The following is a 144179-nucleotide window of genomic DNA, read 5'->3' as shown; positions in this document are numbered from 1 at the left end:
CAAAGATGTCCGATCTTTCCTGTGCTTCCCCACCACTTACCCGCAGCAAAGCTGCAGCACAAGAGGCGGAAATGCCGGCTACTCCCGCCGTCATTTCCGTCCCACTGTCCACCTTCCAAGAGCAGGTTGCCTTGAAGGACAAACAGATCGCGGAACAGCAGGAGCTGATCGCAGAGCTGATGGGCAGTGTAAACACACAAACAGAAACACCCACACCACACACACAGGCACCTGCTGAACAACAGAAGGACATGCCCTCTATCTCACCTCTGGCGGCCCAGGCACCGACGGAACCGGAGCCAGAGCCGACAGAGGACACAACAAACACAGATGAAGACGGGCCGTGGCAGCAGGTCGGCCCAAGGCGCAAACAGCAGCCAAATACGCTAACAAGTGAGCCCACAAACTCACGAGGCAATGGCCGAGCGCTGCTGCCAACACCATCTACATCGAGAACAAACAACAATAACACAGGGACCAACACAAACAACCCTGCGACTGCAGCAACCACAAATATACAAGCAGCTACGCAGAACACTAACAACACCGCGACCGGCTTCCCACCGGTCATCATTCACAACTACGGAGACCTAAGTCTCCTAAACAAGGAATTTAACAATCAGCACGCCCCCACAACATACTACTCTAAGCTCACCGGGGAACACGCCGCACTGTACGTGGCGAACAAGGCAGACTACACGAATCTACTGGACTTTCTCAAAGAAAGGAAGGTAGAACACTTCACGTACAGGACAGTCTTGGAAAAGACACAGCAGTACGTGATAAAGGGGATAGACTCACGAACCCCAACCGAAACGGTACACAATGAACTCTCTGCTCTCGGGTGGGAGTGCATTCGGGTAAACCGAATGTCAGAGTTCGGCACAGCGAGACCGTCTCACAACTACATGGCGGAGTTGGCCGACACGGCCAAATCCCGCGACCTGCTGAAGATAAAGCTATTTCTTCACATGGTCGTCAATGTGGAGGTGTACAACACGCCGCGCACCCCCCAACAATGCCACAACTGCCAGCGCTATGCGCACGCGGGTATCAGATGCGGTCTCGCACCCCGCTGCCGCATTTGCGCTGGCGGTCACACAACCCAACGCTGCAAACTCCCCCATACAGCACCTCGCAAGTGCGCCAACTGTGGTGCTGCCCATCCGGCAAACTACAGAGGGTGCATTGCTTACAAAGCAGCTCTGAGGCGCAAAATCGCGAAACATGCGAAACCTACCGCCATCACAGTCCCAAAACCGCCCCCGCGCCCAGTAAGAAGTGGAATATCCTTCGCTGGAGTGGTCGCTGGCAGCCCCAGCAGCGCGGGACGGTCAGAGGAGCCCCAGAGCTCAGAACACGCTCAGCAAATACCCCCAGCAACAGACACACAACAGACAAGCACAACACCTGACACCACACCCACACCGGGCACATCACACGAAACAAGCAACAACACCACCCTACCCCCTGAGATCGCGAACTGCAGCCCACCACAGGCCACAGAAAACGCACCTACACAGGGACAACCCCAGCGCCAGAGGAGGAGGAGAAGGAGAAACAGCCGCAGCACGAGGAACACGACCGCACCACAACAAGAACATAGGCAACAGAACACCAACACCCACGAATACATCCCGGACACCAACTCAACAACCCACATAACACACCCACTCACCACAGAAAGTACACAGGCGTCTACAACTGCCACACGAACAACCGACTCGCAGGCCAGCCCTCACCAAACGCCAACACTGGAACAAGCGGCCGTTAATACGACCAATAACTCGCAGGCCGACATGACCAACATCACTACAACATTCCAGAGAATAATGGAAACATTATTCCCCGGACGCACGACCACCGAAATAGTCACGAAGATTATGGGGTGTGTCTCACAACTCTTCATGCAGTTCATGTCGGGTACGCTCAACTGGACTAGCTTCCAAGCCACTATCACACCGCTTTTTACACTACTACATGGATAATACACCACACCAGCCCAGAAACGCAGACTTGAACACTATCACACAGATCCTGTTTTGGAATGCCAACGGGATCGCAAGCAAAAAAGCCGAGATGGCCGCGTTCATGGAGCGAAAGGGTATCCGAATCGCTCTTGTGAACGAAACACTGCTTACGCCTCGCAAACAACTAAACTTCCCAGGTTATTGCGTCTATCGTACCGACCGAGCGGATGGCAGGAGGGGAGGCGGCACGGCAATCATCATACACAGAGACATCGACCACACGAACATCGAGCTCCCAGCACTTGAAAGACTAGAGGCTACGGCCGTCAGGGTCAAGTTCAACGGAGCCAACACCACACTGGTATCGCTATACAATCCTCCTAAAAACATAGTAACACGCGATATCAGCACAGTACTCAACATAGCACCGCGGGTAATAGCCGCTGGAGACCTCAACGCAAAACACCCTGATTGGAACTCACGAATACGTACCTCCAACGGCAAGAAACTGTACGAACACGCACTAGGCCGAAACTACATTATACTTGGACCGGACGTTCCCACGTTCGTGCCTACACAGGCCCGACATAGGCCAGACGTGTTAGACATAGCCCTCATAAAGGGCATCACATGCACACTCAACCTAACGGTTGAAAACGATCTGGACTCAGACCACATGCCTGTAATACTGCACATGGAAGAGACACTGCAGGACATCGTACCACGCAGGATGCTTAACTACAAGCGTGCGAATTGGACACTGTTCAAGGAAACGCTTGATAGTCGCATTCCTGACACCCACGAAATTAACAACTCACAGCAAATCGATGAGGCTGTGGAGGCTCTCACAACTGCCGTCCAAGACGCAATGACTGGCGCCATTCCATTTACAACACCAAGACAACACTTGACGGCCCTGCCCCAGGAAATCCTGGGCCTTATCTCAATGAGGAACCGCCTCAGGAGATACTGGTAGCGTACCAGGCGCCCGTTCTATAAACTGCACGTCAACAGACTCCAGGGCATAATACGGAATAAAATTCAAACATTCAGAAACGAACAATGGGGACAGAAACTCGCTGGGCTGGATACCACACGTCCTGGCGTGTGGCAGCTGGCCAGACACTTCACCAGGGAGAAACATTACATTCCCACGTTACAAGGACCAGACGGCCCAGCCTACTCCGCGACGGAGAAGGCAGAGCTTATGGCCACAACACTTGCAGCGTCTTTCATGCCGAATCTGGTTCCTTCAGACCCAGCATTCACACTTGAAACGGACCAGGAGGTTACACGACTTGTAGCCCAGCCCTCGCGCAACGAAATAAGACGTACTAGCACAAATGAAGTCACATGGGTTATCAAGCACACCAACGCTAGAAAAGCCCCTGGGCCTGATGGCATTCAAAACCGTGTCCTCCAGGAGTTCACGGATAAAGCCGTAGAATACCTCGCACACATAACGAATGCCATCCTGACACACCAACACTTCCCTGACTTTTGGAAGGCGGCCAAGGTCCTGATGTTCAGGAAGCCAGGGAAAGACCACTCCCTCCCACAAAATTACCGACCCATCAGTCTGCTGTGCTCGCTCAGCAAGATTGTTGAGAAGGTAATACTAAAACGTATCACTAGGCATTGCATCGCCAACGACACCCTAAGACCGGAGCAATTCGGCTTTAGGAATCACCACTCGTCAACACAACAACTCCTCCGCGTAGTCGAACATATAACACACGGCTACAACATGAACAAAGCCACAGGGGCCGTGTTCCTAGACATCGAAAAGGCTTTCGATCGTCTCTGGCACAACGGACTCATATGCAAACTAAGCGAAGCTGGTTTCCCGGACGGACTCGTACGTCTCATACACTCATATCTCATGAACAGATGTCTCAACACTAACGTGCAGGATAAACAATCAACACAACACGGTATCCAAGCTGGAGTACCCCAAGGAAGCATCCTAGGGCCCATCTTGTTTAACCTGTACATTAATGACTTCCCAGCGACACGAAACACGACGTTAGCCGTCTACGCGGATGACACAGCCATCCTCGCGCAAGACTGGAAACCGTCGAACATCAACTCACGAATACAGACAGCACTCAGAACAGCTGAGCCTTGGCTGGAGCGATGGCGTATTAAAGTAAACGTCGACAAGTGCGAAGCAGTTCTGTTCACACGCAGACCGAAACTACTGCGCAAACACCAACACTGTAGACCGATAACACTACATACACGCCCAATACGTTTCCGAGAGAAAGTCAGATACCTTGGTGTCTGGCTGGACCGGAAACTTACATGGGGGGACCACATCGAATACGTTGCCAACCGAGCGCACGCGAGGCTCAAACACCTCTACCCAATGCTCAACAGGGAAAGCACACTGAATAGGAGGGTGTCGAGGTCCTTATACACGACACTGATTAGACCTCTGATGACGTACGCAGCTCCCGTCTGGGGATATGCAGCTCCCACACGACTGCGCCGCCTGCAGATCATACAGAACAAGGTGCTACGAATCATTAGCAATGCTCCACGCTACACACGCACCGTGGATCTTCACCATGAATACCGCCTTGATACCCTCAAGGAAGTATTCAAAAAACACGCCACACGACTATACAGGAACTCGAGACACTCGAACAACCCTTTCATCCTCACTCTGGGAAACTACGATCACAACCACAGGTGGAAACACAAGCGGCCAAAGACACTGCTAGCTAGGGCATAACCACCTATGGTAAACTAACATACGCAAACAGCGACAAACGTCGGTAAGCCCCTGCATATCAGCAACACTGTCTGGCAACCACCAGCTGCTATTAGAGCCGACCAACAGGCCACAGCAGGGACACCGACGAGCTCGCCCACTGACGCACGAACAATCTGCCAACACTCCCTCACACTGTGCCTCCGGTATATGACCATCGGACACAAGACCGATAACAAAACTAACTGTTGCAGGTTGCAGGACGCTGAACGAGGACTCTGTACCAGCACCCAGCGCCAGCCGCCGAGCAGCACAAACGCACAACATCAAGGTATCGACATGCATGATACCCACTACTAACAAAGCCTATCCTTGTACAACCTATCGCAGGCAGCAAGACAACCGCTACTGCTCTTGCCGCCCGACCTAACTTTCGCAGAGGTTTTTTTTCCCTTGGCTCTTGCCTTGGCACTTTTTTTCCTCTGCCCTTCAAACCGCTACCCTTCGTCAGATTTCGACCAATCTATCTCCAGATGAGCGCGTATTAATGGTTAATCCTAACCAGACGTACGCAAACATCGCAGCACCCACATCCTGCGACACCTCACTTTAGTGAATACTAACCCTTATGCAGAGATGGCAGTAGACCTTTTGTGTTGGCCATCATGCCGGTGTGGGCGTGGAGGGGCTCCACCTCTTTTAAAAAAAAAAAGAGGTAATGAAAACACTGTAGAGCAAGAAAGCAGCAGGACCCAATAATATATATATAATGAACATATACAATATGCGAAAGGGGCTCCCCAACACATATTGATCAAACTATTCAACAAATGCCTGGAACTTGGAAGAATTCTGACCCAATGGAGACACTCGATAATAAAAGTTCTCTACAAAGGTACAGGAGACCCAATGGAATGAACAAGTACAGAAGCATAGCCCTAGAAAATACTCACTTCAAGAGGTTTCAAAAGATAATTACACAAAAAAAACAAGCCTGTGTGGACAATCACCTCCCAGAACCACAAATGGGATTCAGATCTGGAAGATCAACACTTACAGCAATCAGGCTTCTTCTAAACGACATCAACGAAGCACTACAAAAGAAACAAATTTTCTACAGAATGTTCATAAACTTTAACAAAGCCTTTGACCTACTGGAAAGAGATCTCATAGTCCGAAAACTGGAAAACACAATGGGAGAAGATAGCATATGGTCAAGAATAATCAAGTCAATCCTCGAATACAACTTAATCACAATATCAGACAACCTCTCTTTTTCGAACTTCATTTTGCATTCACACAGGGTCTTACAAGGTGACCCAATGAGCCCTTTGCTGTACATTCTTGCCACTGAAGAAGTACTGCCAATTGAGAAAATGAAGAAGATGTATACATATATGCATATGCTGACGACATAGCTGTAGAATCAACAGATATACAGAAGCTACAAAAAATCATTGAGAAAGTAGATAAATGGTGCAGTGAACACAAACTACACGTAAACGTAACAAATGACGAAATGATGATTTTCAGAAAAGGAGGCAAAACACTCGAGAATGCGGAAATCAACATCAGAGGACAAAAAAAAATAAAAATCTCATCAGGTTTCTAATACCTAGGGGTGGCTCAAATGGTTCAAATGGCTCTGTGCACTATGGGACTTAACTTCTGAGGTCATCAGTCCCCTAGAACTTAGAACTACTTAAACCTAACTAACCTAAGGACATCACACACATCCATGCCCGAGGCAGGATTCGAACCTGCGACAGTAGCGGTCGCGCGGTTCCAGACTGCAGCGCCTAAAACCGCTCGGCCACTTCGGCCGGCACCTAGGGGTGGCATCGCAACCAACAGCCAAATGCTTCACAAAACATATAACAGAATGTGCAGCCCAAACAATAATAGCAATACAGGACATCAAAAACATCCTCCTACTCAGTCTAGAAACGGCCATGAAATTATTCAACGCAAAAATCTTGCCAATCCTGGCCTACAGGATGGAGGTTATATGGACACCTGACAGAAAAAACTCTAGAAACACTAGAAAAGATAAATCGACTGATCTAAAAAGAGCGCTAGGTCTCTCAAAGATAACAAGATCTTGACTAGTGTACCTGGTAGCGAGAGAGACATTCCTAATTGAAGACATCAAACTTCGGTATATGATGCCACACACCAAGGCTTCCAGAAATCAACTGAACGAAGATCATGGAGGATAAACGAGAAAAACTATGGCTGGAGTTCTAGGGCACCAAAGCAATGATGAACCGCTCATGGACAGCACCAAACTTCGAACTTCCATATGCCATTAATAGATTATCTATTCATTACTTCTATCACCTAATTTGCAAAAACAAAAATTATCCTGACCCAACCACAACATGTGTGTCTGAAATGTGTAACGAAGCCTGTAAACGATATCACATAAAACTGTGAAGTAAAAGAGTGAAATCTATGAATGAATATGCAGAAATGTAAAATGTAAATTTAAAATGATAAGCAAAGTTACTAACTGTATATGGCTATTTGGCTGCAATTTTATTAAATAAAAAATTGAGGTGTGTGTACTAATGTAACCACACCTCAGATCATAGATGCACAAATCAAGACACTGCTCCTACAAAACCCATCTGAAGAACTCATACACTACTAGAAAATACAGAATGGTGTATTGTTCTACAGATATAATAACCAAGAAACTCGTAATAATTGATGTGTGTATACTGGAAGCCTGTGTTTCACTTACAGATTATGTGTGGAGGAATGACGATACATTAAAATGTCTCAGAAAACAAAAGCTTTATTGTTATTTTTCTAATATGAGGAGATATGTAGAACAGTTGTTGCAAACTTGTCTTATCTATGAGAGAACAAAACCCACAAACAAGTATGGCTACACAGAAGTACATGCTACACTACCAATCAACCTTTGCAAACAGTATCTGTCGATGATGCTGGGCCAGTAATCCCTACATGAAGTGGAATAAAACACTTAGTAGGTCTTTACGATCATTTCTCAAAATATGCCAAACTTTATGCAAAAAAGACGACAACATTGTCATCCATTATTAGAAGAATTCTTAGGGACTGCATAGTGACAGTTGGTAAGCCTGTCGCATTCCTAACAAATAGCGCTTCAAACTTTACATGCAAAACAGGGAAAGATTTTCTACAGGACTCTAACATCAACCAAATTTTGATGTCGAAATTTCATCCCCAAAGTAATCTGATTTAACGTATTTTCAGAGAATTTCACTGTTTTGCACCAACATTCACAACATACACATTGGGTGGAGTTCATTGAACCAATAGAGCACATAGTAAACAACTTACCAATTTACATGACCCCCTACATGCCCTCAGGTCTCTTAATGAACAGCAAAGAGGTTAACTGTTGAATAAATCCATTGCCATGCCTGCTTAAAGAAAAATTTACTCTGGAAGAAAAGGTTAGAAACACACTGATTGCAGTCACTAAACAGTCTAGAATTCAAAAGAATACCTATGACAAAACGTAAGTGGTTTACAGGAATATTCAATCAGAGAAATGGTGTTGTTAAAATGACATCCAAAATCTTCAGTCCTACAGAAAAGAAATAGTAAATGGCAACTACTGTACACAGAACCATATAAGACTGTTCGGATCCTGCATCCCTGAAGCTACCTTTTGGCTTTTCCGAAAGCAAGCTAAATTAAAGAACTTTACAGTCACCAAGATTTGGCAAGGTATCTGGACATATAGTAGTGATGACTGCATTCCTTTGAGTTGAAAAAAGGTATAAAGTATAAATCTTTAATGACTACCTCACGTAAAAAGGATGCTCTGAGCAATTTCGTATCTGAATAGTTTTACTATGGTGTTTCAATTTCTGTACAGCGAATGCTACATAAAATTCTGAACTATTTTGCTTGAAATTTGCAGATAAATATGTTTCTATGTATCCAGATAAACAAGAAAGAATAAAACTATCGATGTAGAATTTGACAGGCTGTATTTCGTGTACAGAATGCAAAACTAGATAAGCCTGAAAAGAGACTCATATTGTTGCTGTAAACTAAAGGAGTAGATTTTTTAAAGTTATCACTAGTTGTCTCATGGCAATAGTTAGAACTTCTGTGTATGTATATTAGTCGTTCAGATGTTTCATGAGTAATCAGTGGTTATTTAATCAGGATAGTAAAATGGTTAAAGATAATATGAGGTCTCAAGTGGAGCAAAAAATTAAAATATACATGATATAATTAGCTTAGAGGTATAGCAGTACTGTTTCCTTATAATTCATATTTGTAAAATGAAAACTCATGAGCCCAAATGATGTGCGTTTCTAGTTCATTAACTCAAAAAAATTGCTCTGAGTACTATGCGACTAAACATCTAAGGTCATCAGTCCCCTAGACTTAGAACTATTTAAACCTAACTAACCTAAGGACATCACTCACATCCATTCCCAAGGCAGGATTCGAACTTGCAACAATAGCAGCAGCGCGGTTCTGCTCTGAAGCGCCTAGAACCGCTTGGCCACAGTGGCCGGCTAGTTCATTAACTGTAAATGAACAAGTAGATATAGCTAAGTGATGGACGAATATTTTAGCGTGGAAATTGTATATACAATAAGATATTATGCTCCTCTTATTGAGTATAACTTTAGAATTTTACTTGGATTTGAGCATATTTTTGCATACGCACTTGGTAATTATTCTGCTTTGAGCATATGAGCCATGTTTTCAAAATAAATATTGATCTGTTATCCAAACTTTAAGCTGTGATGAGTCCATATAGTGGCAAATCGTCAAAACACAATAAGGGTGTTTTATACAGTGCAAATACTTTTTAAAATAACGACAAGAGAATGCAGTGATAGATGTGAGACTGATATCTTTCATGTAAATTTAATGACAAGATTTTTAGTTCCAATAAGACTAACAAGGATCAATGGGGACTAATTTTAAATATATTGGTGTAACATAAATGATAAGGCACTAATGTGAAGACCAGTGTCGGAACTGTTGTGAAATCTATTCATAAATCTAAAAACCAATTAAACGCTTGTGGCTGATATAAGGATATTAAGATACTGGGTAATCTTTGAATGAAATCCAGTGTCCAGAGTGTGTTTCTTAATGCAACCAGACAGTTTCGCTGAAGCCGATGCTGTAAAGTGAAAACTTCGCTTACCTGGGTTGATACCAGTGAATTGCTCATTGCTGGTTGTTCAGTGTACAGAATAAGGATATCTTATTCAACCTTGTATTTCGCTAACTGAGTCCACTGCTTCTGACTGACAACATCTGACGACCACTGATGTCGCCTGTCACCTGTCCCTATATTCATTACAATGAGTGTTGAAAATGTGTTAAATAAACTATTTTAGATTCTTCGTAGCTTCCCATGAAAATTCTCAGCCTTCTTCAAATAACACTCAGACAGTTGCTTAGTTGTATCTGCTACAAAAACTCTATGATCGAAGTAAAAGGAAATCATGAAAGTTATGAGCGATGAGAAAAATATCTTTTAACTGTGTCACTTAGATGTATGTGTGTATAAAATGTAATGTACGTTTAACGAAACTGCTTATGACTACAAGTGAACTGTGGTTGTAAAAGACCATAAAAATTAATGAATTCGTGTGCATAAGCACATGTGCTGCGTGGTCATTAGTTGGAAGGCATGGTCGAGTCAAATACAACAAACTATGACAATGCCTTTCAAGAGGACTATGTAATAAAATATTAAAAATCAATAAAAATGAATCTAGAGCCTCCAAAAACCTGAGGTACCATAGAGATTATATTCTCTGTGATGTTTTCGTTATGTTTTGTCTAAAAACATTTAGCTAGTTAATTAGTTACATGTTTCATAGACCACTTGAACAATCCTGTTATCGAAATGATGTGGAATGAGTCAGTTTACATGATACACATACATGATTGGTGTGAATATCAATGAACACAGTATCATTTTATTTCATCTCATGCAATTACACCTTTAAAAACGTTTTTTCGTTTTTTTACTGGCTACCAGTTTTTACGTAGGAATTCGTCAGTGGGATAGAACGAGCTGCATATTGAGCTCCTCTCTGAACGAATGACACCCTTAACAATGGGTAATAATGGTCAATTTTCCCTCTAGTGTTGCACATATGTACATCACTTTTCTTCTCAAATTGTGGTGGGTGCTCCCATCTTACTTCTTCTTGTATCTCTTGTCTCTTGGCACCTTATCTGTCTGCACTGGTGCAGAAGGTGATGATATTGTACAATTTAGACTAATTACATTCGATTTAAACATGAATTAACGTCATGTTATGTTATTAATATTTCTTGTCCTAATCTTGTTTTTGAATGTATTTTACAGAAGTGTGATTGGAGGTAAAAGTAACGTTGGTGTTATTAATAAGGTGACGCTATTCATCGGCAGCCACTGCCACACCCTTAAATGCATACTGTGTGGTCAATAAAAGGACCTGCGTTTTTCTCCAGAATTTGGTTTTCGGAATCTAATCTGTTTAAAGAAAGATTGCTCTTGTACACTAATACTAGCATTAAAATACTTACGTTTCTTCCACGGTCCTGCACCACTCTATTATTAGCGGACCAACAATTGTAGATTTTGCTGATTGACGAATTTGCTCCCATCATTTAGATAATTCCTTCTTCTTTCTTTTTGTTAATCGTATGGAACAAATAAAATTTAATGATTTATCCAAGAGGGAAGAGGGTTGTATATCTCCCCAGGAACCTGGGACACCAGCACTGCCAACCAGTTGCACCTGCATCACCATTGGATACATTACAGTCATTTGACTATTTTGTCTACTTCAGTAACGTGCCTGCCAGAGGGTGCATGTGTGAGTTTCCACTAAGTATGTATATAAGGCACCACCCAGCAGCTAGTGAACCAGTTACTTTCACACAGCCAAGTATGGATCATCACAACTCCAGGACATCCATGAGCAACTAAGCCATCACCAGCAGGAAGCCATTGATCCCCCCACCAAACACTGCCTTTTGGGACTTTGTCTGTATTCCCATCAACGTCCAGCTGAAACATCACCTGTAGCAAGTCATCTCTCCCTCACCAACCACTGTCTTGTGGGACTTGGTCTCAACTCCAGCCAACGAGGACCTAACCTATCACCATGTGCAGCCACCACTCACTGCTGACCCCTGCCTTGTAGTATTCTGCATTCAGGAACTTCCAATTTGGGTTTGGCCTCCATAAGAAAATTGTATTTGGTTATATTCAGTGATTAACATGCTGATGGACATCGTCATTTAGTACTGATTAACTACTCTACTGGACTTGCCCAAACTAGTGAACTGTATGAGACCACTCACCAATTAAAGGACTTGCACTGCACTGCTGTTGTATTATGTTTAAAACTCCTTGTACTGATTCACTTTGATAGAGGTGTTACTATATGGCTAGCTGAGAATCTCAGTTATGCAAGCAGTTCCACTATAGTCACAACATACAGTTGTGATGAGGAATATTGGAACAGAATTCAAGGGTGATGTGAATGTTGGTTGGGTTGTTTTAGGGGGAGGAGACCAGACAGCGAGGTCATCGGTCTTATCAGATTAGGGAAGGAAGAGGAAGGAAGTCGGTCATGGCCTTTCAAAGGAACCATCCCGGCATTTGCCTGGAGCGATTTAGAGAAATCACAGGAAACCTAAATCAGGATGGCCGGACACGGGCTTGAACCGTCTTCCTCCCGCCTTCGCTCAGTGACGTGAATGATTGAACTTCAGTGCTCTTATACATTCCCAGTGTGGCTGCACTGTTACAGTGCATTTTTTCAACGTTTGTGATAAGCAATGTCTTTCTCACTCATATGCTGGTGCTCTAATCAGTCGCTCTCTTATTTCAGTATGGCGATGCAGACACTGGACATATTGGTACAATTACTGGTTTGCTTAGAGTGCATAGAACGTGAACAAGAGTGTCTCTCGCAAATGCTAGTCCACCTGGACACCACCAACCACAGTCTAGATTTATGCTGCCTACTCTGTTTCTCAGCTTCAGTGACAAATTGGACCCATGGCTCTGTTTCATGACACGAATGGAAAATCGTTTTGTGGTCCATAACATGCAATGTGAAATCAGAGACAACACATGAAAACGTTACTGTGGTAGGTCAAAAACGAAAGTAATAATAAATGACATACTTGCCCCGTGTTCTTTTACACTGTTATTCAGTGTAATCAGACAATATTTTGATTGGAAGAATAATGGTGTTCAGATTGAAGTCCTTGAGTTAGACACTTTTTATGGAAGTATAATGCCCCATAAATGATGCCAACCTCGACATACATAAATAATTGTGCAAGCACTAATTTAACAATGGCATACGTGGGTGTGGATTGTGTCAGAAAGTATAAAATTAAGAAAATAGAACATTTTAATATAATATTCACATTCAGGATCATTTGTCAGGAGATACTCAAAATATGTGAATCCATTACAGTAAACTGGAACTGCTAATATTTACAGAATTAATATACTGTTAGAATGAAACATAGTTATGCAATTTCAATAAATTTATCACACTAAAATACCTAATCTTGACTGTTGGGACCAAGTGCTGTCAAAACTGAAATCCAACAGACTTTTTACTGAAGCTGGTCTAACAGTCCCTGTTAAGATATTCATCTACAGATCAGAAGGAGTTGCCTACCAAAAAGTCTTTCAAACTCTGTTCAAACCGTGCTTTAGCTGAAACCACATTTTTTATGGTTACTGGCACTTTATTACAAATATGTGTTCCTGGATAATGGGCTCCATTTTGGACCAAGATAAATGATTTCAGGTCTTTATGTAGATTGTCCTTATTCCTAGTATTGATACTATGTTTTGAGCTATTGGTTGGGAACAGACATATTATTTGTAGCAATTTTCATTAATGTATAAATGTTAGAATACCCAGTTCCTTGAACAGGTTTCTACAAGATGTTCTTGAATTTACACCGTAAATCACTCTTTATTATAAGCATTTGCACCGTAAAAAATTTTACTAGGTTTGATGAGATACTCCAGAACAAAAAATGTTCAAATGTGTGTGAAACATTATGGGACTTAACTGCTAAGGCAGTGGTTCCCAACAGGTGGTCTGTGGACCCCCAGGGTTCGCGAGCTATATATTTCGTATGATACGCAATTGTTATTTTTTAAGCAGTCTGTTACATTAAACACCTACATTTGAAGACAAAGATTTTGAGCAAAAATCAAAAATTTAACAATAACAATGATGGCTAAATTGAAAAAGTTTTAAGCTCAATATTTTTTCAATAATGAATGTAATTTTTTTCTAAGTACCAATAATAGAAAACGTATAAAAAGACTCTTAATTTGGCTTTTTTAGGTACTTGGTACTGTGATATGACAAGGTGCCAACCATGCTCGATGAAGTCCTTGAGAAAATTTTGTTGGGAACCCCTGTGCTAAGGTCATCAGTCCCTAAACTTACACACTATTTAACCTATTTTCCCCCCCCATGAACCATGGACCTTGCCGTTGGTGGGGAGGCTTGCGTGCCTCAGCGATACAGATGGCCGTACCGTAGGTGCAACCACAACGGAGGGGTACCTGTTGAGAGGCCAGACAAACATGTGGTTCCTGAAGAGGGGCAGCAGCCTTTTCAGTAGTTGCAGGGGCAACAGTCTGGATGATTGACTGATGTGGCCTTGTAACATTAACCAAAACGGCCTTGCTGTGCTGGTACTGCGAACGGCTGAGAGCAAGGGGAAACTACAGCCGTAATTTTTCCCGAGGACATGCAGCTCTACTGTATGATTAAATGATGATGGCGTCCTCTTGGGTAAAATATTCCGGAGGTAAAATAGTCCCCCATTCGGATCTCCGGGCGGGGACTACTCAAGAGGACGTCGTTATCAGGAGAAAGAGAACTGGCGTTCTACGGATCAGAGCGTGGAATGTCAGATCACTTAATCGGGCAGGTAGGTTAGAAAATTTAAAAAGGGAAATGGATAGGTTAAAGTTAGATATAGTGGGAATTAGTGAAGTTCGGTGGCAGGAGGAACAAGACTTTTGGTCAGGTGATTACAGGGTTATAAATACAAAATCAAATAGGGGTAATGCAGGAGTAGGTTTAATAATGAATAAAAAAATAGGAGTGCGGGTTAGCTACTACAAACAGCATAGTGAACGCATTACTGTGGCCAAGATAGACACAAAGCCCATGCCTACTACAGTAGTACAAGTTTATATGCCAACTAGCTCTGCAGATGATGAAGAAATAGATGAAATGTATGACGAGATAAAAGAAATTATTCAGGTAGTGAAGGGAGACGAAAATTTAATAGTCATGGGTGACTGGAATTCGTCAGTAGGAAAAGGGAGAGAAGGAAACATAGTAGGTGAATATGGATTGGGGGGAAGGAATGAAAGAGGAAGCCGCCTTGTAGAATTTTGCACAGAGCATAACTTAATCATAGCTAACACTTGGTTCAAGAATCATGAAAGGAGGCTGTATACATGGAAGAAGCCAGGAGATACTGACAGGTTTCAGATAGATTATATAATGGTAAGACAGAGATTTAGGAACCAGGTTTTAAATTGTAAGACATTTCCTGGGGCAGATGTGGATTCTGACCACAATCTATTGGTTATGAACTGCAGATTGAAACTGAAGAAACTGCAAAAAGGTGGGAATTTAAGGAGATGGGACCTGGATAAACTGAAAGAACCAGAGGTTGTAGAGAGTTTCAGGGAGAGCATAAGGGAACAATTGATAGGAATGGGGGAAAGAAATACAGTAGAAGAAGAATGGGTAGCTCTGAGGGATGAAATAGTGAAGGCAGCAGACGATCAAGTAGGTAAAAAGACAAGGGCTAATAGAAATCCTTGGGTAACAGAAGAAATATTGAATTTAATTGATGAAAGGAGAAAATATAAAAATGCAGTAAATGAAGCAGGCAAAAAGGAATACAAACATCTCAAAAATGAGACAGGAAGTGCAAAATGGCTAAGCAGGGATGGCTAGAGGACAAATGTAAGGATGTAGAGGCTTGTCTCACTAGGGGTAAGATAGATACTGCCTACAGGGAAATTAAAGAGACCTTTGGAGAGAAGAGAACCACTTGTATGAATATCAAGAGCTCAGATGGAAACCCAGTTCTAAGCAAAGAAGGGAAGGTAGAAAGGTGGAAGGAGTATATAGAGGGTTTATACAAGGGAGATGTTCTTGAGGACAATATTATGGAAATGGAAGAGGATGTAGATGAAGACGAAATGGGAGATATGATACTGCGTGAAGAGTTTGACAGAGCACTGAAAGACCTGAGTCGAAACAAGGCCCCGGGAGTAGACAACATTCCACTAGAACTACTGATGGCCTCGGGAGAGCCAGTCATGACAAAACTCTACCATCTGGTGAGCACGATGTATCAGACAGGCGAAATACCCTCAGACTTCAAGAAGAATATAATAATTCCAATCCCAAAGAAAGCAGGTGTTGACAGATGTGAAAATTACCGAACTATCAGTTTAATAAGTCACAGCTGCAAAATACTAACGCGAATTCTTTACAGACGAATGGAAAAACTGGTAGAAGCTGACCTCGGGGAAGATCAGTTTGGATTCCGTAGGAATGTTGGAACACGTGAGGCAATACTGACCTTACGACTTATCTTGGAAGAAAGATTAAGAAAAGGCAAACCTACGTTTCTAGCATTTGTAGACTTAGAGAAAGCTTTTGACAATGTTGACTGGAATACTCTCTTTCAAATTCTGAAGGTGGCAGGGGTAAAATACAGGGAGCGAAAGGCTATTTACAATTTGTACAGAAACCAGATGGCAGTTATAAGAGTCGAGGGGCATGAAAGGGAAGCAGTGGTTGGGAAAGGAGTGAGACAGGGTTGTAGCCTCTCCCCGATGTTATTCAATCTGTATATTGAGCAAGCAGTAAAGGAAACAAAAGAAAAATTCGGAGTAGGTATTAAAATTCATGGAGAAGAAGTAAAAACTTTGAGGTTCGCCGATGACATTGTAATCCTGTCAGAGACAGCAAAGAACTTGGAAGAGCAGTTGAACGGAATGGACAGTGTCTTGAAAGGAGGATATAAGATGAACATCAACAAAAGCAAAACGAGGATAATGGAATGTAGTCAAATTAAATCGGGTGAAGCTGAGGGGATTAGATTAGGAAATGAGACACTTAAAGTAGTAAAGGAGTTTTGCTATTTAGGGAGTAAAATAACCGATGATGGTCGAAGTAGAGAGGATATAAAATGTAGACTGGCAATGGCAAGGAAAGCGTTTCTCAAGAAGAGAAATTTGTTAACATCGAGTATAGATTTAGGTGTCAGGAAGTCGTTTCTGAAAGTATTTGTATGGAGTGTAGCCATGTATGGAAGTGAGACATGGACGATAACTAGTTTGGACAAGAAGAGAATAGAAGCTTTCGAAATGTGGTGCTACAGAAGAATGCTGAAGATAAGGTGGGTAGATCACGTAACTAATGAGGAGGTATTGAATAGGATTGGAGAGAAGAGAAGTTTGTGGCACAACTTGACTAGAAGAAGGGATCGGTTGGTAGGACATGTTTTGGGGCATCAAGGGATCACAAATTTAGCATTGGAGGGCAGCGTGGAGGGTAAAAATCGTAGAGGGAGACCAAGAGATCAATACACTAAGCAGATTCAGAAGGATGTAGGTTGCAGTAGGTACTGGGAGATGAAGAAGCTTGCACAGGATAGAGTAGCATGGAGAGCTGCATCAAACCAGTCTCAGGACTGAAGACCACAACAACAACAACCTATATTATCCTAAGGACCAACACACACACACCCATGCCCCGGGACCAGCCGCACAGTCCATGACTGCAGCGCCTTAGACCGCTCAGCTAATCCAGTGCGGCATACTCCAGAATGCTTGGGTATGAAATAACAGACTGAAAGTATGAAAAATATGTAAGTTTTTTAGATTTATATCTCTTACATCTGACATCGTTTGCATTGCAAATACAGACTTGTTTAGGTACTCCAGCAACTCTGTGGTATGCCCTTCCCAACTGAACTTGTCATTGAATTGAAATCCCAGAAATTTAACACTGTCAACCTCTTCTACCTGAATGTCTTCATATGTTATACATATGCTGGAAGGAAATCTCTTACAGGCTCTGAAGTCTTTTCTGGGCTTTTCAATGTTCAGTGACAGTGAATTAGCTTTAAACCATTTACACTCCTGGAAATGGAAAAAAGAACACATTGACACCGGTGTGTCAGACCCACCATACTTGCTCCGGACACAGCGAGAGGGCTTTACAAGCAATGATCACACGCACGGCACAGCGGACACACCAGGAACCGCGGTGTTGGCCGTCGAATGGCGCTAGCTGCGCAGCATTTGTGCACCGCCACCGTCAGTGTCAGCCAGTTTGCCGTGGCATACGGAGCTCCATCGCAGTCTTTAACACTGGTAGCATGCCGCGACAGCGTGGACGTGAACCGTATGTGCAGTTGACGGACTTTGAGCGAGGGCATATAGTGGGCATGCGGGAGGCCGGGTGGACGTACCACCGAATTGCTCAACACGTGGGGCGTGAGGTCTCCACAGTACATCGATGTTGTCGCCAGTGGTCGGCGGAAGGTGCACGTGCCCGTCGACCTGGGACCGGACCGCAGCGACGCACGGATGCACGCCAAGACCGTAGGATCCTACGCAGTGCCGTAGGGGACCGCACCGCCACTTCCCAGCAAATTAGGGACACTGTTGCTCCTGGGGTATCGGCGAGGACCATTCGCAACCGTCTCCATGAAGCTGGGCTACGGTCCCGCACACCGTTAGGCCGTCTTCCGCTCACACCCCAACATCGTGCAGCCCGCCTCCAGTGGTGTCGCGACAGGCGTGAATGGAGGGACGAATGGAGACGTGTCGTCTTCAGCGATGAGAGTCGCTTCTGCCTTGGTGCCAATGATGGTCGTATGCGTGTTTGGCGCCGTGCAGGTGAGCGCCACAATCAGGACTGCATACGACCGAGGCACACAGGGCCAACACCCGCCATCATGGTGTGGGGAGCGATCTCCTACACTGGCCGTACACCACTGGTGATCGTCGAGGGGACACTGAATAGTGCACGGTACATCCAAACCGTCATCGAACCCATCGTTCTACCATTCCTAGACCGGCAAGGGAACTTGCTGTTCCAACAGGACAATGCACGTCCGCATGTGTCCCGTGCCACCCAACGTGCTCTAGAAGGTGTAAGTCAACTACCCTGACCAGCAAGATCTCCGGATCTGTCCCCCATTGAGCATGTTTGGGACTGGATGAAGTGTCGTCTCACGCGGTCTGCACGTCCAGCACGAACGCTGGTCCAACTGAGGCGCCAGGTGGAAATGGCATGGCAAGCCGTTCCACAGGACTACATCCAGCATCTCTACGATCGTCTCCATGGGAGAATAGCAGCCTGCATTGCTGCGAAAGGTGGATATACACTGTACTAGTGCTGACATTGTGCATGCTCTGTTGCCTGTGTCTATGTGCCTGTGGTTCTGTCAGTGTGATCATGTGATGTTTCTGACCCCAGGAATGTGTCAATAAAGTTTCCCCTTCCTGGGACAATGACTTCACGGTGTTCTTATTTCAATTTCCAGGATTGTATTAATGTCAGCGAAAATTTGATTAGCAGCCATTTCTAAATCTCTACTTGACTTACTGTTTGTTGCAATATTAGTATCATCTCCAAACAAAACAAATTTAGCGTCTGAAAATGTAACATATGAGAGGTCATTCACGTATACAAGAAAAAGCAAAGGACCCAAGATGGAATCTTGAGGAACACCACATGTAACAAGATGAAAATTGATTGCTTACTCCACTTGCTTATTTAGCAAGGACACCTTTTGTTTCCTGTTATTTAGATAAGACTCAAACCATTTCACACCACTGCCAGTGACAACACAATACTCTAATTTACTTAAGAGAATGCTGTGATTCACACAGTCAAATGCTTTTGACAGGTCACAGAAATGCTAGTAGCCTCTAATTTGTTATCTAATGAATTAAGTACATTCTCACTGTAAGTGTAAATAGCATTCTCTATATCAGAACCCTTAAGGAACCCAAACTGTGACCTGGAGAATATATTTTTTGTAGTTATATGCTTAAGAAGATACTTGAACATAACCTTTTCAAATATTTTTGAAAAAGCTAGCAGAGGAGAAATTGGTCTATAGGCTGATGATATTTCTTTATCCCCCTTTTTGTAAAGAGACTAAACTTCAGAATATTTTAGCCAGTCAGGAAATGCTCCGCTGATAAGAGCCTGATTGCAAAATAACTTAAGATGGAACTCAACTCGTATCAGCACTCTTTGATTAACTTCACTGATATGTTATCATAACCAATAGAATACATTGATTTTGAGGAGTTTATGAAGGATGCCACTTCTCTATGAGAAGTAAGTGTCATTTCCATTTTACTGAAGTTATTGTTAGAGGCTCGTCTTAGATAATCCATTACACTGTTTATTGAACCTTATAACACCAAGCTGTCAGTAACAGAAACAAAGTACTTGAGATGGTTCCCTGTTTGTGACATCTTAGCTACTAGCTGGCTAGAGTTGACACTAAGTCCTCCGTGGTAGTGGTAGATAAGGAGAGCTATGGCTTCCTGCTGGCGAAAGATTAGCTGCTCATGGATGTCCTACAGTTGTGATTACCTATAATAGACTCCACAAATGGAAGTGGTTCACTAGCTGCTGCTTGACATCATAAATACACACCCAGTGGAAGGCTACTTGTCTGTCCTCTGGCAAGCATGTGGCTGGCATAAACAAAATACTTACATGACTGTAGCACTACCAATGGTGTTGCAGGCTGCTGTAGGTGGCAATGCTGGCACCACAGGTTTCCGTGGAGCTTGCTGTAGGCTAGTTTGTAAACATGTTGTCATTTCGGCATATGTACGCTGGCTAATGTATTTATTTACAAGCAATGCATGACAGCTGGTTTTATGATGTCATCAGTGGACACCTGTGGTCTGACAACCTGCCAATCTTGGCTGCATTGGCAAGAAGTTAAAGTCACAGAATACAGCATGGGGATACGCCATGGGGAAAGATGGTGGAGGCATCACGATGTGGTGTAAACCTGTATCAGTGGTGCCTCCAAACAGATAAGGCACCTTGGAGTCATTGTCATTGACATCTGTGAGTGCGGGTGCCCGGATCCACAGTGCCCCTGTTTCTGTAACTGATCAGCTCATATGTGACCGCAAATTCTGTGGTTGGCCCAGACAGGAACTTTCTGAAGCAAATCTGTAAACAGAAAATACCTAAAATCCTCATCGCAGACATCTGCAGTGGACGCTGGCGTTTGTGTTTGAACTTGTATGTCGTCCTGATAAGCAAGGATGGCAACTCTATGTGCAGCGATGGGTTCCTAAGATCAACCATATTGATATGAAACCGACTAGTCCAGCGAGGTTGACTTTGTAGTCGTTTCTCAGTGCATAGATCGTCTGATTAGAGTGCTGCAACTCTCTCATTACTCACCCTGAAAATAGTTTGGGTCCAAGAGACATGTTTGTTCATGCAATATTGTGCAACCTCTGGAAGCAGGTTTTGAAGCTTAAGGACGGACATTTGCGAAAGTGTGTTCCACTGATTTCTGCTTTGAAATGCCTGTGATATGACTTTCCAAATGGGAAAACAGATCTTTGAAGACGACTGCTTGAATAGTATTGCTCTGAACTCAGTATTGTTTGCAGTGCATCGTTAGGAACCTAAGTGTGTCAATCCATTGGGTGGATCTTTACTGCAGTTGTGAGTGTAGGTATGTATATGGCGCCAATTATGTGGCGTTAGGTCTGGGAACTGCTGAAGAAGTATCATCCATTTCTGCAGCCATGTGAAGGACCAGCTCTGGTTTCTGAATGACATACCACACTATTGGATCATGAAATGTACTATCAGACTGTCCTTTGAACATATTGTTGTCAGCACATTCAAACATAATAATCCTGACAAATGGCCAGTCCTTCAGTAGTACACAGGTCTGGAATGTGCAGCATATGGACATCAGCTGGTGCGCATCCTGAATGGTGGAGTCCAGAAAGACTGGTGACTGAGCTACCTCAACTGGATGTGTAGTCGGGAATGGGAACAATCACTGTATCAAAAGCGTCAGTTTTGAAGTTGAAAATCCTTAGGTCACAAGCCCACTGACTTGCAGCAAATGGTCAGACAGTCCTTCTGATAATGGAGAAATACTGAAAACTAACAGAGTGGAGGACTCTGGGTGCAGCAACTGTGGAAGCCACTGGAACGAAAGTACCCAGTACCTTCATTGACATGGCAGGCAAGTTGCTAATTGGGATGAAAAATGAATCTCGATAATTGTCTGAAATTTCCTCCTGCAATGTATTGGTGCACCAAATTGTTGCCACATTGGGGGCATCGCATTCTAAGCAGTAAATGCATGAGCTTATGTTATTAGGAACTTGCAGATCGGCTTCACGTAGAGGGCGGATGTTGGCCTTATGGTGGCAGATATGCTGCAGACTTCAAGTTTATTTACAAGTCTGATGGACTTGATGAGTCTTGTAACGACGTGGATGACGCCGCAGAATGTTTACTGCGTGTATTAGCAATGAGAAGTTTACACGAAGCTTAGTAGGCTGTTAGTTGAGCTTTCATCTGGGTCCTATACCTGGGTCAGAAGGTTGAAGACGTTGATACACTTTAGTACTAGAGTAAGCAAGTATAAATGTCTTACATTGAATCTCACACTGAATGTTATGGACCACAAAACACTTTTCCAGTCGTGTCACGAAACCGAGCCATGGCTCCAATTTGTCACTGAAGCTGAGAAACAGAGTAGGCAGCATAAATCTAGACTGCAGTTGGCGGTATCCAGGTGGACTAAGGTTTGCGAGAGACGCTCTTGTTCTTGTTCTATGCGCTCTAAGCAAACCAGTAATTGCACCAATAGGTCCAATGTCTGCACTGCCATACTGAAATAAGACAGCGACTGATTAGAGCACCAGCACATGAGGGAGAAAGACATTGCTTATCGCAAATGTTGAAAAAATGCACTGTAACAGAGTAGCCATGCTGGGAATGTATAAGAGCACTGGAGTTCAAACATTCACATCGCCCTTGAATGTTGGACAAAAATTCTGTTCCGGTATTCAGGTGTCTAACTCAAAGACTTCCGTCTGAATACCATTATTCTTCCAATAAAAATATTCTTTGATTACAGAAAATAATCTACTCCCGTCATTGAATAACAATGTAATAGAATAGGGAGTAAGTATGTCGTTTATTATTGCTTCAGGTTATGCCCACAGTTTGTTTTTAGTATTCTGAGAATCCCAAAACAGTACTTTCTTTTAATTTTGAGGGCAATCTCCTGTTAAAAGTTTGATGGTGGTACACAGCGTTAAATGCCACAGCTTGAACTTTCTTTTTGTCTCATAGACGTTTTGCTTCTAAAAATGAAGCGATGTCTAATGAAGTACTATTCGTTCCACCATATTTTCTGTGGTTATTTCACTGTCTATGTGCCTCCCGAGATCCGCTGTCCTTCTGTTTCCAATAACAGTGACACGTATTCCTCACATTCGCAACTCTCTTCCTTAAAACAAAGATATTTTTCGTTTGTTCATCTGAAGATTTGCACTTACTCTCGTTTCCATTATTGGAACCACTGTCTAGTGGTGCTGAAGACATTCCGTGTTAATTTACTACAGTTAGTAATTATAGACATTTAAAAATTCCAGTGCAATAGGCACACAGTTCGCTGGCCACTGCTAACTACAGAACTGCACCAGAAATCTGTGTTTGTTACCATATGCACAAAATTAATTACGATATGAATGTAAACTGACTCGTTCCGCATCATTACGATTTACCGTGCAAAATGATCCATGTAACTAATAACTCACACCACAGTCTGACTCCTAGCCTATTGTTCGCCGACGAACCAGTCGTTGATGTTAATAATGTAGCACTTGAAAATGTTTCTTTCACGTTCCAAGTTCTGGCCATAATATTACACACCTTTTTAATTTAAATTATTTGTCATTATCGAAATAATCGCAGAAAAATTAAATAAAACTGAAAATGGTCAATCAAAACATTATAAATAACGGGTTCATGTAGAGTAAAATTCCCGACTTTTACGAAATTTGAAAATACATGCCGTACATGAACAAAATACGAAAAAGAGCATTCTCCTCTGTTGAAAGAATGAACGGTAAAGAACGGGTGCTCAAAGTAGTGAATCAAATACATGAAATGTTTACGTACTGCGAGGTGTGAAGATCTTTGGTGAAGCGTTGGAATACGTGGTGCTGGTCCTCTGAAGTGACAGAAGAGTGTAACTGTTGTAAGTAACACTGTTTCCGAAGCAATAAGATTTTCGTGTTGACATTTTATTGTAATTTTTTTGAAGTCACAAGTTAGTGACGTTCGTAGCCGTCATACGTTGTAATGCATGCGTACGTGCTATGTTTACAACTTTCCAGCATCTCTTGCTACGAATCCGTCGTACGTTATGACTCAAAACTGAAATATTTGAAACCATTAAATGCTGTGACTCAACACTCAGTTCCTCCACTGGCACAAAGCTTCGGCTATTGTTGGTGATGGTTAATTTGTACGTTTCATTTGCCACTCTGCCGGCATAAACTATTCGTGAATCCGACATTTTTGACAAGCATCGCTGTGTAACCAACAGGCCGTGAAAATTTTTCCACAGCGTTCAAACATTGACATATTTTTTAATTTTCTCCTGTTCATTTGCTATAAAATTAAAATTACATAACCAGCGTGCATTAATAAGTGCTGATGAGCAGTACTAATTTTCTAATTTTGCCTAGTATTTTCGTCGTTGTTGCCTCTTCACTTTCACAGCCATTTGAAATACCTATTTTAATAACTGACAGGGTAAGCTATGTTTCACATACAGTTCATTAGTAGTGAAAGTTGGGTCGCCAAGACAGTCACATCCCAGAGCCATCGCGATTATTGTAAATAGATATTCTTAATATTCTAGCGCCACCCAGGTTGACAATCGCGTGTACTAATTGCGTAACAGAATTGTGACTTTGATTAGTGGGACATGAATTAATGACTGTCAGTCATACATAGCTCGAGTAGAGAGATTAGTGCAAGTTATATAGGCTAATACAACAGATTCACTGAGAAGTAAGGTTCAGATCTGTGTCCAACCACCCAAATTTTTCTGCGATTTTTCTGAATCATAGCCCACTGTTAATTTCTTTCCCCAGCTATGGAATGATACATTTAAACATGGACTTTCTTCCTTAGAGTTGTCCGCCTTCCAGTGGTACAGTACTGTCAGTTGCAGTGAAAACGGGGCCATAGAAGACAAAAAAGTCATGGTGTCCTATGTAGTTTATAATACATTGAGAAAGATCTTACATCAAAATTTACCGGAATGGAATACATAAAGTGCAACTGCTGACACTCTACATAGTTGCATTATTAGAAAATTGGCAAAATAACTGGGAAAATGTCAACTCAGGAAATCAGATCAATGACAGTGAATAAGCATTTGGCAGCATTGAACTGTGTTATTTCCACCACTGACAGTGACATTTACAATACTACTTCCTTTCATTTTATGATTTTTAAATACGGTATGAATTGCTGCATGACCCGTTTTGCTTTTACTGTGTCACCACAACGTCTGTCAAATGAGGGATATAAATCACTCTCAAGTGTGCTTGTAAGATGACAGCTGTGGCTGCTATCATTTATCAACACCATAGCTATGCCATTCACCAGTCATGACTGGTTAGACTGTGTGTGTCACAGGGTTAAAAATATATTAAAATAAGTGTAGTGCAACACTTAGTGACACACAATTGTGAGAATTTTTAAAAAGTACTGTACATGTTCACTTGATTTCATCCAGCACTGCACTATTTAGGCAGTCCCATTTACTTTGTCACTCTCATTCCAATTGTATAGTAGTTATTGGCTTAGACCATGCCACATCTTTCCTCAAAATTTCAGCAATTCCAAGGGTTGTATTTCTGTATTTAGGTGGTTGAATATTTCAGTAGCACCGCTGGAAGACTCCTGTGTCATGGAGAGTCGACAGTTCGGCATGTCTGTTTTTCTTATTGTGTGTGTTATAGGTGTGGATTTCACTCCTGTTGGTGAATGCTTCTTATTTTCTTTCACATGCATGAGGCAGGTGAAGACATATTGAATGAAAATTATCACCACTCTTGGTGACTATCCGTTTGCAGGGGTCCAGTTTTCTGCTTGATTTTATGGTCCATTGCTTTTTTCTTGCTTTTTTAGCGATAGTGCTTCCTTACACCATGTAGAGTGACCCCATAGTAACAGGCCGTAGGTGATATTGCTATGAAAGAGTGATTTTACCAGTAGCACAGACTGATCAATTATCACATGATTGAGACAGTTTGTCACACACATGTGCACTTGCCAAGAGAGTTTACTGTCCATCATGAACCCCAGAAGTCTGACAGCGTCTACACAGTTTAGGTATCCTTCGTCAAGGAAGGAAGATTGGAGTTCAACATCCCGTTGACATCAAGGTTGTCAGAGATGGGCCACAAGCTCAGATTGTTTCAAGGAGGGGAAACAAAATTGGCTGTGCCGTTTCAAAGGAACCATCCCTGCATTTGCCCGGAATGATTTAGGGAAATCACAGATCATGTAAATTTTTATAGATTTGAACCATCGAAAGCGAGTCCAGTGTGCTAACTGTTGCCCATCTCTCTTGACCTTTGTCATTGAGGCTACATACCAATTTTTGTGTGTTTTCTTTTTAAATTTAATTTTCATTTTATTTATAACAATCATCCCATCTTAAGGCTTCTTCTTGAGCCTTACTGCCGTTGATGTCTTTAGAGTACAGATTTCTTATCTTCAGATTGCAAGAACTGACCGTGAGAGCTTAAATCACTTACCAAAATTAGAAACAGGAGGCCCCATGACTGATTGCTGTACCACTGTTACAGCCACTCATCTGTAGACCGGAAAAAATGGAGTGAAATCTAGTGTCTCTGAACGTCAAGACAGACAGTATAATATCTAAGCCTCTACCTGACATCATCTTACATAGAGCACATCCCTGCCAAAGTCTTATTAAAACAAGTCCATTTGGCTGCAAGTGGTGGGAAGTTGTCATTCGACAATATTTCATTGTGAAATTCCTCCCGACACCAGTCTTGATTGCAAAACTTTTTTGTCATCAGAGATTATTACGCTCGGTGCTTTATGCTCATTTCCAGTGCTTCGGCAGTTGGTACATCCATGGCGGCTGTGTTGCGTGTGAGACACCTGATGAAACTTCTGTCCATTTATTCCTGTTTGTGACCTGAGAAACCACAGTCTGATGAAATGGGGGAACTCCAGGATGAATTAGTACCAGATGTCATGTGCTTAACTGAGGCATAGCCTTCTGTCATTGACTTCCCTACAACAGCTATAAAATTTCTGGCAGATCAGTAGTGACATGGTCAATGATATCTGTGGTTGATTCATTCAAGGGTATTCAAAAATCCCATGTGACCTGATTTCAAAATGATATGGAAATACTTTAGTAAGGCTGGCTGTAAGTGAGCCGGGTTGATAAGCAACCATTTCCGTGTTAGTGGGTCCTAATCCCTGTTGTACAATGCCAAACCTTCCGTTTTATCAGGGTGCAATGTTTTTAGTGTAGTGATGACAGAGAGATCATTAATCTTCATCTGATGACTTCAGCATCCATGTGTCTGATTAAAGTTTTGTATATTACTGTGACTACATACTCTGGCATCTTCAGTGCCCATATTTCCAATTGTTCTGATGGATCCTTTTGGCTTGTTAGCCAGCATAAATAATGGTGATCGATCACAATGAATGATTTGCCATATAAATGGTACCATAACTTCCTGTTTGCCCACACAACTTTTTGGCACTTTTTCACAGTCTAAGAGTCGAAGAGTACTCTAGATTTGCACTTCAACTGCCCTTTAATTCTGTCTTGACATTCGTCATAGCTGGTAATTTTTGACAATATGTGAACATTTTCTGAAGGATAAAGAAAGATCTTCCTCGCTCTTCGCTCCAAGAAAATTTGCATCTTCGTGCAAGACTTCTTATAGTGGCTATGCAATCCAAATGAAATGCTTTGTGTGTGTAGTACGAGCATAGTTTAAAGAAGTCTCTCACTTCCCTGATGTGCTGCGGAGTTGTAGAATCCATTTTTACTCTCACTTTTTATAGATCAGCATAGAATACACTGTGTTAGCCCCAAGATTTGTATTTCTTAGACGATGAAAAGGCACTTTTTCAGATTCAGGTGAAGACCTACGTCATGGACAGACGTCAGTGCAGTTGTCAACTGGATTGGATGCTCTTCACATGACTTCGAGAAAACAATGGAATCCAGGTAGCAAAGACACAATGTCCATTTAAGATGTCAAAGTAGGTTGCCCCGCATACATTCGCAGGTGGCTTGAGTGTTGCACAGTTCTGAACTCGTAGATGTAACCAGGTGTTACGAAAGGAAATTACCTTTTCTCAGGCAGTCTTGCCAACCTCAATCTACCAGTAGCCAGCCAGCATGATTATCAATAGTGGAGAAATATTTTGCTTCCTTCAGAAGCCAAAAATATTGACAATGTGTGGCAGTGGGTATGTACACTGACATGACAAAAGTCAGGGGATGGAAATATTCACTTATGCAGCTGATGGTAGTGTTATATAGAAGAGCATTGGATTGGTGGAACTGTCATTTGAACTCAGGTGATTCATATGAAAAGGTTTCCAAAGTGATTATGGCCACATGGTGGGAAATAACAGATTTTGAATGCGAAATTGCACTAAGAGTCTGACGCGCGACGTATTCTGTTTGGAAATCATTAGGGAATTTTGTATTCAAAGATCCTCCGTGTCAGGATTGTGCAGAGAATATCAGATTTCAGGCATCACCTTTCACCATGGACGCGCAGTGGCCAGTGGCCTTCACTTAATGAGTGAGAGCAGCAGCATTTGCATGGAGTTGTCAGTGCTGGCAGACAAGCAACACTGTGCAAAATAACCACACAAAAATCAGTGTGAGACATACAACAAACATACCCATTAATGGGCACAGCAGCAGATGACTGATGCAAGTGCCTCTCATGGGCACATGACAGTATCGGTTGGACTGTAGATGACTGGAAAATCATGGCTTGGTCAGATGAGTCCCAAGTTCAGATGGTAAGAGTTGATCGTGGGGTTCAAGTGTGATGCAGACACATGAAGTCGTAGACAGAAGGCACTATGCAAGCTGGTGGTGACTCTATATTGGTGTGGGCTGTGTTTACTTGGAATGGTCATGTCCTCTGGTCCAACTGAACTGACGATTGACTGTAAATGATTATATTTGGCTGCTTGGAGACCATTTGCAGCCATTCAAGGACTTCATGTTCCCAAAAGATAGAATTTTTATGGATGACAATGCACCATGTCACCAGGCCACAGTTGTTAACAATTGGTTTTAAGAACATTCTAGACAATTAGAGTGAATGATTTGGCCACCCAGATCATCCAACATGAATGCTCTCGAACATTTATGGGACACAATCGAGAAGGCAGTTCGTGCACAAAATACTGCACAGGAAACACTTTCGCAATTATGGACAGCTATAGAGGCAGTATGACTCAATATTTCTGCAGGGAACTTCCATCGACTTCTTGTTGCATTACGCCAAGCAAAAGGAGGTCCGACACAATATTAAAATGTATCCCATGACTTGTTGCCTCATTGTATCCTTTTTGGTAACTTTATTTAGCCACTGTTAATTGACACACACCCCCACCCCATGAACCATGGACCTTGCCGTTGGTGGGGAGGCTTGCGTGCCTCAGCGATACAGATAGCCGTACCGTAGGTGCAACCACAACGGAGGGATATCTGTTGAGAGGCCAGACAAATGTGTGGTTCCTGAAGAGGGGCAGCAGCCTATTCAGTAGTTGCAAGGGCAACAGTCTGTATGATTGACTGATCTGGCCTTGTAACAATAACCAAAACGGCCTTGCTGTGCTGGTACTGCAAACGGCTGAAAGCAAGGGGAAACTACAGCCGTAATTTTTCCCAAGAGCATGAAGCTTTACTGTATGATTAAATGATGATGGTCCTCTTGGGTAAAATAGTCCCCCATTCGGATCTCCGGGCAGGGACTACTCAAGAGGATGTCGTTATCAGGAGAAAGAAAACTGGCGTTCTACGGATCGGAGCGTGGAATGTCAGATCCCTTAATCGGGCAGGTAGGTTAGAAAATTTAAAAAGGGAAATGGATAGGTTAAAGTTAGAAATCGTGAAATTAGCGAAGTTCAGTGGCAGGAGGAACAAGACTTTTGGTCAGGTGAATAGAGGGTTATAAACACAAAATCAAATAGGGGTAATGCAGGAGTAGGATTAATAATGAATAAAAAAATAGGAATGCGGGTAAGCTACTACAAACAGCATAGTGAACGCATTATTGTGGCCAAGATACATACGAAGCCCACACCTACTACAGTAGTACAAGTTTATATGCCAACTAGCTCTGCAGATGACGAAGAAATTGAAGAAAAGTATGATGAAATAAAAGAAATTATTCAGATAGTGAAGGGAGACAAAAGTTTAATAGTCATGGGTGACTAGAATTCGAGTGTAGGAAAAGGGAGAGAAGGAAACGTAGTAGGTGAATATGGATTGGGGCTAAGAAATGAAAGAGGAAGCCGCCTGGTAGAATTTTGCACAGAGCACAACATAATCATAGCTAACACTTGGTTTAAGAATCATGAAAGAAGGTTGTATACATGGAAGAACCCTGGAGATACTAAAAGGTATCAGATAGATTATATAATGGTAAGACAGAGATTTAGGAACCAGGTTTTAAATTGTAAGACATTTCCAGGGGCAGATGTGGACTCTGACCACAATCTATTGGTTATGAACTGTAGATTAAAACTGAAGAAACTGCAAAAAGGTGGGAATTTAAGGAGATGGGACCTGGATAATCTGAAAGAACCAGAGGTTGTACAGAATTTCATAGAGAGCATAAGGGAACAATTGACAGGAATGGGGGAAAGAAATACAGTAGAAGAAGAATGGGTAGCTTTGAGGGATAAAGTAGTGAAGGCAGCAGAGGATCAAGTAGGTAAAAAGACGAGGGCTAGTAGAAATCCTTGGGTAACAGAAGAAATATTGAATTTAATTGATGAAAGGGGAAAATATAAAAATGCAGTAAATGAAGCAGGCAGAAAGGAATACAAACGTCTCAAAAATGAGATCGACAGGAAGTGCAAAATTGCTAAGCAGGGATGGCTAGAGGACAAATGTAAGAATGTAGAGGCCTATCTCACTAGGGGTAAGATAGATACTGCCTACAGGAATATTAGAGAGACCTTTGGAGACAAGAGAACGACTTGTATGAATATCAAGAGCTCAGATGGAAACCCAGTTCTTAGTAAAGAAGGGAAAGCAGAAAGGTGGAAGGAGTATATAGAGGGTCTATACAAGGGCGATGTACTTGAGGACAATATTATGGAAATGGAAGAGGATGTAGATGAAGATGAAATGGGAGATACGATACTGCGTGAAGAGTTTGACAGAGCACTGAAAGACCTGAGTCGAAACAAGGCCCCGGGAGTAGACAACATTCCATTAGAACTACTGACGGCCTTGGGAGAGCCAGTCCTGACAAAACTCTACCATCTGATGAGCAAGATGTATGAAACAGGTGAAATACCCTCAGACTTCAAGAAGAATATAATAATTCCAATCCCAAAGAAAGCAGGTGTTGACAGATGTGAAAATTACCATCAGTTTAATAAGTCACAGCTGCAAAATACTAACACGAATTCTTTACAGACGAGTGGAAAAACTAGTAGAAGCCAACCTCGGGGAAGATCAGTTTGGATTCCGTAGAAACACTGGAACACGTGAGGCAATACTGACCTTACGACTTATCTTAGAAGAAAGATTAAGGAAAGGCAAACCTACGTTTCTAGCATTTGTAGACTTAGAGAAAGCTTTTGACAATGTTTACTGGAATACTCTCTTTCAAATTCCAAAGGGGGCAGGGGTAAAATACAGGGAGTGAAAGGCTATTTACAATTTGTACAGAAACCAGATGGCAGTTATAAGAGTCGAGGGACACGAAAGGGAAGCAGTGGTTGGGAAGGGAGTAAGACAGGGTTGTAGCCTCTCCCCGATTTTGTTCAATCTGTATATTGAGCAAGCAGTAAAGGAAACAAAAGAAAAATTCGGAGTAGGTATTAAAATCCATGGAGAAGAAATAAAAACTTTCAGGTTCGTCGATGGCATTGTACTTCTGTCAGAGACAGCAAAGTACTTGGAAGAGCAGTTGAATGGAATGGACAGTGTCTTGAAAGGAGGGTATAAGATGAACATCAACAAAATCAAAACGAGGATAATGGAATGTAGTCGAATTAAGTCGGGTGATGCTGAGGGAATTAGATTAGGAAATGAGACACTTAAAGTAGTAAAGGAGTTTTGCTATTTGGGAGCAAAATATCTGATGATGGTCGAAGTAGAGAGGATATAAAATGTAGACTGGCAATGGAAAGGAAAGCGTTTCTGAAGAAGAGAAATTTGTTAACATCGAGTATAGATTTAAGTGTCAGGAAGTCATTTCTGAAAGTATTTGTATGGAGTGTAGCCATTTATGGAAGTGAAACATGGACGATAAATAGTTTGGACAAGAAGAGAATAGAAGCTTTCGAAATGTGGTGCTACAGAAGAATGCTGAAGATTAGATGGGTAGATCACATAACTAATGAGGAGGTACTGAATAGGATGGGGGAGAAGAGGAGTTTGTGGCACAACTTGACCAGAAGAAGGGATCGGTTGGTAGGACATGTTCTGAGGCATCAAGGGACCACCAATTTAGTATTGGAGGGCAGCGTGGAGGGTAAAAATCGTAGAGGGAGACCAAGAGATGAATACACTAAGCAGATTCAGAAGGATGTAGGTTGCGGTAGGTACTGGGAGATGAAGAAGCTTGCACAGGATAGATTAGCATGGAGAGCTGCATCAAACCAGTCTCAGGGCTGAAGACCACAACAACAACACAGTTGACACACAGATGCCATGTGGCTATTCTCTATTTTGCGAGGATGTCAGAGGAAGGTCCCATTATCCATAGGTTATGGCTATTGACTGGCATTTGAGGCTGACTGCTGAACAATTCTACTGCCACCAACATACCTTTCATGTAAGGACCATGAAGATAAGATTTGAGAGTAGGGCTTATACTGAAGCATATAGATAGTCATTTTTCCTTTGCTGTAATTCCAAGTGGAACAGAAAAGGAAATAACTGGTAGTGGTAGGGGGTACTCTCTTCCTCATGCCGTATGGTGACTGCGGAATATGTATGTAGATGTAATGGTTAACTGGAAAGCGCTACATGAGAACTGATTGGTGGTGGGATGAGCACCTCTGTTGGTATGGTGATTTGCAGAGGATCATTTGGTCTGTTGTGTCTTCTCTCCAGAGTTGAATGCAGCCGAAAAGTAACACTAAATATCCGTTATTCACCAAAGTTTTTCTGCAGTCAATCTAGGACCAATTGGTGTTAGATAGTAGGTTCTTCTTGTGGGTAGTTGCAGCAAGGTTCTCCATCAACAGCACTTAAGCTGGCAAAGAAAGACAACTACTATTGGGGAAAATAGTGCCCCAGTATTGAATAGTGCCTAATCTGGTTGGTCATTGACTGACGCCTATGTGATTTCCCATGGGCTCTGTCAAACATGGAGGATTTTCGTTTCTGGCACCCTCCTTAGACAGTCATTTGTTTGATCTTCCTGATTTTTGAGGTGGAACAAGTAGCTGAAAGCTCTGGCCGATGACAGATAAAGAGAATAACTGCCATGCATCGGTGAACGACTTGACCATGGTACAGCGATGAGTTTGACCCAACAGACTAGTAGTCATCTGCAGCTGTGTGGCTATCAGAGAACTGCTATGTTTGTAGATGTATTACTGTGTAGTAGTTGCTCACACCTTTAATTTACAGTTGCATACTACATGCCTTAGGAAACTGCGATGGAAATCTACTGATGTGTTGTCCTTCATTCTCCAAATGTCCGTCTTTCTGTGCAATGATTGGATTGGTGAGGTAACCTGTTGAATCTGTGTCGTTGAGAATCTTGAATGGTGTTTGATGGTTCCAGTGCGAGTCAAGTTAGACATTAATAGATATCATGAACCATCGTACACTGAAGTGCCAAAGAAACTGATAAAGGCATGCATATTCAAATACAGAAATATGTAAAGAGGCAGAAGACGGTGCTGCAGTTGGCAACACCTACATAAGAGAGCAAGTGTCCGGCACATTTGTCAGATCAATTGCTGCTGCTACAACGGCAGGTTATCAAGATTTAAGTGAGTTTGAACATGGTATTATAGTCAGCGCACAAGCGATGGGACACAGCATCTCCAAGGTAACAAAATGGGAATTGTCCCATACAACCATTTCACAAGTGTACCGTGAATATCAGGAATCCGATAAAACATCAAATCTCCGACCTTGCTGCGGCCGGAAAAAGATCCTCGAAGAACAGGACCAACGACAACTGAAGAGGATCGTTCATTGTGACAGAAGTGCAACCCTTCTGCTAATTGCTGCAGATTTCAATGCTGAGTCATCAACAAGTCTGAGCATGCAAACCATTCAACGAAACATCATCTATAGGGGCTTTTGGAGCGAAGGTCCACTTGTGTACCCTTGATGTCTCACGACACAAAACTTTAGCCTAGCCTGGGCACGTCAATGCCGACATTGGACTGTTGATGACTGGAAATGTGTTGCCTGATCTGTCGAGTCTAGTTTCATATTGTACCAAGCGGATGTACTTGTACAGATATGAAGACAATCTCATAAATCCATGTGTCCTGCATGTCAGCAGGGGACTGTGCAAGCTGGTGAAGGCTCTGTAATGGTGTGGGGCATGTGCAACTGGAGTGATAATGGGACCCTTGATATGTCTAGATACGACTCGAACAGGTGACACGTTCGTAAGCATCCTGTCTGATCACCTGCATCCATTCATGTCCATTGTGCATTCCAGGGAGCTTGGGCAATTCCAGCAGGACAATGTGAAACCTCACATGTCCAGAATTGCTGCATTGTGGCTCCAGGAACACACTTCTGAGTTTAAACACTTCTGCTAGCCACCAAACTCCTGACACATGAACGTTATTGAGCATATCAGGGATGCCTTGCAACATGCTGTTCAGAAGAGATCTCCACCCCCTCATACTCCAACAGATTTATGGACAGGATTCGCGGTGTCAATTCTCTCCAGCACTACTTCAGACATTAGCAGAGTCCATGCCACATCGTATTGCAGCACTTCTGCATGGTTGTGGGGATCGTACGCAATATTAGGCAGGTGTACCAGTTTCTTTGGCTCTTAAGTGTGTATCTTTTCTTGGCCATATTAGTAATGCAAGATCCCACTGTTCTTCCATAAATGCAATTAATATGACATCTGGATGTGTGTTGGCCTCCTTTTGGAGTTTTTTTTCTAGTGTATTGCCTCCGTGTGTGGGCACCACTTGGTGAAATACTCTGTTGTGATGATGACCTACAAAAGAAATGTGGTAGACATTCTCTGCCATGCCGTCATTAGATGTGGAATTGTCATCTTCTTCATATATAGGTTCACTGCGTGAAACAGTGCCAAAATATTATATAGACAACTATTTCATCTCCACCTGACTTCAGTTATATGGACCTAAGAAATGTTTTCTTAATTTCTGCCAGAAATTTGTCCCAGTTATTGAGCTGCCGAGTTCTTTCTGGAACTTACATATTTATGGAATGATGTGATATGCTCTATTTACACACACACACACACACAGGTGGACAGACAGAGTCTGCCAGAAACATGTATACACTCTTTGCAGGCTCTGTCGAGATGTAGATATTGTCGTTTGATCTGAGTTAAGAGTGTGTTGTAGTATGGTCTTTGACTCAACAGATATTAGTACTTTCATCTTAGTATTGAGAAAACAAGTGGCTGGACCACGCTTGATATTCGAGCAATGAAAATGTATTGTGAAATGGTTTTTCATGTTTGATAATGCCATTGAAGTGCAACAGCAGTGGAGGTGAGAGTTTGAAACGGAACTGCCAACCTGCCTAACAATTAAATGCATCATTGACAAGTTTGAATTGCATGGAACGATTTGTGATATTCACAAAAGAAGATCAGGAAAAGACAGTGTACATTTGCAAGTTCTGATTCATCAGCTCTCATGTTGGAAAAGTTTATTAATTCTCCACAGAAGTCTGCTACACAATATGGACTTGAAGTGGGAGTTAGCAGTACAAGTGTACGAAGAATTGTGAAAGCTGCAAAGTGGAAAGTTTACATTCCATGATTACTGCATGCAATTAATGATGATGATCCAGATAGCCAAATGAAATTTTGTGAATGGTATCAGCAAATGGTAACTGATGATGAATAATTTGTGACAAAGGTAGTGTGGAGTGATGAGGCACAATTTAAACTTAATGGAACTGTGTATCGGCATAACACTGTGTACTGAGCACAGGAAAATCCGCATGTTTATGTGGATAAAGTGGTCAATCTACCAGGCATTCATGTGTGGTGTGGACTATCATCTAAGGACCGTTTTTCTTTGATGCTACTGTCACTGAAGAAGTGTACCTGGAAATGTTATGCACATCAATTTTGCCAGTTATACATGCGCTTTATAGAGCTGATGTAGACATCTTCTGCCAACAGGACGGGGCGCCACCACACTACCACCTAACCGTACGAGCTTTCCTGGTTGACAATTTTCCAGGGCATTGGATTGGGCGAAGGGGGCCCATTGAGTTCCATCCACGGTCACCAGGTCTAACACCTATGGACTTTTGCTTGTGGGGAAACTGTGAAAGATAATGTCTATCAACGTAAGCCACGTATGCTGGAGGAACTTTGCCAGGAGATTACAGCAACATGTGCAGTGATCTCCACTGCAACATTGACTGACATAGTTGCAGCGACTGCTTGTCATTCTGTTATGTGTATAACCACCAAATGTGAACATTTTGAACATTTAAAGTAACCATGTGCTAAACTGAAGGTTGTACAACATGTGTGATCAATTATTAAATGTAAAATAAACACACAACTAATACTATGGTTGTTGGTTCACACATGCAAAGGTCCCTCACTCCATCACTGCCCCAACGCGGTATGCACACGTGTTGATAGGTCTTGCTGTTTGTCTCCGCCTCACATCAGAAGCATTCACACGTAATCTTTGCTTCGGAGCACACAAACGTCACCCCCCCCTGCGGGTCCGGGGATTAGAATAGGCCCGAGGTATTCCTGCCTGTCGTAAGAGGCGACTAAAAGGAGTCCATCCCCCTCACGGGGGTAGTTAGCGCCTGCGTCCGGAGACGGACGGTTTCACGACCTATAATCGTGGTCTTTTTGGTTTTTCCTTCTCGTTTCTTCCTTCCTTTTGTTGGTTCCTTTCTTTGCTCTTCTCCACATGAATGTCTTCCTTACTTTTTCCCTTGACTTCTCCTTGCCTTCTCCTTGCCTTCTTCTCCTTGCCTTCTCCTTGCCTCCTTCTCCTTGCTTTCTCATTGCCTTCTTCTCCTTGCCTTCTCTGGTCTCCGCCTCGGCGTTTGAGACAGTCTGTCCTCTTTCTCCCTCTCTCTTCTTTTTCCTCTCCTTCCTTCCTCCCTGTGCGTGTCTGAAGGCCGACCCACGCGTTCGCACGCGTAGCCGGTGACGGGGTAACGCGTAAGTCCCCGCCCTGGGTAGACATGTAAGGCACGCGCGTACCCCCTGGTAAAGGCCAGGCCCGGGGAGGGGTGATTGCCTGAGCTGATACCTTCTGACCATGCCGATTGGTCCCTCCGTCTGTTTCTCGGGAGGTGTGACCTGAGGTGTAAACATTCACCTAAGGCGGGAGTGCCCTCTGAGAGGGTCCCCACAAGGAAGGAGCGCGCCATCGGAGACGCTGGCAATCATGGGGGATTCCTCCGCAATGGATTCTACTCCATCGCTTTCGACTTCGACCCACAAACGGAAACGTGACCAGCCAACTGTGACAAAAATACTACCGCCTGCCCCACAGTTCCTCGTAGTTTCTCGATCTGAGGACGGAAAGGATTTTTCCTCTGTCAACCCTTTCGTTATCCAGAAGGGCGTAGATGCCATAGCCGGATCTGTTAAATCTTGTACCAGGTTGCGTAACGGTACCTTATTACTAGAAACTGAGAGCGCCTTTCAGGCACAAAAACTGCTTCGGGCAACACTCCTGTACACATTCCCTGTCCGGGTGGAGGCTCACCGAACTTTGAATTCGTCTCGTGGTGTGGTCTACACTAGATCCCTCGACGGTTTGACTGACGAGGAGATTCAATCTTTCCTCGCTGAGCAGGGCGTGACGGCTGTCCATCGGGTCATGAAAAAGGTCAACAATGACCTTGTACCGACCCGGACACTTTTCTTAACCTTCGATAGTGTTAAGCTGCCATCGCGCATCAAGGCGGGCTACGAGGTTATTTCTGTTCGCCCCTATGTCCCGACACCTACGCGCTGCTACCAGTGTCAGCGTTTCAATCACACTCGACAGTCTTGTTCCAATGCGGCTAAATGTGTCACTTGTGGCAGGGATGCCCATGAGGGTGACTGTCCACCTCCGTCTCCTCGTTGTGTGAACTGTCAGGGTGACCATGCCGCATCCTCCCGCGACTGTCCTGTCTATAAGGAAGAACGCTGTATCCAGGAAATTCGAGTCAAAGAGAAAGTGTCCACCTCGGCTGCTCGCAAGCTATTAGCTAGTAGGAAGCCCACGCTGCTCCCAGCGGGGAAATACAGCACTGTCCTCGCCTCTCCTCGGACTACCCGGGAGGTAGCAACCCAGACATGCGATCTGACCTTCAGCACCACGGTCATCCGTTCGGCCAGTGCTAAGATCGCGCGGTCGACGTCTCCTCTTCGTCCCATCACCCCACAGACACCAGCCCCTTCATCAGCTTCTGCTAAGACGAAGACCCAGAAGTCAGATGCACGGGCCTTCAAGAAGGAACCGTCCCGTGCAGACTTCCTACGTACCTCGACCTCCCAGCCTTCGTCCGGTACTTCCACCAAACGACCATCCAAGAAGGCTAATAGGAAGCACAGTTCTCCTTCTCCGCCACGGCGCATTTCTTCTCCTGCGCCACCCAGCGGTTGCCGCCCCAGGCCGTCATCCCTTTCGCCTGGCCGCACCGCTGGTAGCCGAACATCTGGCCGTTCACCGGCGGAGGAAGCTCCCCCTCCCGGCCATCTTCCCAAGATGGCCGATGAACCTATAGAACCAATGGACGATGACTGTCCGCCTACTGATAGCGGCGGCAGTGCTCGCTCGAAGCCAGGCCCTCAGCGGCCTTCGAGGTGACCCCTTCTCTCATCTTCCTTTTCTTCCGATGGCACTTATTAACTGGAATATTCGCAGCGTTCGCTCCAACCGAGAGGACTTGAAGTTGCTGCTCCGCTCGCATCGTCCGCTCGTCGTAGCCCTCCAGGAAACGAAGCTACGCCCATGCGATCAAATTGCTTTGGCACACTACACCTCTGTGCGTTTTGACCTACCCCCTGTGGTAGGTATCCCAGCTCATGGAGGGGTTATGTTGCTGGTCCGGGATGATATTTACTACGATCCCATCACGTTGCACACCGGCCTGCAGGCAGTTGCCATCCGCATTACTCTCCCCTCTTTTACGTTTTCCTTTTGTACCGTTTACGCTCCATCGTCATCTGCCGTTACCAGGGCAGACATGACGCAACTTGTTGCTCAGCTACCTGCACCATTTTTGTTAACTGGTGACTTCAATGCCCACCATCCTCTTTGGGGCTCTCCAGCATCCTGCCCGAGGGGCTCCTTGTTAGCAGACCTTTTCAACCAGCTCAATCTTGTCTGCCTCAATACTGGCGCCCCTACTTTTCTTTCGGACACATCTCATACCTATTCCCATTTAGACCTCTCTATATGTACTCCCCAACTTGCACGCCGGTTTGAGTGGTATGCCCTTGCTGATACATATTCGAGCGACCACTTCCCGTGTATTATCCATCTCCTGCAGCATACTCCCTCTCCGTGCTCCTCTCGTTGGACCATCTCCAAGGCAGACTGGGGGCTCTTCTCTTCCAGGGCGACCTTTCAGGATCAAACCTTCACAAGCTGCGATCGTCAGGTCGCACACCTCACGGAAGTCATTCTCGCTGCTGCTGAATATTCCATCCCTCACCCTACCTCTTCTCCACGTCGCGTACCGGTCCCCTGGTGGACCGCAGCATGTAGGGACGCTATACGTGCTCGTCGACGTGCTTTACGCACCTTTCAACGCCACCCTACAGTGGCGAATTGTATTAATTATAAACGATTACGTGCTCAGTGTCGTCGTATTATTAAAGAAAGCAAGAAAGCCAGCTGGGCTGCTTTCACCAGCACCTTCAACAGTTCTACTCCTTCTTCTGTTGTCTGGGGTAGCCTGCGCCGGCTATCTGGCACTAAGGTCCACTCCCCAATTTCTGGCTTGAAGGTCGCGAATGAAGTCCTTGTGGCCCCTGAGGCTGTCTCCAATGCCTTCGGCCGCTTTTTCGCCGAGGTTTCGAGCTCCGCTCATTACCACCCTGCCTTCCTCCCCCGCAAACAGGCCGAGGAGGCTAGGCCACGTGACTTCCGCTCCTCGAATTGTGAAAGTTATAATGCCCCATTCACCATGCGGGAACTCGAAACCGCACTTGGCCGATCACGGTCCTCCGCTCCAGGGCCTGATTCTATTCATATTCAGATGCTGAAGAACCTTTCTCCTGCGGGTAAAGGTTTTCTTCTTCGTACATACAATCGCATCTGGATTGAGGGACATGTTCCCGCATGCTGGCGCGAGTCTATTGTTGTCCCGATTCCTAAGCCGGGGAAGGACAAGCACTTGCCTTCCAGTTATCGACCTATCTCGCTTACCAGCTGTGTCTGTAAAGTGATGGAGCGAATGGTTCACTCTCGATTGGTTTGGCTGCTCGAGTCTCGACGCCTACTTACCAATGTACAATGTGGATTTCGAAGGCGCCGCTCTGCTGTCGACCATCTGGTTACCTTGTCGACCTTCATCATGAATAACTTCTTGCGGAAGCGCCCGACCGCGGCTGTGTTCTTTGATTTGGAGAAGGCTTACGACACCTGTTGGAGGGCGGGCATTCTCCGCACCATGCATACGTGGGGCTTTCGCGGTCGCCTCCCTCTTTTTATTCGTTCCTTTTTAATGGATCGACAGTTTCGGGTACGTGTGGGTTCTGTCCTGTCAGACACCTTTCGCCAGGAGAATGGGGTGCCACAGGGCTCAGTTTTGAGCGTCGCTCTCTTCGCCATCGCGATCAATCCAATAATGGATTGCCTCCCAGCTGATGTATCAGGCTCCCTTTTCGTGGACGATTTTACCATCTATTGCAGCGCGCAGTGTCCACGTGTCTTGGAGCGCTGTCTTCAGCGTTCTCTTGACCGTCTTTACTCCTGGAGTGTCGCCAATGGCTTCCGTTTTTCTGCCGAGAAGACGGTCTGTATTAACTTCTGGCGCTACAAAGAGTTTCTCCCACCGTCCTTACGACTCGGTCCCGTTGCTCTCCCACTCGTGGAGACAATCAAATTTTTAGGCCTTACCTTTGACAGGAAACTTAGCTGGTCTCCACATGTGTCATATTTGGCCGCCCGTTGTACCCGTTCTTTAAATGTCCTCCGTGTTCTCAGTGGTATGTCGTGGGGAGCGGATCGAACTGTCCTACTTCGTCTATATCGGTCGATCGTCCGCTCCAAGCTGGATTATGGGAGCTTCGTATACTCCTCTGCACGGCCATCCATCTTACGCCGCCTCAACTCCATACAACATCGGGGTTTACGACTTGCGATCGGAGCATTTTATACCAGTCCCATAGAGAGTCTTCATGCTGACGCTGGCGAATTGCCACTCACCTACTGGCGCGATATACTGCTTTGTCGGTATGCCTGTCGGCTACTGTCAATGCCCGACCATCCTTCTTATCGTTCCTTTTTTGACGACTCTCTTGACCTTCAATATGGGTTGTATGTCTCTGCCTTGCTACCCCCTGGAGTTCGCTTTCGTCGCCTCCTTCAACACCTTCATTTTTCACTCCCTGCAACCTTTCGAGTGGGCGAGAGCCGCACGCCACCTTGGCTCCAGGCTCAGGTCCGCGTTCACCTCGACCTCAGCTCGCTCCCAAAAGAGGTCACCCCCGGTTCGGTCTACCACTCCCGTTTTTTGGAACTTCGTTCGAAGTTCAACAACATGACTTTCATTTATACAGATGGCTCTAAGACCAATGACGGGGTCGGGTGTTCCTTTATTGTCGGGGCACAAAGTTTCCAATACCGGCTCCATGGCCATTGTTCGGTCTTCACAGCTGAGCTCTTTGCCCTCTACCAGGCTGTTCTGTACATCTGCCGCCACCGACATTCTGCTTATGTCATCTGCTCAGATTCCCTGAGCGCCATCCAGAGCCTCAGTGATCCGTACCCGGTTCACCCTTTCGTACACCGGATCCAACGCTCTCTTCAGCAGCTGGTGGACGTCGGTACGCCGGTTAGCTTTATGTGGGTTCCTGGCCATGTCGGTATCCCTGGGAACGAAGCTGCAGATGCCGCGGCCAAGGCTGCGGTCCTCCAGCCTCGGACAGCTTCTTGTTGTGTCCCTTCGTCCGATTTTAGCAGGGTCATTTGTCGGCGCGTTGTGTCGCTGTGGCATGCCGATTGGGCTGCACTTACCGACAACAAGCTTCGGGCCTTAAAACCTCTTCCCGTGGCTTGGACGTCCTCCTCACGCCCTTCTCGGCGGGAGGAGGTAGTTTTAGCAAGGTTAAGAATTGGACACTGCCGGTTCAGCCATCGCCACCTGCTGACGGCTGCGCCGGCGCCGTTCTGCCCATGTGGGCACTTGCTGACAGTTCGTCACATTTTAATGTCCTGTCCCAATCTTAAAACACTGCGCCTCGATCTTAACCTGCCTACTACTTTAGATGCCATTTTAGCGGATGACCCACGAGCAGCTGCTCGTGTTCTTTGTTTTATCAATTTGACAAACCTCGCTAAGGACATTTGATGATGTTTTTTAATCCTATGCCTGTCAGTCTGTCTTTTATTGTGTTTTCCCTTTTAGTTGTTGTTGTCAACTTGTGCCTCGCGGTGCATTCTTAGAGTAGTCAGGGCGCTAATGACCATTGAAGTTGTGCGCCCGAAAAAAAAAAAAAAAAAAAAAAAAAAAAAAAAAAAAAAAAAAAAAAAAAAAAAAAAAACGTCACCCGCAATTTAGTCGTACAGCAAGCATGGCAGCACAGTATTCGTTTGAAGAACAACGAGATACGGTTATAGCCTAGCAGATGGTAAGGCACATGAAGCTTGATGTTTGTATGAGGAACGGTACCCAGCAAGACACCAGCCACACCTGCAAACGTTTACAGCAATTCATCGGTGACTTGGCAAAACAGACTCATTAGCAGGATATCACAGTGATGCTGGAAGAACTCGAACACGACAGGATGCTGCGTTTCAGAGACTGTTCCCAAGCCCTTCGAGGAAGCACCTACGACAAGTACTCGAGCGGTTGGAAATGACATGAGGGTCACTCATCTGTTAGTCTGGGAGGTTTTGAGGGACGATGGCCAGCATCCATTTAGTTTCCACCCTGTCCAAGATCTAAATCCTGTGGTGGACTATGAACACAGGCTAGGGTTCTGAGGGTGGTTTTTGCGATGTGCTGCTTGAGATCCTGACTTCCCGCCATTGTGTTGTTTCCCAACGAGTGCACCTTCCATCGGATGGCCTTTACAACACTTGAAACATTCATTACTGACCAAAGAGAAATCCCCATGTCACGTACGTCTACAGACACCAGGAATGATTTTTACTCAACATGTGGGTAGGCATTGTGGGTGACCATCTAATTGGGCCAGTCCATCTACCTCCTCGACTTAACGGGGCAAATTACCTTCACTTTTTGAAAAAAACTCTACCCGGCCTGCTGGAAGATGTTCCCCTGGACAGACGGCTAAACATGTGGTTGCAACTTGGTGGGTCGGCCACACATAACGGTCATATTGTACGCACATATTTAAATGAACTTTCGACGGCCGGCTAATTGGCAGGGGTGCTCATAGGACATGGCCCCCATGATCACCAAACCTCACACCTCCGGACTTTTTCCTGTGGGGATTCTTCAAGGTTCTAGTTCACCCACCCAGACACAAACAACTTAGAAATGAAGAGGAATTAATGGATCGCATTCAAAATGCCGCCAATCACATCATGGCAATGCCAGGAATATTTGAATGAGTTTGGCAAAACACCATTTGACGTTACCAAGACTGTGTCACATCAGAGGGTTGCTGGTTCGAGCACCTGCTTTAAGTAAACAATGTCCTAGCTACAAAAAAGACCCTTCTCAGGGCTGACACAATTTGTAAAGGACTTTCTGTACGCGAACTAACGGCTGTTGACGGGTTTGTTCCCAGTACTTATCATGAAACTACAGTGGATGTGTTGGGACTGCAGTGGATTCGCCCCCAGAGTGGAAGGCTGTACTTTAAAATGTGCTCATACATGTGTTTTCAGTGAGATATGTTAGTTCTTGTTAGTGATCCTGTCCTAGTGACTAAAATCTGATTGTTGTTTTTGTGTTATATGGTTTGATGGCAATGCTGTGTAGCCCACTTGTGGTTTGAGGAGAATATGGAAAAGCTCAATAACTGGGACAAATTTCTGGCAGTAATTAAGAAAACATTTCGTAGCTCCAAATAGCTGAAGAGTCAGGTGGAGATGAGATAGTTGTATATACAATATTTTGGCACTGTGTCACGCAGCAAACCTAAATATGAAGAAGATGACAATTCCACATCGAATGACAGCATGGCAGAGAATGTCTATCAAATATTTCTTGTTGCCACCAAGCAACTATAACTGCTATACCATGTTAGGCGATGTAGCAGCAGCCAAGGATGTGCGTTTTTTAGCCATGTCAACAACTTCATTCATTTCGCCAGTTTATACAGTCATAATGGAAATAATTGTTATCAAAAAAGACATACTATTCTTACGATACAATTAACATACAGAGAATATTATTTGACCTAGCCACAGAATGTAAGCTACATTCTCCATATTACCTTTCAAAGTGTTTATGTATGCCAAAATTTGTTTTGCTCTGTAGTTTAGTTATGTGTTCAGCATTTTATGGTCTGATAATTATTTTCTTTTACAGATTGATATAACTGAAGAAACAGAATCAGTTTATAAAAATGGTGACAGTTGAGCAACCATGTTATACAATTATTAATCTTCCATCAGACTCTGATCCTCCTAATGAAATGCAGTTGAAAATAGATCTTGGTATGTTGCCTTTAAACACTAATTTGCTTTTATTATTTAGAATTTTTGGGTAACAGTCCACATAACTGACTTCTAAACTTTAACTCATAAAGCAGTTCATACGGTTTAAATTCCTGTTTCATAATTTGCAAGAACTGTTACATTGACACCTTAATTTCTCATTTACTACAGTTTCAGGTTTTTCAAAATCTTTTGTGAAGTGATTGCCACAGTATAGTTTATGGTGAACAGTGATAACACTAAATATCACTTAAGTGCTGAGTCTTTGACATTATATTTTACTTTTTGCCTCTTGTATTATTTATTTGCACTTGTGGATAATTTTATTGTCAGAAATAGTCATTATTTCAATGACTGTTCAGTGAATCACTATAGCCTCTGTCTCTGTGTGTGTGTGTGTGTGTGTGTGTGTGTGTGTGTGTGTGTGTGTACCACAATCACAACAATGATGTAAAGAAAGAGACACTGTTTCAAACATGCAGAAAAGGAAGCAGCATTCTGTAGTAGTTTCTGACCAATGAACATGACATACTGAAAACCATTGCTCAGTTGGAATTATGCTGCAGTGCATATTTGGTCCACAATTACTTTTTGCAGAGCAGGAAGTTGAATAACAGTATGCTTTCAAACCACTCCTGTTTGCCCAAAATGTTGTGATGCCAGGAAAGATTAAGGTGACAGATTTTGGGTGAGAAATAGTGTGTTGCTGGTGAATAGAGAGAGTGGATGGTTTTGAATTTATTTATTATTTATTTATTTATTTGTTGTCCATACAGCATTGTTTCCAGACATTGGCATAGCTTTTAATTTACATATGTATTGTGATACAAGGTTGTACTAATTTTAATTCTCTTACCAATAAAATACATTCATAAAAAATAATCAGAAATTATGAGTTTACTGTCACAAAAACAAGCTTATGATTTTATACACTAACAGTTTTACAAGAAGGCTTTACAATTCAAAATCTTCTGTTGAATAACAGTATTTCTCTGTTATGAAGTACTTCTATTTAAATTAGCTATCTTAAAATCAGGTGGCCATCTATTGCAAAAAATTGTCCTTGTTTTACGTGGACGGCAGTCTGAAGCCTGTTAATTACTTGTAATTCTGTGAAAGTTTTCCCTTCCTTGTGTTTTATAATTATGAACATTACTGCTTGCAGGAGGTACATAGAGTAGATACGCATGTAGAGCAGATAGGCAATATTTTATATTTTCTGAAAATTTCTATACAAGGATCGCTCTTGTTCACTTCAGCTTCCACTCTTACTACATTTTTATTTACTTAATTTACTTTCACTTTCTCCACCCTTCAGCAATTGTCCTGTATTCCCGTTTGAGAACTTTCACAATAATTGTAGTATCCCTCTTTCAGGTCTCTCTTCTTTGTTGTCGTAATTACTCCCACTCTCTATGTTAATCGCAGCCATCCATGCTTCCTCTTTCCTGGCGGCAACCGTACCAGGATTGCTTTCAGCCTTCATCCTTGCCCATTCTCTGTACATGGCCATTTCACTGAAGAGCTCTGTTCTCGGTCCTTTGCACAACTGGTTAGTTCCCTATCCATTCTCTCCAAAAATTTCCTCATTTCTTCTCCATTCTCTTTCGGATATCCTGGCTGCCCTGCTTATTCCATCCATCTCTACTGCCTGCACTCTGCTTTTCTGCCGCGGTCCATCTTTCTGCACCATATATTAGTATACTTCCTATTACTGTTTGCAGAATCCTTTTCTTTGTTTCTTTTGATATTTTCCAGCTACACAGAGCTCCATTTAGCATTTTAATTGCTCCTCTTGCCCACGAGATCCTGCATTCCACATCTGTTTCATAGCTTCCTGAGGAATGGCTAGTAGATCCTAAGATACTAAATATTTAAACTGCTTTATAGCTTTCATAATTCCCTTCTATTCCTCCCGCTACCAGATTTTTTGTTTTTCTCATATTTATTCTAAACCCACCTTGTTCAGATGCTTCCATTAACTTCATCATCTTAAATTTGACATCCTCTCCGCTTCGTGGTGCTAGTATTTTATCATTGACAAATAATAATGAGTAGATAGTACCATGCTGGAAAGAAATTCCCAAACCTCTGCATTACTGATGCTACCATTCAAATATATACTGCATATATATTTTAAACAGGGTCAGCAACCTACTGCAGCCCTGTCTAAGCCCTTTTGATGTTTGAAATATCTCACTCAACTATCTCCCTTCTTTAACTGTTGCCCACAGTTGGTGGTATATTCTTTGAAATACGGGTATTTGTTGTGCTTCTATATACTCCATCCCTTCCCACTGAGTGTTGCTGAGCACAGAGTCATATGCTTTTTCTAAATCTACAAATATTTAGTGTGCCTCCTGATCCTTAGAATATGCCTTCTCGCTTATCTGTCAAAGGCTAAAAATATGGTCCATGCAAGATTTTCCACTGTAAAACCTGCCTGTTCACCTCGCGTCTTTCTGCCAATCTCATTCTCCAACCTGCTTTTCAGTATAGCACTAAAAATTCTCTGATAGATTCCATAACACTAATTCCCCTGTAATTATTTGGATGCTGCTTGTTTCATTTTTTCATAGGTAACAGGTATGTATGATACACACCAGTCTCTTGGTATTTCCTCTCCCTCTTCAATCTGATTGAAGAGTTTACGTGTAAGTCTTACCATTTGAGGGAGTCCATTTTTCCACAGTTGAGTACAGCTCCTCCTGGTATACTTACCTTTTTAAGCACATCTTTTACTACTTCCTCTAGTATAGGTTATGTATTACCTAATGTACTACTTTTATTGTAGACTTCTGTCATGTGGTCTTTTCTTTTTTCTACCAGAAGTTCTTCAAAATGCTTTTTCCAATGACCAGTGGATATAAGTTGTATTGTGGGTGCAGGATTGCTAACCATTTTCATCTTCGTTGTCCTCCATGCTTCTGCCGATCTCCTACTTCCAAGCAAATGCTCTATTTCCCCACATGCTCTTGCCCATTCATCTTCCTTACACTTTCTTCTGAATTCAGAGTGTATACGACCCGGGACAAACGGGAGATCCGGGAAAAACCCGGGAATTTTTTCATCAGGGAGAAAAGTGTGAAAAACCCAGGAATATTTTAGAATTCCGGGAATTTTTCATTGTTTTCAGTTAAATTTTTGTAGTTTTGACTGGTAAGAACCGATACTCTTACAAAGAATATTACTGTATCTCGCTACTGCCGAATAATACTTCAGTAATAAAACATGAACGAGTGAAAAAATGAAAATAAAACTTGTTGTTGTTGTTGTTGTCGTCTTCTGTCCTGAGACTGGTTTGATGCAGCTCTCCGTGCTACTCTATCCTGTGCAAGCTTCATCATCTCCCAGTACCTACTGCAACCTACATCCTTCTGAATCTGCTTGGTGTATTCATCTTTTGGTGCCTCTCGTGTTCCAATATTTCTACGGAATCCAAACTGATCTTCCCCTAGGTCGGCTTCTACTAGTTTTTCCATTCGTCTGTAAAGAATTCACGTTAGTATTTTGCAGCCATGACTTAGTAAACTGATAGTTTGGTAATTTTCACATCTGTCATCACCTGGTTTCTTTGGGATTGGAATTATTATATTCTTCTTGAAGTCTGAGGATATTACGCCTGTCTCATACATCTTGCTCACCAGATGGTAGAGTTTTGTCAGGACTGGCTCTCCCAAAGCCGTCAGTAGTTCTAATGGAATGTTGTCTACTCCCGGGGCCTTGTTTCGACTCAGGTCTTTCAGTGCTCTGTCAAACTCTTCACGCAGTATCGTATCTCCCATTTCATCTTCATCTACATCCTCTTCCATTTCCATAATATTGTCCTCAAGTACATCGCCCTTGTATAGACCCTCTATATACTCCTTCCACCTTTCTGCTTTCCCTTCTTTGCTTAGAACTGGGTTTCCATCTGAGCTCTTGATATTCATACAAGTGGTTCTCTTTTCTCCAAAGGTCTCTTTAATTTTCCTGTAGGCAGCATCTATCTTACCCCTAGTGAGATAAGCCTTTACATACTTACTTTTGTGCTCTAGCCACCCCTGCTTAGCCATTTTGCACTTCCTGTCAATCTCATTTTTGAGACGTTTGTATTCCTTTTTGCCTGCTTCATTTACTGCATTTTTATATTTTCTCCTTTCATCAATTAAATTCAATATTTCTTCTTTTACCCAAGGATTTCTACTAGCCCTCGTCTTTTTACCTACTTGATCCTCTGCTGCCTTCACTACTTCATCCCTCAAAGCTACCCATTCTTCTTCCACTGTATTTCTTTCCCCCATTCCTGCCATTTGTTCCCTTACGCTCTCCCTGAAACTCTGTACAACCTCTGGTTTAGTCAGTTTATCCAGGTCCCATCTCCTTAAATTCCCACCTTTTTGCAGTTTCTTCAGTTTTAATCTACAGTTCATAACCAATAGATTGTGGTCAGAGTCCACATCTGCCCCTGGAAATGTCTTACAATTTAAAACCTGGTTCCTAAATCTGTCTTACCATTATATAATCTATCTGAAATCTGTCAGTATCTCCAGGCTTCTTCCATGTATACTACCTTCTTTTATGATTCTTGAACCAAGTGCTAGCTATGATTAAGTTGTGCTCTCTGCAAAATTCTACCACGCGGCTTCCTCTTTCATTTCTTAGCCCCAATCCATATTCACCTACTACGTTTCCTTCTTTCCCTTTTCCTACACTCGAATTCCAGTCACCCATGACTATTAAATTTTCGTCTCCCTTCACTATCTGAATAATTTCTTTTATTTCATCATACATTTCTTCAATTTCTTCGTCATCTGCAAAGCTAGTTGGCATATAAACTTGTACTACTGTAGTAGGTGTGGGCTTCGTATCTATCTTGGCCACAATAGTGCGTTCACTATGCTGTTTGTAGTAGCTTACCCGCATTCCTATTTTCCTATTCATTATTAAACCTACTCCTGCATTACCCCTATTTGACTTTGTATTTATAACCCTGTATTCGCCTGACCAAAAGTCTTGTTTCTCATGCCACCGAACTTCACTAATTCCCACTATATCCAACTTTAACCTATCCATTTCCTTTTTAAATTTTCTAACCTACCTGCCCGATTAAGAGATCTGACATTCCACGCTCCGACCCGTAGAACGCCAGTAAAACTTAAAACTGCAAAGTAAATGCGCCATATACTGCAACAAAACAAAGTGGTCTTACAAGCGTCTGCCAACAGGAAAATTTGTCAAAGGCATTAGGAAGAATATGCAATGATTCGTAACAACAAATTGCCTCCGATGAGCGTGACGTCACAACTTCTTACATAAGATTCGTTTTAGCAGTTACAAGCGGAATCATGCGCATGCGCAGTTGAGTAGTACCTTCTCTCGCTTCTGGCTACAGAAATATGGCAGTTGGCTGTGTAAGCAGCCAGGTCCGAATGCCTTGCTTCTTTTATGACCCAATGTAAGATCATGTAATGTTTTACACGTACGACCATGCGGCACCCTTCGACATCGTAGCTGCGCAAGCGCGGTGACACCTGTCATCTGGCGCTCTCTGGAAACTGCAGAAATGAACCTATTTCTAACAGGTCACAGTAAAATATTCCGAATGGTGATTTGAAAAGTGTTACTATCAAAGAAAATTTCCTTTTAGGCAAGTTGAACTACGTACGAGAATATACGATGAATTTCTTAAATCAAAGAATGTTTGACTCTCATTTAAAAATAAACTCTTTGATGATGAGCCATTTAGATGAATTTCAAGCCCAGAAGAACAGACATTTATGTCGTTATTAAAAATTTTAATGGCACATTTGTGTGATATATCTTAAATTGTAATACGTGCATAAAAGACCAACAGTATATGTGAAAGCTTAGCTTCTCTTTCAGCGTATTAATCTTATAGACCAATATTATAAGTTTATAATATTTACTTTTCTTGTAGCAACACTATGTATATTCCGTATTAATCCTATAGACCAGGCTGTTCCAGCTCGTGGACTCCGTTGTGAGCCGCGGAGCGCTCCCTGCTCCAGGGAGCCGTGTCGCTCGCTGTGACCAATCAAGTGGGCCGGCACGTGGCACGGCTGGCTGAGGCAGGCGGCAAGGCAAGCGTTTTGATGTGCCAGCTGCGTCTTACAAGATCGACAACCTCACACTCTTAGCTGCTAAGACGTGGTGACGTGCTACACCAGGAAATACGATCTTCAGGAAATAAATAAGGAACAAGTGTTTTACAAGAAATTGCATACTAAATTTATTGGGCCTCTGTAGTTTGAAATTTTCTTTTCATCGCAAGATCGGAAATATCAGGCGTCAAAGTGTTCGCAGCGTTAATGCGGAGGATGGCCTTAATTGTTGCAGTTACTTTATAACTGTTTTCATTGCTCAGAAAAGCTGCTCACATCAAAACGTAGATCCAAACATGTACATGATCTGAGCGGCATTGTTGTGAAGTTTGGGAAATGTTTTTTTCTGTAATGAACACTACCATCGTAACAAATACAAGGTGTTGTAGTACCTCTCTTTCAACAAAGTTGAATTTTGCAAATCAATAGTCTCCAATTGAAGTGACGATGACAAGTCATGGTGGAAACTGAAAAAGGAGTGCTGAACACCTTAAGTTCCATTTCCAAACTAGTGAGGTCTTGGAATCGTGTTTCAAACGACGTGATGAGCTGCTTTAAGTTTGCTTGGTAATCGCCGAAAGTAGTACCTTCAGGTAGTTTTAAAGAAGCAAGATGATTGAAGAACGTTAGATGTCCATTACTCATCTGCCTCTCAAATCTCAAATAAACGTAACTTTTCCATGAACACTTTGATCTCTGGTCGTGCATGTCAACGATTAGCTGCCCTTTGCCCTGCAATGACAGATTTAAATTATTCAGATGCATAGTTATGTCAGCTAGGAACGCCAGGTCTGATATCCATTTTATATCTTTCAGACAACGCATTTCTTCCCCTTTCATTTCGAGAAAAGGGGTATTTCCTCACTAATGGCAAAGAAAACATCAAGAACTTTTCCCCGACTCAGCCAACGAACTGTACTGTGGTAAGATATATCCCCATACTCCGCTTCCACATCTTTCAGGAATCCTTTGACACCGCACAAAATTCACATACTTCACGACATCTTTCATTACGCCACCTAGCTATACTGTTTCAGCACACAGTGCCTCTTGGTGAATAAAACAATGAAGAGTCAAAAGTCTTTCCCGAATTCGTCCCTGAGTTTATTTTTCAAACGAGAAGAAAAACCTTGGTGACGCCCGATCATTTGTGGTGCACCGTCTGTCGCTACACAATTTAGCTTATCCCACGGCAAATTCATATTGCCACTGATTCACAAACAGCTTCAAAAATGTCACGTCCTGTTGCGGTGTAATCGAGTGGTACTACATCCAAGAGTTCTTCAGGTACTTGCAGCTCCATGTCGACACCACGCACAAAGACTGCAAGCTGAGCACAGTCCGATATGTCGGTGCTTTCGTCAAGCGCTATCGAAAATGCAACAACGCTCTCCGCCTTTTTCCTGAGCTGTGTCTCTAAATCAGCCACCATGTCCAGGATTCGACGAGACATTGTTTGCTTCGACAGGCAAACCCCTTCAATTGCCTGCACCTCCCTTGGAAACGAACATTCTGCAACTGCTACCATGCACGATTTTATGAGTGGTCCCACCGAAAACGGTTTGCCACTCGTCGCAGTGATGTGAGCGACCCTGTAGCTTGCTCCAATTGCAGATTCAGTAGTGTTTTCTCCGCTCTCATTCACCTGAAAATTATAAACGCATTACAGAACACGAACTATGTTGCATGTTTTGATACCCTCCGTACTACGAATCCGTTTTTAAACATACGTCTACTGGTATGTCGTTCTTAAGCCTGGCTACCAGTTCTCTGCGTGCAACACCTTCTACCTGACTGTATTTAATTCTGTATATTGTACCTCTTCGCAGAATTAAATACTTTATGACATACAAAACACTGTGGTCGACCATCCCTCTCAATGAATAGAAAGGTATCCTCCAATAGAGGTACAGAGCTCCCGCGGCTAGTCATAGCTGTCATTGAGCACGGATTATTACGGCTGCATTACGGCCAGGGGGCAGTGAGTTCGCTTTCCCCCTCCACGCGGGCTCCGAGCTGCCGCAGTGAGCGCTCCGGAGCGCTCCGGCTCCCTGGAGCTCGGTTGGAACAGCCTGCTATAGACCAATATTATAAGTGAAAGCTTTACTTTTCTTGTAGCAACACTGTGTATATTAATTTAAACCATTAATTTTTTCTGTTTGTGTGTTCGCGCTACTTATCAGTGATGTTGCTATTGGCTGACTTCATCATGTGTCATAAGCTCTGAATACCTGGTATCATCGGCTGGTGAAAATCACGTGACATGAGCTATGACTGGCTTACAAAAGCGCATCGCAATCTCAATTTCAATGCTTCGGAAAGTAACATGTGTTGTTTGGTGGAATTCGAATTTATACTTCTGTAATACGAAAATATGCAGCGTACATGTTACTGCACATCAAAGATCTTTCCAAAACTTTTTTCCCCCTGTGTTTCATTTTCTAAAGCACCAGAAATTCTACGCCCGTGTATAAAACCATAACCATTCAAAGGATGGATAAGTTATACAGTTCTGCGAGAAAATGTACTGTCAGTTGACAGGGAAAAAGTATGTTTTCACCCAGGAGAAAATGTATTTTTAACCGAGAAATCCGGGAATTTTTTTTTCTTTGTCTGCGTACACACTCTGGAATTTCTTAGCTCTCCTTTTATATACCGTGTACCTATTCCGATCCTCTTCATTCCCAGAGCTTAATCATATGTGACATAGTTTCTTCTTTTCCTCAGCCACCTCAAACTACTACATGGTCGTCCCATCAGTTCTTACTGTTTTCTCCCTTTCCTTATTAAAGCCACCTCCACTACTTCCTTATTGACTGTTTCAGGAAACCATATAACTCATTAGCACTCCAGTCCTCCTCCAGTGCCTCCAGTCCTAGATTTAATCATTGCTGATTCAGACTTTTCACACTTTCTTCATGTAGCTGCTGTATGCTGTATTTTGGATCCCCTATAAGTTCCACTTTCAGCATCCTTCTCTTTCTCCGAACAAGTCACTGAAAATGTTACTTTCAAGCAGTGGATCCAAACTGATCAACCTACTTTGGACACATTAGTGAAGAAAGTCGTGAATTTGTTGAGTATGTCATCCAGAAACTTAAAAAACTTGACACAGCATTATTACATGTCAAAATGTCAGGATTGCTACTTAAACACAAGGAAACAAGAAAGGATCCTTGATGCTGGTTTTTGCATTAAACTATACGTATTTTATGCTGCACAAGGATTTCACTGGCAGAACAGTCAAGTTATGCTTCATTCTTTTGGTGCATACTATAAAACATAGGATTGCATTAAGTCAGTGTTATGGTGTATAGGTGACTGATTGCAGCATGAAAAAACTCATTCTATGTTTTCCAGAAAAGTGCTGTCACCTATATCCTGGAACAAATACCACACATCCAACATGTAATTCACTTCAATGATAGCAGATCTGCACAATATAAGAACATCATGAACTCAGCAAATTTGTGCCGTCACAAGCAAGATAACTGAATAATGGCAATTTTTGCCACTAGTCACGCAAAGATTCATGTAATGGAGTTGGTAGTACTATTACACTTCCAGCAACAAGACAAATGTTACAGTACCCATATAAAAGTCATGATTTAAGTCCAAAAGATCTGTTACTTTTACCACAACCCATGTTCCAGGAATACAAAAATTTTGTTTTGACAGATGAGATAATAAAATTCAGAAATGTGTACAAAAATGATATGAGACCAAGTGGACCTCCATCAGTTTAGCAAGAGCAGGCATTGCCTGGAGGGGAAACAGTAACTGTCTTGATAAACTTAACTTCTTCAATTTATTTGTGGCTATTTCATAGTGGTGTTCACTGAAATCCCTTATGAAAACATTCTAATGAGTTTGGTGCTCTTAGTGCAACCACAAGCACCAGTCACTTATATACTTTCACATCAGTCTCAGTATTCTCCATTGACAACTTTTTTTAAAAGAATAAACACTTTGTAAAATGTTACGAATGTATTTTATGTGAACAGAAGAAAATTTATGGTAGATTAGTTAGGAGTCATAAAATAAAATGCATATATTTCTATTTGTTTTATTTCAATTTTAAATGTCTAAACAAAACAAACACCACTGTCATTATTTTTTATGTTGAAAAGTATGATCATAAGCATTATGTGAAACAAAAATTATGATGATGAAACTTGAGGTTTTGATGAAAAAATTCTTGATATTTGGAAAAAAAAACTTTTTCAAAAGACTTTCTTTACAGATTTGTAAATATTTGTATGCATACTTGCAGCATTTGAACAATTTTATGTCACAGTTGATCCATTTTTCTTCCAGTGACACCAAATTGAATAAATTTGGTTCATAAATAAAAAAAGTTATTGGAATGAGATTTTCACTCTGCAGTGGAGTGTGCGCTGATATGAAACTTCCTGGCAGATTAAAACTCTGTGCCGGACCGAGACTCGAACTCGGGACCTTTGCCTTTCACGGGCAAGTGCTCTACCAACTGAGCTACCCAAGCACGACTCACGCCCCGTCCTCACAACTTTATTTCTGCCAGTACCCCGTCTCCTACCTTCCAAACTTTACAGAAGCTCTCCTGCAGGAGACGAGGTACTGGCAGAAATAAAGCTGTGAGGACGGGGCGTGAGTCGTGCTTGGGTAGCTCAGTTGGTAGAGCACTTGCTCGCGAAAGGCAAAGGTCCCGAGTTCGAGTCTCGATCCGGCACAGAGTTTTAATCTGCCAGGAAGTTTCAAAAAAAGTTGTAGTTGTTACAAACTTATATGCCACCTAGTCTCTTGACACCAGTTTGTAAAAATGACCCATGTTTCAAAATATCATCTGAACTGTACTTTTGGTCAAAAAGTTTGGGAAAAACTATTTTAACACTCTGTCACATGTACTTCCTTACACCAAATTTTTGCCATCATGTGTAACATGATTTTATTTTGGGTGATTTGAAATGAAATGAGCCAGTTTTGAAAATAATTCTTACTCGTCCATTCTGGTTGTGAGATGACATTGTTTTGTGTAAAGCACTGCCTGTTGTGTTGAATGCATGCACTTAAACTTCCTTTGTTTTCAGTAGCTAAGAGTAAAGACTGTTTTTTCCTTACCATATCTTTTTAAACATTTGCTTGTATGAAAAATTTGCCATTGCAGAGAAAGGAGATGTAAAAGTAAAAATAGAAGCTTTGAAGAAAGTAATTCAGATGATAGCAAGTGGTGAAAGGCTCCCAGGTCTTTTGATGACTATAATCAGATTTGTACTTCCACTGCAAGATCACATGATCAAAAAACTCTTATTGATATTCTGGGAAATAGTACCAAAAACTACACCAGATGGAAAGCTTATGCAGGAAATGATACTCGTTTGTGACTCCTACAGAAAGGTAATCTAATATAATTTATTGAGTAAATGTATTAAAATCAATTTTCAAAGAAAAGTTTTGGTAGTTTCCACTCTTTACCCCTTTTCTTACCCTAGCAATAGCATTTTAATGTCGTATGTACAATGATTTGTCAGTTATTGACATAAATTCCTCTCTAAGTGGGCTAGTTACTTTCTGTCTTGGACAAAGAGGTTCTTAATTTTTAGGTTTCATATTCATGAAGCCAATTTCTTTGTTGTTGTTTTTAAAGTTTTCTGAACTGTGGGGTAAACTATTCTTCTTATAAATTAGAAACTTCCAATAAATTAAACATGTGCAAAAACGATACTCAATTTAAATTTCTTACTTTTTATTCTGTAAGTAAATTCAACATTGCCACTCATTTATCAGACATGTTCAAGGCATTAAGTGAACAATAGCTCAAAATGTAGAGTAAATAATAATGAAAACAGAATGAAAATATCGGATAGGTTAAATGTGCTGTTCCACTAAATGTTGCTACTTCAGCCACAACCCAGTTTTTTTACCATACCTTTGAAGTTGTTCTTGTTCTTGAGGACCTTCACTGTAGCAAGCTGTTTACTTTCTGTTTTAGCCTTTCCTATAAGTCAACCATACCAGAGTTCTATTTTATATTTAATGAAGTATTTTTTATTTGAAATTAAGTCCAAATTGGTAAATTTTTACTTAATTGTTGTTAGTTTTGGTGTAATTAAGACAACCTTGAATGTTTTCTCAATTGTCAGTGCCGTCCATATGTGTACATACACCATCCAGTTGTTTGTCAAGTGGTATACTTTTATTTAAGCTTTAGTGCTGGTGGAAATATTCTGGATTTGAGTTGTATTTTGAATGAAATACACTGATGGAAAAGAAATCACAATTCCAAGAAGGAGTTGTGCAACAGAAACTAAAGTTGGTTGGTGTGTTTCTACATCTGAAAGATCGTGCCTATTCAGATTTCACGCCATTCACGTAAGAGTGGCACTTGTAGCACCACTATGAGGTTGCATATCAGGTTTGCTTTAAATACACAGTGTAACTGTCATCAGCATTAGGTACCTTTGAGACTGGAGATGGTGAGTTGACGTTAGTCAAGAATGCGTTCAAGGCAACAGGGACACAATTATCAATACCTCACTGAGTTTGAACAAGATTGTGTAATAGGACTACGAGAAGCCAGATGTTCCTTCTGCAATATTGCAGAAAGACTTGGCAGGAATGGAGCCACTGTACACAGTTGCTAGCAGCGGTAGTCGCAAGAATGTACGGGTGCAAGAAGACCGGGTTCTAAATGGCCAGTTGTCACTATCAAGAGGGAGAACCATTGTGTTCAGAGTATGGCTCTGGTGCATCGTGCTGTGTCTGCAGCAACAAAGTGAGCAGCAGTTGGTGCACATTGACACAACGCACTGTTGCAGTCAGCCCATAGTCAGATGCCTTGAAGTGTGCGTTCCACCAACCCAAACCACCGCTATTTGAGATTTCGGTGGTGTCAGGTGAGAGCTCATTGGAGGGCAGGGTGGAGGTCTGTGTTTTGTGATGAAAGCTGGTTGTGCTTCAGTGCCACTGATGGCCATGTGTTGATCAGGAGGAGGCCAGTTGAGGGCTTGAACCAACCTGTCTGTGTGCTAGTCTCTCTGGACTTACACCTGGAGTTATAGTCTGGAGTGTGATTTCGTATGACAGCAGGAGCACTGTCATCGTTATTCAATGTAACCTGACTACAAATTCGTACAGCAGTCTGTTGTTTCAATCTGTTGTGCTGCCATTTGTGAACAGCATTCCAGGGGGTGTTTTTCACCACGATAATGCTTGCCCACATACCACTCTTGTAACTCAAAATGCTTTACAGACTGTTGATCGTGTTACATTGGCCTGCTCGGTCACCAGATGTGTGTCTAATTGAGCATGTGTTGTGATATCATCAAATGATAACTCCAGCGCCATACACAAACAGCATTAATCGTCCTTGTATTGACCGACTAAATGCAACGGGCATGGAACTCTTTACCACAAACTGACATCCAGTGCCTTCACAACAAATTGCATGCTTACATTCAACATTCTGGTTGTTACACTGTTAATTAATGTACCAGCATTTCACATTTGCATTTGCTTATCTTGCGCTTACATTAATCTTTTATCTTGCCATGTTAATCACCAAAATATTGATGGAGGCAATGAAAACCTTGTAACACCATCGCTCTGTGAAAACCTTGTAATTTGCGTAACCACTAATTCCATTATGAGAGAGAGTGATTTGAAAGTGTATGGATTTCTCTAATCTGTAAGTAACTAGGCTTCTACTATATAGTTACACATGTAGCAGTAGTATCTGTCACTTTATATATTTTTTAAGCAACCATTTTTGCCTCTCCTGTAAAATTTAACAAAATGGGGTTACAAGGTTTTCACTATCGACATGTTACCTAGACAAATGTCTTCCCGAAATTTCATTACTCTACAGTAATTATTTTTTAGTGTTGCATTTCCTTTTCAGTCAGCATAGCTTGTGGACTTTGCGTTGCTGAATTTGCTTCAGACACTATCGGTGGTGGGAAGTCATGACTTAATATTGTTGCAGTATTGCAATATTTGCTTTACCTAGTGTAATATACTAATATCGAGTGTGGCTTTTCTTTTTTTTTTTTTTTTTTTTTTTTTTTAATTCAGACATCGCTCCTGCAGACCCATCTCTTTTCATACACCTTTATACTAAATTTCCTCACATACCTACTTTTTTACCACCTTATATAGTCTTTCGATTTACAAGAGCTGTAATCATAATTAAATTGAATATATTAATTTTACATATATAAATTAAACTACTTGAACACATTTAAATTTAGATAATAGTAAAATGGGAATAAAATAAAATAAAAAAAAATAATAATTAAAAAAAAAGGTAGCAACAGAAATCGAACTCGAGCCAACTAATTGCCAGTCAGTGACCATTGAGCTACAGCACCGATACATCAACTCAAAAATCCTCCATATTCATAAATCTTTGAGATTTTTATCCTTTCATACGGCCAATTCGGGAGGAATATTCTAGGAACTTGAATGGGGTATCTCTCTGCTTCTACTCATACACTTCCAAGCCAAATTGGGAAGCCCATTCCATCTGTATCTCCTTGTTAGATTTAAACGCACTTTCTAAGAAAAATACTGACCTGGTGCAGTGAGCAACATACCACCCATAGTTCCACAAGGGATGGTGTCACATAAGAGCATGCGATCAAAAGCAGACAGCTGCGTCCCTTCTCCGAGTTGATCATAGCACAGATGACCATCATTTCATCACTTGACTCTGGTTTTTAGTTATCGCAGAGAGAGCACTACAATATATGTATAAGTGCAATATTTACAGTGTACTTTAGCACGTGATCTCTTGCCAACACTGGACATTATGTCTAAAATTATAAAAAATCAGCAATTATTTCACCTGTTGCTTTTAGGAGCTCGGTAAATTTCCTGTATGTGAATAGTTAGTTGTAAGTGATTTGGGTAGAGGTGGTTTGTTTGTTCTTTAATTAGTTTAGTCAGTATTGTGTTGTGTATTTGGTTTCAGGATTTGCAACATCCGAACGAGTTCCTGCGAGGCTCCACACTTCGCTTCCTGTGCAAACTGAAGGAACCAGAGCTGCTGGAGCCACTTATGCCAGCCATTCGAGCCTGTTTAGAACACAGGCATTCGTATGTTCGGAGAAATGCTGTCCTTGCAATTTTCACCATTTATAGGTAAATCCCAAGAATACTAATGGTTCATGAAATATTGGTGTTGTATAACTCATATTGTAGTGCATTTCATGCTGGAATTAGTATTGTGTGCAAGTTCCATGGAAAATGTGGAATTGCATTTTGGTAACATTTTATGTTCAAGTGCATGTTAAAAGAAATCAATGTTATAGCTGGACTTGAATTCTCTGAATTTGTTATGTTTGAGCTTCATTAGTTCTACTGTTTTACAGGAACTTTGAATTCCTTATCCCTGATGCTCCTGAACTGATAGCAAACTTTCTAGAAGGTGAGCAGGACATGTCCTGCAAACGTAATGCATTCCTTATGTTACTGCATGCTGATCAGGAGAGAGCCCTTGCATACTTAGCATCATGTCTTGATCAAGTTACTTCATTTGGTGACATTCTACAGCTAGTTATTGTAGAGCTCATTTATAAGGTAAGAACTGTGGCTACTGGCAAAATTAGCTCCTTATGGCATATTAAATTTTCTATTGATACTGCTTTAAAATAGTTTGTTTCATTTTTTCTTGCTGCCTTTGTTGTATTAGAATTCTGTGTTTGTGGTTACTGTGTACTGAGTTGGACGGAAAATATATGACCAACAGAAGTATAAAGTTCAAAGATCATCCAAATACTGCAGGGTACAAAATATCATTCAGGTAATGTTTGTACTGATTCTGTTCACTTTCAAGATGGTGTAAAAGCGGTTTATCAACTGCTTGGCAGATAAAACCTGTGGCCAAATATTTCTATGTTCTGCTTATTCTATTTGTTGAAGTAATAGATTGCTTCAGCATGAGCCTTATAAATATAGTGTTCATTAGTAAGCAATCACAGTAAATATCGACTGACCAAGAAAGAGTGGGTGCGCTGTAAAGAGCTGTGTTGGTTTAAGAACATCAAGAAATGGTAAAGATTCAGGACACCTGTACCCCAGTTGGAAGACCACTTATAAAATTCTGAGGAAACGACAGTTCAGCTAAAACAAAGGGTCAAAAGCAAAAACTGAAAAATGTTGGAGAAACTGGTTAGCAGAAGTTTCTCATTGTCCTGTCAAAGAGTATCAAGATATGTGGTCAGTTGAAATCAACCAGTCAAGTTGAAATCTTCTTTTCAACTGCTTTAATGACTGAAGGTGTATTATAGGGAAAAGGAAAAGTAATCTTGAAAGATGTTTTCTCAGACTTAGGTTACAGGTAAAGAAAACAAAGTGTGTTCAAAAAAGTAATAAGAATTTCATAATTTTGTATGTTGTGGTAGACAAATTACCTCAATTTTTTAGTTGTTGTGTTGGTAAACCTGTCTGAAAAGCTTCTGTACCAGAATTGGATACATCAGATGTTTAGTCTGTTGTCAGCTATGAAAAAGGTTATGGGTGTTTTTTGGCAATATCGAATGGAGAATATGCTTTGAGCACAACAAGATTTTACAAGAGATATGAGCATTTCGAAAAAGACTTTGATGACATTGATTTGCAGACAGGCACAATAAAAAAAAAAGACTCAACACACAAGTTTTCAGCCAGAAGGCCTTCTTCGAAAATAGACAATACGCGCACACACACACACACACACACACACAAACCATTGTCTTTGGCTGCCGAGGCCATTGCGCACAGCTGCAGTTGCTCGTGGTCTGGTCTCGGCAGCCAAAGACAGTCGTCGTATGTGTGTGTGTGTGTGTGTGTGTGTGTGTGAGAGAGAGAGAGAGAGAGAGAGAGAGAGAGAGAGAGAGAGATCTGCATTTGCATGAATGTGTCTGTGTATGCTGTCTGTTACAGAAGAAGGCCTTCTGGCCAAAAGCTTACGTGTTCAGCAGTCTTTTTTGTTGGTCTGTCTGCGATTCAATGTCTCTGCTGTATGGCGAGTAGCAATCTTTCCTTTTCATAATATTGTCATTATTCCACTTGGATTTTTCATTGTTTGATTTTGTGATGACATTGATGTTGATGAACGCCCTGGACGCCACTTCGTGTCATCGACTAATTAAATCATGGAAGACTTGAAAGAAACGATCATGAACAATCATCAAATCACAGTCATAGAATTTGGCTCATGCCATGCCATTTCTTCTGGTGTTGTTATTATGAAATATGAGACAGCAAAACCTTTTTACGAAAACAGCAGAAAATGCAAGTTGTTGAGCAGTTGCTAGACGAAATCAGCAATAATGCAGAACTACTGAAACATGTCATAACAGGTGATGCAGCTTGAGTTTACGGATATAATGTCGAAACTAAGGTACAATTGTCCCCGTGGAAGCATTCTGGATTGCTAAGATCAAAAAGCTGTAAAATACCATCAAATGTGAAGGTTAGACTCACTTTGTTCTTCGATTTTAATTGCATAATTTACCACAAGTTCTTGCCACAATAAGGAGCAGTACTTTCAAACCTAATGATGATTTGTGTGAAGTAATCTGGAAAAAAGCTTGAGTTAGTAGAAAAACAATTCATCACTTTTCCCGCATGATAATGTTCCTGCCCACACATTGTTGCATGTTCTTGAATTTTTGGTGAAAAATGCCACTGTAATGATGCCCCATCCTCCATATTCGCCAGATATGGCCACATGTGGTTTTTGTCTCCCTAAAAAATAAAGGAAACTTCAAAGGGCCATCATTTTACAAGTAAAGGTGAGTTGAAAAATGCATCACCAGAGAGCTAAATGTTGTTCCAAAGTTCTCATTCCCAAAGTATTTTGAAGATATGAACAGATATATAATATGTAATGAGACTCTTTGATATGGAAAACATTGGTGTAGTAGATAAATAAATAAGTTTCTCAAAAAAGAAAGAAAGAAAGAAATTCTTGACATCTTGACATCTTGGGTTGTCAGGTGCTCAGCCTGATATCAGCATCGTACTTGCACAATATTTCGGTAACGTAGCTCATTACCTTCATCAGGTGCAACCTGAGACTACTCCTTGAGTGTACCTGATCCAGTATTTATGGCAGTGGCCTTCCCCCTTCACCAGACACTCCCTGTGCAGTCTGCACCCACTCGCTGCGATCTTCTGGAGCATTACTATTCCCTTTTCCGTCCACTGCAGTCCTGGGTGTTCTCTTTGCGGTCCGCGCCCGCCAGACACACTCCTGGGTGTTCCATCTTCGGTCTGGTGTGTTTGGAATCCCATCTGTGGAACCAGGCATTCCTCCTGTGGTCCTCTCCCTGTGATCTGCTGGAGCGTTGCCATTCCACTTTCGGTCTGCTGTGGTTCTAGATGTTCCCTCTGCGGCCCGCACCCATCAGACGCAACCCTGGGCGTTCCATCTTCGGTCTGGTGGGCCTGGAACTCTGTATGGGGATTGTTCTCCATGTCCACGCCTTCAGTTCTTCTATTTGTGGAGTGCTGCAGCTGTCCCCATTGTTTCTTCAGCAATTCCAGGGCAGGATACTAGGCTCTGCTTAGCTGGTACCCCGTGTCACGCTTAATGAGATTATCGGTCACTTTTATCTCTATTGACTCCCTTATAACACTATCCCAAAATCTGGGTGTCTGTGGTAGAAACTTGATTTCTTCATAATTCATTGCATGATCTAGCTCTAGACAGTGTTCAGCAATGGCTGATTTTGTTGCCTGTCGTAATTGGGTGTGCCTTTGATGGTCCTTGCACCTGATATCTACTGTCCTTGTTGTTTGGCCAATATAGAACATGCCACATTGGCAAGGTATATTACAAATCCCTGGTTTCCGTAAACTCAGGTTGTCCTTAACATTTTCTGCCAGTCCCCTGATCTTGCTGGATGGACAGAAAACACACTTGATATTGTGTTTACGGAGGATCCTACTAATTCTGACAGAAATAGAACCAGCGTAGGGCAAATATGCCACCTTCTTTGCTTCATCTTGCTCTGCTTCTGGAACTTGTGGTGTAGTGGCTGGTTGGAGTGCCATCTCAATTTGTTTTGGTGTATATCCATTTTTGCAGAACACTGTTTTGAGATGCTCTATTTCTGTCGGTAGACAGATATCTGGCAGAATACCCGACAACCCAAGATGTCATTAGATCGCCAGGAAAGCCTGAAGAATTATAACAAAGAAATTCTTGTTATTTTTTGAAACTGAGTCTTCTCTTTGACCATTGTATGGCTGTGAAAATAGAAGTACGGATAAAAGCAGTGAACTGTTATCAGATGGGTCTCTTGATAAACTAATTGTAGACATGTAGCAAAGTGGGCTATACTCCCAGCGGCTAATCATTGCAGAGCACTCTAGTAGTGTTGCACTTGGATTCAGAGTAATTGAAAGATAGCCCTAGTCACTGCCAGTTGAAGGGTAGTAGGATTGACTTGCAGAACTGTAGATTTGATATTGAAGGCATAAAGAGTTTTAAACAACATTTTGCACTAAATATGACAACTTTCCTGGAATACAACCTCCTTTGTCCGTCTGTCTTGATTGAGGAAACAACATTTGGATGAATCCGTCTCCTTCTGTATATGAAAATCTGGAAGTCTATAAATAAAAGTTACCAGATAGCTGTCAGTTAATAAGATCTGCAGTTTTGGAATATATGATTGGACTGTATCTGAGACTGTTGACCTTTCCATTTTGAACTTCATATGCAGTTCTGTGGAGACTTACCATCAGAGACAAACATCATATGAAGAGGCTTAGAGAAGATTGATAGGGCCACTGCTATCTACAACAAACCAACACACGTAAATAATCAGCTTGGGAGATTCTAATTCAGCTAAAATGTGTGAGGAGCATGGTGACCCTGAAGACGATTTGAAGAAGATTGGAACTTGCAGCACAATTTAAATGGAATATGCAAAACAGCTATTAGGGGATAAAAGCTTCCCATTGTTTTCCTTGTCCAGTTTGTTGACGGCTGGATTAAATACACCTGTAAAATAGTGACCATGTGACTCTCTTGGTGGAAATGCAAGTGTTGTAGTGTAAATATAGCAAGGAAAATTGTGGCAAATGTAAATAATTTAGAGTAGGAGACCACACCAAATAATAGGAGCATTGAGTCATTGATGGGCATACACAAAACAGAATGATTGAGCGCGCACGCCCCCCCCACACGCGCGTGCGGACACACACACACACACACACACACACACACACACACACACACACACACACACACACACACACACCCCTGTTGACAACTCCCTTCTGCTATATGGTGAGTGGTCTCCTTTACTCCTCAAATATTGTACTATCATTGACTGGAGGATTCTTTTGAGGGAGTGTTTGGAATGGTTGGTGCAGTGACAGTGAACATGTGTGTGGGTCTGTGAACCATGACTTGTCTGCTGAGAATTTTCTTTTGTGGTATCGCACATTGAGCAAGGTGACACAATGGTAGAACAACTGCACTTGCATTCAGGAGGATGGCACTTTGTTCAAATCCCTGCCCAACCATCAAGATTTCATTTTCCCTGTCAAAAAGGTGCTAATTTAAGGAGATGGAACCTGGATAAACTAACTAAACCAGAAGTTGTAGAGAGTTTCAGGGAGAGCGTAAGGCAACAATTGACAGGAATGGGGGAAAGAAATACAGTAGAAGAAGAATGGGTAGCTCTGAGGGATGAAGTAGTGAAGGCAGCAGACGATCAACTAGGTAAAAAGACGAGGGCTAATAGAAATCCTTGGGTAACAGAAAAAATATTGAATTTAATTGATGAAAGGAGAAAATATAAAAATGCAGTAAATGAAGCAGGCAAAAATGAATACAAACGTTTCAAAAATGAGATTGACAGGAAGTGCAAAATGGCTAAGCAGGGATGGCTAGAGGACAAATGTAAGGATGTAGAGGCTTATCTCACTAGGGGTAAGATAGATACTGCCTACAGGAAGATTAAAGATACCTTTGGAGAGAAGAGAACCACTTGTATGAATATCAAGAGCTCAGATGGAAACCCAGTTATAAGCAGAGAAGGGAAGGCAGAAAGGTGGAAGGAGTATATAGAGGGTCTATACAAGGGTGATGTACTTGAGGACAATATTATGGAAATGGAAGAGGATGTAGATGAAGATGAAATGGGAGATAAGATACTGCGGGAAGAGTTTGACAGAGCACTGAAAGACCTGAGTCGAAACATTTCAGTAGAACTACTGACGGCCTTGGGAGAGCCAGTCCTGACAAAACTCTACCATCTGGTGAGCAAGATGTATGAGACAGGCGAAATACCCTCAGACTTCAAGAAGAATATAATAATTCCAATCCCAAAGAAACCAGGTGTTGACAGATGTGAAAATTACCGAACTGTCAGTTTAATAAGTCACAGCTGCAAAATACTGACGCGAATTCTTTACAGACGAATGGAAAAACTGGTAGAAGCCGACCTCGGGGAAGATCAGTTTGGATTCCGTAGAAATGTTGGAACACGTGAGGCAATACTAACCTTACGACTTATCTTAGAAGGAAGATTAAGGAAAGGCAAACCTACGTTTCTAGCATTTGTAGGCTTAGAGAAAGCTTTTGACAATGTTAACTGGAATACTCTCTTTCAAATTCTGAAGGTGGCAGGGGTAAAATACAGGGAGCGAAAGGCTATTTACAATTTGTACAGAAATCAGATGGCAGTTATGAGAGTCGAGGGGCATGAAAGGGAAGCAGTGGTTGGGAAGGGAGTGAGACAGGGTTGTAGCCTCTCCCCGATGTTATTCAATCTGTATATTGAGCAAGCAGTAAAGGAAACAAAAGAAAAGTTCTGAGTAGGTATTAAAATCCATGGAGAAGAAATAAAAACTTTGAGGTTCGCCGATGATATTGTAATTCTGTCAGAGACAGCAAAGGACTTGGAAGAGAAGTTGAACGAAATGGACAGTGTCTTGAAAGGAGGGTATAAGATGAACATCAACAAAAGCAAAATGAGGATAATGAAATGTAGTCGGATTACGGCAGGTGATGCTGAGGGAATTAGATTAGGAAATGAGACACTTAAAGTAGTAAAGGAGTTTTGCTATTTGGGGAGTAAAATAACTGATGATGGTTGAAGTAGAGTGGATATAAAATCTATACTGACAATGGAAAGGAAAGCATTTCTGAAGAAGAGAAATTTGTTAACATCGAGTATAGATTTAAGTGTCAGGAAGTCGTTTCTGAAAGTATTTGTATGGAGTGTAGCCATTTATGGAAGTGAAACATGGACGATAAATTGTTTGGACAAGAAGAGAATAGAAGCTTTCGAAATGTGGTGCTACAGAAGAATGCTGAAGATTAGGTGGGTAGATCACATAACTAATGAGGAGGTATTGAATAGAATTGAAGAGAAATTTGTGGCACAACTTGACTAGAAGAAGGGATCGGTTGGTAGGGCATATTCTGAGGCATCAAGGGATCACCAATTTAGCATTGGAGGGCAGCGTGGAGGGTAAAAATCGTAGAGGGAGACCAAGAGATGAATACACTAAGCAGATTCAGAAGGATGTAGGTTACAGTAAGTACTGGGAGATGAAGAAGCTTGCACAAGATAGAGTAGCATGGAGAGCTGCATCGAACCAGTCTCAGGACTGAAGACCACAACAACAACAACAACAACAACAACAACAACAACTGTCTCCCTAAATCGCTAGTGGCAAATTCCATGGTGATGGTATAACACTCAAAGGGAAACACTACTTGAACTACACAAACTTACGGTTCATCTGTCATTGAATAAATCTGATTTTTTAGTATGGGAGAAAGCATCATAAGCATATAATCAAGTGTAAAATTTTAAAAACTTTTTAAAATATCCAAAGATTTTGTATGTATTGTCCCACATTTAATATAAAAAATATTTACTAAGTGGTGACCAGTTTAAGCAGCTTAACTACCCTCTTTGGATCTTTTAAATTGCCACATAAAATTGTTATATTCTACCTAAAATACCAACAAATAAATAAGAATAAGAAAATTTTTATTTTAAAGAAAGGCTAATTATGTGACTGTACCTCACTATGACATCTGTTGAACCCCCCACCTCCACCTAGAGGACTCGCAACTCTTTTGTGAGTATGTGCTTGGCTACCACAGGGCTACAGACTTTGCAGCATTACTTGCTTTCCATGCTGCAAGCTTATGCCTCCACTATCCCTTTCCCCCTCTGTGTCTCCATTGAATGGTTTTCTTGGTGCAGACCCTGTTTGGGTCTGTTTTATGATTGGGACTTGAGTTTCAACTTTCAGCATTTTCTTCAACTTTTCATTAAATACATGCATGGCCCCATTGCTGGATTTGACCTGCCTACAATTTTCAAAAATCACCAGAAGTATGGATCATGCAGGCTAAGTGGCCCAATACGGTATATGCTCCACCTTTGTGCCTTTCCATTTTTGCTCCCTTCTCTTTAATAAGGTAGTGCACGCAAAACCCAGCACAGTTGCCATCCAACTGAGGGGGAGGGGGGTGTCAGACACCTGCCCCCCAACCATGCAGGGTTCGCACTGTTGGGGCATGAGCGGAAAACTCCCCTTGTATGCCAAGGAGTATATGTCCACCATGAATGGGGCACGGGGACTCCGAGCAATAGATTATTGGCCAGATAGCCATTGCTGAGGCTGGGTGGCATCCATGGGGAGAGCACGCGTTCTGAGTGGATGGCACCATGGCGGATGAACCACAAACAGTGCAGATGAAGTTCTTCCGCTGGTGGCCATATGGCCCCAGCACTAGGAAAGGACAGTCCTCTTTTAAATGGCTCCGAAAAGGTTCATAATCATGAAATGTTCAATTTTTACTTATTTGCATTTTAAGAATCTACAGATTTTCCCCTTTCAACTGATATATAATTTATTCAGTTCAGGAGACTAAAGTTATTTTTAAATTATTTTTGAAATATGTTTGGTATGGGTGTGACCCACTGTGATGCTGCTAAATTGCTCTAAAATGAAATAAGTGTTGTGATTAACTTGTGTGATAGTTCGATATATATTGCTTGCTCAATTCTCATGTGTTTCATGTCTATTTACTCTTGAAATGAAAATATTCGTAGTGAATTCTGTTCATCGAAGTCTCTTGTTTTATTGAAGGATAGTCAAGGATAAATGTAAAGTGACTAGAAATCCTCTGAAGGCTTTTAAGAAAAGGAGAAGTGTTGGAATGCCAAAGGTAGGCATTATTACCATAAACAATAAAGGCGATGTCACTGGTACACTTGTCCATTGCGGTGAAAGTCAGAAAGAAAGTACTTCGCAGAGAAAGCTTGGTTCAGTTAGTGAAAAGTATGCATGTTTTATAGGCGAATTGGATATGAACGAAATATTTGATATGTCCATTTTCAATGGAATTGTTGCAAACTTTGTAAGATGTATGCAGTGTAGTGATGCTGGTCTGGAACACTCTATAAAAAATCGCATAGGACTTGCCAGTGAAATGGAACTGACGTGTGGTAAGCGTTCATACATGACACCTTTTGGAATATTGTGGCCGTAACTCCAAATGAAGAAAATGGCAGCAAAACCTATGAACACATTAGATTTGTTTATGCCTTGCGTGCAGTTGGTAAGGGCGCTACCGCAAGTGCAGTTTTCTCTGATATTATGAATCTTCCAAATCCCCCAACTAAATTTACGAACCTTAATAGATCTATAAGGTGTAAAGTAGATGATGTCTGTGTAGAATCTATGAAGAAAGCTGTAGAAGAGGCAGTAATAGAAAACAGTTGTATCAGAGACTCGACTGCAGCTTTTGATGGTACCTGGCATGGATGGGGACATACACATACACCTCTTCACGGTGTATCATCTGCCATCAGTATGTATACAGGGAAAGTTTTAGAAGTAACAGTAATATCTAAATATTGTAGGTGTCCACAAAACATAAAGGTACACATGAAAATAATTGCACAGCTAACTATAATAGCAGTAGTGGAGGAATGGAAGTGGCTGGTGTTGCTAATATATTTCAACATTCTGTTGCGTGTGATAAAGTGCAATATGTGAATTACCTCGGTGACAGTGATTCGAAAAGTTTCAAACGTATTCAAGAACTGAAACCCTATGGTGATGATGTTATAGTGCAGAAATTTGAGTGTACTGGACAGAAAACGAATGGGATCAAGACTTTGACAACGGAAAGCTTCATACAGAAAATGAAAACTCAGTGATGGTAGAGGGTTGGATGGGAAGGGGAGGCTAACTGACAGTGTAATTGACAAACTACAGAACTATTGTGGACTGGCTGTTATGCAAAACACACACAGTATCAATGAAATGGAGAATGCTGTTTGGGCTCTTTTTTTTATATATATATACTTTTCAACTGATGAAAGACCGCATCATTACTTGTACCCAAAGGAGAAAACACTTGGTGTAAGTACAAGAAGGGTTTGTTAGGTGCTGAAATGTACACTTATAAACATAGTATGCCTGATGTGGTAATGGAGGTGATGAAACCTGTTTGCAGAGACTTAGCAGCACCTGAACAGTTGAAAAAGTGTATTCATAGAAAAACTTAAAACCCCAATGAAAGTGTAAATAGTGTTACATGGTCAAGAATCCCCAAGACTGTTTGTTGGAATAGAAACTCTTCACTTTGGTGTGTATGATTCGGTTGCTACTTTCAATAATGGCAACGTTGTAAAATGCAAAGTATTTCAAAATATGGGAATGAAGATGTTTTAGACAAGGTATGTCTTTGGGCTGCTGACAGGGCTGTAAATAGCCTGGAAATACAAGCCGGAGTAAACAGGGGGAAGACAAAGAGAAAGGTGGAGGAGGAGTTTGCAGAAGATTAAGATAACCCATCCTGTGGACCTGGAATTCCCAAAAGTTTCATTTTTTCATACAAATTCATGTTTTCTCAGGATCTACCAAACCAATTTGCTTCAAATTTTCAGAAAACGATACACAGTCCCGTCTGCTTAACTTAAGTCTTTTTCCAAAAACCTCTATATTGTTGAATTTGTAAACAAAAAAAGGCACAAAAAGTAGTGAATTTTCACTACAATAGAAAAAATTAATCTCTAGCAACCGAATTCAAATTTTTAAAAGTCCCTGTATTAAGTTGTAACCAATACTTCAATACATAACCTGTAAAAATTTCAACTTCCTAGCTCGAATACTTTGAGAAAACAGATAATTTATAAGTGCTATTTTAACGTAGACTTTCCAGGGCCTCATAAGTAGAGGGATGACCCTAAAATGTTCCCCTCCCTGGCTGGACCTTGGGAGGAATGGGCTAAGCAGCAAGCAGAGAAATACCCCCCCCCCCCCCCCCCCATACTTAATTTGCTCAAGGGCTGACGGGAATTCCTTCTTGGTCACAAAGCCTTTATTCTTTGTAGAAACCATAGAGGACAAGTTTGGGGAAGTTGCAGCCAAATCCAAAATGAAGAGTGGGTCAGTTCTGATCAAAACAGCAACCCCTGCCCAGTCACAGGCCTGCTCACTTGTAACAAGGTGGGTGACATACCAGTGACAGTCACTTCTCATAACAGTCTAAATAGGCTTCAGGGCATCATGTGCCACCAAAATCTGCTCTTACTATCTGATGATGAGTTATGCGCCAACTTGGAGCAACAGGGTGTACATTTTGTCCATCATGTACATGCGATGTTTGCTTCAAGTGCTTGAAATTCGGTCATCTGTCTTCAGGTTGCAGCACTAGCTCCTTCTTTAGAGACTGTAGAAAAGCACTGCATGCAAGCTCTCCTTGTACCAATCCCACCATCTGCGTCAACTGCAGAAAGCACCATTCTCCCTGCTCACCAGATTGCACTGTTTTCCAGAAGGAGAAAAATATACAAGAATAAAAGACTCTGGACAAACTACCTTACCAAGAGGCCAAGAAGTAGTACGAGTGGTTGCACCCAGCATGGAAAATGGTGTCATATGGTACAGCTATGATGACGTTGCCCACTTTGGTGATGCTGCTCCCACCCATTACACCTCCTACAGAGGGTGCTCAAGGCCACTCAGCCATGTCTGCCCCCCACCCCTACCTTCCCCTGACAGTTGGAAACTCCCCTCTTGCTGCGTCCCCCACACCTACTTTGTGATCAATGGCTTCCTACCCACCAGGGACATTGGTCCTCACCTCCCACCTGTGGAAGAAATACCTTCCTGTGGCTTCTCTTGCCAGGAAGGAGTCACTCGGGACACTTCCTTCCAAGGTTTCCGCCAGTCAACAACCAGAAACCAGCCATTCCTTCCAAGGTTCCCGCCAGTCTACAACCAGGAACCAGCTAGTGGCTGAAGGAGCCACAGGCTGCTTTTCAGAGGGCTTTGCAGTCATAATTTTTACCTGCAACTTATTCAGAGAAGTCCTTTCCTTCATTGAAATGCTCTAAGGAGAGCTAAGACAAGGAGAAGTCCTCCAAGAAAGAGGAGGACATTTCGGTGGCTCCATGCCAGCAGATCCCACCTGTTCCACTCTTGTGGCTGAGGTGGAGATTCCAGCGGCTCCTGAGCCCCAGTTCGAACCGCACAACAGAACCCAGAATCTATTTATATTGATGCCATAACCTCTCAACCAGTGGCAGCAGGTGACCCTAGGGCATAACCTGCCTCCTTGGTCCCTTCATGGCATCACAGTACATTGACAACATTATTCTCCAGTGGAATTGTAGCGGTTTTTTCCACCACCTGGCTGAGCTATGACATCTTTTAAAATACCTTCTGCATTGCACTTCAGGAGACTTGGTTTCCAGCAGCTCGGACCTCGGTTCGCTCTGGATATCAGGGGTATTATAAGAATCATTCTACCTATGATAAGGTGTCAAGCAGAGTTTGCACATACTTTTTGGACACACTATATAGCAAACTTGTGTCATTTAATACAGCTTTGGAGACTGGCTGTTTGGGTAAGGGCATTTCGGGATATGGCCATCTGCAATGTTTTCCTCCCTCCCGATGGTGAAGTGGTTCAGAACATATTGTTTGCATTGATTTCTCAGCTCTCACCACCTTTCCTAATCTTGGGTGATTTCAATGCCCATAACCCTTTGTGGGGTAGAACCATGATCACTGACCGCAGGAAAGACCTTGAAAACTTACTGGCGCAACTTTACCTTTGACTCTTGAGTCCTGTTACCCCCACACAATCCAGTGTGGTACTTGGAACTTTCTTGGCCATTTACCTTTCAATTTGTAGCCCTTGTCTTCTCTAATAATTTACTGGAGAGTCCATGATGACCTGTGTGCTAGTGACCACTTCCTATGCCTCTCTCAGTGTCACCCACTTGGACATCTGCCCAGATGGGCTCTCGACAGTTCTGAATGGGGTGCTTCTGGCTCTGCTGTCACACTTATCTCCCAGCCCGGTGGAGATATAAGTAAGGCAGTCCAGAGTACAACTACAGCCATTCATTCGGCAGCTGATCTAATGATTCCCTGTTCCTCGGGTCTGCCATGGCGGAAGACAATACCTTGATGGCCATAAGAAATAGCAGAGGCCATTAGAGATCATCGGCGGGATCCTCAACACCATAAGCAGCACCCATTGATGGAGCACCGTATTGCCTTTAAGCATCTCTGTGCCCAGGTCTGTCACCCAATAAAACAATGGAAGTGAGAATGGTGGGAACAGTATCTTTCAACAGTCAGACCATGTACCTCTCCTTCGCAGGTTTGAGCTAAGGTCAGACATCTCTATGGATACCAGGCACCTGCAGGTGTATCAGGTGTATCCTTGAATGGCACTGTCTACACTGACCGAGACGCCACTGTTGAACATTTTGTTCTGCATTATGTTCAAGCCTCAGCGTCTGAGAATTATCAACCTGCCTTCCGCATTTTAAAAGAGCAGGTGGAGTGGAAGCACTTACCTTCTGCTACATGCCACCTATAGCCATATAATGCTCAATCCAGTGAGTGGAAATTGGTCAGTGGCTTAGCCCATTGTCCTAATAGAGCTCCAGAGCCAGACCGCATCCACAACCAAATGATCAACCACTACTGGTCGATTGTCAGTGTCATATCCTTGCCATCTATAACCACATCTGGAGCGAGTTCAAGTTCCCATCGCAATGGTGAGAATGTGTCATTGTCCCAGTGCAGAAACTGGGTAAGCACCCTCTAGAGATGGACAGTTATTGCCCAATAAGTTTCACCAATGTTATCTGTAAGTTGCTCAAATGCATGGTGAGCTGGTGGATGTGTTGGCTTCTTGAGTCTCGGGGTCTTCTGGCTCCATCCCAGGTGGTTTTCACCAAGGCTGTTCCACTACCGATAATCTGGTTTATCTGGAGTCTGCCATCTGAACAGCTTTCTGCCCAGTGTCAGCACCTTATAGCTGTTTTCTTGGACCTGCAAAAGGCTTATGACACCACATCCCTGCTACCTTACACGAGTGGGGTAGCTGGGGTCTGCTCCCGATTTTTATCCAGAACTGACTGTCACACTGTATGTTCAAGTTGGTACTTCCCAAGGTACCCCAATATCCACTGCATTGCTATGTACTGAGTGTCCCTCTCTATCTAGTAGCCATCAATGGTCTAACAGCAACTGTGGGGTCCTCTGTATCACCCTCCTTGTATGCTGACAGCTTTTGCCTCCACTATTGCTGTGTCACTGAACGTCAGTTGCAAGGCGCCATACAAGAGGCACAGTTGTGGCCCCTCACCCGTGGCTTTCAGTTTTCAGCTGCCAAGATTCTCGTCGTGCACTTCTGTCGACATTGTACTGTTCACCCACAGCCAGAACTTGACCTCGATGGCCACCTCCTCAGTGTGCTGGAGACTTACTGCTTTTTAGGACTGTTCTTCAATTCTTGGTTGGCTGCACCTTAATACACTTCGGTGCCTGAGTAACACCAGCTGGGCCACAGATCGCACTACTCTTCTGCAGCTGTACAGAGCCCTTATACAATCCTGTCTTGGTTATTGGAGTCTGGCATATGGTTCAGCATCACCCTCAGCAATGTGGATACTGGATCTGATACACCACTACGGGGCTCAGCATGCAACAGGAGCCTTTTAAATAGTACTGTGAACAGCTTACTAATGGAGGCTGGGGTCCCTCCATTTCGGGTCAGACGACAACAACAGATTTTTAATTATGCCACCCACATTTGCAGCTCCCCCAGGCATCCGAGCTAGTGTCTCCTCTTTCCAAACATGGAAATCCATATCCCATAAAGGCGGCCCAGATTGGGGACTACGATTGCAATCCACATCCGGTCCCCCCCCCCCCCACTCCCCCTCTGAATTCCAGCTGTTTCCTCTTCCACCTACCCACTCACCTCCACCTCCATGGTATCCTCCGGTCACAGCTTCAGCTTGACCTATCAGGTCCAAAACAATCGATTTCTCCCTAGGCCCTCCATCACTGGATTTGGTCCATCCTTGGTGCATCCTGGAGTTTGGAAGTAGTCTATACTGATGGCTCGATGGTTGCCTGTCATGTGGGCTTTGCTTATACTCACATGGTACATACTGAACTGCGATTTACTGGTAACCAGTTTGGTCACCCTATCGGGAGGTTCATTTCCCAGGATCCCAATGTGGGCCGGGATCCAGATGAAGGAACACTGAGCATCCCCATTGTTCAAGGGCATACAGGGAATCCTGGACAGCAATGCTCAAGGGATGGCAAGGGTAATATTGGTTGAGAGCTATCAAATTGCTCAAGATGTTGCTGCAGATGAGAAAGGACCCACCGGTGCAGGAACGAGTATGCCCAAGAGGATGAAGGGTGGCCACCAACTCTATAGTGAAAACACTACAGCCATCTGGCAAGGATATTGCGGAGACAGGAAGTTTCGTATCAGCGCACACTCCACTGCAGAGTGAAAATCTCATTCTGGAAATTTCCCCCAGGCTGTGGCTAAGCCATGTCTCCGCAATATCCTTTCTTTCAGGAGTGCTAGTTCTGCGAGGTTCACAGTAAAGCTTCTGTAAAGTTTGGAAGTTAGGGGACGAGGTACTGGCAGAAGTGAAGCTGTGAGGACGGGGCATGAGTCATGCTTGGGTAGCTCAGATGGTAGAGCACTTGCCTGCGAAAGGCAGAGGTCCCGAGTTCGAGTCTCGGTCTGGCACACAGTTTTAATCTGGTGTAGATATATTTGCACCCTCAACTTTACATTACTTTAGGAGATGCTTGGGCCAGTATGTCACAAGTATGTGAACTCAGAGCACACTGACATCAGAAGACACTCACAAGAACTGAACAACAGCTGTCACATAACTATTTGTTTTTAGTGGAGAGTATATGTGTAGATTAGATGTGAATTAAAAAAAAAGAAAAGAAAAGAGCTTGAAGTTACTCCATTAAAAGTAATATGGATTTACAACAAGACAGAAATTTCACATTTAAGCAGATAAATTTACTAATTTGGTTTGAGAGAACGGAAAAGAAAATGCACGATTTCTAGAAGACCAGTTCAGTAATAAAAGAGCATAGAGTTGAATGGACTCCACGTGTCAGAAGTTGGATTTCATACAAGGTAACAGCAGTTTAAAAATTTTCTGAATCACTTGGGAGTTTCTGTAATGTACATTTTCTTATTTAAAGTAAAGGCCATCGATAAGTAGCTAGAGCGAGAGAGATATACTAAGTTGTCTTTAGTTGTGAATGAATTAAAATGCATGAATTCAGTATCAAGAGTGCACCTAAAATGGTTTCATTGTTTTGCATAACATTTGGCAACATGACTGGATTGGTTTTCACAAGAAATGTGCTATGTTTTGCAATATATTTTTACTGAATATGCAGTACGTACTTAGTGCTCACTTCCCTGTTCTCTGTTCCTTAGGTCTGTCATGCCAATCCCTCAGAGCGCTCCAGATTTATTCGGTGCATATATAACTTGCTGAATTCATCGAGCCCTGCTGTTCGATATGAAGCAGCTGGTACACTAGTAACACTGTCTAGTGCACCAACTGCAATCAAGGTAACTGCAAGAATAAGTAAATACATTGCCTTTGTGACTTACTTGTTTCTGCCTGTGTTTTACACTACAGCTTAATATTTTAGCACTTTTATTCATTTGTGTGCAGACACTGCCAATGTTAGTGACCTTCCTTACCAGAAATAAAGGATATAAATTTGCAAAACTTTTTTGTTGCTTGCTCCTTCATCTGTGATCAAAACCTCTGTATTCGTCATGTTGTCTCTCATCAGAAGACATGATTTTGTGACAGAGTGCTTAAGTTCTGAGGTACAGTATTATTTTCATCAAATGATCTATTGTTCAACACCTCTCAACTATCCCAATAAGAGTAGTACAGTCATTCCACTGCCATGTGAGCTCAAATAGATATTTTTCCAAATGCTTTTCTGGCACCTGCTTCATCAGTGACTTATTTCTCTTGTTAACAAATGGCCCATATACTTAGTGATTTTATTTTATTTTACACTGATTTCCAATTCATGATATAATAATACAAACTGTGAACAAGATGTCCATACGATCGTGTTCTGAACAGAAGATGACATTCCAGTCAATGGACAACCATGCCAACAATGATGTCAGGGCACCTATGAAACGAGGTAGTGTTTGCCGGGTAGCCCCTTATCCACAATCACTGTGTTCACAGTCACAGATACTGCAGTATGACACACAAAAGATGCCTACCAGACTCTGTGGTAGAGGGCCAGAGAAAGAAAGGAAGCAGGACAGTCACAAACTGATGTGGTCCTATGGCTGAGTGTGAATCATTCTGTGGTTTTTCGGATGTGGCAACAGTATATAGAGACCGAAAATATATCCTGAAGACCAGGACAGGGCCAACCACATGTGACTTCAGAAGAGAGAACCGTTATTGGCTGTAAAGGCACAACGGTACTGTTTAGTACTGCACAGCAACTGGGATCTGACCTCGCAGCATACACTGAACATGTTCTATAGAGGGAAACAATGTACAGAAGGCTTCGGCAGAGTAGCCTTTGTTGTCTGAGACCTGCTGATGCTTCGTCACAGGAGCGAATGTCTACAGTGGAGTCATCAGCATACCATCCGGGCAGTCGAACAGTAGGCCAATGTTTTCTTCACAGATGAGTTCTGATTTAGTCTGGAGAGGAAACAGTTACGGCAAAGTTAAAGCAATTTGAATCTATATGTCCGTAGATTGTTACCTGTGACAGACACATAATGTACTGTGTGCTATTATAAGCATGTATTTAAAGATTAAAATTGTAAGAAACCAAATCCAGAACAGTGTGCCAAGGCATTGCTTAGTGCAGTGAAACCCAGGAAAAGGGCAAAAGGAAGTGTGTATCACATTTTGAACATAAAATAATTAGAAATGCAGGGTGTATACAATCCGGGAAAAACCTGGGAATTTTTTCATCCAGTAAAAAACCAGGAAAAACCCAGCAATATTTTAGAATTCTGGGAATTTTTCATTGTTTTCAGTTAAATTTTCGTAATTTTGACTGGTAAGAACCAATACTCTAACAAAGAATATTACTGTGTCCCGCTACTGCAGAATAATACTTTAGCAATAAAACATGAATGAATGAAAAAATGAAAATAAAACTTAAACTGCAAAGTATATGCGCCATATACAGCAACAAAACAAAGTGCTCATACAAGCGTCTGCCAACAACAAAACATGTCAAAGGCTTTAGGAAGAATATGCAATGATTCGTAACAACAAATTGCCTCTGATGAGCGTGACGTCACAACTTTTTACATAAGATTCGTTTTAGCACTTACAAGCAGAATCATGCGCATGCGCAGTTGAGTAGTACCTTCTCCCGCTTCTGGCTACAGAAATATGGCAGTTGGCTGTGTAAGCAGCCGCAGGTTCGAATGTCTTGTTTCTTTTATGACCTAATGTAAGATCTTTTAATGTTTTACACGTACGAACATATGGCGCCCTTCGACATCGTAGCTGCGCAAGCACGGTGACGCCCGTCATCTGGCGCTCTCTGGCAACTGCAGAAACGAACCTATTTCTAACAGATCGTGGGAAAATATTCCGAAAGGTGGTTTGAAAAGCGTTACTATCAAAGAAAATTTCCTTTTACGCAAGTTGAACTACGTACGAGAATGTACGTTGAATTTCTTAAATCAAAGAGCGTTTGACTCTCATTTAAAAATAAACTCTTTGATGGCAAGCCATTTAGATGAATTTTGAGCCCAGAACAACAGACATTTATGTCGTTATTAAAAATTTTAATGACACATTTGTATGATATATCTTAAATTGTAATACTTGCATAAAAGACTAACATTATATGTGAAAGCTTAGCTTCTCTTCCAGCGTATTAATCTTATAGACCAATATTATAAGTGAAAGCTTTACTTTTCTTGTAGCAACACTGTGTATATTTATTTAAACCATTAACTTTTTCTGTTTGTGTGTTCGCGCTACTTAACAGTGATGTTGCTATTGGCTGGCTTCATCACGTGTCATAAGCTCTGAATACCTGGTATCATCGGCTGGTGAAAATCACGTGACATGAGCTATGACTGGCTTACAAAAGCGCATCGCAATCTCAATTTCAATGCTTTGGAAAGTAACATGCGCTGTTTGGTGGAATTCGAATTTATACTTCTGTAATACGAAAATATGCAGCGTACATGTTACTGCACATCAAAGATCTTTCCAAAACATTTTTTCCCCCTGTGTTTCGTTTTCTAAAGTGCCAGTAATTCTACACCCGTGTATAAAACCATAACCATTCTAAGGATGGACAAGTTATACAGTTTCGAGAGAAAATGTACTGTCAGTTAACAGGGAAAAAGTATGTTTTCACCCAGGAGAAAATGTATCTTTAACCAGGAAATCCGGGAGAAATCCGGGAATTTTTTTTCTTTGTCCGCGTATACACCCTGAAATGTAACTCTGCATTATGGTGCATCATTATAAATAAACTTGTGACTACATAACTACTGATAAGTGACAAGTGGTGATTAGCTAGAAAGCAACATTCATGACTGATGATAGCTTACACTCAGTCTGAATAGTTATTGTAGTACATGGCTTGCTTGCCTAATGAAACACAGACATACTTTATTTATTTGTTTATTTTTTTAATCAGTTTATTATTTAGCATCATGGGCCTAAGTTTAAATATCCAAAAACAGTCTAAAATATAACATTCTCAATATTTAAAATGTGAACAGAGATAGTTTGGTACACAAAAATGGGTGACAGGGTGTAAAACTCACATGGCGGTAAAATTATTATATATAACAAAATGTTTTATTCTCGTGTCATGGTCTGAGAAAGTCTTACTGCTTGTGGCTAAAATGGGTGCAGTGATAGGTTGATTAAAAACTAAAGCAAGCTAAAACATAAGATTGTCAATAAATTAAAAAATTGTAAAATCTTAAAAAAATAAACAAAATATGTTTGCTGTAGCAAGCAAAAGTGGCCAAGTGTAACTCTCACATAATGATATAATACACAACAAAACTATGCGAAATTAATATTGAATCATGGTGTGAGGTAGTGTAACATAAAATATACTACCAGTGACGAACAAAAAAGGGGGGAGGGGTTGCACTCGGTCATCTTATAGTGGCAAGACCAAGGGTAAAAACAAGTGATGATATTAAATATTAAAAATTAGAAGATATGTTATTTAACTTATTAATGTAGGACTGTTTATAGCATAAAAAGCACATAGAGCATAATGGACATCTGAAAACTATGTTAAATGTCAGCATCCTTAAAAAATGGGAAGGTTGAGATAGTAAGACCAACATAGATTTATAAAGATGTCAAATATAAGATGTAAGTGAATCAAATAATGATGTACCGTCTGGTGGAGCTATATTTGTAATTATTTTACATCCAAAATGTAATTAAGATTCCCTCCTTTTTCTGGATTTCGCCACACTCTGCTGACGCAATTGATGCCTTGGCACACTGCTCATTCTGGATTCAGTATTTTACAATTCTGATCTTAATATGTTTATAATAACATACAATACGTTGTGTCAGGGTAATTGTACAACACATTGACACCTGTAAGTACAATTTTAGGCTGTCTGTTGTAAACTACTGTTTTTTATGTAAGTAAGCCAAACTTATACTTGTTGTATCTTTGATCTGTAAGGTCAAAATTGGCCAGTCTTGCAAGATATAATAAAGTGAATATTTGTCAAAAACAGCTGAGGTGGAAAAAAATTCAAAGTGTTCTTTAACAAATATACAGCTGTGATATCCCCCATCAAGAAAATGATTGAAATAATACTTGTTTTAGCAGCAGACTATACATTTTATTTTTGATCTAAATAGTTCATTGTATTGTACACATATCTAGACAATGTTAAGTTCGTAGTGGAAATAATCTCAAGGCTGTGGCTAAGCCATTCATTCTCCATGGAATGTTAGCGTAGCAAGGTATTTAGGTAGGGCATTTTCTGCAGAAAAGCAAAGGTCCTGCATTTATTTCACTGTCTGGTAAACTGTTTTAATCAGTGAAGTAAATGAGAACTTCACAGCCTTGTAAAATTACATGTTAACGTACACATCATAGGTGTGAAAACTAGGCAGTATAACACCAACATTTTATTCCTGAAGTATGGAACTGAACATTGTGCGAGAATATATTCCATCATTTCAATGTATTGTATTTGGGGTACAATACCTTAATCACATACTCCAAAGACTATTTGTAGTCTTACCCCTATAGCACTCAAGTAGCATGTGTTTGAACACAGTGAAATTTTGTGTATAAATGTCATAACCTCTGCAGCAAGGAAAGTGCACTCTGTATGTATAAAGTTTGGCAAGAACACACGTGACATAATTTTATCTACCTTAGACTGTCAAGAGTAACATCTGTAACAAGGAACAGTGTGTAGATGTCCATGTCATCCTCACTTTTTTTTATTTTTATTTTTATTCTGTAGTTCTAGTTCACAGAAATGACAATCTAAGCATGCAGCACATCGCAGTGACATGACACAATAGTAGACTGCACACAAACTGTAACTGATACAATGTTTGTAAGAGCAATTTTTACCACATTTCGAACGTATTTAGTTTTTTTATTCACTGACATAATTAGAATGTATTACAACATGGAGCTTCATCAAACTTTGTGGAGATTATGAGTGTTAAATTATGTAACTTTCATTTCAATTTGAACTAGTGTCCATCATCATCAGTATGATTCGTCCTCATCACACACACACATACTGTCTTATATTTATTGTGACATGGAAGCAAGCATCCTCTGAATGTTACTTCGAGGTATTTATTGCTCTTTTTGGAACACATACTGTGTCAGTTCATTAAGATTGCTGGTATGTAAGTAATCATATTCCCATCATTTCCCAGACATGCTCTCTGGGTGACAAATCAGGGCACTGGACAGGCCAGTTAACGATCTGTACATACCTCAAAATATTTGTTGCCTGAACTGCACAGTGGGTTCTTGGCATCATCGTTCTGAAACATGTCATTTGGTACTCTGGTCATGAAGAGTATGACAGTATGGGTAAACATTCTTGGCACTTAGTGACAAGCACTCGGCCTTCCTTCAGTAATTACAAGATCAATCATATTGTCACATCCAACAGGTCAGTTCAGCCTTCCTTCAGTAATTAGCAAATCAGTCACATTGTCATAGCCAATAGTTTTCGATGCTATGCTTCCAGTATTCGGAGAGGTACTGGTCTCTAGAGTTGCAGCTTTGTGTCATTCACCTGACCATCAATGGACACACTGGCATTGTTCTGACTGCACTCAATACCGTGTAGGCCTCTCTTGGCCATTGTATGGTGTCAGAAGTAAATGGCACACGGCAGCTCGAGATCTCCAGTACTTTGTTCCCGACTGTTTGTGATGGCACACTGCCTGTAAGCTCTACCAGGTAGCAATTGTTGTCATAAATGAATCATCCAATACCCATTTAAAGTACAACAAAAACAAGTACCTACTTGTCCTTTCTGCACAATTGCTAGTGCAATACACTGATCAGGAGTTATCTATTCACCTGTTTCAAGAGTACAGTGCATGGTATTTTGTTTATGACTACTTTTCATATGGCTACTTTGCATACTGGAAGGAATAAATTGGACATTATGATACTCGGAATTTATATACTGCATTTAAAAATAATGATTTCTTAAAACTTGATGTTTACAGGCTGCTGCATCTTGCTACATTGAATTGATAGTGAAAGAAAGTGACAATAATGTGAAGCTAATTGTATTGGATCGTCTCATAGCTCTGAAGGAGCACCCAACACATGAAAGAGTGCTTCAGGATCTTGTGATGGACATACTACGTGTTCTCTCAAGTCCAGATCTTGAAGTTCGTAAGAAGACACTCAACTTAGGTTGGTATTTACAGCTGCATCTGACGCTGATTTAATAATTTTCTTTTCTGTCCCAGATTCACTCCTTTACCCTCGAAGATGATACTGTGGGGTAGAATAATTTGTGAATTAACCAGTGTTGTATCATCTGCATAGCAAATAAATTATTGAGGTCTTACATAAAGTAAAGTTCTGCGACGTAGTTGCAGCTCGGTACTTAACTTTAGGAGAAATGTCAGTGCTGCCAGTAGACACAAAGAAAAGTATACACACTATTCTAGCCTTTGTAACTATTGGGTCTTTTCTCGGATAGGAGAGAGGGATGCACCTGTTGTGAGGACAAGGGTAGACAAAGATGAAAGTGTGGTGGGGCCTATCAGAGAGAGTAGCCCCCTGCCCCTCCTTTTATCTTTGTTACCTCTCTTCCTCCCAAATGATGGGCCATTCATCATTCTGAGGTCTGAGTGACTTGCCCTTGGTTTTTAACCTTCCCTGATCCATCCTCCTCTCATCCCTGAGGGAAGAACTACTAGTTCCGAAAGCTACGATAGTGTGTGTGCTTTTGTGTGTGTCTGTCATTCAGTATGGACATTTGTCCTAAAGGTAAGTATTTGCCAGCTCTTCCATCTCATAATGTTATAGTTTCCTTGAGAATTATTGTTTTTATACAACTAACTGGGCAAATCATTGACAGCAAAAACGAAAAAAAAATTATGCCAGGACTGAGCCCTGCTGTACCCTTGTCTTTACTGCCCTCACAGCAGAGTGCCTCATTTTTAACTGATATAAAGTGTTCACTGTTACTTGAATGTGAATCAGTTACAGTTAATGAGAAGTTACTTAGCCTATGGTAGTAAAGCTGTACCAAAAATGACACTGTCACAGACCACATTAATCACACAATACTTGAGACATCATGCTTTTGTTTTCAAATGCAGTCACTGTTTAATTAACAGTTTCAAGGATAGTGATGATAGTATTCTTCCTCTATTGGAAACCATACTGACTGCTGGAGAGAAGAGCTTGCTTTCCAGGGTAGTTGTACAGTTGATGGTACAAACGGGAGTCAAAATTTTAGAGAATAGTGAGATAATAGAATCAAGTCAGTAGTTTTGTGGGAGGTGCTGTCTCAATTTTATATACTTGTTTGAACTCAGAAATTTTCAGTGACTTAGGGAAAATTCTAAGCACTTATTAAATGACAGTATTTGTTATAAAAGTCAGATGTATCAACTTTTATCGCATCTCTGGGTATGATAATGTTCTAGTAGAAACCATACTTCCCAGGCAACTCTGCACCAAGCAAGACAGCTGCATGAGTGTGTGTGTGTTGTGTTGAGTTTGAACCTCAGTTCAGTTACTGAGTTCAGAAAGTAGTCACTGAAATCGTATGGGTTAAGTGTTGTGTCTTTATGCAGTATGGTTGTGTGGTGGGGGTGGGTGGATGGGGTGGGGGGGCACACGCATGCCTGCACTTGCTTAATGAAATCTGATGCTGCTCTGCAGTTGTTCGGAGCACTTTCAGTATACTGTTCACAAGCTACTCTTATAGACAGAGTAAGTCCGTCTTTGTAGTGTTTGTTACACTTCAGGTAGGCCCTCTACATGATGTTATTCCACTTGACCCCCACCTTCACAAAAGCTTTTACAAATTTTAAATGTGGTGAGCATCTCCTCCCTAATGTGAGGGATATCATAAGAACGGCATTTCACTTTCTTCTTTTAATTGGACCGAACAAGGTGGTGTAGTGGTTAACACACAGGGCTCATATTGGGAGGACAACGATTCAAATCTCCATCCAGCCTTCCAGATTTAAATTTTCTGCGATTTCCCAAAATTGCTAAAGACAGATACTAGAATCGTTCCTTTGAAAGGTCATTGCCAGTTTTCTTGCCCATCCTCCCCTAATAAGAGCTTGCGCTCCATCTCTAAAGACTTCATTGTCGACAGCATTTTAAACACTAACTTTCCTTTCTTCCTTCCTTCTTTTAATTGGATATTTGGGGCAGGTGTTCTTTAAAGTGTTGAAAAAGAAGAACATAAATTAATAAATGTTTACAATAAATAATAAAATACAATTTACGCAGTACTCTTGTAATTTTGAATTTCATACTTGTGGCTGAAGTAGAGAGGATATCATATGTAGACTGTCAATGGGATGAAAAATTTTTTTTGGAGAAGAGAAATTTGTTAACATCAAATATAGCTTTAAGTGTTAGGATGTCTGTCCTGAAGGTATTTGCCTGGAGTGTAGCCATGTGCGTAACTGAGACATGGCAATAAACAATTTAGTCAAGAAGAGAATAGAGGCTTTTGAAATGATGCTACGGAAGAATACTGAAGATTGGGTGAGTAGATTGTACAACTAATGAGGGGGTACTGAATTGAAATGGAGAGACGAGAATTTTGTGTTACAGCTTGGCTAAAGGAAGGGATTGGTTGATAGGACACATTCTGGTACATCAAGAGATCACCAATTTAGTATTGGAGGGAATTTTCAAGGGAGGGGGGGAGGAAGGTAAAAATCATAGAGGGAGATTAAGAGATGAATGCATTAAGCAGATTCAGAAGGATGTAGGTTGCATTAGTTATTCAGAGAGCAGTCTTCGGACTGAAGATCACAGTAGAATTGTCACTTTAGAGGAGGAAAGACTATAGACGAAAAATACTGTCTTTTTGTGAAATTTAAATACAATAGACTCTTACTAATCTGGCCATTCCTAGCACATATGGGTGTCGCATTAGCGGAAGTGGCAGAGTATTTAGTGTGTCTAAAATTTAATGTTAACACATACGGATTATTCTTTATGAAATCCAAAGACACATTTGTAGAAAACTTAGTCCTTGAGTGTGTTTCTATAGAGTAATATCCCAAATTTTTAGTTGACTCAAAGATGATATGTGGCAGCAGCATACTGTATCACACAACTACTTTACAAGCGTTACAACAGTACTGCCTGTTACTGGTTGTTGGATAATGTACTCCAAGAAGATATTTGCAGCTTCAGCACCATCTGCGTGAGATATCGTCATTGTCTCTCCTCCTACATCCTTTTCTTCATCACTTTCCGTCATAACTTTCCTGCATGCTTTTGATTATCTCTTCATTAGGTTAGTGTTTTGTCATAAATAGTTTCTTGCCCAGCACTATACTCAGCAGCAACGGCTTTCTATAAAGAACTTCAGTTCAACTTATCTCTAACTTGGAGTTTCCACTTGAGGTTTAAAATAATATGATTCCTTTTAGATGATGTGAGACTGAACTGTACAAGCCACAATTTCACACAATAATTCATTATTGTATGCATCATTTCTGCTTGAGCAACTTCAGGCTGGATGTGGATGGGATTACTGAGAGTCTGGACAACGGACTGATGCATTAGCTAGAGTTTAGTGCAATAAAAATGTCTCCAGTTTTGACCCAGGGGCCACCTTATCTACCACATGTTAATATTGTCCTTTCTCTAACCTTTAACGTATACAGTACGTTTCTCAGTACTAATTTGCATGTCTATCTCTGAATGAGAAAGTCATTCACAACAGATTGAAAGAACTAGTAGATCATGGTCAGCAAGACATACACCTCCCACATTACTTAGTTTTTACACATCTCTTGAAAAGTTAAAAATAATAATGTTTTCTAGAGAAGCGTTACTATGAGCTGGGCAGTAGTTCATTCAATACAATTTTAAAGATCTTACAGATTCAAAAATATCTTTTGCGATATGTTGGTTCTGGTTTGCTTATTTCTGTTAAAGTCACCACATATGATATTTGTTTCGTGTTTTAGAATGCAAACTTTAAACTTGAAGATTGACGTTTTGCATTCATTGTTGACGTTTTGCATTCATTGTTGAAAAATTATATGCTGTGAAACTCTTATATTCATAATCATTGATAATGCATAGTTAATGAATATATTTCGTGTGCATGTGGGACTTATATTGCAGTTTCTCTAGACCTTTAGTTAAGAGAAAAGGGGAAACGTTACAGGTTGAGAAAATGCATGCTTTACTAAAACTTCTTGAGAATTCTGATAATACCGTAATTATCAGAATGTAGATATGTTTATCAAGCAACTCACCATTATAAGTTGTCGCTATGCATTTAATTTAATTGCATGTGTATGTCCTTGACTGATTTTCACATTTGCAGCAATGGACCTTGTTTCGTCTCGCAACATTGAGGAAATGGTGCTTGTGTTGAAAAAAGAAGTAGCTAAAACTCATAATGTGGTGGAGCATGAGGACACGGGAAAATACAGACAGCTTCTCGTTCGCACACTTCATTCCTGCTGCATCAAGGTATGCAACACTAGTGTCTACTCATAAAAGATTGGTTGATGAGTGGGAACAACTGAAAGTGTTAAAATGTTAATTTCAGTGGAATTCTTCAAAAGCAGAAACAAACTGAGAAAAGGAAGACAAGGAGGTTTAATTAGTTTGTGAACTGAACTGATATGAAGAGTGGTTAATGTTATGTGATTCTAAAGAAATATTTTTGGTATCCCCCCCTCCCCGCTCCCCCACTGCTGCAGAATAGAAAATGTTTCCTTTTGAAGATTTGCACTGAAATTAACATTATTAGCTAATGTATAAAGAGCTTGCATGAACTTTTTTTTCTAAAAATTACAGTAGATTATTAAGTGTGAACTAAGAGATTATTGAAAAAGAAAACAAATAAAATTTTAAACACTCAGTTTTGATTAACATTATTTACAGCAAATGCTTGAAGTTCCTGCCTCCAACAGCACATAGTAAGTGCAGCGGGTAATGCCAGCCACAGTAACACAGCAGGAGCGTAGTCAGACGAAACCGGGCTGCCAGAAGTGCTCCAACCTTCTGTACACCCGTCGCTGATTGGCTATCGTTTTATGTTCATAGCCATACTATGGTGCATTTCACACTTACGGTTATCTGGAAAGTTTTGATTGATTCCCCATCCCCTGCTGCTCTAACATTATCAGTTTGTTTTTCTCCACTGTGTAGGATTTCAAAAATATTCATGACTTTAAATTTAATGATTTCGTAGTACAGCGTGAAACAGTCAGAGCTATGTTGGAGGCATTGAAATCCCATTCTGCAAGATGGTACTTCAGATTTTACTGTGGCATTCAGATTTAGATTTTCCATGATTTCCTTCAATTCAAGGGTGGTTCCTTTGAAAAGGACAGAGCCAGTTTTCATCCCCAGTCAGAGCATGTGCTGCATGTCTGATGAACTTGTCATCCTTTGTCCTCAAGCCAGAGTCCACAACTTTATTTTCATACAAGAAATGTCAGTCTCACTTCAGCTGTTGTAGGTGTTTTGACAATGTCAATACAAATTGACCAGTGCTAATTAGTACTGGGAATACAAGAAACCAAGGAGCAGTTTGCTTTTCCTATTTATATTATGTGCGCCATTGGCTGTCGTAGCGACTGTGTTGGTACCATGGAAGAACATGGTCTCTGTGGATTCTCTTAGGTGCAATCTGTGTCTTCAAGTGGAAAGGACATTATATTGTTCCATTTGCCCAGCCACTTAAAAACTGTAATTATTACAAAATAATACATTTCACAGATGGAAATGTTAAATGCTCAGTATGACTACTAATTTTAGATGAAAAATCCATCTTGGATGAATAGTTCATGTCATTTGTGTAATTTAATTGCAGGAATGTACAGATGCCTTACCAGGTCAGTGTATTATTGTTTGCTTCTTCACCGTAACTTGATTTCCTGTGGCATTAGTAAATTATTACCGTCATAATTCTCTAAGTATTATTGGCTTGTGGTTTTATTGTTCTATTTAATTGCCCCTCTATTCTTGATAACATCTATTCCTTGTAACCTCTTTACTCAGTCTCATATTTTTCCTGTCAAAATAACATGTCTTACCAATATACCTGGGTATTTGATCACTTTCTTCATATCCCTCACTTCAAATTGAAAGTTTGTTGATATATGCGTGTCCCTGGGTACTATAGATCCAAGATATTTGTAGACTAATGTTACGCCAAAAGGCTTGTGACCTACTTAACTCTGGGCAGTATATTGATGTCTCCAGTGTGAATGAGAAATATACATTTAAATATTTCTCATTTAGTTTCCAGATGTAGCAGCTACTGTCATCCCAGTTTTGATTGAATTCTTGTCGGACACTAATGAACTTGCTGCCTCTGATGTTCTCGTGTTTGTGAGGGAAGCTATACAGAAGTTTGAAGGACTTCGGCCATTGATCATTGAGGTAAAATGAAAAATCATTTACCTTCAGTACTATTTCCTCATTTCTGTAATATATTGTAGAAACATTCACTTTGTTTTGCAGAGGCTTTTAGATGCTTTCCCAACAATTAAGTCAGTGAAAGTTCATCGTTCAGCACTGTGGATTCTTGGCGAATATGCAACTACACCAGATGACATTCAGTCTGTTATGAACCAAGTGCGACAAACTCTCGGAGAGGTAAGATAATGTTCGAAGTATTTGCAATTATAGTTATAATGGTTCCTCCTTCCTAATTACGGGAAACTAAAAACGCACTGTGTGACATGAAGAGTATGATACTTTTTTTCTAAGTGATGTGTGACTACAGTTCAGTCTGAATTTTAATTTGATTCCGTAACTAGAATTTTTCACAAACTTTTTAAGTAATGTCTTAGATTCTCAATGTGTTTTACCATTAAAATCTGTATCATTAAACCAGAATCCTATTGTATTTCCATGATGAGTACTGACACTAGATGCGGGAAAACAGAAATATGCTATATTCCCTTCCACTGTGATTATGTTAACATTGGGTTATGTAAGATGGTGAAAAGGGGTGTGGAGGCTTTTGAACTGAAAAGTCAACCTCTTTCACAGGAACTCCTACTTATAAAACTGAAGAATTCTTTATGTTGGTTACATTTTATTTATTTGATAACTGGCCTCAGCTGCATAGCCATCGTCAGATCTATAAGAGGAAAATATAAACTTAGGCATTTCAGAACTTATGAAACATCAACAGAGCATATAAGGAAAATCAATAAGTTAACCACCTTAAAAAGAGAAGTGATGCACCAGATACGTAGTCGTAAACTGAACATGTAGTTGTGTAGAAGGTGAGTAATTCTCAACTAAGGAAAAAAAAATTACGATGGTTGTCATTAGTGGAAGAAAGGCAAACAGATTTTTAAGTCAAATATTTTATTAAACACAACTAAATTTCAGAAAGTGGAACAAAATGTAAGGTTTATACGTTTGGCAGTTACATATAACAATTTTTAAAACTAGATTAAATATCAGAAAAAAATGGGAAAGATAGGTTCATTATGCCTGTCAGCGACTGAACGCATCATCAGTGTAATGAGTAGCAATCTATGTTTCCATATTGTTATTCCATCCTGGACTTTCTATTGTTTAAGTATAAGAAACTATCATACAGTTGTAAATTTCTTAGTATATCAGATGAGTATAATTTAATTTGTAGTGATACCCAGAGACTAAGGTTATGAGGCCTGTGGCTCTACCAACAAACTGAGTTTTTCACTTGGTACCACTGTTGTTTATGGCAGTAAGCACTGAAGTGAATGAGTGGTAACATTCATCAGTAGCGTCCCAACTCTCATTGAGCTGGCTGTTACAGATGAATGCTGTCATTCCATCTCCCATCATGTGTGAAGTACATGCTGTGATACACTCCCCAAATGCCAAGGGCATGAGTGCTGCCACAATTCATCACAGTCATGCTAGTGTATGGGGAGAAGGTTATGTCATGGCAACACCTTACAACATGGGTACAGAATTTCACTTTCGGAGGAATGGAAATTCACAATGAAGAGAGACCTGGATGCCTGTCCATTGCGACCGATGAACTGGTGCAAAAACTTTAAGAGCATATTCATTCTGATTGCTGTGTGACCATTGATGACCTGGATGAACTGTGGACCATTGTTCATGAAATCTTGAGTGATCAATTAGGATATCGCAAGTTGTGTGCACGATTGGTTTTTGGAGATGCAGAATGCAAAATCAGCATAGGCAAGACCATGCTAGAGTTTCATGATCATTTTGCGAGTGACAGAGAGACTTTTCTGTACTCCATAGTGATGGGATGAAACTGTGGTTTACCACCATACTCCAGAGAACAAGTAAGTCAGTGCAGTGGTGACATGCCCATTCCCCTGCAACAAAAAAGTTAAAACTCAGCAGAAAGCTTAAAGAGTCATGGCAGCCACTTTCTGCACCAGAAAACACATTCTGCTTGTTGAATTTTTGCCGAGAGGTGAAACAATCAATTCTGTGCAATACTATGAGGCCCTCAAGAAGCTCCCCAGTGCAATCCAGAATGAATGCCCTGCAATGCTGACAAAGGGAGTCTGCCTCCTTGGTGACAAAACTAGGCTGCACTCCGCTCTCGTAACGCAAAAGTTGTTGACCACACTTCATTGCAATATTTTGGACCACCCCTCTCACAGTCTCTGTCTTGCATCATTTTGTTTTCCTAAATTGAAGGAATGTGTGATCAAAAAAGAGTTTTGCAATGATGAGGAGATGAAAATTGAAGTGGAGAAGTGGTTTAATAAGTTAGCAGGAGACACCTGAGGTGCAGGTATTAAAAAACTCATCCCACAGTTGACAGAACGTGTTGATGTAAATGGGGGCTATGTGGAAAATGATGTAATACCTATGCAATTGTTGCTGTATGTTTCATTGAAATTATGCATTTGTGTTTGTGGAAAAAATGTTGTAATCTTATTTTCCTGATATCTCTCATACATATAAAACCAAACTGACACATTAAAAGCAGTAGCACAAATATAAAATGTGTCTGAAAGTATAATCTTAGGTAAGATGAGGAGGTGTCTAACCAAGATGACATCAGCAGTATTTCTCAGTCCATGATGAGCAGTCCATCAGTATGCAGTGAGCACAAAAGAAATAGAACAAGCAGTTGCGCAAACAGTCTGTTGGTTTTAAGCTTTTGCAACTCTCCATTTCGAATTTTTGTGTAAGTGAGAGTTTTCATGCTTTTTTTATTTTTTCAGACAAATGTATAAGATTCCTGATTCATGTATTAGTTAACAGATTAACTTTTGGGCTGAAAATCGGGCAATTTTGTACATTGCACACACACAACTACTTAAAATTATTATTCACTTAATTGTTAAATCTTCATTTGTAGTCTCGCTTATTTTATTTCATCACTTTCTCAGGCAACGGATCTGGTCTGGGAGGCGCTAGTTCCTTTGCGGCTAACTTTTCCTGGTTATTTTTCTTTTCTGTTAGCAATTAATGCACGTTCAACAGACCTCATGTTCACACTATACAGGACAGCTGATTCCCGCACAGTAGACAACAAATTCCAAATTATTAAATTCAAGTAGTACTATCTACCATCAAGGTCACTTACTTGAACGCAAATTAGGCACTGAGAGCCATAAGGGCGAAATACAAATCATCTTCGCCCCAATATTTAAATGAACATCAAAGAAACCAATAAGAAGCTTTTTGTGAATGTTCGTATATATGTGCTATGTGGGCCTACATTAGAGAGAAGCCTGACCCACCATAAGTTCAACAGACGTCAGAAGCATGAATAAATGCTACAGTCTCCCACTCGACAATGATGTTCTTTATGGTTTTCGGTGCCTCAAATGTATTACTGTATGAGAAAATCCAAAACTTAGTATTATACTACATTTCATTCAAAATCCCACAAAATAGATTTTTCTATCAGTATCAGTATAAGTATAACTTATATTGATGTCCAATGTAATTGTACTATATAGTGAGTGAATTGGCATATCTGTGGACTGTGCCACCATCTAGCAGGATTTATGCCAAGCGAACGTAGGTAAGTCTGCTGCAGTGTGCTACCTCCTGATGGCATTGACGTAAACTTGTACGAGGGCGGATCAAATATAAACGGGATTTTATTGTGCATTTAAATTCATTTATTGAAAAACTTAAGGCAATTATTATTTATTTTTCCGCATATTCTTCTGCTTTGGAAATGCATTTGTTCCAGCATGTGGGCAGCTTTTTGACACCCTCATCATAAAAAGAACTGGGCCGTGTCACCAGTCAGTTGCACACAAAGTCTTCCACACTCTTGTCATCTTCAAATCGTCGCCCTCCTAGAGCTTCTGTAAGCAGTCCAAATAAATGGAAATCGCAGGGCAATAAGCCCGGGCTGTAATGAGAGTGTACTCCAGTGCATTTCTTGTAGCTTGAAGACAGACAGAGCTGCAGTATGGGGTCACACATTGCCATGGATGAGGTTGACCTGTTGAATCGATCGGTCTCGTCTTTTGCGGCGATATACAACTCTCGCCTTGTTCAACAGTTTGCAGTAGTAAGCAGCTTTGATTGTGCATCACTCATGCAAAAAATCAATTAGCAAAATGCCTCGCTGATCGAAAAAAATGCTTGAAAGAACCTTGCCAGCCGATAGTCAAGTCTTGGCTTTCACTGGTGCTGCCTCCTGTTTCTCCTCTGCCACTCCTTATTGGCTTGTTTGGATTCTGGAAGGTAGTGGTGAACCCATGTTTCGTCGCAGGTGACGATCTGACTCAAAAAATGCATCACCTTCTTCCGCAAACCTTGCTGTAAGCCTCTGACAGACCTCCAAATGTATCAGTTTCAGATTTTCGGTCAAAAGTTTAGGGATCCATCTGGAAAACACTTTACGGAACTGTAGTTCATTTTTGATGATTGCTTGACAGCTCTCATAACTGACTCCAACTTTTAACTGCACAAATGTTTTTGTCTGTAATGCTGGTACAAGGATGGCGATCGTGTTGCTGATTTTACACACGTTCTTTTCCTTCCTTGAACTTTTTATGCTGGGAAAAAACACACATCCTTGATAATGTTTTGTCACCAAACTATTCAATCTTGGGCAAATTTCTGCCGCAGTAACTCCTTCACGAGCAAGAAATTTGATAATTATGCATTGCGCAATGGAGGGGTGCACTTGTTTTGCATTGTGAGCGAAGCATAGCAGAAACACAGGGATGTTCAGGAACAAAAATCCCGTTTATATTTTATCCCCCCTCGTAGTTGAGTGGTAAGGGCTAGCAGTGCACGCCGTGAATCGTGCACATTGTTTATCAAATGTGTTTGTTTTTGGCCCGTAAGGCAATTACGTCACGTCGGTTGTGTGTGTGTAGAACATCTGTAAAATGTGCACAAGTGAAGGTGTGCTTGTGACCATGATGCCAAGTTTCACCGAGTGTAGAGGAGCAGTGTAGCACAGTGCAGTAGATTTAGTGCCGTGTATTTCAGATACTGCATCTACATTACATTTAACAGCATCCAAAGAAAAATAACCAATAAATCCTCAAGGTGTGAAAAGTTAGTGTGTTCACGTGCTCTTGTACTCGAATGCTACAACCACCACTGGTTTACACTATGCTGAGAACCTCCAGCTAGTGTTGATGTTGGTAGACGCGAGGATGTCGTTGTTGCCAGCACAAGTCTCACCGTATAAGGACAGGCTTATGTTATCTTTTCAGGTAAATCAATATGTGACCAAGACTAATAATTCTTTAGGTTATTTAGGTATTGGAATTACTGTTCTCCTCCAAAGATCCAAGTTGCCCCATAACGTGAAGAACTCTTTACTGCAGAATTAGTATGTTGATTGTTGAGAGTTAATCATTTACCTCATTCATCTCCTAGATCCCGATTGTGGAGGATGAATTGCGCAGGGCAGCTGGTGAGAAGGTGGATGATGAAACAATGCAGACTCAAGTGCCTGTTCAGAAGCTTGTGACACCCGATGGCACATATGCTACACAATCAGCATTTAACACTGCAAGGTAAATGTCCTTTGTTTACTGATAATACTGATCCAACAGTTAAATTATATATGTCTGCTGCAGAGAACTGTTCTTGATAGTTTATGTATATTGTCCACATAAATTAGACTCGAGCTCTTATAGGAGAAAGAGATAATTATACTAAATAAGAGAAGCGTCCATGATCAACACATGAATTTTTAAGGCATTAAATAGCATAAACTTTATTATATATTCTGTAGAAATGAAATAGTGTATAAAAAACAATAGTCCATTAACAGTTTGCCAGAAAAATCTCATGATCAAATAATGTGCACCATATAAAAATGCTGTTTGTTTTTGGGATCCAGAACATATATCATCCAAAATTTACATCAGAATGAAAGTGCAGCATGGAGACAATTATTTAAGTAAACAGATAGTGTATGAAGAATTTGAAAAATTAAGGAAGTATTAGAGATTTTGTGCAAGAGATTTTGTTAGCACTGAATGGTGGAATCAGAGTAGAAGACAAGTGTGCCTGTGAATGAGACAGTGAAACAGCAGATCAGCTAGTGACTCCATGCCATAACATACATCATTGTTGATGACACTGTCATGAAGGACTGGAAAGTAGGGACAGTTAATAGTGGAAGCACCCAAATTTGAAGAAAAAATTCAAGGCAATGACAATTTATGAGAGAGTCGTGTTAATCTTTTGGGACATCAAGGTGCACTGATGCAATTTGAAGAGAAGTAAAAAACTAAAGCAGTCATCAACCAGAATATTGTTTTGAACACCACAGTGCTTTACTAGTCATGGCCCTGTTGGATGTAGTACATTGTTGCCCTCCTCTGACTTTTGCACTGTCTCATGCAGCCAGGTATAAGACAACCTACAGTTCAGCATGTATCATGCTGCAACTCAGCTTTCCTCACATCGCTAAACCTTGCCATAGGTGAAAGAAGTGATAAGTGACAGATAACTCTAGTATTGACAAGAGAGAAGGTACAAACTGCGATTAGTGGTTTTCTACAGTGGCATCTTGGTAAGTCAATTTATGCAGCTGCACTAACATATCTGGCATAAAAGATACACTGAAAATATGTTTTGAAACTACATTATTCCTTTAGGTTGAGACTTGTTTTTGGTATGTAACATAATCTGTCAACCTGTGTTACTATCAGTTCCCGTAGGAAGATGATTTTATTGGAGTTTAGCAGCACTGCTGCTATGGAGGCCACAAATGCATGTCTTCTTCATCTGCGTAAATAATTTGTGACTCAAGGACATAACTCACTGAGTAGTCCAAGCATTGAGCCATCAACAGGCACACAAAAAAGAATGAAAAGTTCACTAGCTTTCAGGTGAATACTTTAATGAACTGGAGTACACATATGTGTGCATTTAAATACTTTAAAAGAGACAACTCACTGAGTTGAATTGTAGAAGTGTTAATCATTGACAGGCACATTCTTTTTTGTGCACTTATCAATAGTTCATTACTTCTACTATCCAGTGTGTTCTCTCCTGTACTCCTACATCTTTATCTTCTGCCAGGACATTTCTTACTGCATCTCTTCTTGATTTATTCATGATGATTTGGGAAAATAGATATACTTTTATATTCTTGCAATTAGAGTGCTTAGTTGCTGTAAAACCTTGGTGTGAACATTATCATCATTAACTGTTCATAAAAAAACCTTTCCATGTAAATGCAATTTGAAAGGCAAAAACTGCATTTTCCAAGAAAAACAAAATGGACATTCTCACATAAAACTTTGGGATAAACTCTAGTGCCCGATTCCACTCGTCAGCTTTGAGGAATGACGTCATACTAGAGGCACGGATGCTGCAGATGATATTTGTAAACAAAGGAATGTAGCATACAATGAAATTAACAATCACAATTCATGTGATTATTAACTTAGCCACAAATTATGTCGAAATGAATTGGAGATAACAGAAATAAATAAGAACATAGCAAAATAGAAGTATATATGTGTGAAATAAATTACTGTTTTAATTTATGTGAGTAAGGGTACCTCGGAGAACCTTTACATTCCATAACAATATAGTGTATGGTGAAGTAGTAATATTATAAAATAAGGTTAATAATAATAATAGTAATAATAATAATAATAATTGGAGTCATACTACACAATATCCACCAGTACATCAACTCAATACAGCTACATCCAAACGTATATATACAACTACAGAAATCTGTAATTATTGATACATGTTCAATTACCCAAAAGTTCCTAAATGCAGTGTAACATATACCGTACAGTTAAAAGGAAGTCACGCTTGATCAAGGTCCGTGTCACTTTCCATTTTTAACCAGACATAACGTCTGAGAAAGGAAAGAAATAATAATAATTGAATCTATGGAGGCTATCGCGGGAAAGTGAGGGGTTTGGGCAGGGAGAAACTAAAATTTAAAATAACAGTGGGGAAAAAGAAACAAATTGTAACCGATATAAAACAGTAGAATGAAACATGGAAAAACCAACACAGAAATCCTTAAAAAAAGCCAGTACACAAATAACGAGAATTCACTAGAAAGTAACTAATATTGGAGTTGGTAATTAGACTTGACCTACATATACGTTAATTCTATTTACCAATTGCAATATTAATTACTTTTTCACAGCAATTCAGGAAGCAACTGCAAATGCAGAAATCCTATTACATTTCAGTGCACACACTGCAAAAATGATCTAAATAATGAACCATGCTATCGTTGGAATCAGTAACTAGAATTGACCTGTACATGTTGTCAATTCTAGTTACCAATTCCAGCCGTTCAATGGTTCATAATTTTGGACATGTCTGCAGTACGTGTGTAGGATTGCTAGAGTTCTTATTGATCTGTGAACTCCTGCGAAAAAGTAACAAGTATTGTAGGAACCGACTCCCAAGATATTTTTTCTTTTTCTTGGTAGTGAAGAGAATAATACTAAACGTAGAAATCCTGTAACACTGTAGTGCACACACTTGTTCCAAAAATGGTCTAAGTAATGAACTGTGGAATGGTTGGAATTGATAACTAGAACTAACTGATATAGCTTGATTCTAGTTACCGATTCCAGTATTTGTTTCTTTGTCACAGAGTTCAAAGAGCAATTATAAATGCAGAAATCCTATTATTAGTCCAAACACCTGCTGAAAAAATGATCTAAATAATGAACCATGGTTGAAATTGGTATTTAGGACTGACCTATATAAGTTAATTGTAGTTACCGATTGCAGTCTTTGTTATTTTTTGTGAATTTTCATTATTTGTGTACAGGCTTTTCTAACTATTTATTTAATTTTACCATTTTAGTTTCTGCTCGCCAAAACCCATCACTTTACCGCGATAGCCCTGTTAGATTTAATAGTCATCATTAAAACGCTATTTCATAATATTACATCTTCACCGTGTGCTATACACTGATGTATTTAAAAATTGTCTGTAATTTTCTCACTTGCATAAATTGCAATGATATTTACTTCAGATGTGTATATTTCTCTTTTTCTATTCTTATTTATTTTCATTACCGCCAAATCTTTTCGATATAATTTGTGGCTAAGTAACTAATCACATGAGCTGTGATTTTAATTGTATTGCGTAGACCATATATAACAATGGTCTATGTTTTATTGTATGTTACATTCATTTGTTTAAGGATATGATCAGTTGCTTTCAAACATCGCCTCTATGTCGCGTCTTTTGCCTTACATATGAAGTCGTTGCTGAAAGCTGATGGGTGGAATCTTACACTAGAACTGACCCAAACTTTGAGTTCAAGATATTTGCAGAGTGCAAAATTGTGTGCTGTAGTCTCATTGAAATTACTTTCTGATTGATACTTTATACCCTGAACCTTAGTTCCTGCATTGCTCTCATTGTTATACATGAACTGTCCGCTGTTGCCAGTGCGCCGTTATAAAATGTAATATATCTAAAAATAAAGATGCTGTAACTTACCAAACGAAAGCGTTGGTATGCTGATAGGAGACAATAAAAAACACACACACAAATTTTAAGCTTTCGCAACCCACAGTTGCTTCATCAGGAAAGAGGGAAGGAGAGGGAAAGACGAAAGGATGTGGGCTTTAAGAGAGAGGGTAAGGAGTCATTCCAATCCCGGGAGCGGAAAGACTTACCTTAGGGGGAAAAAGGGACAGGTATATGCGCACACACACACACACACACACACACACACACACACACACACACACACACACACCATATATGTGTGTATCTACATCTACATTTATACTCCGCAAGCCACCCAACGGTGTGTGGCGGAGGGCACTTTACGTGCCACTGTCATTACCTCCCTTTTCTGTTCCAGTCGCGTATGGTTCGCGGGAAGAACGACTGTCTGAAAGCCTCCGTGTGCGCTCGAATCTCTCTAATTTTACATTCGTGATCTCCTCGGGAGGTATAAGTAGGGGGAAGCAATATATTCGATACCTCATCCAGAAACGCATCCTCTCGAAACCTGGACAGCAAGCTACACCGCGATGCAGAGCACCTCTCTTGCAGAGTCTGCCACTTGAGTTTGCTAAACATCTCCGTAACGCTATCACGGTTACCAAATAACCCTGTGGCGAAATGCGCTGCTCTTCTTTGGATCTTCTCTATCTCCTCCGTCAACCCGATCTGGTACAGATCCCACACTGATGAGCAATACTCAAGTATAGGTCCGAACGAGTGTTTTGTAAGCCACCTCCTTTGTTGATGGACTACATTTTCTAAGGACTCTCCCAATGAATCTCAACCTGGTACCTGCCTTACCAACAATTAATTTTATATGATCATTCCACTTCAAATCGTTCTGCACGCATACTCCCAGATATTTTACAGAAGTAACTGCTACCAGTGTTTGTTCCGCTATCATATAATCATACAATAAAGGGTCCTTCTTTCTATGTATTCGTAATACATTACATTTGTCTATGTTAAGGGTCAGTTGCCACTCCCTGGACCAAGTGCCTATCCGCTGCAGATCTGCCTGCATTTCGCTACAATTTTCTAATGCTGCATCTTCTCTGTATACTACAGCATCATCCGCGAATCGCCGCATGGAACTTCCAACACTATCTACTAGGTCATTTATATATATTGTGAAAAGCAATGGTCCCATAACACTCCCCTGTGGCACGCCAGAGGTTACTTTAACGTCTGTAGACGTTTCTCCATTGATAACAACATGCTGTGTTCTGTTTGCTAAAAACTCTTCAATCCAGCCACACAGCTGGTCTGATATTCCGTAGGCCCTTACTTTGTTTATCAGGCGACAGTGCGGAACTGTATCGAACGCCTTCCGGAAGTCAAGGAAAATAGCATCTACCTGGGAGCCTGTATCTAATATTTTGTGGGTCTCATGAACAAATAAAGCGAGTTGGGTCTCACACGATCGCTGTTTCCGGAATCCATGTTGATTCCTACAGAGTAGATTCTGGGTTTCCAAAAACGACGTGTGTGTGTGTGTGTGTGTGTGTGTGTGTGGGTGGGTGGGTGGGTGTGGGTGGATGTGTGTGCGCATGCGAGTGCATACCTGTCCCTTTTTCCCCCTAAGGTAAGTCTTTCCGCTCCCAGGATTGGAATGACTCCTTACCCTCTCCCTTAAAGCCCACATCCTTTCGTCTTTCCCTCTCCTTCCCTATTCCCTGATGAAGCAACCGTGGTTTGCGAAAGCTTGAACTTTGTGTGTGTGTTTGTGTGTTTTTTATTGTCTCCTATCAACATACCAATGCTTTCGTTTGGTAAGTTACAGCATCTGTATTTTTAAATATATTTTTCCCACATGGAATGTTTCCTTCTATTATATTCTTATCGTTATAAAATGTAATTCGCTTACAGTCTGCAATTAATATGCTGTTTACACACAACCCATTATCAAGCTTTGCCAGGACTCCAGACAACTTGTCACCAACCTCAATGGAGGAAGAAATGTGCTCTGCATACTCTGACAGTTGCTAAGGAATAGAGACATGATTTGACAGGAATAATCACAAGCAATGTAGGATGACATATATAATAGAGGTGGTGTGGTATAATTATAATGAAAAATGGTACAGATTTCACCACATGGAAAAGCAAGATAACAGACGTAAAAAACTTTCATGTTTGCACTGTTCAGATTCCCAACATAAAGGTTGATATCTGACCCTCAGTAAGGAATATGCCACTCTTTGGCCCTAATGCACATTTTGCAAAATGGTTCAAATGGCTCTGAGCACTGTGGGACTCAACTTCTGAGGTCATTAGTCCCCACATTTTGCACCTGTTGTTCATACTGGCTGCCAAATTTTTGAGGAGTCTCTGCGGGATATTGTCCCACTGCTGTTTCAAGCTGGTGTTCATTTCTTGCATGGCTATGGGAGGGTTCATTGAGAAAGACATCTGCCAGGAACATCCCAGGCATGCTCTATAGGGTTCAGGTCCAGAGAGTAAATAGGCCATTCCATAAGTTAAGTATCTTCACTTTCTAGTGTGTCCGACACCTCAGCGTTACTATGGGGGCGGTCATTGTCATCCATAAACAGAAAGTCGGGACCTACTGCACCCCTAAACAAATGGACATGATCCAGAATAATCTCCCTGCAATAGCACTGTGCTGTAACAGTACCTCACACAAAAATATGCAGCCGTGTTTGACCGTTGTGCATAATGCCTGCCCACACCGTGTAATGCATAGGCCATGCTGATGACATTCATGAACATTCTGCGGTGTGTAATGTCCTCCTCCGCCACCCCCTGCTCTCTCTCTCTCTCTCTCTCTCTCTCTCTCTCTCTCTCTCTCTCACACACACACACACACACACACACACACACACACACACACACACACACACACGCCACTAACTGGCCAGAATCACTCATCACTGTGGTGCAGTATTCATCAGAGAGAACATCACCTGGAACACTGTTGCTGACCCCAATCAACATGTTCTCTACACAAACGAACTCCTTCCCAGCAATGGCATGGTTGAAGTGATATGCATTTAACAGGCTTTTGAGCATACAAAGCAGCCTGATTTAATTGCTGTGAAATGGTTCTAGGAGAGACATGTGAACCAGTAGCTGTTGCAAGATCTGCAGCAGTCTGCCTAGGAGTGAGATGTCTGTCTCTTTTAACCACTATGGCTATGTATTGATCCTCTTAAAATGTCGTGATCCATCTGTGACCACTGACATGTTTTCACATCGCATTTCCACCTTCAGCGGCCCATTTTTAATAACGAAATGACACTTTTGGACACAGCCGTTACTTTGGCCACAGTAGTGATTCTTTGCCCAGCTTCAAGTCATCCAACTGGTCGTCCATGATCGTAAGCGCACAAATATCATGAACTGTTGAATGCATGCAGTGTGTTCATGCACAGGCTTCGCGGCAGTTAACATGACCCATTCTCTACATTTCATTTTGCTATCAGATGTCAGTTGTTCCTTAGTCTTAGTAAGTGTCAGTTGTTGCTTAGCAATTCTCAAGCAGTATATTAACTGAGGTGCAGCTGACAACAATGTAGCACCGTATGACAAATATCAAATGACAATTCATTTTAATAAGTGTGAGCAGAAAGCCTGCTGGAAGAATGTTGTATGTTGTTGTAAATGAACTAGTATATAAGCTTCAAAATATTAGGTTACATATTTACTGTACAAATCATTTAACACTGTCTAAAAATGAAGACCATCAGAGACTATCATAGTTATTTAACTTTGAGGTAATATGTTACTGCTTACAGGAAGCAGTTACTGTCAGTGAGCTGTGTAGTCTGTTATATTTTGGAAATGTGGGTTAACTAACAGTTTTTAATTATGAATGTAGAAACTACTCATTAACCCAGCTATTGTGCAGTCTTCAACCAGCAAAGAACAAGTGTCTCACATTTGTAAATGATACAGAATTTATGTGATTATCAGCTGTATGACACTGTTTAATCCCTGTAATACCCATTCATCTACCAACCAGTATTTGAATGTTTTTCTTCCCTCCCTTTTTTTTTAAAAAAGTCATCTTCTGGCTGGTTTCAGGCAGCCCACAATAAATTCCTCTCCTTTGCTAGCCCCCATGTCCTCAATTATTTGTTGGATGTTTTTCATTGTCTATCTTCTCCTACAGTTTCCATCCTCTACAGCATCTTATAGTACCACGGAGGTTATTTCTGGTGTCATTAACACGTCTCCTATCATCCTGTCTTTTCTCATCATATGTTCCTTTCTCCGTCAGTTCTGTGGAGGACCTCCTCGTTCCTTATCTTTTCAGTCCACCTAATATCCACCATTCTTATGTAGCATCAGATTTCAGATGCTTTAATTATCTCGTGTTCTGGTTTTCCCACAATCCATGATACCCTACCATACGATGCTGTGATCCAAATGTACATTCTTAGAAATTTCTTCCTCAGATTAAGGCCTGTGTTTGATACCGGCAGACTTCTCTTGGTCAGGAATGTCATCTTTCCCTTTGCTGACCTGCTTGTTTTGTCTGTCTTGGTTCACCCGTGTTAGGTTATTTCCTTCCCAAGGCAGCAGGCTTCCTTAATTTCATTTACTTTGTCATCATCAGTTTCAACAAGTTTCTTGCCATTCACATTTCTTCTGTTTCTCGTGGCTCTTGTTGTTTTTCTAGTTTACTGTCAGTGCATATTCTGTACTCATTTTACTGTTCATTACATTCAACAGATCCTGTAATTCATCTTCACTTTCACTGAGAATGGCAATGACATCATCAAATATTATCATTGACATTCTTTCACCTTGAATTTTAATCCCACTCTTGAACCTTTTATTTCTGTTGTTGCTTCTTCGATGTTGAGGCTGAATAGTAGGGATGAAAAACTGCATCCCTGTATTACACCCTTTTTAAATCTCAGCAGTTTGTTCTTGGTCTTCCCGTCTTATTGTTCCCTCATAGTTATTATACATATTGTATATTACCCATCTTACCTTAAAGCTTACTCCTGTTAGCTCAGAGTTTCGAAGATCTCACACCATTTTATACTAAACACATTTTCTAAGTCAACAAATCCAATGAGTGTGTCTTGATTTGTCTGTAGTCTTGCTTGCATTGTCCAGCACAACGTCAGAACTGGCTCTCTGTTGCCACCACCTTTCTTAAAGCCAAACTGATCATTATCTAACAGAGCCTCAATTTTCTTTTCCATTCTTCTGTATATTGTTTTTATCGGCAGCTTGGATGCATGCTCTGAAAAGCTGATAGTGCGATAGTTCTCACACTTATCTACTCTTGCTTTGGAATTGTGTGGGTGATATTTTTCTGAAAGTCTGATGGTTTGTTGCCAGTCTCATGAGTTCTACACACCAACTTGAATACTCATTTGGTTGCCACTTCCCCCAAGGATTTTAGAAATTTCAATGGAATATTATCTATCTCTTCTGCTTTATTTGATCTCAAGTCTCCCAGAATTCTTTAAGATTCTGATTCTAATATTGGATCTCCTGTGTCTTTGATATCACTCCACTTTTTTCTTGTCTTGTCATTAAACGGGTCCTCCCCCTGATAGAGGTCTCCAGTGTATTCTTTTCACCTATCCACTTTCACCTCTGCATTTATCAGCATAATTCCCATTGCATTCTTAATGTTAGCACCAGTGCTTTTAATTTCACTGGAAGTTGATTTTTTTTTTTAATTTATTTAATTTTTTTTTTTTTTATTTCTTCGTGTCTTGGCTGCCCTGCATTTCCTTTTTCTTTCACTCCAAAGGGATTTATATTTCTGTGTTTCTGTCTTTCCATGAACATTTTCGTACTTCCTTCTTTTGTCAATGAATTGAAGTAATTCTTTTATGAATATAATAGAGGGAAACATTCCACGTGGGAAAAGTATATCTAAAAACAAAGGTGATGAGACTTACCAAACAAAAGCGTTGGCAGGTCAACAGACACACAAACAAACACAAACATACACACAAAATTCAAGCTTTCGCAACAAATAGTTGCTTCATCAGGGAAGAGGGAAGGAGAGGGAAAGACGAAAGGATGTGGGTTTTAAGGGAGAGGGTAAGGAGTCATTCCAATCCCGGGAGCGGAAAGACTTACGTTAGGGGGAAAAAAGGACAGGTATACACTCGCACACACACACATATCTGTGTCTGTGTCTGTGTATGTGCGGATGGATATGTGTGTGTGTGCGAGTGTATACCTGTCCTTTTTTCCCCCTAAGGTAAGTCTTTCCGCTCCCGGGATTGGAATGACTCCTTACCCTCTCCCCTAAAACCCACATCCTTTCGTCTTTCCCTCTCCTTCCCTCTTTCCCGATGAAGCAACTGTTTGTTGCGAAAGCTTGAAGTAATTCTTTTGTTACACAAGGTTTTGTAGTAGTTACCTTTCTTTGCCTGTTTTTGTGTGTCCAACGTCTGTGATTGCCGTTTTTAGAGATGTCCATTTCTCCTGTGGTATTCCTTAATTCATTGGACAACAAACTAGAGGCAACTGGCATATTCTGTGTCCTGTCAAAGGTGCTTGACTGTGTGAATCACAGCATTCTTTTAAGTAAATTAAAATATTATGGCGTCACTGGTAGTGCTGCAAAGTGGTTTCAGTCATATCTTACTAATAGAAAACAAAGGGTGTCATTACATAACACTTCAGCAGTAGGCAATCAGACATCATCTGACTGGGAAGAAATTACATGTGGTGTTCCCCGAGGTTCCATACTAGGTCCACTACTGTTTCTTGTGTATATTAATGACCTATCATCTGTTATATTACCAGATGCCAAGTTTGTCTTATTTGCAGATGATACAAACATTGCAATAAATAGTAAATAAAATATAAATTTAGAAAGGGCAGCTAATCAAATTTTTACTGACATTAATAAGTGGTTCATAGCCAATTCCCTGTCATTAAACTTTGAAAAGACCCCCTATATGCAGTTCAGAACTTCAAAGAGATTTCCTTCTGGTGTGTGTATAAAATATGACGACATGGAAATAGGAGAAGTTGAGAGTGTAAAATTCTTGGGATTACAACTTGATAATAAATTCAGTTGGGAGCAACGTACTAATGAACTGATAAAGCACCTAAACAAGTCTGTGTTTGCAATGCGAATGATGTCAGACATAGGAGATATAAATGTAAAAAAACTGGCATATTTTGCTTATTTTCACTCCATTATGTCATATGGTATCATATTTTGGTGTAACTCCACAAACAGAGAAAAAATGTTTAGAGTACAGATGTGTATAATAAGAGTAATGAGTAGTGTAAATCCAAGAACATCATGTCGAAACCTATTCAAAGAATTGGGCATATTAACCACAGCTTCTCGGTATATTTATTCCTTAATGAAGTTTGTTGTAAATAATACATCTCTTTTTCCAACTAACTGCTTAGTACACAGTATCAATACTAGGAATAAGAACAATATACATGTTGTTGTTGTGGTCTTCAGTCCTGAGACTGGTTTGATGCAGCTCTCCATGCTACTCTATCCTGTGCAAGCTTCTTCATCTCCCAGTACCTACTGCAACCTACATCCTTCTGAATCTGCTTACTGTATTGATCTCTTGGTCTCCCTCTACGATTTTTACCCTCCACGCTGCCCTCCAATGCTAAATTTGTGATCCCTTGATGCCTCAAAACATGTCCTACCAATCGATCCCTTCTTTTAGTCAAGTTGTGCCACAAACTTCTCTTCTCCCCAATCCTATTCAATACCTCCTCATTAGTTACGTGATCTACCCACCTTATCTTCAGCATTCTTCTGTAGCACCACATTTCGAAAGCTTCTATTCTCTTCTTGTCCAAACTAGTTATCGTCCATGTCTCACTTCCATACATGGCTACACTCCATACAAATACTTTCAGAAACGACTTCCTGACACCTAAATCTATACTCGATGTTAACAAATTTCTCTTCTTCAGAAAAGATTTCCTTGCCATTGCCAGTCTACATTTTATATCCTCTCTACTTCGACCATCATCGGTTATTTTACTCCCTAAATAGCAAAACTCCTTTACTACTTTAAGTGTCTCATTTCCTAATCTAATTCCCTCAGCATCACCCGACTTAATTTGACTACATTCCATTATCCTCGTTTTGCTTTTGTTGATGATATACATAGAGGTTTAAAATCACTTACTCTTGCCCAGAAAGGAGTCCAGTATTCAGCAAAGCATATTTTCAATAAGTTACCAGCAACCATTAAGAGTTTAGTTTCAGACAAGGCACAATTTAAACATAATTTAAAAGAATTTTTGGTGGCCAACTCCTTCTACTCCATCCATGAGTTTCTCAACATGTGCAGTAGACCATTTTAATGAAAATTTATTATACTTTAATTTTTGACAATACTTGTTTGTAACAGCCAAGTAACTTACTGTGTGAATGATGGATGTGGGGAAAGCAGATGTAAGTCTTAAGTCTGTAAATAGTGGAAGTTTAATTTTAAATCTTGTACATAATCTGACTGTTCTTAACTGAGGATCACCTAAATGAATAATTTACTTTCATTTTTGACAATACTTGGTTGTAATAGCCAAGAAACTAGCAAATGTCTGAATGATGGATTTAATGAAAGCAGATGTAATTATTAAACCTGTAAATATTAGAAGTTTAAATTTAATTCATGCACATAATTTTACTGTTTATTCACTGAGGATCATTAAAATTAATGAAACTCAAGTTTTTCTAATTGCATTTTAGTAATGTGTTTATCTGACATGTTCCACACCCAGGAGGATTCCCTCTTTTATGGATCTATGGAATGAATAATTAATCTATTCTAATCGCACTGTCCGCATATTTAGCAAATGCCAAACGCATCTCACCATTCCTCAGTAATTCAGTATTTTTCATAGTCATTAAATATTCAGTTACTTCCATAACTTGAGATTGATGAGAGAGGCACTGAAAGAAAAATGTAGTACCCTCTAATGGAGAGGTGAAAAACATGATACCCATGTTGCTGCACCCCCCCCCCCTCCCCCCAGCTTTATAATTTGTTTGGCTTATTGTATTTGTATTATTGTTTTTTAATTAAACCAAACATGTAACTCACGCTAACTCATGGAGTGACCTTGCGGCTTAGCACTTTCTTCTACCAGCCCCTTATGCCACCAGCCCCTTATGCCACCAGCCCCTTATGCCACCAGCCCCTTATGCCACCAGCCCCTTATGCTGCTAGCACTTTATGCCGCCAGCACTTTCTCCCACCAACCCTTTGAATTGTGCAACTGCCATACAGCTGAAAAAAGATATTAACTGTACTGAACATTGTTAGCACCATGCCCTATTGTAATTTTCCCTGACAGCTCATTTGGACATGTGAGCTCTGGCTGTGCATTGCTTTGCTGTATTCAGGTGCAAACTAACTCCCTCATGTGATGGGAAATATCACGAACTGGTTGCAACTCTTTTGTAGTGTCCATTTCAGTAGAAGGCATAAATTAACTCCAAATCCTATAACCATGTGTGTGATTCATGGTCTGGTATTTGGGCCAAATGTGATTATTATGAGCCTGACCTGTGGTACGACAGTAGTGACTTGAGATATGCCCCACCACACACAGCACAAGCCAGTCTTGTGATAGATTTTATTATCTCACTGTATAACACTCAATTACATGTTATTATTGGTCACATTTGCATGTTCTTTAATATTTAAGATTTATCTCCAGAAAATGTTTTCAAAACTTAAATGTCGTGAATATAAAATGAGCATTACATTGATACTTCTGCTACCGACAGTGACAGTAGTGACTTCACACACCCTGTGTGACAAAAATGCAACCATTTAGTTGTTGAGGATGATACTGCTGACAAAGATTCTCAAGACTCAACTATTGGAGCCCTGGATTTGGAAAGAAACATGTAGTCCAAAAATCTGGAACTATACAATGACCCCTGGCATAAAAGAGGCAACCTTACATCTGGTAGGAGTAAATAAAAGAGAACGAGATATATTTGATGTAATATTTGATAACATGTTCTGTGAGAACATTGTAAGCAAGACTAACCAGTGCACAGAACAAATATGAACCAACCCAAAGAAAATACAAAGAATCAATAACAATTGGTTCCTGTTGAGTGAAATGAAATTGAAAGATATTTTTCATTGTTCATAATAATGTTGCAGAGGAATAAAACCAAGAATTCACCTGAACTGATAATAGAGGGCTGTTACGGAAATGCCCATGTTTAGAAAAACAGTGCCGCTAAAAAGATATTTGCAAAGTACAAGATGTTTGCACTTCACAAATAATGATCTGGTTGCTAATGCAGGCAAATTGAGCGAAATAGGACCTGTGACCAAGTATTTTAATCAAAAATTTAAAGTAACATATACAGCGAAACAGGATATTACAGCAAAACAGGATATTACTATTGATGAATATCTCATGAAATATAAGGGACGCATATCTTTCAGACAATTCAATCCATCAAAAAGAACACAGTTTGGTATTAAGTTTTACAAATTATGTGAGTCAGATTCAGTTTATTGCTATGGCTTTAAAATATATACACGCCATAAAAAGATAAATTGTGATGGTAGTGCCTTTGAAAGTGTTGTCAAAGAGCCATCACAGTCGGTGTTACACAGAGGACACACTTTGTACCTAGATAATTGGTACTCTTCACCAAAACTATTTAAGACGCTATTGCACAGTTATAAAACAAGTGTGAAATGTAAATGCGAATAGAAAGAATATGCCAAAAGATTTCTGTAAAGTAAAATTAAAAGGGGGGATACAGAATGAGGAGCTGTAATCGAATAATTCCTGTAAAATGGAAAGATAACCAAGATGTTCAAATTATTATGACAAAAGATGAAACAGTAGGGATCATTACACAAGGGTCTAATTGTACTTTGAAATCGGGTTGTGTTGTTGAGTACAGTAAGGGAATGATTGGAACTGATCAACAAGACCAAATACTAACAAGCTTCCCAATCAAGAGAAGACATGTGAAAGGACACTGAAAAATTATCTTTCTGTTCGATATTGATCTACTCAGTTCATGCATTTTACGCAACAAAATAAATGACATGAAAATTCAGAGTTACATTGATTATGAGACTGAAATAGCCGAATCATTACTGAAGCATATGCTAAAACCTGTTGGAACTTAAATCATAGGTTAAGGGGTTAAGGGAGAATTACCCTTGGTATAGCAGTTAAGTTCTAGATCCTAATCCAACATGGTACTGTGGATTTTAGGCAAAAATGATTTTCTCTTCTTTCTCTAGCATGTATTCAGGTGTGATTAAGCCATGGTGGCCTGAGATTTCTGGAGGATTTCAGGATGAAGTCAGTATTTGAAAGATTAGTAGTATATTTAGCTGACAGACTGTGTACAACTTATTTTGAAAAGATGGGGAGGATCAAAATTTAGGGAAGAATATGGGGTCTCGATGACCTCCATGCAGTTTCCTGACAGAGTTGTTGGAAAAGTAAATATTTTATGCGCATAGTGAGTCCAGACAATGACGATGAAAGTGATGAATCTCAATGGATTGGTAGTGACCTAAGACATCAAAAAGCCTTTCCTGGTTTGTCATGAAGATGTTTGTAAAGAAAGTGTTTTTCTTTAGGTCCTCAACTATTTTACTAAGTTAGTCATTAAAAATATAATTTAGGTCCAGTTTAAAGTTTTCTTTTTATTGTTTGGCTTGTTATTTGTTTCATGTTTACAACACTTCAAATGCCTTTCATTTTGTTGTTAGATTCCTTTACTAATTTATTATTGTATAATATCTTTGCTTATTGTATTTTTGTAGACTCTGCAGTAAGATGTACAGTACATTCTGAACGTATTGTCTACTCCATAGTGTTTTTATATCATTTTTGATGTTGGCCGATGATTTTATTTTGTCTCTTAGAATGAAGGTTAATTTTTAGGTGCATAAAAAATGTGCACTTGCTATTATCTATCATTCTAAATATATCTTTTTATGACGTTTTTAGTTTTCATTTCTTTAGTAAATTTACCCCCCCCCCCCCCCCACACACACACACACACACACACAGTTTCCCTTATTACTTATAATTTTTCCTATCAGTTTTCTGTGAAATATGTCATTTAATACCAATCTTGGTGCAGTGAATATGTTCGTCAATCAAATCATGTTTCTATATTTAAAAACAAAGATGATGTGACTTACCATACGAAAGTGCTGGCAGGTCGATAGAAACACAAACAAATACATATATACACACAAAATTCTAGCTTTCGCAACCAATGGTTGCTTCGTCAGGAAAGAGGGAAGGAGAGGGAAAGACGAAAGGATGTGGGTTTTAAGGGAGAGGGTAAGGAGTCATTCCAATCCCGGGAGCGGAAAGACTTACCTTAGGGGGAAAAAAGGACAGGTATACACTCGCGCGCGCACACACACACACATATCCATCCGCACATACTCAGACACAGACACAAAATGTCTGCTTGTGTCTGTGTATGTGCAGATGGATATGTGTGTGTGTGCGAGTGTATACCTGTCCTTTTTTCCCCCTAAGGTAAGTCTTTCCGCTCCCAGGATTGGAATGACTCCTTACCCTCTCCCTTAAAACCCACATCCTTTCATCTTTCCCTCTCCTTCCCTCTTTCCTGACAAAGCAACCATTGGTTGCGAAAGCTAGAATTTTGTGTGTATGTATGTGTTTGTTTGTGTTTCTATCGACCTGCCAGCACTTTCGTATGGTAAGTCACATCATCTTTATTTTTAAATATATTTTTCCCGCATGGAATGTTTCCCTCTATTATATTCAAATCATGTTTCTAGTTTTACTGACAACCACCTCCTCATTGTGCAACAATTGATATGGGTTTGTCCCAGCATTAAAAAAAATTACCTTGTAGTATGAGTTATAACCTCTCCTCCCCTCGCCCCCCCCCCTCCCGTTTTCCCCTTCTGTACTAGCAATTGATATGCAGTATAACTTTTAACATACATTGTGTACATTCCTTACACACAGAAATAAAATAGGCTATTTAATTTTTTTGTCGAGACTGTAGTTGCGCTGTACTTACCTGTTTGTGTTATCTTGTACATTGTGAAAGCATAATCAGTCATTGAATGTCACCATGTCCATGATGGCATTATACCTAGTTTGAGTTTTTTTTTTAGTGGAAATGAAATTTATAATAAAACATATTCAATTTTATCGTTTAACTTTTCTACAAATTTTATCACTGAACGTTATTTATCAAACAAAGAAAAAGTCTTCAGTTTAATATATATATATATTTTCCATCATGGTTGAACTGATAATAATCACTTACAAGTTGTTGAGTAAATATGCACAAAATGTATTTGAACAAATCAGAAATTGAAACCTGGAAACGCCGCGCGGGATTAGCCGAGCAGTCTTAAGCGCTCCAGTCATGGACTGTGTGGCTGGTCCCGGCGGAGGTTCGAGTCCTCCCTCGGGCGTGGGTGTGTGTGTTTGTCCTTAGGATAATTTAGGCTAAGTAGTGTGTAAGCTTAGGGACTGATGACCTTAGCAGTTAAGTCCCATAAGATTTCACACACATTTTAACATTTTTAAACCTGGAAACCTCAGGGGATTCTCTTAATAGAATAAACTGGGCGCCCTGAATCCGTTTGTCAACTCCACCTCCCCTCCCCTTTACCATTTCAAAATCAACTCTCTCTCTCTCTCTCTCTCTCTCTCTCTCTCTCTCTCTCTCTCTCTCACTCTTCCCGCCCCCTCCCTCCCCCCTCTTCTCTGTCCCTCCCATCCCTCCCTTTCCCTCCAACTCATCTCGTCCCCCTTAACTGCCCCCCTCCCCCATCCATCCTCATTACCCCAGCCTCCAATCGTTCTCTCAGCCTACCATTTTTTATTGTTAATGTAGCAATTTTTCACTTCATTGGCTTCCCATTGTAACCCAGATGAGCAGCTGCTTTATCTATAATGAATACAGGGTCAGTGAGATAAATTGTAATCTCCCTTTCTTTCCATTACGTACACTTGGAAATTATCAAAGAGACATTTTTGTAACTATTATTTTTATACTTTAATAACATAAAATGGCTATAATAATCCACATAAAGTTATATGCTTTAATAAATGTGCCTTCATTACAAAGAAAGCTATTTCTCTCACTAGCGTGGCAAAGAAAGGTGAAGCAAGACCTCCCCTTCGTCAGTATTTAATGGAAGGTGACTTCTTTATTGGAGCAGCTTTGGGAACAACCTTAGCGAAACTAGCACTGCGTTATTGCACAGCTGTACCAGATACCCGTCGACAAAACAGGTTTACTGCAGAAGCCATGCTTATTATGGCTTCTGTGTTGCATCTTGGAAAATCTGGTGAGTAGACTATGACAATAAGCAGTACTAAAATGGGCCCATTCCTTTTCCTGAACCTGTGTTCTTTTCCAGTTGACTGTTGCAAAAACTTTATTATAAAAAAAAAAAGATCTGTAGGAAATAATACATTTTTACCATTCTTGATTCAACTAAATATGGTACCTTTTTGTGCTACTAATTTTATACAAGTGTTCACACAAGCAAGCACGTGGTAGTGCAAAGAAAACAGAGAACTTGACTAGAAATGGTGACATGTTGTTGCTGTTCTTTTCCTTCGTTGGGCTCCCAAGTAGTTGATGGAATGGTTCAAGCCGGCCGGAGTGGTCGAGCGGTGCTAGGCGCTACAGTCTGGAACTGCGCGGCCGCTATGGTCGCAGGTTCGAACCCTCCCTCGGGCATGGGTGTGTGTGATGTCGTTAGGTTAGTTAGGTTTACGTAGTTCTAAGTTCTAGGGGACTGATGACCTCAGAAGTTAAGTCCCATAGTGCTCAGAGCCATTTTTGAATGGTTCAATCAGAACTAACTGAACAGCTTCATTGGCATCAGTTGTAAGGCACCTAGAAGCTCAGCAGGTAACAGTGGTGTGTGCAACCTGATAGTGCCTCATCACAGACCCTTGAGAAGATGACAGCGTAAGCAGTTCATTTGTTCTGCAGTAGGTGGCTTCACTTCCATGGCAGACAGAAATGCAGCGACCATCTGCCCAAATATGCTAGCAAATTCTTGGTTGGTATTAGCCTGACACCTGCAGGGTAGGTGAAATATATGATTTGTGGTATTGTGCTATAGGGGTTGTAGAAGTGGGTTCTGCCATGCCATCAGCTAATGTGAGATGTAAAGTTGGTGGCAATGCCAATCCCAATGCTGGAAGAAATTATGAACAATGTGGGTAGCAAATTCACAAGGGTACAATTGGCTGAGGTGGCAGTAAATATCCCCTACTGGAGTTTGTATAACGCCTGTAGTGACACACTGCCACCTATTGATAGAGCTGGGAACTAAGAGGAGCCAGTTGCTGTTGCTGCAGATTAAGACCAAGTCATGTGGCTGGGAAGTTTGTTGGAGCAGTGATGGCAGTTGCTCATCATCTGGCGGTGGAGTAGCATCCTCAGCTTGTGCCAATGAAGCCAAGTATTTCCCATCCATATTTGTCAAGCATTGTTCTCACAAATAGGACAATACGCAGTTTTGCATTATCATGCAGAATGAGGGCACTAGCTGCAAGTGTGTCAGGCTTCCTTTGACAAATTTTCAGGTGCAAAACATTTTGCAGAAACAGCTTGTATTCTGCATCTGTTACAGGCATCCCCTGGGACACTTCATTTGTAACTATGACTCCACTCATGTCATACGCAAAAATCATCATTTTTGATTGTTGGCGGCAGCATTTTGTTAGGTATGGAGGGTTGGAACTTTCGCATTGTGACAACTGAGACTTCAGTTCTGGTTCAGAATCTGGTATCCATGTTTCAAGCCCAACAATCCTTTTCAGAAACTGTTCCTGTTTGATAACTCATCACGTACTACTGGAATGATGATAGCAGTTGGATTTTCCGTCTTCAATTGGTGCAGCTAGGGTAACGGAATATCTATAACTGTGTCATTAACGAAGAGTACGGACTAATTATACTGGTAATTGCAATTCACTTTTGGTCTATTTGTTTCTGTAGTTGATCCTACGATCAAGAAAAACTTGAGAACAACACTCGATTATTAAATACTCCACACTGTACAAGAAGTTACTGCCTCCTAGTAACACTATCCTCCACAAATCTACACAAATAGCTAACACTCAACCACCTGAGAGTGTGCTTATCCCAAATTCTCCAAACTATAAGTAACACCCAAATCCTTTGGCATGTGCAACAAACTATAACAGGCAATAAAACTGGACCTTGTTAGACTTTCATTTGCAGTCGTATCTATGACACACAAATACCAATCTTCAAACTAACACAGTGTACCAGAAATGCTACACTGTGCCCATCATTCAAAGATTGCTTGACCGCAGGTCAAGTACAAAACAAAATTACAAGGAGCTACTTTCAGATAAAATTCATCAAACAGTTCCACTGATTGTGCCTAGTATCATTACTGTATTATCTAATCTAAGTCCACTCATTACAAGCTGCTGAAACCTTTCTAACAAAATTCATAGAAAATCTCTAATTGTCTTGATAATCGATATCGAATTCTCCTAGCAAAGTATCAACGGCGGCACACACATACACACACTGTGACCTCAATTGCCTGAGATTTCAGTAATGTGTGTGTGAGTTGGGTTTGCATGAATGTGTCTGTGCGTGTTTGCCCCCTAATTCTGACGAAGGCCTTACCGGCCAAAAGCTATTGTTTGTGACAGTCTTTTTGTTGTGCCTATCTGCGACTCAGCATCTCCGCTATATGGTGAGTAGCAACTTTCCTTTTCACAGTATTGTCTTTCAACAAAACTGTAGATGAACCCTAAATCTAGACAAACATAGGGCACTACCGTTATTCTTTAAAAAACAATATATAATTTCTTGTGGCTGTCGTTTTGTTGTATAGCAGCCAGCTCACCCAGAATGATCTCTGGCACACGTTGCTGCTGTCCGCCACCGTCGCATAGATGGTCTTTGCCACTTCTGGGTGAACACTTTTACAGCTGGTTACAATACTAGTTTTTCTAGAATACACACACACACACACACACACACACACACACACACACACACACACACTGACTTTTTAGTTACAAGAAATAAAGTATTTTTACATCCTTTATCTGCTTTATGACATTTTGCTGCTGTCGTAGTGGTTTGAGATGATCACGTTATTTACGTAACGACACAAAACTGTTCAAAATTAATTTTGACATGCTACAACGCACCGTAACTGTCATGCATATGCAGTGTGCAGGACTTTTGAAATGACCCTTGTATCAGGCAAAGAAAATTACAAGATTGAAATGCTCAGTCCTGTCTAAGGCTTTGTCACCAATGTCTATTACAATGTCACTGTCACGTTTCCCTATCAGTAACTGGCAGATTATTCAAAGGTCTGCTAGGTTCCATTAATCAAAAATTTATGTAATGTCATAGCTTATTGTCTGCATCTGTGTGGTTGTGTGTGGATTCTACAGTCAAGTTAATAAATAATTTGTTTTGGCCTAATAAAATTAAAGTTGATTCACAAAGAATCACAATTGTGATAAAGAATCTTGTATTAGCAGAAGAGTTAAAAGTTTGTACTACTGCAATGTTCTGATAATTTTCCTAATCATCATCTTTCCAGTAATCTCTAAATATCTCACAAAGCTGACACACGTCTTAGACTGTCAGTCTGTAGAAATTTTGTTTGAAAAACAGCCAATACAACATGGATTTCCATATTGTTTGATTACGAATAATAATGAACAAATTAACTCTGTGATGATTTTGCTAACCTGTCAAAGCACATAACTAAATTCATTTTGAATGTACTTTCAGGTCTTCCTTCTAAAGCCATGACCAATGATGATGCGGATCGATTGTTTTTGTGTCTGAAAGTGCTGTCTGACAAATCTCCTGTCATTGTAGGCATATTTAATGAACACTGCCGAAAAGCTTTATCAAACATGCTTGCTGCAAAAGCTGAAGAAGAAGCATCTACACAAAAGGTATGTGTAATGTCAGAAGCAGGAAAGTGAAAAATATGAAACCTGAAACAGATTATGTTCAGAGAAGAAAATGCTTTCTACTTGCAAAGTAAATACGACACTGGTAGTAAATACTTCAGTTTCTCTAACTGTTTGGTCTAATTTGTCATATGTGTATCATTTTTTGCTCTAATTTTTGATGCTCTCTTACATGAGCTGCTTTCTTTGTGAATGAAGGGAGTTCTCTGTGAATAAACTAAGATATATAATTACAAGAACCTCATTTATACACCCTATGCCATGAATCAATACTGTGAGTGTTCATATTGCTGATTATTTATATTTACTCTTGGTGAGTAACAAAATCATCACAAATAATCATTAGCACACTGGACTCACATTCGGGAGGATGACTGTTCAATCCTGCGTCCGGCCATCCTGATTTAGGTTTTCTGTGATTTCCCTAAAATCGCTCCAGGCAAATGCTGGGATGGTTCCTTTATAAGGGCACGACCAACTTCCTTCCCTGTCCTTCCTAATTCGATGAGACCGATGACCTTGCTGTTTGGTCTCTTCCCCAAAACAACTCAACCCCAACAAATAATGATTTGGTAATTATTAAGTCATACAAATCATTCTGTTCTCAGATTAATCCTAATCTCACTCTTATACAGGCAAAGGAAAAGCCAGGCTCTAAAGTGCAGGCAGACGATCCAATCTCGTTTGTACAATTGTCAGCTCATCGTGGAGATTTGGGAGGAGCAGAAAATGTGTTTGAGTTGAGCCTGACACAGGCTGTGGCAGGTGGCCCCTCTGGTTCTCGCAGCAGCCCAGAGACCCTAGCCATCAGCAGCAGGCTCAGTAAAGTCACTCAGCTCACAGGGTTTTCTGACCCTGTCTATGCGGAGGCATATGTCCATGTCAACCAGTACGACATTGTGCTTGATGTGCTTATTGTAAACCAGACAGGTTAGTTTGTATGTCATATCTTAATGCCAGGCAAAAATACATACATTAATTTTTGTCAGTTGAATATTGGGGTCACCAGTTTCTAATAAATGTTTATATACATTACAGATGATACTTTACAAAACTGTACTCTTGAACTTGCAACAATGGGTGATTTGAAGCTTGTTGAGAAACCACAGCCTGTGGTTCTTGCACCTCATGACTTCTGCAACATAAAAGCTAATGTTAAGGTTGCTTCAACCGAAAATGGAATAATTTTTGGTAACATAGGTATGTATGCATTTTGCAAATGTTCTGTAGTTTTGTGTGAGTTTCTGCAAAATAGAATATGAGCCCGGTTTTTAACCAGTTTGCAAATTTCAAATAACTCCACTCTGGAGCCAAAGTTTTTCTAATATGTTATTAGTGATTGTTATTTTCAGTGTACGATGTGAGTGGAGCTGCTTCTGATCGCAATGTTGTTGTACTTAATGATATTCATATTGACATCATGGATTACATAGTTCCTGCCACTTGCAATGACACTGAATTCCGTCAGATGTGGGCAGAATTTGAGTGGGAAAATAAGGTACGTGTGAAATTGATGTTATGGCATTACTTAAGTTGATATTGCATTATGTTTCCTTCTCTGTCACCGTTCACATGCAATACAAAGTATTATGTTATGGCAGGAAGTAAAATTGACACAATAAATTTCTAATAGAATTTCAGAATATTACCCAGTATTTTAAAGGTAGTGGCATTATTAGAAATGTAGGTGATGGGAGGATGGAGATGCACAAGCGCTCTCATTATCGCTACTACTGTACAGACAGTTACTCTGAGATTTATGTCTACTAATAACTTTATAACGTCGTCCAGTTTCTGAAAGCAGTCTGTTTTGAACTTATTAAACTTCATAGACGAATGGAGATTTTGTTTGGTGGTGCCAGTTTCTCAAAACTAAACTGCTGGGATGTAGTAGGGCATTTTCAATTGATCTGCCTTCACCATCTGATGCTCCAAACAGTAGTTTCTAGAAAGCATTCCAGCACCTGAAACCACACTAAGTTAAAGTGAGCTTGAAATACCACATTATTCACGCTGCATTGAAATTTAATAATGTAAGGCCAAGTGGGTGTTACATTTGCCAATTCTTAAGTTGAGAGAGTGGCATGCATATACTTGTGAAGCAATTTTATGACATTTTGCATTAGACTTAATTGCTTCCTTGCAAGATGTACTACTTGGGATGAAACTTGGGATCACTTAAACTGACAGTGGCAAGTCATTTTACCAAAACCAACCATTTTCAGAAATGCTATGCAGGTTCTCTTGAGGGGTATCAAGGCATTATCATGAAGCTCTGTCACTACATCGTTCAGATTTTCTAAAAAATATTTTCGCTGTTATAACACCAGAGCAGTGTAGATTGTATAATTGTGGAATTTTACAATAATGACTGCATAATTGCCAGGGATCAGTTGAAGCCATTAAAGACTTTTGCCTTGAATGTCTTACTCATTCACATCTAGTTATACAAATGTTCAAGTACTCAGAGAAAAATTGAGAAAAATAGGACCTACTCTGGTGAAGACATGTACTACGTTGTGTCGTGGTTGTTTATAGAGCAGTTTGCATGCCTCTAATCGTAAGGAGACTTCTTTGAGAAATGTTAGCACTTAGTATTGCATTGATGCAATTAGTATATATATATATATATATATATATATATATATATATATATATATATATATATATATATATATATATATTTAAGAGATTGCATTAGATTTGTGATTAAATATCTTTATATGTCAGAGCAAAATTAAGTCATTTCAACTTAAAATTCTTCCTCTTTGTTCATCAGGTATCTGTGAATACAAACTTAACAGATCTTCATGAATACCTGCGCCATTTGATAAGCAGCACAAATATGAAGTGTTTGACACCAGAGAAGGTGAGTTCAGTTCTGTTTCCCTTTCTTATTTTTAATAAGATTTTACAGATAAACTGCATCTGCCAAGTGTGTGTGTGTGTGTGTGTGTGTGTGTGTGTGTGTGTGTGTGTGTGTGTGTGTGTGTGTGTGTGCGCGCGCGTGCGTGTGTTTAAGAACATGACATGTTTCAATGTTGGGTTTGTTTTGAAAACTGATTGCACCATACCATTGTCTGTACATGAACTACGACTTTTTATGCACAGTACTTCACACTAATGATGCACACCAATATGAAATGTCATAAATTTTTATTTGTGGTACAACAATAACTGTTCCGCTACATATTCATGCTAAACAAATCTGCCACAGTTGTAAAATGCTTTTATTGACTCAAGTTTTACATGACAGAATCCACTATACACTACCATAGTTTTGGGGTGATTTCGTGTATCTGAAATCTAAAGTAAAACAATAATTATAACCTACTTCTTTAAAGAATTAAAAAAGTTTTAAAAATTCAGGAGGTTGGATGAAATGATTTTTTTTTTTTAAATGTAGCCTATATAGCAATAGTAGGATGCACATTTTCATGTGCAAACAACTGGTTGGCAAACGTCTAGCACAGGTGGACTGCCATAAAGAATACTGAAGAAATATAGGTAATAACTGAAAGTAATGGCAGTTCACTATGAGAGATGTTAGCTTAACAAGCAAATAAGAAAAGCAGCAAGACTAATAACAGAAGTAGTGCAAGCAAGCAACAGATGCATGACACAGAATGCATAAATAATAGTGTAATTCGAAGCGCGAAATGCGTAAAAAATGCCAAAATCTGCATCCAATAGCAGAAAAGCCAAATGTGACAAATGATAAAGTTGTGAACCTGTGAATTTAAAAGGTAAAATGTATAAGAAATTTAAAAAAAATAAACGGTGGAAAAAACTGAAAACAGTTGCAAACTGAAATGTTTTATAGCAGTTAACCGTCTGATGTTATTGCAATAAAAAAGATACAGGGCACTGATTAAGGGGTCATGTCAGGGTTACGAAGTAACAGCAGAGAAACCAATAAGCTACACCCAGAACTGACAATTGAAAGTATTGTGCAAAGCTATTCAGAGGATTTTTCTGCTTGAACCTGACTTTTTTGTTGAGAGCAGTGTCAGAATTGTTCAGTCTACATTTGAAAATATCTCTTTATTCCAATATGTTTAAAGTCAAGCCCTTGCAATAGGCGTGAAGTATAGAAATGTCCTCATTAATATTCCCTGGTTTGTGATTACTTAATGGTAAGTGCTTAGACATAATTGATTTTGGCTTATTAACGTTACAGTGCTCCTTAACTATGTCTTGCAGGAAGGGCATTCCCTGTCAAGTGAAGTTTACTAGTATCAAACATAGGCCATAATTTGAGGAAGAAATTTCTGAGAGTGTACATTTGGAGCACAGTGTTGTATGAAGTGAAACATGGACTGTGGGAAAACTGGAAAAGAAGAGAAACAAACATTCGACATGTGGCAAGGAAAGGGATATATGGAAAACACTGACAAGAAGAACGCACAGGATGGTGGGACATCTGTTAAGACATCACGGTATAATGTCCATGGTAGTAGAGGAGTTGTAGAAAGTAAAAAACTGTAAAGGAAGGCAGATCCTGGAAGCCATCCAGCAAATAATTGAGAATATAGGTTGCAAGTTCTACTCTGAGATATAGAGGTTGACACAGGAGAGGAATTTGTGGCAGGATGTGTCACGCCCATCAGAAGACAAGACCAAAAAAAAAAAAATGTTAAAATTCTCCTTAAACCTGCAGGTTCAGCAGTGGCACTCCATTAGCCAATTCATCACACTTTGAGGGAAAATATTTTAATGAACACGCCCAGAGCAAAGATAAAATGGTGCTATATAGGATGTATATCGGTGACATAAGTGTCATTTATGGTGAGGACAGGGACCAGCTTTTAGATTTGTGTAAGACCCTGATTAACCAAGCACCTATCATCAAATTTACTGCAGAGTTCCCACAATATGTTGCTTTACCGTATTTGAATTTGTTACTTACTGTGCATAGTGACGGGGTTGGGTTTGTATTTACCAAAAACTAATCACCATTGATACACTGATACATAGTTCTTCTATGCATGCTAGAGTCCATAAATGCACGGCCTTTACACAAAGTTCCACGTCAATAGGATGACTTTAATAAGCAATGGGGTCCCAGTAAAGTGCTTAACTTATGCTAAAAGGTATCCTACCAAGATTTTGGAAGAAATAAACAATTTGCAAAAAAAGAGTAGAAATAATGGGTTTTTAGGCAGCACAGTCATTGTACAGGATACGGGAGAGAAGTATCTTAAGACTCCCTACTGTAGTATGGGGCTAAGAAATGAAAGAGGAAGCCGCCTGGTAGAATTTCGCACAGAGCATAACTTAATCATAGCTAACACTTGGTTCAAGAATCATGAAAGAAGGTTGTATACATAGAAGAAGCCTGGAGATACTAGAAGGTTTCAGATAGATTATATAATGGTAAGACAAAGATTTAGGAACCAGATTTTAAATTGTAAGACATTTCCAGGAGCAGATGTGGACTCTGCCCACAATCTATTGGTTATGAACTATAGATTAGATTGAAGAAACAACAAAAAGGTGGGAATTTAAGGAGATGGGACCTGGATAAACTGACAGAACCAGAGGTTGTACAGAGTTTCAGGGAGAGCATAAGGGAACAATTGACAGGAATGGGGGAAAGAAATACAGTAGAAGAAGAATGGGTAGCTTTGAGGAATGAAATAGTGAAGGCAGCAGATGATCAAGTAGGTAAAAAGACGAGGGCTAGTAGAAATCCTTGGGTAACAGAAGAGATACTGAATTTAATTGATGAAAGGAGAAAATACAAAAATGCAGTAAGTGAAGCAGGCAAAAAGGAATACAAACATCTGCTCCCTGCCGCCGTTGGATAAGCAGCTGCAGCAGCAAGTCGTATACTCTTAGCTCACTTATTTGTTACGTAGTTTAATTCTTAATTTCTTTGCGTGTTTTTGGTATTTGCGTTGTTTAATTCATAAATTTTGGGCGTATTGTAGTATTTGAGAGTTTTAGTACCTGAATAGTGTAAAATCGCGTAGTCTCCTTCTGCCACCGAGCAGTGTGTCAGAGTGCGCAAGTAGCAGCATTACTGCATTTACTAGGCAATCTTGTATTTTAATAACCGTTTAAATTTTGTGTCGAATTGTTTGTGCTCTCTGTAGTTCAGTTCAGACGTTCTTTGCACAACAGTTTTTAGCATGGATAGGGACTGCAACTGCTGTGTTCGGATGCAGGCTGAGTTGGCATCCCTTCGCTCCCAGCTTCAGGCAGTGTTGGCTTCGGTCACACAGCTTGAGGCTGTTGCCAATGGGCATCACTGTGGGGGTCCGGATGGGGGTTTGTCGGGGACGGCCAGCTCGTCCCACGCATCCCCCGATCAGACTAAGACTGTGGCTGCCCTGGATACTGCCCACATTGAGGCTAATCCCTCACCTGTGGTAGAGTGGGAGGTCGTCTCGAGGTGTGGCAGGGGGCGAAAGACATTCTGGAGGGCTGAATGGAAGGCCTCTCCAGTTTGTCTGACGAACCGGTTTCAGGCTCTGTCTCAGGCTGATACTGATCTTCGGCCGGACATGGCTGCTTGTCCTGTTCCAGAGGTTGACCCTCAGTCTGCAAGATCCGGGCGGTCGCAGAGGGTGGGCTTCTGGTAGTTTGGAGCTCCAACGTCAGGCGCGTAATGGGGCCCCTTAGGGATATGGCAGCAAGAGAGGGGAAGAAAACCAATGTGCACTCCGTGTGCATACCGGGGGGAGTCATTCCAGATGTGGAAAGGGTCCTTCCGGATGCCATGAAGGGTACAGGGTGCTCCCATCTGCAGGTGGTTGCTCATGTCGGCACCAATGATGTGTGTCGCTATGGATCGGAGATGTGTGTCGCTATGGATCGGAGGAAATCCTCTCTGGCTTGCGGCGGCTGTCTGATTTGGTGAAGATGCCAGTCTCGCTAGCGGGATGAAAGCAGAGCTCACCATCTGCAGCATCATCGACAGGACTGACTGCGGACCTTTGGCACAGAGCCGAGTGGAGGGTCTGAATCAGAGGCTGAGACGGTTCTGCGACTGTGTGGGCTGCAGATTCTCGACTTGCGCCATAGGGTGGTGGGGTTTCGGGTTCTGCTGGATAGGTTAGGAGTCCACTACACGCAGCAAGTGGCTACACGGGTAGCAGGGGTTGTGTGGCGTGGACTGGGCAGTTTTTTAGGTTAGATGGCCTCGGGCAAGTACAGAAAGGGCAGCAGCCTCAAAGGGTGCGGGGCAAAGTCAGGACATGCGGGGACCAAGCAGCAATCGGTATTGTAATTGTAAACTGTCGAAGCTGCATTGGTAAAGTACCGGAACTTCAAGCGCTGATAGAAAGCACCGAAGCTGAAATCGTTATTGGTACAGAAAGCTGGCTGAAGCCAGAGATAAATTCTGCCGAATTTTTTACAAAGGTACAGACGGTGTTTAGAAAGGATAGATTGCATGCAACCGGTGGTGGAGTGTTCGTCGCTGTTAGTAATAGTTTATCCTGTAGTGAAGTAGAAGTGGATAGTTCCTGTGAATTATTATGGGTGGAGGTTACACTCAACAACCGAGCTAGGTTAATAGTTGGCTCCTTTTACCGACCTCCTGACTCAGCAGCTTTAGTGGCAGAACAACTGAGAGAAAATTTGGAATACATTTCACATAAATTTTCTCAGCGTGTTATAGTCTTAGGTGGAGATTTCAACTTACCAGATATAGACTGGGACACTCAGATGTTTAGGACGGGTGGTAGGGACAGAGCATCGAGTGACATTATACTGAGTGCACTATCCGAAAATTACCTTGAGCAATTAAACAGAGAACCGACTCGTGGAGATAACATCTTGGACCTACTGATAACAAACAGACCCGAACTTTTCGACTCTGTAAGTGCAGAACAGGGAATCAGTGATCACAAGGCCGTTGCAGCATCCCTGAATATGGAAGTTAATAGGAATATAAAAAAAGGGAGGAAGGTTTATCTGTTTAGCAAGAGTAATAGAAGGCAGATTTCAGACTACCTAACAGATCAAAACGAAAATTTCTGTTCTGACACTGACAATGTTGAGTGTTTATGGAAAAAGTTCAAGGCAATCGTAAAATGCGTTTTAGACAGGTACGTCCCGAGTAAAACTGTGAGGGACGGGAAAAACCCACCGTGGTTCAACAACAAAGTTAGGAAACTACTGCGAAAGCAAAGAGAGCTTCACTCCAAGTGTAAACGCAGCCAAAACCTCTCAGACAAACAGAAGCTAAACGATGTCAAAGTTAGCGTAAGGAGGGCTATGCGTGAAGCGTTCAGTGAATTCGAAAGTAAACTTCTATGTAACGACTTGACAGAAAATCCTAGGAAGTTCTGGTCTTACGTTAAATCAGTAAGTGGCTCGAAACAGCATATCCTGACACTCCGGGATGATGATGGCATTGAAACAGAGGATGACACGCGTAAAGCTGAAATACTAAACACCTTTTTCCAAAGCTGTTTCACAGAGGAAGACCGCACTGCAGTTCTTTCTCTAAATCATCGCACAAACGAAAATATGGCTGACATCGAAATAAGTGTCCAAGGAATAGAAAAGCAACTGGAATCACTCAACAGAGGAAAGTCCACTGGACCTGACGGGATACCAATTTGATTCTACACAGAGTATGCGAAAGAACTTGCCCCCCTTCTAACAGCCGTGTACCACAAGTCTCTAGAGGAACGGAAGGTTCCAAATGATTGGAAAAGAGCACAGGTAGTCCCAGTCTTCAAGAAGGGTCGTCGAGCAGATGCGCAAAACTATAGACCTATATCTCTGACGTCGATCTGTTGTAGAATTTTAGAACATGTTTTTTGCTCGCGTATCATGTCGTTTTTGGAAACCCAGAATCTACTCTGAAGGAACCAACATGGATTCCGGAAACAGCGATCGTGTGAGACCCAACTCGCTTTATTTGTTCATGAGACCCACAAAATATTAGATACAGGCTCCCAGGTAGATGCTATTTTCCTTGACTTCCGGAAGGCGTTCGATACAGTTCCGCACTGTCGCCTGATAAACAAAGTAAGAGCCTACGGAATATCAGACCAGCTGTGTGGCTGGATTGAAGAGTTTTTAGCAAACAGAACACAGCATGTTGTTATCAATGGAGAGACGTCTACAGACGTTAAAGTGACCTCTGGCATGCCACAGTGGAGTGTTATGGGACCATTGCTTTTCACAATATATATAAATGACCTAGTAGATAGTGTCGGAAGTTCCATGCGGCTTTTCGCAGATGATGCTGTAGTATCAGAGAAGTTGCAGCATTAGAAAATTGTAGCGAAATGCAGGAAGATCTGCAGCGGATAGGCACTTGGTGCAGGGAGTGGCAACTAACCCTTAACATAGACAAATGTAATGTATTGTGAATACATAGAAAGAAGGATCCTTTATTGTATGATTATATGATAGCGGAGCAAATACTGGTAGCAGTTACCTCTGTAAAATATCTGGGAGTATGCGTGCGGAACGATTTGAAGTGGAATGGTCATATAAAATTAATTGTTGGTAAGGCAGGTGCCAGGTTGAGATTCATTGGGAGAGTCCTTAGAAAATGTAGTCCATCAACAAAGGAGGTGGCTTACAAAACACTCAGTCGGACCTATACTTGAGTGTTGCTCATCAGTGTGGGATCCGTACCAGTTCGGGTTGACGGAGGAGATAGAGAAGATCCAAAGAAGAGCGGCGCGTTTCGTCACAGGGTTATTTGGTAACCGTGATAGCGTTACGGAGATGTTTAGCAAACTCAAGTGGCAGACTCTGCAAGAGAGGCGCTCTGCATCGCGGTGTAGCTTGCTCGCCAGGTTTCGAGAGGGTGCATTGCTGGATGAGGTATCGAATATATTGCTTCCCCCTACTTATACCTTCCGAGGAGATCACGAATGTAAAATTAGAGAGATTCGAGCGCGTACGGAGGCTTTCAGACAGTCGTTCTTCCCGCGAACCATACGCGACTGGAACAGAAAAGGGAGGTAATGACCGTGGCACGTAAAGTGCCCTCCGCCACACACCGCCAGGTGGCTTGCGGAGTATTGACGTAGATGTAGATGTAGATGTAGATCTCAAAAATGAGATTGACAGGAAGTGCAAAATGGCTAAGCAGGGATGGCTAGAGGACAAATGTAAGGATTTAGAGGCTTATCTCATGAGGGGTAAGATAGATACTGCCTACAGGAAAATTAAAGAGGCCTTTGGAGAAAAGAGAACCACTTGCATGAATATCAAGAGCTCAGATGGAAACCCAGTTCCAAGCAAAGAAGGGAATGCAGAAAGGTGGCAGGAGTATATAGAGGGTCTATACAGGGGCAATGTTCTTGAGGACAATATTATGGAAATGGAGGAGGATGTAGATGAAGATGAAATGGGAGATATGATACTGCGTGAAGAGTTTGACAGAGCACTGAAAGACCTGAGTCAAAACAAGGCCCCGGGAGTAGACAACATTCCTTTAGAACTACTGACGGCCTTGGGAGAGCCAGTCCTGACAAAACTCTACCATCTGGTGAGCAAGATGTATGAGACAGGCGAAATTCCCTCAGACTTCAAGAAGAATATAATAATTCCAATCCCAAAGAAAACAGGTGTTGACAGATGTGAAAATTACCGAACAGTTTAATAAGTCACAGCTGCAAAATACTAACACGAATTCTTTACAGACGAATGGAAAAACTGGTAGAAGCCGACCTCAGGGAAGATCAGTTTGGATTCCGTAGAAATGTTCGAACACGTGAGGCAATACTGACCCTACGACTTATCTTAGAAGAAAGATTAAGGAAAGGCAAACCTACGTTTCTAGCACTTGTAGATTTAGTGAAAGCTTTTGATAATGTTGACTGGAATACTCTCAAATTCTGAAGGTGGTAGGGGTAAAATACAGGGAGCGAAAGGCTATTTACAATTTGTACAGAAACCAGATGGCAGTTATAAAGAGTCGAGGGGCATGAAAGGGAAGCAGTGGTTGGGAAGGGAGTGAGACAGGGTTGTAGCCTCTCCCTGATGCTATTCAATCTGTATATTGAGCAAACAGTAAAGGAAACAAAAGAAAAGTTCTGAGTAGGTATTAAAATCCATGGAGAAGAAATAAAAACTTTGAGGTTCACCGATGATATTGTAATTCTGTCAGAGACAGCAAAGGACTTGGAAGAGAAGTTGAACGAAATGGACAGTGTCTTGAAAGGAGGGTATAAGATGAACATCAACAAAAGCAAAATGAGGATAATGGAATGTAGTCGGATTACGGCAGGTGATGCTGAGGGAATTAGATTAGGAAATGAGACACTTAAAGTAGTGAAGGAGTTTTGCTATTTGGGGAGCAAAATAACTGATGATGGTTGAAGTAGAGAGGATATAAAATGTAGACTGGGAAAGGCAAGGAAAGCGTTTCTGAAGAAGAGAAATTTGTTAACATCAAGTATAGATTTGTCCGGAAGTTTCTGAAAGTATTTGTATGGAGTGTAGCCATGTATGGAAGTGAAACATGGACGAAAAATAGCTTAGACAAGAAGAGGATAGAAGCTTTCGAAATGTGGTGCTACAGAAGAATGCTGAAGATTAGATGGGTAGATCATGTAACTAATGAGGAGGTATTGAATAGAATTGGGGAGAAGAGACGTTTGTGGCACACCTTGACTATAATAAGGGATCGCTTGGTAGGATATGTTCTGAGACATTAAGGGATCACCAATTTAGTACTGGAGGGCAGCGTGGAGGGTAAAAATCGTAGAGGGAGACCAAGAGGTGAATACACTAAGCAGATTCAGAACGATGTAGGCTGCAGTAGATACTGGGAGATGAAGAAGCTTGCACAGGGTAGAGTAGCATGGAGAGCTGCATCAAACCAGTCTCTGGACTGAAGACCACAACAACAACAACTACTACTGTAGTATTATTCGAGAGATAGTGGGAAAGTGGTTGAGATACTTAAGCATTATTCCCACTTTCTTTATTCCTCATAATAATGGGCAACATCTTATTCACTACAAATACAGGGAACCCAAACCGTGTAATAGAACAGGCATTTATTGTATTAAGTATCCACAATGTGATTCCCGGTACATTAGACAAACTGGCAGATGTTTTCAGATTAGGTTTAAGGAGCATTGCAACTTTTTTGAGCCACCAGTCTTCTGACTGGTTTTATGCAGCACATCAGGAATTTCTCTCCTGTGCCAGCCTCTTCATCTTATAATAGCGCTTGCAACCTACATTCTCAGTTATTTGCTGGATGTATTCCAATCTCTGTTTGTTTTCTGGTTTTCCCACAATTTAATTCTGTGCTCCAAACGACACTCTCAGAAATTTCCTCCTCAAATTAAGGGCTATATTTGATAATACAAGGGCCGCTGTAGTGCAATGCAGACTGATGCCCTGCGGTCGGCAATCGCGGAGTGTGTAGTGCGAGAGTTGTGCAGTAGCCCACAGTGCATGTCCTCTTTTTGCTGCTTGCATAGCTTCTATACTCAGCGAATGGAGGTTGGGAAAAAAAAGGCCCTTGTAATATACTTCTTTTGGCCAGAAATGCTCTTTTATGCCAGTGCTAGTCTGCTTTTTATGTACTCCTTTTGTACGACTCTCCTTGATAGGTCATGGGTGCACTACACGAAGAAAGCAGCTACTCAGTTAGCAGAGTACTTGTGGAGTACACATGACGGATTTTTAGGCCAGGCAGTATTTTCAGATGCTCTTACGAACACTCGCTGGTCGATATGCAGCAGGTGAAGTCAGATCACATTTGTAGTAAATACACTTTGACTGTAAAAATTTTATCAGTAAATTGTCAAAGTATTCATAGTAAAGTTCCCGAATTTACTGTTCTCCAGGAAAGTTCTCTTGCTCAAATTATTCTTGGGGCAGAGAGATGGCTGAAACCCGAAGTGGGAAGTTCTGAGATATTTAGTAAGTTGTGGAACATATATCGGAAAGACAGATTAGAGAGCACAGGAGGAAGTGTGTTCATTTCAGTTGACAAAAATATTGTCTCTATTGAAGTCAAAGTTGAGTGTGACAGTGAGTTACCTGGTCATGTATAACTGGTGAAACCAAGTTAATTGTTGACAAAATTATTTAATTGGATAGATAAAAAATCTACTCACCAAATGGTGGCAGAACATACACATAAAGGATGGTTGTAATTGGCAAACTTTTGGAGCCAGTGGCTCCTTCTTCAGACTGAAGGATTGAAGGGGAAGGAAGGGGGATGAAGGAAGAGGACTAACATCACTTAGTTCCAATAATAGGGATGTAGATGAATTACAGGCAAAGTTTAAAGAGATTGTAAATCGTGGTGTAGAGAATTATGTGCCTAGTAAGTGATTAAGACATAAAAGACCCGTCATGGTTTAATAATGAGAGTCGGAAACTGCTGATGAAGCAGAGGCTATTGCACTCTTCATTCAAAAGAGAATTGCCAAATGACAACACACAAAGGTTAGTAGAAAGTATGTGGAAAGATCTATGTGCGAAGCATACACATAGTACCACCGTCATACCACAGCAAAAGATCTGCTAGAGAAGCTGAAAAAATTCTGGTCCTGTGCAAAATTACTAAGCAGATCTAAGGGTTCCATCCAGTCACTTGTTGACTAGTCCAGTGTGGCATTTAAAGACAACAAAACAAAAGCCGAAGTTTTAAATTTCACATTCAAGAAATCATTCACGAAGGAGGATCATACAAACATACTGTCATATGACTGTCAACAGACTCCCATATGGACGACATAGTACTAATTATCCTTGATGTAGAGAAACAGCTGAAGGAGTTGAAAACAAATAAGTCACCAGATCAGAATGGAATCCCAAATCGATTTTTTAAAGAGTGTTCTGCGCCATTGGCCTCTTACTTATTTTCTATTTATCACGGATTTCTCGCCCAGTGCAAAATCCATACTGACCACAAAAAAGGGCAGGTTACTACTGGGTATAAGAAACCCAAAAGAACAGACCCGCAAAATTGCGTATCCGTAACATCGGTTTGCTGCAGAATTCTTGAACATATTCTGAGTCCGAATGTAATAAATTTTCTTGAGTCCGAGAAGCTTATGTCCATGAATCAGCATGGTTTGAGAAATGATCGCTTGTGTGAAACTCAACTTGCTCTTTTCTCACATTTTGTATTGCAAACTATGGATGAAGAGCAGTAGGCAGATTTCATATTTCTCGATTCCCAGAAAGTGTTTGACACGGTGCCCCAATGCAAATTATTCATGACGGTACAAGCAGATGGAATAGTCACAGATATGTGAGTGACTCAGACTTAAGTTATAGAATCCAGTATGTTGTCTTTGATGGCGAGTGTTCATCAGACATAAGGGTATTGTCAGGAGTGCCCCAGGAAAATGTGATAGGACCACTGCTATTATCTGTATACAGAAATTATTTGGCGGACAGGGTGAGCAGTAATCTGTGGTCATTTGGTGATGATGCTGTGGTGTATGGTAAGGTGTCATCGTTAAGTGACTGAAGGAAGATACAAGATGAATTAGACAAAATTTCTAGTTGTGATGAATGGCAGCTAGCTCCAAAGGTAGAACAAAGTGAAAAACAAATCCGTAATGTTCGGATGCAGCATTAGTAGTGTCCTGCTTGACTGTCACATTGTTTAAATATCTGGGTGTAAAATTTCGAAGTGATATGAAATGGAATGAACATGTGAGGATTGTAGTAGGAAAGGCAAATGGTCAACTTTGGTTTATCGGGAGAATTTTAGGAAACTATGGTTCATGTGTAAAGGAGACTGCATATAGGAAGCTATTTTTGAGTACTGCTCAAGTGTTTGGGATCTGTGCCAGGTCAGATTAAAGGAAGACATTGAAGTAATTCAGAAGCAGGCTGCTGCTAGATTTGTTACTGATACATTTGAACAACACACAAGTGTTATGGAGATGTTTCAGGAACTCAAATCAAAATCCCTGAAGGGAAGGCGACATTCTTTTCAAGGAACACTATTGGGAAAATTTAGAGAATGGCATCTGAAACTGACTGCAGAACGATTCTGTAGCCTCCAACATACACTAAAGTAAGGACTATGAAGATAAGGTATGAGAAGTTAGGGCTCATACAGAGGCACATAGACAGTCGTTTATTCCTTGTTGTATTTGTGAGTGGAACAGGAGAGAAAATGACTAGAAATGGTATAAGATGTCCTCCGCCGTGAATGGTAAGGTAGGTTTTTGGATGGGCCAAATACCTTAAGGAGCTGCTGGAGGTCTTGTTGGACTCCTGGGATGAAATCATGGTCATAAGGTTTGTAAGCAGAGAAGACCTACAGCCACATTGTCACAGTCATGACCTCTGTGGTGGATCCTTTGTCTGGGATGACCAAGTCTGGATTGATTTTCAGGTTACAGGTAGCCGTGTGTTCCATAGAAATGATGATTATAATATCCCTTGCCGCGTACTAGCAGTTAGGAGTTGTGACTCGATCAGCTGATCGGTTCAACAACATTGCTATTGTTATTGGTTCAAAGTTAATATACATCACAAGGCGTGCGTTTCGCCTGCACGAGCAAAATAGTTGTTCCTTCACTTAGCGTTGCTCCATGGCGAGTGAAGAAGTGTAAGAAAATTGGTATGTGACGTTGCAAGACAGGATGATGAGAGGATGTGTGTGAAGTGTTTGCAGTGAAACAGTCATTGTTGTGTTTTTTGAGATTCACAAGCTATATGTAACATTAATGTGGAGTTTAGTAACAGCCATAATACATATGATGTATTTCAAAGGTAATTTGGCGTATTTATTTTTGATCAAAGGATTCTGTGATGAACTGTAATGTACGACAAGCTTGTATGAGACTCTGAACATTTGGTGGTCAATGTTTGCTGTAGAATCTGCTTCAATAACATGGTCAAAAGCATAGAGAAAGTGTTCTCTGCTAAAACGAACTCATTTCACTTGCAGACAAATGTCGAATGACCAAATACGAATAACAGTATCCCAGTTCGTGAAGATCCTATAGAAGTTTTCTTTCTCATACATTTCAAGAATTTTACAGGCGACCATCAGAGTTAGCAGCTGCTTCTACACCACGAGAGTAACTTGTCTACATGTACGAAATTATATATGCTGTGGGAGCAGTTGATGCCGCTCTGGAAATTGATATTGTCCTTCACAGACATACAAACAGACACACTACATACACTAGTTCACTAACAACGAGTTTAATATTACCAGCTTAAAAACATTATTTTCTTCTTTTGAGACATAATATTATATGTTGGACTCACTGGGGATGTGATATCAGGTTAGAAGTAAGATAACCAGGGGCTGACTGGGTGGAAAAGGTGGAGGATCATGGTCGGAGGAAGGTTGGAACTGCTTTAAACGAAGTTCTATGGGGGTTTTGGGTGGCTGTTGTCAGTGGGGGGCATGGAAATGAAATATTTCCACTGTCGAGAATGAGTAAAGCAAACAAGTTCCTTTACAAGTCTAACATGGTTGAACTTGCATTTGGGTCTAATGTTGAGGCCCTAGAAAGTATTGAGACTTCTGCAAGGGTCAAGTTAAATGGGTGTTCAGGAGTGTTTATGTGGAGGTTAAAGGAAGTTTTTGAGGATGCGGAAGGCATAGTGAGATAGACTAGCATGGAGAGCTGCATCAAACCAGTCTTCGAACTGAAGATCACAACAGCATAACATCAGGACTTAATTTACAACTATGCATAGAACAAATACACAAGGGTTTATCAGCAGAAACAGAAGCTGTAGCAGAGGCAACTGTGCATAGAACAAATACACAAGGGTTTATCAGCAGAAACAGATGCTGTAGCAGAGGCAAAATAAGACCAAATAGTATCAAACATTAATGTCTTATAGCTGACAATATTTTGAAGAGGAATGTTTTCCAGTGATGTAATTCTATAAACATTATCCTCCATGAAATAATTGCTGATATGTGATGGTGGTGGTAGCAGTTTTAAAACCAATACCATAATCATGTACTTGTTTATATGTAGTAGGATGCTACCTGTAAACACAATGAATAGAACAGCATGGCAGCACGGTGACATTTGACTTGACTGAAATAAAGAAAGTGTGGTTACTTATATAGCAACACACTAGATCGGACTGATAATTTTACGCAGATCAGAAATGCTCATTGCGGACATGCTACTGAGGCATCCCAGAGTGCACGCTGTGTATGACATTGGATTGCTACGACTTATGCAAGCTGTTGAGCACCCAGGGAACAGGATACTGTGTTGAGGACCCAGAGTGGCTTGAAAACAATAAATTGATCTAAAGAAGAATGAATATTGGAAAGCTGAGCTTCGTTATTCTATTTCTTGTTTGTACACTTACTGAGTACTCAATGAGTCTGTAGCATTATGCATGTTATTGTTTGTGATTCATCCTAAATTTATTATTATGGAATTAGTCTGAATTTAAAGCATTCTTATAGAGTATGCCAGCCCCTTAGATTTTTTCAATAACTGAGATTCAGTAAGAGTCTTAAACAGAAAAATGCTACTTAGGAAAAGATTGCACAGTTGTCTTCTTAGATACTTCATTTTCAAGATGCTATGCCCAGTGAATCTTTATCAGACATCTGCCCTCCTGATGATAAGATATGGTCATACAATGTTCCATTATGTTTAAGACAAGATGATTCCCAATTTTCACTTGGGATGTACAGAATAAATTACTGGCACTTTCATGCTTATGGTCACAATTTTGCCGTGTTTATATTTGAAAAAAAACTATCAGTTGTTACAACAAATACTAGCAGTCCAATTGTAATTATAAAGGTCACAACATTTTTCATGAGATAGGGTATATTTATATAAGGTAATAACCATCCACAAAAATTCTTGCTCTGCTAACACTATTGAGAAAGGACTGCCATTAGACAAGAGTGATGTTACATTCAAATCTGATGAGTCTCCAACAAAAACTGCACACTAAGTACTACCAAACAAACACCAGGCCACTTTCATAACCAAACAGATAATCTATAATGAGCCAATATCATGTTTCACAGTTTTACTGTTTTCTTTATTTTTGCATAATAACTTCTCTTGTTTAATATTTTCAGGCTCTGTCCGGTCAGTGTGGCTTCATGGCAGCTAATATGTATGCACGCTCAATATTTGGGGAAGATGCTTTGGCTAACCTGAGTATTGAAAAGCCATTCAACAAACCAGATGCGCCAGTTACCGGGCACATTCGAATACGAGCTAAAAGCCAGGTATGCATTTCTCTCTCTCTCTCTCTCTCTCTCTCTCTCTCTCTCTCTCTCATATCTCTGGAAAATTTGCTACAATATTACACAATTCATAAAACAAAAACATTAACCAACTCGTTTGCTGTTGCTGCTGTTCACCTCTGGAACAAGCTGCCCTACACTCCTTGCGCAATTTGAAGTCCTGCTACTTTCAAAGAAAAGTTGAAGAAATTCCTCCTGTCATCCTCACAGTGCTTCCCCAAAATTGACATGTGTGGCCAACTTCCCCTCTGTCAAAAAGCAAAGCTAAGGCTCCTATCCCCTTTTCCTTTTTCTGTGGATCATGCCACCTTCTCCTCCCTTATATTCTTTAATTGTGTATTATCAGATTCATCTTTCCTTTCCTCGTCCATCCCTTTCTCCATGCCCATTGCCACTAGCACTCATAATTAAAAATATACCTTATTGTAACCTCTAATTATTGTTGTATTACTGTGTAAAAATATAAATCATGTGGATGTTTTTTCCTTATCTGTACTATTATAACAACGAAAATAACCAGGAGAATACACATATAAAAGGAGGTTTAACTTATGCAAGCTTCGGACCTCATTTGTCCAGCAGAAGGGAATGAAAGAGGGGTGAAGAGAAAGGAACTGGAGAGGTTTAGGAAAAGGGGCAGAGTTTGGAAAAGTCACCCAGAACCCCAGGTCGGGGGAGATTTACTGGATGAGAAGGAAAGACTGATTGTTGGGGACTGCACCAGACAAGCTCTCAAAATCTGAGACCTCAAAGGTGGAAGAAAGGGTAACGTGTAAGACAGTGATTAGTGCTACAACATCGTGCTCAAGTTAATAAGAGTGAAAAGTTAAGTTCATTGTATGCAACAGAGGTTGGAGGGGTACAAGGAAAAATAGATGGGTCGGAAAATGAAAAATGTAGAAATTAAAATGGAGTGAAGAACGGAGTAGTTACGTTGAAGAAATGCTGAGACAGAATAAATTAACCTAAATTAAGGCCAAGTGGGTGGCAATAACGAACGACGTGGTGTAGTGCTAGTTCCCACCTGCAGAGTTCTGAGAAACTGGTGTCCAGGGGAAGATTCCAGATGAAGTGTGTGGCGGAACAAGCACCTACATTATGTGATCAAACTTTTCCGGACACCCCCAAAAACATACGCTTTCATATTAAGTGCATTGTGCTGCCACCTACTGTCAGGTACTCCATATCAGCAACCTCAGTAGTCATTAGACATTGTGAGAGAGCAGACTGGGGTGCTCCGCGAAACTCACAGATTTCGAACGTGGTCAGGTGATTGGGTGTCACATGTGTCATACAACTGTACGCGAGATTTCCACACTCCTAAACATCCCTAGGTCCACTGTTTCTCAGAACTCTGCAGGTGGGAACTAGCACTACACCACGTCCTTCGTTATTGCCACCCACTTGGCCTTAATTTAGGTTAATTTCTTCTGTCTCAGCATTTCTTCAATGTAACTACTCCGTTCTTCACTCCATTTTAATTTTCTACATTTTTTCATTTTCCGACCCATCTCTTTTTCCCTGTCCCCCTCCAACCTCTGTTACATACAATGAACTTAGCTTTTCACTCTTATTAACTAGTGCACGATGTTGTAGCTGTAACCACTGTCTTACACGTTACCCTTTCTTCCACCTTTGAGGTCACAGATTTTGAGAGCTTGTCTGGTGCAGTCCCCAGCAATCAGTCTTTCCTTCTCATCCAGTAAATCTCCCCCGACCTGGGGTTCTGGGTGACTTTTCTGAACTCTACCCCTTTTCCTAAACCTCACCATTTCCATTCCATTCATTCCTCTTTCTTCTCCTTCAACCGTTCTGCTAGGAGGAGGAGCCACTGGTTCTAAAAACTTGCACAAGTTAAACCTTTTCTTATGTATGTATTCTCCTCGCAGTGCTTGGTGAGTAGATTCTATCCAATAACATTATAATATATGTACTTTTGTAATTTTCATTTTTCTAAATTTAGTATAACATGCTTACTGCAGTATATGACAATGTAAAATGTATAGAAAACTTGCTTAGGTGCAAGAGAGAGCCTAATGGCCCTAATATTGCCTGGTTAAATAAATCAGTAAATAAAATAAATATACTAAGAATTCTTCCTATTATGTTGTCTTTTTTTAAGAGTATAAAATTCCACTCCACAGATTACTGTTCTGAAGTGTTGATTTCTTTTTGCTTCTAGTTGTTCTGATGAAGTTAATGGAATACATTTAGTTGCAGGAGAACCATGTGTGAAGTGTTCAGTGTAGTCAAAAGTAAAACTCTATGTACTGACTTGAGAGAAAATCCTAAAAAGTTGTGATCTTATGTTAAATCAGTAAATGGATCAAGGCCTTGTGTCCAGACACTCTGAGACCATAGTAGCACTGAAACTGATGGTGACATAGAAAAGGCCAAAATACTAAACTCTTTGTTTCAAAAACAGTTTCACAGAGGAAGATTGCACTTAGTTCCTACTCTAAATCATTAAACATACAACAAAAGCTAGGTATCATAATTGATAATCAAGGAATAGAAAAGCAACTGAAATCACGCAGTAGAGAAAAGGCCACTGGACCTGACAGATTTCCAATATGAGTCTACTTGGAATAAGTTAAAGAACTTTTCCCTCTTCTAGCAGCATTGTACCAAAGATCTCTAGAGGACTAAAGCCCTTCCTAATTATTGGGAAAAAGCATGGATTATTCCTGTTTCAAGAATGAATGGTGAACAGATGCACAAAACTATGTCTCTGACATAGATCTGTTGTAGAATTTTTGAAAACATTTTAAGCTCACACATTATGAAACTTCTGGAGACCGAAACTCTCCTTTGTATGAATCAAAATGTGTTCTAAAAACAACAATGGTGGGAAACTTAGCTGACCTCTGTTCATCAACAAAACCCGGAAAGCAGTAGATACAGGTGCCCAGGTAGGTGCCTAGTGAACAAAATAAGTGTACTGCGTGCCAAATCAACTGTGTGACTGTATTAAAGAGTAACTAGCAAACTGAACAAAGTGTGTCATTGTCAGTGGAGAGAAGTGTTCGATGTAGAAGTAGCTTCAGGCACACCCCAAGGGAGTGTTATAGGATCATGACTTTTCACAGTATATGTAAATGACTGGTAGATAATGCTGGAAGTTCCATGAGGCTTTTGGCAGATGTTGCTGTTGTATACAGAGGTCACAATGCTAGAAAAACTGTAGTGAAATGCAGGAAGACTTACAGAGGATTGAGGGTTGGTGCAGTGTGTAGCAGTTGAACCTTAACATAAACAAACGTAATGTGTTGTGTGTAAGTAGACAAAAAAGCCCATTATTGTATGATTACATGATAGCAGAACAATAACTGGAAGCAGTTTTCCATAAAATACCTAAGATTATGCATAGAGAGGGATTTAAACCACATAAAATCAGTTGTGGGGAAGGCCAGACTGAGATTTATTGGAAGAAACCTCTGGAAATGTAGTCCATCTGCAAAGGGGGTAACTTATAAAACCTTTGCTCGACCAGTGCTTCAGTATTGCTTGGTCTGGAATCTATACCAGATAGTATTGATATAGGAAATAGAGAAGATCCAAAGAAGAGCAGCATGTTTCGTTAGATGATAATTGGTAAGTGTGAAAGCTTCATAGGTGGTGTTCAGACAACTTCAGTGACAGATGCTGCAAAGGGGTGTGGTTCACTGTTAAAGATACAAGATTGTACATTTCTAGATGAGTCGACCATTATATTGCTTCCTTCTACATATACGAGGTACTACTCAAAAGTTCCCAGAATACACCAGTAAATAATATTACACATTACCCAGAACTTATCACCATCACTTTCAAAATAGTTCCCTTGGGGGGTGAATAACCACTCCTAGCAGTTTTTCCATGAACTGAAAGCTCTGTGGAATGCATTTTTGATGAGCCTGTTTAATGCCACTAGTGATTCTGACTCAATCTCCTCGAAAGTGTGAAATCTTCAGTTTTTTAACTTGAGTTTCATTCTGGGAAATAAAAAGAGTCTCTCTGTGCCATGTTGGGTGCATATCATGGATGAGGAACAACCATCATTTTGTAATTCTTCAGGCTTTCCCAGTGATAATGTTGACATGTTGAATAATCAGATCTTCTGCTGGCTGTTTGTGTCAATCTTACATGATATTTCATGGCAGATTATGAAAATGAGGCTAACAATTGTCTGACGAAGAAATAATAATGTTAAAACCTGTGGGAAGCAGCTTCCCACAGGTTTTAACGTTACTATTTCTTCATCAGACAATTACATGATATTTCATTGGCGTGACTCACTGTCTTCTTCAGAAGTTCTCTGAGGCTCTTCCATGGGTGGATTGGTTGGAGTAATTATGCCTGGATGGTGCTAGGTGCTCCGTTTTCATTCACAGCTACATCAGGCACTCCATCCGCAGTCCTTGTCCACCAGGTGCGGCTCTAGTTGTCCTCTTTTGCTGCTAGTGGTCAGACCACTATCCGCACCCGGTTTAGCCACCCTCTGGTGTCATGCTCGTTTTCTGATGCTCCGTTTTGCATCCACACTGTGCCATGTGTTCTATCCACTGACTGCTGCCTTGGCTGTCCTCCAGTTGTCTTGGGCATTGTGTGTCAAGTCCTTGCCTGTTGAAGCAGGCCTCCTGTGTTGTACTTCTAATTGGGTGCTTCAGGTGTTCCATCTCCTCCACAGGAATGGTCTGTTGTTTGGTCCTACATCTGCTTCTGTTGGGCCTGTCTATTGATGTGTCACCTCGAGTCTATACTGCCTAGTGCTCTAAGGCCTGTCTTCATAGTTTCCACTTCCATTTCTGTTCCTCACAGAAGCTTGATGTTGCTTCCATTGTGTTTTCAGAAGCTCGAGTGCTGGTTTCCAGGTGGTGTGGAACAGGTATCCAGTGCCGTGGTTGACGAGTTTCTCCATGACCTTGATCTCGATGGATTCTTTCATGACACTTTCCCAGTATCTCTGGGTCTCTATCACACTCTTGGTGTTGTCGTAGCTCATGAGTGACCAAGTTCTAGACAGTGATCTGCTATTGCTGATTTGGTATGCCTCTGATGTTCTTTATACCTGATGCCCATCATCTCATCCCAGTGGTCTGGCCAATGTGTGACATTCTTCACTGGCACGGCATATTATAAAAACTTGCTTCTGTAGCTCCAAGTATCGTTTACGTTCCCCAACAGTGCCTCAGTTGTAATGGATGAGCAAAATATACTTTTGATGTTGTTTTTCAAGAGAATTCTGCTGGTTTGGCAGAGATTTGTCTGTAGTACAGCAGATATGCCACTGTCTTTGTCTCTTATTGTTCTTCTTCTGGAACCTCTGGTGGAGTGGTAGAGCAAAGTGCCTTCTAAATGTCTCTGAAAGAGTATCCATTTTTGTGGTACACCGATTGTAAGTGCTTTATTTCATAAAATAGTTTTTAATTTGTGGCAAAATCTTCTGTAAATGTACTCCGTAGAAAGGTGGTTTCAGTTGTTCCTAGTTGCCTCAGATGTAGGTACTTCATTTTATCTATGTGCTCATGTACTTAAAACCCTTAGTACTAGAGATTGGAACTGTAACCAACAAAGACATCTCAGCATATCACTATTCTGGTATGTGGACTGTACTGACCAATCAGCAAATGTTTATCTGCTGATAATACTGAAGTGTTTGCTTCGTTGAAGTGTGCAAGTGGTCATTTCCAGCAGCTCGCATCATCATCAGTTATCTGCTATATTATCAGGTCCTTTGCCTCTCCATTTTCTGCGATCCATTGCTTCCTTCTTAAGGCTGCTGTATGTTGTACCGTCCATCATGTCTTCCAGTATCCGGAATCTCTTCCTTCCTCACTTCCTTTTCCCTTCTACATAACCTTCTAAAACTGTTTTTATCAGTCCGTCATTCTTTCTTAATATATGCCCAATCCAATTTCTTTTTCTTCTCTTTATTACATCTAGTAACTGTCTTTTCTCTCCCACTCTTCTCAGTACCTCTTCATTTTTTACTCTGTCCATCCAACTTATTCTTTCCATCTTCCGCCATGTCCAGATCTCAAAAGCCTCCAGCCTTTCTCTGTCTTTTTTCCTCATAGTCCATGTTTCAGCGCCATATAGAAGAACACTCCATACAAGACATTTTATGAGTCTCTTTCTGAGTTCTCTGTCCAGACCGCTGCAGAAGATTCTCCTTTTCTTATAAAACACCTCTTTTTGCCATTGCTATCCTTGTTTTAATTTCTGTGGTGCACTTCCAGTCGGTGTCTATCCTGCTTCCAAGATACTTAAAATTTTGCACCTGTTCTAGTGTTTCTCCATTCAGCACAATTTTTATTTCCTTATTTCCTCCTATTGCCAATACTTTTGTTTTATTTGTGTTAATTTTCATTCCATATTTTTTTCCATTAGTTGCAATGGTGTCAACCAAATCCTGTAATTCTTTTTCCCCTGTGGCTAGGAGGACCATGTCATCAGCAAATCTCAAGCACCCTACTCTTCTTCCTCCAATTTCTACTCCTTTGTCATATAATGAGCATTGGTCAATCATATTTTCCAAGTACAGGTTGAAAAGAGTAGGTGATAAACAGCATCCTTGTCTTACTCCTTTCCCTAGTCTGATTCAGTTTGTACTTTCTCCTCTCACTTTAACTGAAACTTTTTGATTAAGGTATAATGAGTTTATAAGTCTTCTGGTTTTCCAGTCCACTCTCTTTTCCCTCATAATAGTCGCCAGCTTGTCCCAAACCACATTGTCAAATGCCTTTTCTAAATCGATGAAGCACATATATAGGTCTCTTCCTTTTTCAATAAACCTTTCTCCCAAGATTCGTAGGAGCCCTATTGCATCTCTGGTGCCCATATTCCATCTAAAGCCAAACTGCTCCTCGCCGAGATTCTCCTCTATTACTTTTTCAAGTCTTTTATTAATTATTCTTAACATCACTTTGGCTGCATGTGAAATGAGGCTGATTGTCCTGTGCTCGCTGCATTTCTTGGTTCCTTGTTTTTTCGGTAATGGAATCATTACTGTTGTCAAAAAGCCCTCAGGCCATTCACCACTGTCATATATTTTACTACATAAACTCTGCCCTAATTTTATCGTCAGGTTGTACATGGATTCATTAATTTCATATCGGTGCATGTAGTTCATATACCTTGTGTCAGGGTAAGGAAGGCATGATCCTTAACAGACTCCGCTTCCACAGTGGTGCTGTTGAGAGGCTCTTTTAGCGATAGTGCTCGGAACTTGTAGTTGGCAACAACAGTGATAATGAAACTTTGAGTCAGGCATGGAGGCTCAGATTGCCTGAGACTTAAGACAAGTGCTTGTGGCAGACAGAATATCTGGGTTCAAGATCCTATCTGGAAGAAATTCTGAATTGGTACACGTCCAATGAAAGTTCTTCTTTAGGATACGAGTTTTCCTTAGCGGAATTGTTCAGATGACACTGTATGATCCTATTCTTAATTATGTCTTTTTGTGTTAATGACAGACAAAAAACGTCTTACCATCTTTGTTGTTTGTAATAGTGGCTACAGGCCACTTTGGTAGAATGTGAGTCTTCTGACTTACTGCGACTTTGGTGGTTTGTGTGGTAGTGTGTCATCAACTGCTTAGTCCAGTAGCTCCTCAGTTGACATTATATGCATGTAAGTGAAACAATTCAAGAGCAGTTTGCCACTGAAGCCTCTTAGGTAGTGACCAAGAATCATAGGACCCCTGTATCAGTAGTTGGATTTGCTGTCTTGCAGAACACATAGGGTGTTTAAGTATTTTTTTGTATGTACAAAAGGAGACTTCACTTGAGAGAAATGTAAAATTTCAAGGAGAGACTGACTAGCCTTTATTTACCTTCAGTAGGTAAAATTCCCATACTTCCAATTGACTCAATAAAAGTAAGAAAAAGGTCATTCTATTTCTATTGCAGTGCTAGAATTTTACCTCCTAAATGTAAGTGCTAAATATTCCTTTGAGAAAAAAATACACAAAAAATGAACTAAATTTTCATACACCAGTTTTTATCAATTTTTTGTGATATGAAACTAAAATTCATTTTTATTTTGCAGGGAATGGCTCTGAGTTTGGGAGATAAAATCAACATGACACAAAAAGGTCCACAAAAAGCGTGTAGTGGAGCATAAATATGTACTACCATGAATTTATTTTCTGAGATATGAAATGTGAACAATGTACTGGAGTTAAGTGATGTCTTTTATTCATATTATTATACAATATCTTGTTTTACATAATTGTAATAGTACAACTTGTATACTGTACATGTTTTTATTTAAGATTAAATCTCGAAGTTGTAAATTAAATGTTGAAATAATTGAGATGTGCCTCACACCCTGCTTCAAACGGTAAGTAGCTGTCAGTTTCGTTAACTTAATAACACATACATCTCACAGACCAAGATTTCAACTATCCATGATATGTCACAGTTCATCTATTCACCAGGCCTCAGTTATCATCCTGCCCGCTGTAAACTAGTGTAAATATGGTCATAGCAAGTTCAAATGCTCACACATGCAAAGTTCTTGCTATGATTCATGTTGTTTATGTAAAAGAGAAGACACCTGCTAAATTTAACCGTTAATATATTTTTGTTTATAGTGAAAATGTAGATTTCAGTTGTCATGATGAAAGGCATGGGAAAAGCATCAGCCGTCACTGATAAAATTGTCCAAGATACTAAAGATGTAAGCTAACTGCCATTTAACAATCTCTCAAATTCATGAATTGTCAAGAAGTGTTTTCAATTAAACTATTACAGTGGGATATTGAAAATAGGCAGGCTGAAGATCGCAAATGAAAACAGCTGGTCACAGTATAGTCATAACTCACATTATGAAGAACAAGGGAGTTATTTACTGAGCTCACTGTGTAGTTTAATGAAACTTTGCTGCATCATTACATATCTGAGAGTACCATTGAA

General features: G+C 40.8%; 1 protein-coding gene and 1 non-coding gene across 2 annotated transcripts; one reads left to right on the top strand and one right to left on the bottom strand.

The window, feature by feature from the left end:
* The first annotated feature begins 23966 nt into the window (after window positions 1-23966).
* LOC126198728 (coatomer subunit beta) lies at window positions 23967-143562 on the top strand. The gene is made up of 19 exons (XM_049935249.1): window positions 23967-24039; window positions 44974-45101; window positions 56352-56581; window positions 60156-60325; window positions 60556-60763; window positions 76965-77102; window positions 83263-83455; window positions 87591-87739; window positions 89522-89662; window positions 89744-89878; window positions 95081-95220; window positions 113256-113458; window positions 116926-117095; window positions 117749-118043; window positions 118152-118313; window positions 118466-118611; window positions 119893-119982; window positions 135109-135261; window positions 143311-143562. The coding sequence occupies exons 2-19, from the start codon at window positions 45011-45013 to the stop codon at window positions 143383-143385; spliced, it is 2889 nt and encodes a 962-aa protein (XP_049791206.1). The 5' UTR covers window positions 23967-24039; window positions 44974-45010; the 3' UTR covers window positions 143386-143562.
* Trnas-uga (transfer RNA serine (anticodon UGA)) lies at window positions 55636-55710 on the bottom strand. The gene has a single exon. It is a non-coding gene; the product is annotated as a tRNA-Ser (tRNA).
* Window positions 143563-144179: the final 617 nt, after the last annotated feature.

Source organism: Schistocerca nitens, chromosome 8 (assembly GCF_023898315.1).
Source record: "Schistocerca nitens isolate TAMUIC-IGC-003100 chromosome 8, iqSchNite1.1, whole genome shotgun sequence".
Taxonomy (NCBI): domain Eukaryota; kingdom Metazoa; phylum Arthropoda; class Insecta; order Orthoptera; family Acrididae; genus Schistocerca; species Schistocerca nitens.
Note: the sequence above shows the minus strand (reverse complement) of the source record. Positions and strands in the feature narration are given on the sequence as shown.

Coding starts and splice junctions, on each gene's coding strand:
- LOC126198728 (XM_049935249.1), top strand. CDS start 45,011: ATGGTGACAGTTGAGCAACCATGTTATACAATTATTAATCTTCCATCA. Junction 60,764..76,964: donor TTGTAGAGCTCATTTATAAG/GTAAGAACTGTG, acceptor TCTGTTCCTTAG/GTCTGTCATGCCAATCCCTC. Junction 118,044..118,151: donor GCTTATTGTAAACCAGACAG/GTTAGTTTGTAT, acceptor TATACATTACAG/ATGATACTTTACAAAACTGT.